The 143,993-nt window shown below is 40.6% G+C and overlaps 2 protein-coding genes and 1 non-coding gene across 3 annotated transcripts; 2 read left to right on the top strand and 1 right to left on the bottom strand.

The window, feature by feature from the left end:
• Positions 1–22,496: 22,496 nt before the first annotated feature.
• Gtf2f2 (general transcription factor IIF subunit 2) lies at positions 22,497–142,540 on the top strand. The gene is made up of 8 exons (XM_021635067.2): positions 22,497–22,752; positions 25,836–25,909; positions 38,291–38,309; positions 39,461–39,605; positions 88,095–88,176; positions 118,560–118,659; positions 130,745–130,888; positions 142,050–142,540. The coding sequence occupies exons 1-8, from the start codon at positions 22,687–22,689 to the stop codon at positions 142,167–142,169; spliced, it is 750 nt and encodes a 249-aa protein (XP_021490742.1). The 5' UTR covers positions 22,497–22,686; the 3' UTR covers positions 142,170–142,540.
• Positions 63,056–63,189, top strand: LOC132656678 (small nucleolar RNA SNORA5). Its single transcript, XR_009594393.1, has one exon. It is a non-coding gene; the product is annotated as a small nucleolar RNA SNORA5 (small nucleolar RNA).
• Kctd4 (potassium channel tetramerization domain containing 4) lies at positions 70,838–74,460 on the bottom strand. The gene has a single exon (XM_021635066.2). The coding sequence runs from the start codon at positions 74,270–74,272 to the stop codon at positions 73,493–73,495; it is 780 nt and encodes a 259-aa protein (XP_021490741.1). The 5' UTR covers positions 74,273–74,460; the 3' UTR covers positions 70,838–73,492.
• Positions 142,541–143,993: the final 1,453 nt, after the last annotated feature.

The following is a 143,993-nucleotide window of genomic DNA, read 5'->3' as shown; positions in this document are numbered from 1 at the left end:
GAGGATTAGGGAGGATGTTGGCCCATACAGCTTGTTAGATGTAGTGATGCATGATTATGAAAGTACCTCTTGTATTCAAAGAGATTGGAACTTTTGCCCAACCTTATAGCCAGGGTTAATAACACCTTGAGGGTCACTTAGGTTGATGTCAGACTGGGTACTGTGCCTGTTTGTCCAATCTGCCTTTACGAGAACAAGATAACAACCAACGATACGCGCCTGGGTTTTCCCATGTAATCGATGTTTATAACCTAAGCTACTGCAGGTTGTGGAGTACCCACCAGAGAAGACCACTCAGACGTGGGTTTAAGCCAATCGAACGTCCTCATTAGCCGACCTCCAACTACACCCGGTGTTCGGGACCCCAGTGTAACTCCAAGCCTTTCTTGGGGTGAGCTTTTAAGCACAAAGACCATATCCTGGGTTAACTTCAGTTAGCAAGAACAGTTAGCCGGAAGAGGAACTACAGAAGGCAAAAAGCAAAGTTAGCACACTTAGAGACTGTCCCAGAACTATGTGTTTTGATGGATTAGGTCATTGTTTTCATTTCGGCAGGTGGTGCTGTCTACGTGCTGAATTTTAGGGCCTGAATGGTACTTCCATCATGGAGTCTGTTGCTCTGAGGCCTGGGGGCCTGTTACAATACACAACAGTATTTTGAAGTCATATACTTTTTTATGCTCCTGAACTATGAGTAAGGCATCTGTGTTTGTATGTTCTGATATCATTTGCTAAAAACAGGAAATAAGACAAAAGCAACCTTGTAATATGAATATTCTCTAGCAGGGAGTGATGGCACACGCCTTTAATCGCAGCACTCAGGAGGCTGATCTCTGAGTAAAAGGCCAGCCTGGTCTACAGAGAGAGTTCCAGGACAGCCAGGGCTACACAGAAAAACCCTGTCTCAAAGATCCATAAATGAAGCCGGGTGTGGTGGCATAGGCCTTTAATCCCAGAACTCAGGGAGGCAGAGGCAGGCGGATCACTGTGAGTTCAAGGCCAGACTGGTCTACAAAATGAGTCCAGGATAGCCAAGGCTACACAGAGAAATCCTGCCTCAAAAAATCAAGAAAAAAAAAACCATAAATAAATAAATAAGAAGAAAAAAAAGGAAGGAATCATCTTTATAAATGTTGGGTGCAACATAGCGATGTCTCTTGATAGTGTTTTATTGCTTTTATCAGTTGGAGTCACTGACTTCATTCCTTGTAAAACTCTATTCCATATTCTTATAAAATATTTCTCATTCCTTCCCTATGTGACGCTTCCATGCTGCTTAATAAGAGGGGGCAAAGCCCTTTGTTAGAGACACAGAGAGTCACAAGACACAGGAGCAGATTCACAGACAGATTTCAAGCAGCCACAGATTTAGGCCATACAACAGACAGGAAGGGACAACAGGAGATGAGGCAGAAGTAGAGAATCCAAATTTGGGGTTACTCTTGGTTTGTGACACCAATGAGAGGTACTTTTTAGTTGACTCTCCTTAACACGGCACAAGGGTGTTAGCGATAACTCTGCTAGAAACGAGGCTGGGTTTCAGTCTGGAATGTTAGGCGGTAGTTTTCCCTGAACAAATAAAAACAAAACAAAGACCCAAACCACACAGCTGGCCTGTGCCAACTCCAGGTCAGAGAATCTGGTCCCCAGATTGCGCCCCTGTGTTCTTTCTTTCTTTGACAAAGCTATGCGGCTAGTCCTGAAAGCAGACCATTTAGATGTCAATATGCCCCCGAGTTACACTCTAAGGCCAGCAGCACTCAAAACAATAAAGAGACCAGTGGAATCTCAAACTGTTGGCTTCCCTAATGAGTTTTCAGGTTTCTCTCTCTGGGAGAGTAACAGGCAAAGCTGCTGTAATTCTTTCCAAGCAATAGGGCACCCGGGACGCAGAGATGCCAATAGTCTCCTTAGCAACCATCCGAAATCGAGTTGCTTTAAGATGAAATCCTGATCTCTATTCATGCAGCAGATCACATGGGGTCAGGTACTGTTTATCTCTCTGGCAGAAACCACCAGACACCGGGATTTTAATTGCATCCTCATGATCTGAAGGGTGGGTGGGGGGTGGGAGAGAAAGAAAGAGAGGGAAGAAAAAAAAAACATAAACAGGAGAAATGAGAGCAATTACTAATGAGCATGAAGGGAACATAAAACATTTAGCTAGCTTCTTTGAAGCCAGTACTTTCATATTGTATGCTTCAGAAATCACACACACACACACACACACACACACACACACACACACTCCCCCTTTAGGGCTGCAGAAGTTGGCTGCTCTTCATTACAATTCGAAACTCACCAACCAAGCTCATTAGGTGAACGTTGGTTTGGTTTGGGAAAACTTTGCTGCCACACAGCCAGTTGACAACCACAGGTTTCATGCCCTCAGCATTGATCTTGAATAGTCTTGACTCAGAAAGGCCGTAATACCGAGCAATCCTGGAAGCAAACTGAAACCAAGGGCTGTAAATCAATGCTCGCCCCTTTTTATTCAAACAGCCTGGCTGGGAGAGCAGGTGGTGCCTGGCCACATAACCAACTGCTGAGTCCTCGACAGATGGGGAGGGGGAAACGTCTACACAATGTTTTCCGACCATTAATTCATTTATTAATTTGACAAATATTTATTGAGATGTTTGTGATTATTTATTCCTGTCGGGCACTCATTAAGGCTTAAAAGCACTGGGGCACGGGGGTATAATTCAATAATAAAATTTCTCTACCAATAAGTAGTTCTGCCTATATTGCTGAATCACATTTATGTGCAGTTATAATATTCGAGAGGTTACTGGCAGAATATCACCCCTTTTCTAACATGCATGGAGAGTAATACTGTTCCCAGTGGTTAATAAAGGAATGATTTTTATAAAAACCAACAAAGTATCTTGTCTTACAAACCAATTTTTTCCTCCAGCCTTTGGAAAGAACTGTTTTGGAAACCTGCCCTCTGAGAGAGGAAACATTTTGACATTTTTAAGTACCAGGTTGGGATGGGGAGATCACTCAGTGGGTGAAAGTGCTTGCTGGGTAAGCGTGAAGACCTGGGTTTGAATCTTCAGCACCTATATAAAAACAGAGCATGTCCATGTGTGCCTGTAACCCCAGCATTAGGCAGGTGGAGACTGCGGAGACCCCACTAGCCAGGCAGCCAGCCTAGGCAAAATGGCGAGCTTCTGGTTCAGTGGGAGGCCCTGCCTAAAGGGAGTAAGGTAGAAAGCAATAGAGGAAGATTCTTGATAAGCTCTGCTGTTGTCTCCACATTCGCATGTACGCACACTGGCCTGCACACCTGCATGCTCGAGGCACACCACACACACATACACACACACACACACACACACACACACACAAACACACACACACTCACTCATTCACTCACTAAATAACGAAAACATTAGCTTTTCCATTACTGCTTGCTAAATGAAGCTCTCAGCAGAGACAGGCATCCAGACATAACTAGCCTCACTGACAACGAATGAGCTCAGTCGTGATGGTAATGAACTGTGCTCTGTCTTCCCTCCTGCTTTAGCCTCCTTCCGGTGTTTTTTTCTCCTTTTCATTTTCTCTCTTCCTGCCCATGGGTCTATTAGCGAAGATTAAAAGGTTCTAGCTCGGTGGCCGGTGGCAAATAGCAGTGAGTTTTGACGTGATCATGCTAACTGGACCTCTGGCGCTTTTCCCAGCGCGTCCCAAGGGTTACTGTCAGAGATAGAACTGGGAAGATACACAGTCGCTGCTTGACAGGCTGTCATCAGAGACCACTGTTTCTAAGACGGCGTGAAATTTCCCAGTGATTCGTGGAGCGGTTTTGAAAGTCAAGGCAGAGTGCCACATAGTCAACAAGGAAGTGGGTGTGCAGCAGGCTGTCAGCCACAGCGGTGTGTGTTTGGGTGTTCGATAAGTGTGGACACTCTTCTACTCCAGTTCTAAGTAAGGAGGCTTCTGATCATGAGATAATGTTTCTCCACCTCTCTCTGGCATCTGTCTTCCTGTGCATGCTTGCACGATACCATACCTGCAATGGCAGGAAAGCGGGGAAACAGCCAGAGGAAAACAGTTCTACCCGTTGAGAAACAAGATTTCAAAAATGCAAAATGTTACGGCGGAAGAGAATTAAAAACCATGGTTTGTTTGCTTCCTTGATCAGTGCAATTGACATGTAATCAAAATTAATCGAGCTCGCTTCCCTGTTAATAGTTGGGAAAAATGAACCCAAAATACGAATGACAAGTTGCAGTTCCACAGTAAACTGAGTGAGTTAGGAAAGAGACAGGGCTCCTCAAGCCTCCATAGGCAGAGGATTCGGCTGGGGATGCTGCTTAGGTGCAGATTCTGATTCATAAGCCAGGCTAGGCTCTAATTCCACATTTCAAGCAAATCCCTGGGGTAAACCTGGTATTCTTAGTCCAAGAACAATGCTTTGATCTGGTTTGGTTTTGACTTCTCTTGCTAGTGTCATACTTTGCTTCCTCTTATCCTGATAAACACCAGGATCAAATGCAGCATGGGGAGGAAAGGGTTTCTTTGGCTTATATGTCCCAACAACAGCCATTGAGAGAAGCCACAACAGGAACTCAAGCAGAAACAGAGGCGGGACCCAAGGAGAACTCTCCTTGCTCCCTGTGACATTTTAAATACAACTCCAGACCACCTGTCTAGGGGGGCACTGCCCACAGTGGGCTGGGTGGTCCCACAGCAACCAAGACAATGGCCACAGATGTGTACAGTGGCCACTCTGATGGAGGCAACCTCTTCCCAGGTATGTCAAGCTGACAACCAAGTTTAGCCATCATGTCCAGTATTTATCCATACAAAAGAATGGGTTTCATTATGACACATACATGCATGCATATAATACTCTGATAATACTCTGATCATATGCACCCTCTTCACCATTCCCCTCTCCTATTGCCCGCTCACTTCAGTTGGTCTTCTTCCCAAATAGTTCTCCTTGTACTTCCTCTTCCTCCTCTGTCTCCTCCTCTTCCTTCTCCTTCTCTTTAAAGATTTTTTTTGGTTGTTTTTGCTGAGACAGGGTTTCTCTGTGTGGCCCTGGCTCTCCTGGAGCTTGCTCTGTGGACCAGTCTGGCCTCAAGCTCAGAGATCTGCCTACCTCTGCCTCCCGAGTGCTGGGATTAAAGATGTTTACCACCACCACAGAGTAATTTGTTTTTAATAGTGTTTGTCTCTCTCTCTTTCTCTGTGTATGTCTCTGTATGTATCTGTGTGTGCATGTGACTATGTGTGTGTGTTTGTGTGTGTGTGTGTCTGTGTGTGGTTATGTGCAATGTGAGTGCAATGCCCACAGCGGCCAGTAGAGGACATCAGATGGTTGTGAGACTCTGAGCAATGGGAGACTGAGATATCAACTAAGGAACATTCATGGACCCAGGCCCCCTGCACATATGTGGCTGATGAGCAGCTTGGTCTTCATATGAGGCACCTGGCAAGTGGAGGTGGGTGAGGGTCTATTTCTAACATGGACACTATTGCCTGCTTTTGGATCACTTCCCTCTAGCAGCACTGCCTTGTCTGGCCTCAGGGGATGAGGATGTGCTCAGTCTTGATGTGACTTGATGTGCTGGGGAGGGTTGATAGGGCGAGAGGAGCTCCCTTTCTCTAGAGGGAAAAGAGAAGGGAAGGGAGAAGAAGGAGGAGAGGAGGGAGGGGGCACCCCTTAGGGATGAAAAGTAAATAAACTGAAATATTTAAAAACCCAATAATATATGTATATAAATATATAATACAAAATAGACAAATATTTAAGTATATATTATTTTAAAAACCCTAAAACTATCAAGTATATCACTCCTAGGTATACACCTGGGAGGATCTAAGTTGGCATATCAGAGGTCCCTGCTCACTGTGTTTATCATCGCACTTTTCACAACGGCCCGTTTCTAACACAGCCTAGGTGTCTGACAATGTGGATAAGGATAGAAGATGTGGCTTACTTAGACAATAAAGTTTTGCTCAGCCATAAAGATGAAAGAAATTATATCTTCTTCAGGAAAATAGATGTAACTTGAGGGGATCAGATAAACAAATATTTTATTCAAATATTTTATGTATTGCCCTCGTGTGGACTCTTGAGTTAAAAAAGAAGAGGGCCGGAGAGGCAGCTAAGTGGCTGAGAGCTTGTACTTGCTCTTGCAGAGAACCCACATTCAGGTCCCAGCACCGTGTAACAAGCTGGGCTTTCTACACACGCCTGCAACTTTAGCACTGAGGCAGCCGGAGACAGGAGTATCACTGGGGATCACTGACTTCTATCTTAGCCGAAAACAAGCAAACGAACAAACAAAAAAACCCAAAAGTTGTGGGTTCAGGGAGAGACCCTGCCATAAAGGAATAAATGGGGTGTGTCAGAGGACCTCCCCAGCCTCCACACGGGCCCGTGCGTCTGTACGAACGTGTGCTCATTGCCACAGGCATACACACAAGTTCCTTCAGATCATCCGTAACTGAATGTTCCTACGGCAGTAGCTATTTTGTTTTATTATAGTAGGGATTATTGCATTACAACGATTACTTTAGGGCTTTATACTAAATGATCTGACTTATTTAGCTACTAAAAGGCTTTGTTAAAAGGAGACTCACTCTGTTATTTATCATTGCATCGCTTTTTTTTCATGCTCAGCCAAACTTTGGCTGGCTCAGGTCCCGCTGGCCAGATATTCCTGGAGTGAGAACATTTATTTTCTTAGATGTAGCTGTTTTGTTTTATAGGGGCCCAGAATGTAAGGCAGGGGAAGAAATCGTGATGTTTTATTTTAACAATAATAAAATAACCATAAAACTTTTCATAATAACAAAATAGTAAAAAAAAAAAAAACTTTTTCATGATTTTTTTTATTGATTCTTTGTGAATTTCACATCATGCACCCTAATCCCACTTATTTCCCACTCCTTCCATATCCATTCTCCACCCATGTAACCCGTCACCTCCTGCCAAAAAAAAAATTGCTGTGGAAGTTTTGGTGTGTCACAGTGTGCAAAAGCAAAGCTTTTGACGAAGCAGCTTCACTTACAAGTGTTCACTGCACATTGGTTTGGCTCAAGGCCTCTGGCTTCAGCTACACCATCAATACCAGATCCTCACCCAGACTCCTCTCAGATATCATGTTGTTCCCTTGTGTCATAGAGATTCTGCAGCTTTGGATCTGCAGGAGCAGCCCCTTCACACTCTCTAGCAGCTCATAGATGGGGTAGATGTTGGGATGGGCCAGCTCAAAACCCAGGACCTGGGCCAGGGTGGTAGGTAAGTTGGTCAGCCCTCCAGTTCTCCCAAGCCTAGGCCACCAGGGCTATCAGTACTGGCAAAAGAAAACTTTAAAAAAGAGACTTTTTTAGTCAGCAGTTGGTAGGCAGAAGCAGGCTGATTTCTGATTTTGAGGCCAGCCTGGTCTATATAGTGTAAGAAGGACTAAGAGCCTGAGGGAGGTGCTGGAGAGGGGGCATTGTGAAATGCTGACTTCCAGGCAGGATGTATGTGGCTGCTGTATTTTGAACTCCAGTAGCTATGACTACCTGCACAAGATCTCTATAAGACTGGGCTTGTCAGAATCCTGCTATAGCTGTGAAAGGGACTCCTGGGGTCCTACCCTTTCCCTTAAGATTTACTTTCAGTTGATGGCTGATGAAAAAGGGAGAGATTTCAGTGGGGTAGCCACTGTTGCCAATGCTTCTGTAAATAACCCTAATGGATCTCACTGGGTTATGCACTCACAAACAGGCATGAAAGTCGAAGGTCGAGTTTGGAAACAGAAAAGGAATCTGCAGGAGTGACAGGAGAACAAGAGAGGTAGAAGGGACCCTTAACTGCAGAGAGGCAGGGGTGAAAATCAGTTCAGATTGACCTCGTCAGCCTGGATCAGACCTGGGGAGTATGCCCCCAGAGGGGATCAGTCTTCTGCATATTTAAAACACGGAACAATTTAGGGAAACATTGCCAGGAAACATCCTTCCCATGCCAGGTTTCCAGGTAACAAGCATCCCAGTTTTCAGCTGCACAGTAAAGCTTAAGGTTTGACTCCTTAGAAACTCATTTACGAGCGCTCACTTGTCATCACAGAGCTCCAGGAGGCAGAGGCGGGAGGATTTCTGTGAATCTGAGTCTAGTGTGGTCTACAAAGCAAGTCTGGAACAGCCAAGGCTACACAGGGAAACTCTGTCTTGTAAAAACCGAACAAATAAAATTAAGGGGGGGGGGAAGCCCTTCTTTACAAAATACATGTGACCATGAGGGTGGGTTCTATAGCTAAAGGCCCAGTATCTATTGTGATCTCTGACAGCTATAAAGTACATGTGACACACGCACACACACACAAAGATGACTTCCATTAACTGGGAGCTAAAAATAATGATATAAGGGAGGAAGAGAGGAAGCATCTAAGATAAACATTCTGGGGAGTTGGGGTGAGGTCGGCCTCCACAAATAGCAAAAATGTCACCAGGTCCTTAACAATATCCACTCCCAGCCTCTTGGATGGAAAACATAATTTCTCCTTTGAGGAGAAGCCCCTGCATGTTTAACGTTCCTGGCTCCCTAGAGCTCTGTGGACCCAAGGACCTTTGTGTCTCCATCAGAGAGAGTGAAGAGAGGTGAATATGATCAAAACGCACAGTGCACATGTGTGAAAATGCCAGCATGGTTCCCCTTATTATATTTAATTGATGTATGCTAATAAAACACCCAGAAATAACATTCCAGCTATTAGGCTGTCCTAGGTACTATAATATTCTGATATGAGAAAAGGTTTCTGATACACTAAGTGAAAATGGCAAATTGGAAAATGGTCTGAATCCAATTTTGAAAAAGAAAGAGAATAAATACATTTATGTGGAAGACAGAAACATGAGAGGCCCAGGGAGATGCAGAGCCACCGTATTCATTGTGTAAACGTACACAAAAGCAAGCAGGATCCATAGAGGGATCCTGGGCTAATAGCTCAAAGTGGAGCCTGTCAGCCACTTGCCGACCGTGGTGTCACACAGCCGCATATATCCTTTTGCACATGCTAAATTTTGTGGCTCTTGCATGGGCATATTCCTGTACCAACGTCAAAATAAATGCGTCCCTATAAGCCTCAACCTGCTGCTTGGATCCTGCCAGTCTGAACCATTCTCTGTAGCCATACATAAATATCAACCAACCAGGAACCCTCATGACTGCATTTCACATTTGTGCACTAGACAGATGGTCGGAACACCCTCTACTACAGCTTTTAAAACCGTGGGCCATGATCCCATATGGGATCACATAACTCAATGTTCAGGTCATAGCAAACTGGCAATAACAAAAAGTTTCTGCTGAGCAGTAGTGGCGCACGCCTTCGATCCCAGCACCCGGGGAGACAGAGGAAGTTGGATCTCTGTAACTTCAAGGCCACCCTGGTCTACAGAGTGAGTTCCAGGACAGCCAAGGCTACACAGAGAAACCCTGTCAGGGATTTAAAAAAAAAAAAATTCTGAACTTGCAACTGACCCCCAAAAATTCAAAAAATCAAACATGTAATGAAGCCAAGGCGTTCTTAGCCATGCTCAGCAGCGTTGTACAGTTCAGCTCCGCTGAGAGCACAACACACTCACGCTGCCACGCACACAGTGTGACAAATGATGCTCAAACACTTTGGCTCCCGTTCAAGACTTTTTCATGTTAAAAATTCCAGCGTCTTTTACAGCTCGTACAAGGTTCTGTTCTTAGAGAAGTATAATGGTTTAATTACAAAAAAAAAAAAAACAAAGTTGGGGGCTGGAGAGATGGCTCAGCGGTAAAGAGCACTGTCTGCTCTTCCCGTGGTCCTGAGTTCAATTCCCAGCAGCCACATGGTGGCTCACAACCATCTATACTGAGATCTGATGCCCTCCTCTGGCCTGCAGATAGAACATTCATACATAAATTAAACAAATAAATGTTTAAAAAAAAAAAAAGCAAAGCCTTAATACTTCCCACCATCACTCCTCCGGATGTAAATATCAAAGCCGTGTTTCTTTGGGTTGCCTTGTGTTAGAATGTCTGGGGAGAAAAGATGCTGTTTGATTTGCTGATGTGAGTTTTATTTTAAAACAGTCATTGAATGAACTTTGTTGTGTGGTTGGGACGAGGTTTCCATAAGCTTTGGAGAAGGCCCTAAACACACGCCTGTCCCTTCACGCTCTGGACTGATGTGAAGCTGTGCTCCCTTGCGCCGATGATTTTAAAGATCAAATATTGATCAACTCCGAAAAAATTTTGAAGATGCTCTACATCTTGCAGTATCAAACATTTTGCCAAGAAGTGATTCTCCTTGTAAAAACAAACATGTTCGTCTCTCTCATTAACGCGCAGATATGCGGATTTCCTTTCCTCTTTGACATGTGGTAAAATCATTTGCATACCAAAGGATTGCTTCAAAATTAATTTCTTTACAGTTTGTTATGACTGAATGTTTGTTCTCTGTACCTGTTTCACATCCCTATGTATCTGGGCTACAAGAATGTTTATTGGGCCTGAAGGTGTCAAAAAAGTTGAAGAGATGGCCCCACAGAGAGAAACACTTGCTGTTCTTCTAGAAGACCTCAGTTTGGTTCCCATGAACCTTGAGTTGTTCGCAATGGCCCGGAACTCCTGCTCCAGAGGATCTGACACCCTCTTTTGCCTTCCACAGGTCCCTGAACATACAAACACACCACACTTAGTAAAAATAAAAACATTAAAATGAAAATGTAAGAGTGAGAATAGGGCGGGAGAGCTCATATTTGTAATTCCTGTACTTGGGGGTGGGATTGGGGTGGGGGGTGCTGAGGTAGAAGGATTGCTGTGAATTCATAGTCAGCCTGGTGTGCGTGGTCAGTTCCAGGCCTGTCTGGGCTACAGAGTAAAAAACCCTGTCTCATGAAACCAAACCAAGTCTCACAGAGCCTTGCTTTATCTGAGCTAGCATTTCTCTTTGCTCCTGCCTCTGGTATGTTTTCATTTAGTTCTGAAGGGTGTGTGTCTGTGTCTCTCTGGCTTCCACACTGTATGTTTTATAGTTGTTTTTAAATAAAGGCTCCCTCTGTCATGAGTCTTTTTCTTTTTTTTCTAGTGAATTTTTGTTGGCAGTTGTTGATTGCTGCTAGTTTTTGCTCTGGGCTGGGGGGGGGGGGGAGGGGTGGATTCCAGGCCTGATGGATAAGATCTTCTAAGGGCTTGACTTGAGGTTCAAGGCGCTACTTCCAAGGTTGCTTACTCACAGAGCTGACTCATGAGAGGTAACAAGTGGGCTCCTTTCCACAGGGCCTTTTCTTTTCTTTCTTTCTCCCCCCTCCCCCTGAGACAAGATTTCTCTGTGTAGGTAGCTCTGGCCATCCTGAGACCTGCTTTGTAGACCATACTGGCCACAAACTCAAAGATCTGCCTGCTTCTGCCTCCCAAGTGCTAGGATTAAAGGCCTGCACCACCACTGCCTGGCTTCCACTGGGTTTCCTAAGGTTTCTTAAACAAGTATATCCCTGTGTGAATGGCAGCAAGATGATTGGCTTCTCCTGGAGTGTGTGTGTTGAGTATAAACAGACATTTCTCCTATGGCTGAAGCTTCTGACAAGGCATACCTCACTGACAGAGTCCTCTAACTCTTTGATTTTCATCCAGTGATGGATGAGTTTCAAATTAGTACTGTTTGTCCTCTTGGAATAAGTCAATCACAGTGACAAACCTTGTAACCTCAGAGCCGATAAACACACTGCTTGAAAAGCAAACAAGCACATAACCTCAACCTCTAAAACTCTAAATCTTGCTATCTGCAATTCATTTACCCTCCAAGAGAAAGCCCACCCTATGGAGACATACTTGTCTTCAGAGCTGGACCCTTCTTCCCACAGGGACAGCCTGCAGGAAATGACCTAAAGAGAATCTGGTAGGAAGCTGCCTTCTTATGACCTACTCCAGGAAGTCACAGGACACGTTTTCACTGCATTCTGTTTGAAGTGAGTCACTAGGCCGGCTTCCCATCCAGGCAGGGGGAACCCGGCTTCCCATTTCGAAGAAAGGGCTTGAGACATAGTTAAGAATTCCTGATAGGCTGCAGATGTAACCCAATTGGCAGAGGATGTACCTGGCACGAGAGAAGCCCCGACTCAGCTCTCCGGCACCACATGAAGCATCATGGAGCATGCCTGTCATTGAAGCACTCTGGAAGTGGAGGCAGGGGAATGAGGAGTTCAAGGTCACCCTTAGCTACATAGTGAGTTGGAGGCCAGTCTCAAGCTACTGCCTCAAATAAATAAATAAATAAATAAATAAATGATTAAATAAACAAAACATCTATGATAATCAATCAAGCTAGCCCAAGCATCAACGGTCATCTAGAAAAATGCTTGGTAATGGGGTGGGGAGGTAGAGAGGGGGAGGGATCTTATTGCACATGTCTTATCATTCTCCCAGCACAAATTCAGTTTGGCAGTCTCCAGTCTTTCTTGCTTGGTGGAATTAAAAGTAACCTCTAGAGAGATTCATCCAATTCAAACAATCCTATAGCAGGCACAGCCTGTTTCACTGTCTACCTCCTTCCCCAAGAGGGTCCTACAAAAATCTGTCTGGATAGAGAAGGGAATTTTAATCTTCATAGTTGTCTGTCTAGCACATGTCATCCTCAGCACTGAAGTCAGGGTCATCAGGCTGCTTTGGAAAATCCTTAGTGATTCACCCTTTATGGTAAAAGGGGGGGGGGTATGTGTTTCGGCTTCTAGGAGATTGTCGGAAGGAGGCTTCAAGTCTGCATTGATAATGAACAAGCTGAACCTAAATATTCACAGCAATTATTTCCTTCAGGACATGTTAAGAGACGAGGGGAAAAAAAAATCGATGGAAAACAAATTTGCATTCGAGTTAAATGTTTAAAATGCTCAATTATCTCTCTTGTAAGACTCACAGTCAATTCTTCCTCTGGGTTTTGAGTGGCTACTGGATTCGTGATTTACAAAGAAGATGCTTGACCCCAGGGAAAGCAATTAGCATCGCTTTCACAGCTCAGCATTGGTTGCTCAAGGTCTGGCAAGACTGGGAAGGATTGTACACGACTCGCTAAAACAAAATCAATTTTCAAATGTGATGTATGTGCGCTCTCTGGACTTAGGAAACGGGCAACTTCTGAGCATCTTGTTAGAGAGGAGGACAGAGGAACAAAAGAATATAAAGTGGTAACTGCGAAGGGCTTTCACTCATGCTGTAGTTGAATCTCGGCCTCCAAACCAGAAAAATAAATTTGCAGTGGGGCAGAAATATTACTGATTTCTGTCTCTTCTTGGAGGTTCTTCCATCCCGATCACTCTGCTCTCCCAAGAGTGATGTGAATGTCATGGTTCCGAGCGACCACAGGGATGTGTCTAAACGCGAAAGAAATTGCAGAACAGACTTTTAACTCAGCCCAGTCAGTTACCATCCCCCACTGGGCGGTCTCAGCCCATGGAATTAAGTATACATTCTGACTGCAAGTACCTGGCACCCGATTGCCTCATTTTAGCAATACTTGGAAGAAAGATGATCCCTCTCCATCCAGAGGCTTGCCAGGCAGAGTGCCACAGAAACCCATTGTCCCTAAGCATGAGAAACATTTGGCAATCAACCAAATGAGCTTTCTGGGGCTTCAACTTCACTGGGTTTTGGAGGCTTTTCCTGCTGGATGGTGAAAGGATGTTGTGGGGAAAAAAATAAAATAAAAAGACTCTGGTCTTGGGATGAAGAGATAAAGTTCTAGGAGTCACAGATTGAGACTGGGCACCCTGTGGTACTCCATAGCACCCAGCATGCTGTATGTGTGTGTGTGTGTGTGCACTCATGTTGGTGTGGGTGGTGTGTGTATGGCATGTGGTGTGCTTTAAAAATGTTTTAGCACATATTAATCACTCATATTAATGGTTTTCATTATGCAATGTTCAAAGGTATTCCAATCATATTTCCCTACCTTAACCCCCTCTCATGTCCCTTCCCACTGATCAAGATGCATTTAAAAATTATTTAAAGATTGTTTATTTTTCATGTGTATAAGTGTTGACATTATATATACATATATACATACACAAATGTACCAAATGTGTGTCTGGTGCTTACAGAGGCCAGAGGCTTAGGATCCTCTAGGGACTAGAATTCCAGGTAGTTGTGAGCTGTTATGTGGGTGCTGGGAACTGAACCTGGGTCCTCTGGAAGAGCAACAAGTGTTTGTGAACACAGGGCTATCTCTCCAGCCCCTCAAGATTGTGTGTGTGTATGTGTGTGTGTATTCATGAGTATACAACTTTCAAATCCAAGTGTCCATTGGCCAACCACTCCTCTTTATGATTAAAAAGCTCTCATTGCCTCTACTCAGGTTCTTATGCTGCATGCCACAAAGATGAGACAGAAGTTTCTCTACAGAAATAATGACAAAATTAGAATACAACAACTTGGCAACTTGTGCTGAGATGCTAGGTCTAGTCACACTCACCAATGGCTTTAGTGTTCATTAGTGGTTACTTTTGTGTTGCTGTGGTGGGAAAACCTGACAGAAAGAGTGTGAGGAAAGCCTTATTTTGGCTCCTCATTTCAGAAGCTTCAGTGCATCACGATAAGGACGAAATGGCAGTCATTGTGAGGGAAGTGGGTGGGGAGGCTCCTCATATCACAGCAAGCTAGGAAGCAGAAAGAGTATTGGAACGGGTGGCCTACTATCACCAGCTAAGCCCCCACATGCTAAAGGGCCACAGCGTCCCAAACAGCATTTAAAACGTGAGTCTGTGGAGGACATTTCTGATTCACTGCCACAAGAATGAAACCCAGAGGTTATGCCCCTTATGCTGGAAGTGCAGAAGATGGGGTGAAGCAAATTTCCCCTCCCAGCCCATCAAAGTCAGAGCGGCATCTGACCATGCATGGAGATTCTAATGATCATTACAGAAAATACAAGAAACAGGATATCACAGAGACACAACAGAAAAATCCGGCATATAGAAAAATACACAAGGTAGGGAAGCCAGACAAGAACAATAGGTGTGAAGGGGGAGTGAGGTAGAGAGGGGAGGGGGAAAAGAGAAGAGGAATGGAGGTGAGGAAGAGGAGAAAGGAAAAGACCCAATGCCTGGAATTTGTTTAGATCACAGTCAAGCAGACTGTAAGAATAATTGTCTTTTGGGATTTGCTGCCCAGTCAGGAAGACTGGAGTTCAGATCCTGGGACGCATAACCTGGCTTATCACACAAACCTGTGGCCTGAGTCCCCAGAGGCAGAAAGAGAAAGGAGGATTGCTGGAGTTTCCTAGCCTCCAGGTCAGCTGAGTAAGAATAAGGTCCAGGTTTAGGAAGAGATGCTGCCTCAAAGAAATAACAGAGTATGACAGAGGACACCTGGTTCCCTCTTCTGGCTTCTGCATGCCCATCGGTGCTCATGTGAGGTGAGCAGGCACAGATACATCAATACACAAATAAGTATATTGATTAAACTATTTAATATTATTTATTTATTTAATATTTAAATTATAACTTTATTAAAAATTAAAAAAAAAAAACTATTTTAAAGCTTTGATCAAGGTGATGAATGATCGTTTTCTCCTTTACCTTTTCCTTCCTGGCTGGAAAATGCAGACACTGTGATCTACCGTGCAGCCGGGACAGCACCTCTGGCTGGAATTTCCGCAGGCCTTTACCAGCCAGTGTGGCAGACTCACATGGCAGCTCAATTGCTTACACCAGTGAGGTGTGAACGTTATGCCCGTAGAGTGACGGCAAGGGCCTCTGCTCGTAAGAAGGGCCAGGCACGGAACTGACGTCACTCACTGATCTCTGTCCAGCACCTTCACCTGGATGTGCTGCTTCCCTGCCCCTGAGGTTTGTGCATTTGGAAGGGATTTGGGTAGGAAGTCTGGGCTTTTAAAAGGGGAAGCCTTAGTTTTCGCTCTTAGGGAGATGTGGATATGATCCCTCATTGATATTCAGCACGCGTGGCTTCCCTGGCTTGGAAAGCTGAACGCCAGCGAGGTTCCATCTGTCTAATATGGTATTTTAGGACTTACTGCTATTTGTAATTTTTATCTGGACACTTTGATCAAGTGTTTCAGTACTGTTCCCTAGCTCTAATTTCATTTTATACAGAAAGTATGATTTAAATGTTTTGATAAATTATATATAGAAATAAATCGTATTTTATTACAGCGATGACAAATTACATTTTCTTGTGCTTTGTTTAACACTGTATTCCCACAGTAATCCCTAACGGGCAATTAAATTGACTTGCTGAGAAGGAAGGCTTCTTTCGGGCCACGGTGGCCATATGTTATACCAGACACAAGGCAGGTACCAGGAGTAATTCAATAGACTCCTGTCATTCATCAGGCAAAAGAGATGCAGACTCCTGCGCGATCTCCCAGAAGGAGCGTGTTTCCATTTGTTCCCCTGTGCTGAGTTATCACTTGGTAGATGGTCCTATTGAGCTACACAGCTAATAATCACAGAAATTTAATCCATTTTAATTGATCTCTGCTTTGTTTTGGACTCATCAATTTCTCTTATTATCCAATATTACTCTTCTTCATCCAAGCTGTTCCCACTTTACTAGTACAGTGGTATCCCTCGGGCTGGTCTGATAGCTGGGTGAGTAAAGGCATTTGTTGCCAATCCTGACCCCAGCTTAGTCCCCAGAATCTACGTGGTGGAAGGACAGAAACTCCCTGCAAGTTATCTTCTGACTTCCACACACATCCCGGGGCACGAGTAACACACATGCACGCTCACTCACCATGAACACATCCACAAAACATAACCCGGAACTAGGTATGGTAGCTCCTTCCTGTAATGCCAGCACTATGGAGGCTGAGGCAGGAAATCTTGAGTTTTGAGGCCAGTTTGGGCAATACAGGAAGAACCTTGTTCAAAAACTAAAACTGAAAAGAAAAAAATAAGTAAATCTCATTATTTTATTGCCAAGCTTCCGGTTTACCTGTTCTTTGAACAAGATCTCCAACGTTTTGCCTGTTTTGGCTTCCCTTCCTTTCCCGCCAGTGGTCATGTCTGCCAGTGACATCTGCTGTGCACCTCAGACACTAACACACAGGAACTCTCCACCCCGAGGTTTGCATGTTATTGCTTTTTCCCAGAACATTCACCATTAAATAAATCACGAAAAACGCAAAGGCAACACATCAGCCCCTAATTATTGTTCTTTATTTTACTATTATCCATGCCCTGGATATCTAAAACATCTATCTGTAAAAATACTATATTGTGTATTCTAAGGTTACACTACAATGTATACACTATATCATGCCCTACACGTCTCTCCCACCCCTGCTTTTAGTGATGTCTTCTGGTATCAAGTATGCTAAAAGTATTACCATCGTGAATATTGGCAAGCGCTATAAGTCAGTTTTTCTGTTTTGAAGGGGATGAGGAAGCTCTATTCACCTTGCCAAAATAAAAAAAAAGCATTAAGTACCAGAACACATATAATAATAATATGCCTATAATAATCAATATATATTAATGCAGTTACCATGTAATTTCCACACCATATTGCTAATTTTTTGTATGTTTTCTCATTTAATCATCCAACCACAATAGCCCCATTTCATAAGCAAGGAATCAGATGCAGAGGCGAATGTGGCAAAGCCATCACTTGTGTGGTGGTTTGAATAAAAATGGCCCCTGTAGACCCACAGGGAGTGGCACTATTAGGACGTGTGGCCTTGTTGGAGGAGGTGTGGCTTTGTTGGAGGAAGTGTGTCACTAGGGGCTAGGCACTGAGGTCTCAGAAGCTCAAGCCAGACCTACTGGCTCACTGTCTTTCCTGCTGCCTGCTGATATAGAACAGCTCCTTCTATATATGGTGCTCCTTCTCCAGCACCATGTCTGCCTGCACGTGCCATGTTTCTCCACCATGACAATAGTGGACTAAACTTCTGAAACTGTGAGCCAACCCCAAATATACGTTTGGGCTTTTGTTGTTGTTGTCTTATAAGAGACGCCATGGTCATGGTGTCTCTTCACAGCAATAGAAACCCTAACTAAGACAACTTGAAAGTGTGCTTGCTCCTAAGCTGATGCTCTACACTCAGCAATCCAGAACTATTGAGAGAGCATGTCCTTTGTCAGTGTGCAGCCATAGAAACTAGGAATGTGGGGCTGGAGAGATGGCTCAGAGGTTAAAGGCACTGCCTGCTTTTCCAGAGGTCCTGAGTTCAATTCCCAGCAATCACATGGTGGCACACAACCATCTATAATAAGGTCTAGTGTCTTCTTCTGGCGTGCAAGTGTATATGCAGATAGAGCATTGTATACATAATAAATAAATAAAATATATATTAAAAAAAAGAAACTAGGAATGTGCCTTCTGGGAGGGTGATCAGTTTGTGGGGGGGTGGGGAAGATGGTGGACTTTGAGTGTGGCTCAGGGGCAGAGCACTGGTATAGTATTTGTAAATCTCTGGGCTTCATATGGAAGAAGGGATGGGGGAAGAGAGAAGCAATGAGGTGGGGTGGGGGAACCACTAGGATTGAACAGAAGACAGGAAACATCCCGAGAAGTTGTTATGTGATATGGAAGCAAAATTATCTATGACTTCACTAATGTTTGAAAAAATAGAATAATTATCATTTGATGTTGTTGTTTTTCCCCTACAGGGTCTTGAATCAGGCTGCCAAGAACTCCCTATGTGGCTGAGGATGGATTTCAATCTCTGATCCTCCCTCCTCCACCTCCCAAACGCTGAGATAATAGGGCTGTGCCACATCCAGTTTATGCAGAGCTGGGGATCAAAACCAAAGCTTTCCGCATGCTGGGTTAGCCTATCACCAGTTGAACTATATCCACACCTTCATAGTCATTTATAGTTTGGTTTTTTTTATTATGAGACACAGTCTTGTTATTTATCCCTGGCTGGCCTGGTACTAGCCATATAGCCCAAGCTGGCCTTGAATTCAAGGAGATTCTCCCACCTCAGCTTCAAGAGTGAAGAGATTACGAAAGTGCACCATGATAGCTAGTTTTTAGTTGTAATTCTCGAATAGTATTTCTACTATTGGCCAATAAATAATAAATCTGCCTATAAAGAATGATTTAGCAGGGCAAGCCTTTAATCCCAGCTTTCAAGAAGTAGAGGCAGGTAGATCTCTTTGAGTTCCAGGTAAGCCTGGCATAGGTAATGAGTTTCAGGCCAGCCAAGATCCTGTCTAAAAAAAGTCTAATTTTTAAAGTACTTTATAGTGAACTTTTTAGAAAGGAAGGGAGGGAGGGAGGGAAACAGAGATGTGAATTTTCCTCAAAGTGATGGTCCCTCTAGCTAGAATGTGCTCGAGCCAGCGAGCATGAACAAAGAACATTTCCTGCCTGGAGAGGCATCAGGACTGTGGGTGAGAGTCAGGGACATAATTTGAGAGTGGGCTCAGACACCTGTTAATGCCATTCTGATTCCTTCAGCTCACTTGTAACATCTTTCTCAGAGGCTTTGCCACATCTGCTGTAATGGCTACCTGACAAAGCCGTGCTGCTCTAAATTTACAGGGCACAGGGGAATTCTAGCTGCATGTCAAACAACGAAGAGGAAAAACCCTGGTAGCTTTCTGTCACGCCCCAGACCTTGCACCCCGCCCCAGCTCTAATGAATTCCCACCATGCAGGATTGGAATAATTAATCTCAGTATTACAAGCTTGCTACACTGTCAGTTTCCAGACTCGTGCCTGGAAATTCTGACCTTGCTCGCCTCAATTGGAGTTTGGCTGTTGTCGTTTTCAGAGAGTTCCTTGGGGAATCCTGCTGTGGTGTGTCCAGGCACTGGGCACTGAGAGATCTCATCTAGAGTGAAGCATTCTTGGCAGTGGCTGGAGTGGCTGGCACTTGCTCCTGCTCCTCTAGAGTGGCTGCACTCTAGAACTGGGAAGCTTATGATTCTCCCTTTTAAGCAGGTAGGATTGCCATCAGGTCTGAACCAGAATCTGAGCCCTATCAATGTCCAACACTCACGCCTCAGTCACCTTAGAAGCTATAAAGCTGCTCTACTACAAAATTGTAAATGTACATATACTATCACGTGTGTGTGTGTGTGTGTGATTTCTTTCTGTAAATTGGTTGTGAGACCCAAAGTATGAACTTTGTAGAAGACAATGTCATGTTGCAATGTCAAACACTAGATATGCTTGAATGGAGTCACAACTTAATCTAAGCACACTTAGAGATCTTGTGAGAACTGCAGCCAGAGTAAGTCGTGGGGCCTTCCCTCCTGTGACTTAAAATTTTTGGTAAGAATCTCACTGGTCTGCTATCCAGGGAAAGAAAGAATTTTAGAGTTACCGTTTTTATCACTGACCTTTGTATTCAAATGTTTTGGGGGTGGGGGTTACAACTGGGACATGGTCTCAGCGCTTAGAAGTTTAGACCTTAATGATTATGGAGTCATATTGAGGAATAAGAGCACCCATTGGAGCAAATCCTGATGAGGATTCAATAGGACAATACCAGAGAGGTGCCCAGCCAAGTGTCTGGCATATAAGAGTGCTAGCATGGTGAAGGTTCTGCCAGCAATAACTGTCACTTTGTGGTCTCCAGGGTAAATCTGTAAGAAAGAGGTACTAAGTAATTTGTTCCATTTTCTGACAATACAATCATTTTCAAGCCTCCATTTTCTTCTTTCAGATAGCCTTTTCCTTAGTCATTTATAATCTCCTAATATAATAAACCACACCCCACACTCCCTCAATGAACTAGAAATTGCTGTTGTCATTAACTTCTGTTCAAACTGATTTTATTAGTCCACAGTCCTAGTGTCTCCCACATTCCTCCAAAAACCAGCATGGTCATGTTTTTTTTTTTTTTTTTTTTTTTCCTGAGTAAAAACTATTCCCTGGTACCAGCTCTGCATTAGTTGCTTCCCCATTGCTGTGGCAAAACACCATGATCATGGAAACTTGGTGAAGAAAGAGGTTATTTGGGGCTTACAGCTCCAGAGGGTTAGATTCCATATTGGTGGCGACAGCAGGTGGCAGGCATGGTGAAAGGAACTGGAAGTTGAGAGCTGAGGGCTCACAACTCAAACTGCAAGCAGGAAGTTGAAAGAGTGCACTAAAAATGGCATGAATCTTTTGAAACCTCGAAGCCTGACCCGAATGACATACCTACTCCAGAAATGCCAAACTTTGTAAGCTTCTCCCAACAGTCATGATCTGGGGATCAAGTATTTAAATGCATGATCTGTGAGGAGACATTTCTTTCAAACCATCATTATCTCACCATGAGCTCTGGACGTTGGATGGAGTCTCATTGGTGTTTGTTCTCCTGGATATGTTCAATGTAAATACCTTATCTTTAAATCCCATTCCTAGGTCATGCCATACCCCTTCGCTTTCTTTCTCTCACAGTCTCCATTTTAATTTTTTCCTTCCACTTGAACCAAGCCTAAAGCAGTTCTCATGCTTTATGCTTGCCCTTTATACACTTTAGCCTTGTTTCCATTCTGTTGCATTCTCTTGTTTCCATTCTGTTGCATTTTCTTTTCAACCTGTGCCCAGCCTTTCCCATCACATTCATTTTGCCAGTGGATCTCAGAGACCTGACAGTTTTCCCAGACCTTACGCTGCACAGATACAGACTTTCTGCAATTTTGCGCATGGCTCTGGTGTGTGTTTCAACAAATTACTTGCCGTTCTTCCAGTACCTTACTGTTTGTTTCTCTTCGGCAAATGTTCATTCAACCAGAGCCTACTGACATCCCACGGTACGGAAAACACTGTGCGAGATGTTGTGCATATAAGATGAGCAAAGCACGACTTTGTATTCACCCATTCTGCTTCAGTAAATCTGGGGCAAAAGCAGTACTTTTGTCTGGGAGGAGTTCAGTAAGTAGTCTAGAAAGCAAAGGTAGCGGTGTAAAGGTGCATCACATGTTAAGTATGTTAAGTATCACACAGTGAGATATGGAGAACTTCCTCTTAGGGGGAGAGGAGGAGGAGGAGGAGGAGGAGGAGGGGGAGGAGAGGGAGGAGGGGGAAGAGGGGGAGGAGGGGGAGGAGGGGGAAAAGGTAGAATATCATTCCAAAGGCAAGCGGGAGAAGAAACTGTTGAAGCAGGGCAGTTAATAACCAGATTTGTTTCTTAGGTGTTGGATCTTACTGACCCAGTTGGACGGCGTTCTGGTTTTGGCTTTTGAAAGAGTGTGTTCTGCTTGAGCAATGTGAAGATCTTGATTTTCAGGCGTCGACAAGGCATGTGTCCAGTATGCTCTCTTCTACCCTAGTGTCCACTTGTGCCAATGACGTTGGGCCAAGAATGTGACTTTTTACCCCTGAGTCTGTCCTTAAACTGCCTCGCCTCTTCAGCTAGGGTTGGGTAAATACACACAGCTTTTTTGTCGGTCTAGACCTTAGTTTTTCCATTTTGGTACGTTTTCTTAAAACGCACTGCTTGGAATTTGGGTCTTCTTTTCAATCTCTGGGACGCCTGCTGCCCGAAGCCACGCCCACCTAAGAAGTTGCCGAAGCAGAAAATTTGTCCCTCCCGGCGCGCCGTTCTGACGTAAGCAGACGCAGGCGCAGTTTCCGACTCGGCGGCGTGTTCTTTCCTCAAGTTCCTGGTCTCTCGGCCGGAGCGCGACGCCGGCTTTCCGCGGTCCCCTTACCCCGGCGGCCGCCTCGGGGACTGTCGCCCTCTGTCTTTCAGCTAGGGGCCAGTGCTTGTGCGCGCACGCCGCCTCACGCGACCAACTCACATGGCGGAGCGCGGGGAACTCGATCTGACCGGCGCCAAACAGAACACGGGAGTGTGGCTGGTCAAGGTGAGACGCGAGCCCCATGGGGCGCTTCCCAAAGTTCTGGGTCCGTCCGCCCCGAGCCACCGCTGTTCTGAGCAGCGGGTCCCTGTTGCGTCCGTTTACAGGTTAGAGAACTCGCGGGGACACAGGACGCGTTTCACCCCGCCTCTCAGTTCCATCCGCACAGCGTGGAGCTCTCCTGACCGCCAAGACCCGGTCTTCTGGGGTGCTGGCCCGACGGTCCCTGAGTGAGCGGTACCTTTTACCCCGGGGCCTGAGAAGTCCTTGCATTCTTTTTGGTGAAGTTGACTGTAGTCAGGAAGCTGTCTAAGTTAGTTGTTGAATAGGTGTTCTGTACTGTTTTCTGGGCCACAGAGTGGAACTGGGCCCCGTGTACTATTTTTGGGGGGTTTGCGGGGAGGACGACAGAATCTCACTCTGTGACCCTGGCTGGCCTGGTATTCGAGAAGTAGAACCCTGCCCCTGTACACGGCTAAAGTGTGTCCTGGGTTGGTAATCCTGATGGAGTTCTCTCGAAAGACTTAGAAGTTTGTGGGTACAAGGAGAAACTGTTGGAGTTAGTGTCTTTTTGTTTTGTTTTGTTTTGTTTTGTTTTGTTTTGTTTTGTTTTTTCGAGACAAGTTTTCTCTGTGTCGCCTTGGTTGTCCTGGATTCACTTTGTAGGCCAGGCCGGCTTCAAACTCGCAGAGATCCTCCTGCCTCTGCCTCCCCAAGTGCAGGGATTAAAGGCTTGCGCCTTGGTTTGGATTTAGTCTTTTTAAAGAGCACGTTTAGGTCTCATGAAACTAAATATTTCATATAGTCATGGCAGTAACTATTTTTCTGGGTTACTTTTTCATATTTGGGCGCTGTTACTCTTCGGGGAATTTCATTTTTAAAAGCCATGTTTAAATGGGGTCATGAAAGTTTCCCAAACTCAAAGGAACTTTTGATTTATGAATGTGTTATCTTTATAATGAATGTCAAAGTCTTAGACGCATGGCTGAGTTCTTATAAAGACAAAGTGTTTCTTTCTGTCCATTTCTCTGAAACAGCTCTCACCATTTGCCAGAATATCAGACTATGTTAAGTTCTTCAAAGCACTTAATAGAGTTTCTTTTCTTTTCCTTTTTTGAGACAGGGTTTCTCTGTGTAGCCCTGGCTGTCCTGGAACTTCTGTAGACCATGCTGGCCTCTGCCTCCCAAGCACTGGGATTAAAGACTATGCACCACAACGCCGGATTTAACACAGTTTTAGTGATTCTTTGTACCTGTGTCCAACGTTGATTGTCATCCCCTCCCCCCATGTCACTTTCTTTGCACTCTGATTAGTGTTTGGTATGTTTTCCAGTATATGATGCATATAAAAAATAATAAAGGCTATGTCAGAGAAACAAATTAAAGTGAGTGGGAGTTAGTCTTGTCAGTTTCATTGGATTAAGAGCCTAAGAGATTAGTGAAGCTTACCTCTGGGTGTGTTGATGCTGCTGTTTCTGGAGACAAGTAGGTTGCAAGGGTTATGATCTAATAGGTTAATTACTCCTTTGGAGGATTTATAATTTGGCGTCTCTGGGAAGTGGTGAAAGGCTGAGTTAGAAGTAGATCCTGTTCATATGTTCATAGGGCTGTGTCTTGTCTTGGCCCCTGTCTGTATCCTCTCTTTATATCTTGGCATCATGGCATGAGTTGAATGCTCTTCCTTGCTTTGCCTACCATGATGGACAGAAACTTGAGATACCCAGTGCAAAATAAATCTTAAATTGTTTCTGTCAGGTATTTGGTCACAGTGGCCAAAGTTTGATTAATACAGATAATATAGCAAAGGGTCATAACAGGAGAAAAGAGACTGTATTCTCTTTCTTTCTTCCTCCTTTCATCTCTCTCTCTCTCCCTCATCTCTTCCTTTCTCCCTCTCTTCCTCTCTGTAGTCCAGGCTGGCCTGGAACTTGCTGTGTAGCCTTAAACTCATGGTGATCCTCCCTCCCTGGTGTGAGCTGTGGAACACTGGTGCTTCTTGTATACCAAATAGATACTACCGTGGTGGTGCACAGCTTTAATCTGGGCATTTGAGAGGCTAGCCTGGTCTACATTGTAAGTTCAGCATACTCAGGGGAATATTGTAAGACCCAGAGGCCAGAAGAGAGTGTTGAGTCACCTGGTACTATAGCTATAGATGGTCATGAGCTGCCATGTGGATGCTGAGAATTGAACCCTGGTCCTGTGAAAGAACAGTCAGTGTTTTTAATGCTGACCCGTCTCTCCAGCCCCTGTCAAACTTTAATGCCAAGTCATTAAAAAATCCATTTTTTTTTCAGATACATTAATCACAATGTCATTTAGCTTCACTGCTGAGATGTATTGTCAGCCCTAGATGCAGTTTTCATATCTGTAGATTAGGGAGATGCATGTGAGTGATAGAGAGGATGAATGGATGATGCTTGTAGAATGTCTGACAAGGTGTCTGACAGAGTTGTCTCTTCACCTTCCTCTTTTCCAGCCTCAGGCGTATTATCTGACACATTTCAATAGTTTAGTAAGTTAATGTGACAAATGTGCACAGAATTGAATAAATTCGGTCTTTTTTACTCCTTTGTTTTTTAACTTTAACTGTAGTCAAGGTTCTCTCCCTCATAATCTTGTTAGAGTCTTTTTTTCCCTATCCAGCCCTGACACGTCTTGCTCATTCATGTTCATGTTATTATTCCAAGATTACTATGAGAAATGATACTGACAGCTGGCAGCCATTACTTACTCCTCCCAACATTATGCTTAGTACTTTATTTATAGTCTCTCCTTTGTTTTTCATAACAGTATAACCTTAAAGGTGTGTGCTGATTTTAGGGTCTAAACTACTTCTTTGAAGAAAATAGGCAAATTACCTATTAGAATTAGTATATTACTCCGTTTTTTTCTTCTTAGAACTTAACCCCCAGTGACTCTGTATCCTGTTTTAGACACAGTGTTTGTATGGTTAAGAGCAAAGTGCCCGGAGGTGGCTTGGTTTTAAACCCTGGCTCTATCTTTTACTAACTGTATGACCTTGGGGAAGGTATAGGATCCCTGGGTACCCATATTCATCATCTGTGAAATGTTTTGCTTTATTTTAGGTTCCTAAATATTTGTCCCAACAATGGGCAAAAGCCCCTGGAAGAGGTGAAGTTGGGAAACTGAGGATTGCCAAGTAAGTTATTCATGTATGAATATAGTACGTATACTATAAAAATTTAAAAGCTATTGTTTTGAAATCATTTATAATGGCTTTTGAATGTGACTGTATTCTTAGAGAATTTGCTTAGAGGGTGAAAGTCTCTGGTCATGTTACCAGGTCGTGGGCTATTTATATATTCTCTGAGGAGATAAGCTTGTGCATGTGTGAGAGATCGTGTGAATATAAACTTACTGGTAGTGAAAGAGCAGCCGATACGGCCCCCATCCCTCCCAAATGTTCATGGTGTGCAGGGTTAGGTATACATAGAAAGTGCTTTGATGGAAGGACTTTGCTCCTGGCTATAGGGCTATGGAAAGAGATGGGGACATCTAGCAATGGCTGTCACAGAGAATCCTCAGAAGTGCAGTTGGTGTCACTTTATGTTCCATTGTTTCTATTTAGTCATATTTGTCACCCCTCTGTTATAAAGGGGATCGAACCCAGGTCCTCTGTGCCAGAAAACATTCTGTCACTGAGCTTTATCCCCAGCCCTTATCCTTTCTCTTTCCTTTTTTTCTTTCTTCCTCTCTTTCCTTTCTTTCTTTTGTCCAGGGTTTTTGTCCTGGAACTTGCCGTATAGATCAGGCTCTCCCTGAACTCAGAGATCCGATTACCTCTGCCTCCTGAGAGCTGGGATTGAAGGCATGCACTACCATGCCTGGTTTCATCCATCCATTTAAAAAAAAAATTATTTTGTACATATGTGTTTTGCCTATATATCTGTACACTATATGCGTGTCTGCTACTTGATGAGACCAGAAGAAGGCATCAGTCCCTTGGAACTGGAGTTATAGAGAGCTGTAAACCACTGTGAGGATGCTGGAAGTTGAACCTACGTCTTCTGTAAGAGCAGCTAGTGCTCTTGACTGTTAAGCTGTCTTTCTAGCCCCTTGTCCATTCACTTTTAAATCTAGCTCTTACTACTTCATTGAAATAGTTCTCATCTGTTACTAATGTCCTTTATCAGTTAGCCTTTGTTTCATAACAAAACTTTAAAATTTTTAGTGGTTTAGAATTTTTAGTGGTTTGTTCACAATTCTGTAGATTTGTTCTGTTTAAGGCTAAGCTGGCAGGCCTTCTGTATCTTTCTGAGTTTAGATCTATTTTTTGTTTGTTTTTCAAGACTATGTAGCCCTGGCTCTCCAGGAACTTGCTCTGCAGACCAAAGGTGGAAATCTTCCTGCCTCTGCCTCCCAAGAGCTAGGATTAAAGCTGTGTACCACCACCAGGCTACATATAATTATTTATTAGGATCAAAGCTTTGTGACAATCCCATCTCTGTGTTAGCATTTCTATTGATTTCATTGTGGAAGTCTAGTGGAAAGGGTATAAGGGCTAGAGGGTATAAGGGTATAAGGGCTAGAGGAACTGGGAGTTTGCTCTGAGGTTGTGTTTCTTAGAAATGTCAGAAGGACTTAATAGGGTTTTTTGTTATTGTTTTGTTTTTGTTTTTATGGAGCCCAAGACTAAGGTGAGAACTGAGACATGTATGCCACTGAAGAAGGCAAGGCAAAGGCTTATATACACTGAACCCCATGTCATGTGGTATGGCTTCATGTGGCCCTGTCTTCTTTTGAATAGTTGTGCGTAGTTGTTGGCTTTGGGATTTGCCTTTAAGCCTTAACTTCCTTGTTTGTGAAGTGTGGATGTTTATATTAATACCTTCCCAACCCATAGGTCAGTGTCATAAGACAGTAGAAGCTTAGGGCTTGTTAAATGGCTTTGTAAATTCAGATGTATCCTTACCATGAACATTACATGCCTGTATACCTGTACAAAGACCATGCCTTTTGGAGGAATGTCAGATCTCTCTTAGCACAATAGACTGAGACTTAACAGGAATAAGGTTCAGGAAAGTCATGCAAGCCCCAAGTATTGCATTGACCACTGAAGTGAGATGTTAAAGTTGGTGTTCAAATAAGCAGTGATGGCTGTGCTTCAGTTCTTCACTGATGTAACCCACCAGTGCTTACTTAGCCAGCCAGGGCTATCTGATTATAGTCAGACGGAATGCCAGTCAGGCCAGGTTAGAAGGGTCTCAGCAAGGCTGATGCTGAGACAAGTTTTTTCCAAGCAATCAGACTTTTTATGCACTTACCAAAACAAAATATAATGGTGGTGCCAGGATACAATGACGGTTGCAAGCTAGATGGGGTAATGTCTAAGTCTAATTGCTCAGCCAAGCTTCTTCTACATTAGCAGTTTGACCCTTTGGGGGTCGAACGAGCCTTTCACAGGGGTCATCTAGGACCACTAGAAAACATTATTACATTACAGTTAATAACAGTAACAAATTTACATTTATGAAGTAGCAATGAAAATAATTTTATGGCCATAAAATGGGGAACTGTATTGAAGGGTCATAGCATTAGGAAGGTGGAGAACCGCCATTTTTTTATGCTTCACTGACTTCTCCGGATTGCAGAGATACACAGGTGGCCTGAAGGCATTGCCTGAATGAGTGCCTCGGTTTCTCAGGGATTGAGAGGCATACAATGCCTCAGGAACCATGGACTGACTCTTCACTTGAAAAACCTATGATGCATCCTTTCAAGGTAGTTAAACCAGGCCAACTCCATGATTCCCTGCACATTGGTAGGAATTTCAAGCTCCCTGTCCCCCTTATTTTAAAGGTTATATATTTGCATCTAGTATTCATAGGGTGACCCTACCTATAGGTTTGCTTGGATCAGTCCCAATTGATAAGTTTCCCTGGGTAGTTATTGAAATGTCAGTTTCATTCGAGTAGCCTAGTTTTGACAATAAGCTGTGGTTACCTAAATTTTGTGTGTACATGTGTGTGTGTCGTGTGTTACCAGGCCATGTTTTATATATAAAATGCTACTGTTGATCCAAAGTCCCCCAGAAGTACTGTGTATATGTGTTTTCTTACATAAGAAATATAGCCCTTTTCATATAAAAAAATCACCTTAATACAAAATAAAAAGTCATCTGTATTTCCCATTCACACTCCTTGGAGGTGGTGACAGTTTGGTGTGAAAGTCTCTAGATTGCATCCTGATTATTTTGGATGTGTAACATATGGATGTGGTTTTTAAGCATCTTTGTTTATTCCACTGAATTCTCAGACTCCTTTAGATTCAGTGTTACTAATTTCAGAACATAGCACAGAACTCTGATTGTGTTCTTGTTGTCATTCATTGGAGGCTTAAGACTTTGTTTTTTTATTACTATTTTCTTTATCTCCTTCCTAGGGAAATATGGCTAGTACCCCTGTTTCTTGGGTCTTTTCAGAAAGAAAATCCTTAGTGTCTATCTACCCAAAATGACACATAGTCTTGCTTTGCAGAAGATCTGCCCTCTTTAATGATAGCCCGCTTATAGTAAAGAGATTGCTGGAGATATTCTTGAAGCAGCTTGCCCTTAGTAGGTCTTCAGCTGTAGTGTCCTGTGTGTCTAGTTCACATTCCTAGTTGGCTGAGTTTTCACTGCTATTGCTGAAGTACTAAGTTTACAGTTGCCTATGTGTATGTGTTGGAGGATATGTGGCATTGAGTTTACAAAACAAAAAAGAATAAATGGTTTAGAAAGACAGTGTGGTACATGAGTTAAGTGTATGGGCTCAGAAGTCAGATTTGAGGTTCAATCCTAACCTTCTCACCAACTAGCTGTGTATTTTGGGATAAGTTGTTTACCCCTGTTTTCTCATCTGTTAAAAGAGAATGTATTAATTCCTCATGTTCATAACACACATCACATACAGACCGGATAGCAGGCACCCTGAGATGCAGGGGGACTTCTCTATACCAGATCTCCCAAGGCCAAGGAAAGTGTGCTGTGCAGGATAGGCCAGAAGCTAGGAGGATCTGCACAGTATGCTGGTTCATCTCTGCATAGACAGGGCTGTGGGCTGGAGAGACAGAGAAACAGAGCGGAAGAGGAGGAAACATGCAGCTGGGGAAGCAGCGCTCCTCAGATTTGGTTCCCATTTAATACTTGAGAGACAGAGAGTCAGCTGAGATTATGCTGAGAGTGACATCTTAATTAGACAGTTGGACATAGGGCCATGTGTGTAAATCAGTTTCTGAGATGCTCTTATCCTCTTATCTGTTCTTGGATTATTTTGTGCTGTTGGGCATCCAACATCTCACACGAGTTTATAGTCTGCTTTTTTAACTCCTTTAATTTTACCATCTTGCCTCAGAGCACTACAGTTTTGTGCTTGTGCTGCATTTTACCTACAGTCTTGAGTATTATACTTACATGTCTTCTTAGATACACTTCATTTCTAGCATTATTTCTGAATAGATTTAACATCCCAGATCATTGGGGCCCATCAATATAAATGAAAGTCTGCAAATAAGAAATTAATGAGATAAAGATCGAATGAATCCCAAACAGATTTACACTACTGACAAGCATTTAAATTGGCACAAACTGTTTGAAAGACAATGTTTATGTGTAGCTATACATAGAGCAACAAATGCAGCACATATGTTACACAGTATTGCTGCTCACAACAAAATGGAGTTGTAAATCACTATTCCCTGGTAGGTACTTTCCAGCTCGGCATTGTTATTAGTTCTTATTGCTGCCATCGCAGACACAGACACACACAGACAGAGGCAGACACTGACTGGCTCAGCTGGGAATTGGGATAATGAAAATGAAAGATGAATAATAAAATATCTTGCCTTGATCCTAGAAGTCTCATCAACTTCTAGGTATTTATCCCATGAACCAAGTTAGTGATACAAAGATCGGTAAGCAAGGATACAGTCTCATTCCTTAGTAGGGATTACTTAAATATACTGGGCACAGTTTTTATTTATTGGAAGGCTTTTATTTTAAAACAGTCTTAAGGCTGGGATGTAGCTCAGTTGGTAGGATGTTTGCCTAGCACGCACCAGTCTCTGGTTCAGTCTCCAGCATTAGATGTGGTGATACATGCCTGTGAGTCTAGCACTCAGGAGAAGGTAGAGGCCAGAAAATCAGAAGTTCATTGTTATTCTCAGCTGTGTAGTAAATTCATGACCCACCTGGGCTATATAAGGCTGTCTCTGTTTTTTTCTAAGCTACAAGGCAGTTAAAAGAATTCTAAAAAGTGTTTTTTCCCTGAACCACTTAAGATAAGCTGCTGAGATATGCTGGGTAACTCTGAACAAATGCTTAATGTTTGTTTCCTACAAAGACATCCTCTTCATAGTCACATAGACCTTTCTCCACCAGCAAGTTAACATCCAGTAGTACTGCCCCATGCATGGGTCATTCTTAGACTTCGTTCAGGTTTTTCAGTCATCTCAGTATTACTTTATAACAAAATGGTTCAGTTTAGAGTCTTAGATTGCATTGTTTGTACTTTTAAATTTTCTTTCATTTAATTTAGAACTGAATTAGGTCTTTCCTGGACCTTTCTAATACATAAATGTCAATATTGTTGATATTTACAAGGCAGTAATTTTACTGAATATGCATGTCTGATGGTTCTTCATGATTAGATTAGAGTCATATATCCTTGGCAAGAGTATAACAAAGTACTGCTGGATATTTTCTGGTATTCTAGAGAGATTTGTATGCTTGTATTTTTGTCCTGTTTTAGGTGGTAGTAACTTGATCACTTGATTATGAGGTATCTTCTAAGTTTCTTCATTCTAAAGTTACCCTTTACTTTTTTTGTAGTTATATATCCTGTGAGGTGGTATTATATAAGTATTCTGTACTTTATCAACATTTTTGCTGATTCACTTATTTTAGTATTTTAACAGATTCTGGTTTGTTCACTGAATCAGTTTGTTCTGTCTTTGATTCTGATGTATGAATGCCTTCTCACCCTGTGTTGGCTTATTTCCTGCACTGGGCTCCATTTGCTACGTTCACAGGGAAATCCTCCTCACTCTGTTAGTTTTCCATTGTATCTCCTCCAGAGAGATGCTTTCTTTAAATGCAAGGAGTCTTTAACAGCATGTTTCAGGGGCCTTCCTACGTAATGTCCTTACTTCTATAGCACACTTTCAGCTAAGCCATTCCTTTATTGATACAGCCTTTCTTTATCCAACTTGGCTTTGACAGCTTGCTGCAGGCTATTCCTTTGCTCATCATCTTTACTTCATTTGTACTATGACTTTACTATCCAGCCTACCTCAGATATCTATCTTGCTTAGTATTACCTAATACAGCAGAAACTCTCCAGTGTAGTTGATGATTTCATAATGATTGGTTGATTTTCTTAACTAGGAAAAGAAGGAAGTTTATTGCTTATCAGTGATAGTAAGAACTTACAGCTTTTTGGTGTCAGATCCAAGAAATACTTAGAAAGTGAAGAACAAAGACCTGAGTTTTTTGTTTGTTTTAAAGCCAGTGGAATGAGTGGAGCTTGAAAAAATACTGTGGGTGTTGAAAAAAGTGGTAAAGGAAGAAGAGGAAATACTAGCATTTTGATAAACTATGAAGGATGGGCCAGGTGTTTACCTCATTGCTTTCTACAGATGTTGCTTATAAAACAGTTATTGTTGTCCATTTGGCCACAGATCATTAGGCAAAAGATATGTGATAGTTTTAATGTGGAACAATGAAGTCTTGTATACTTCATACACTGACACATACCAAGGTAAAGGTATGTGTATCTACCTTTAAGAAAAAGTTACAGATTTTCAAAGATGAGCTTTTGTTTCCTATGAAGTTAACCTGTCAGAGCTCATTAATCTGTCTTCATTCCAGCTAAGTTGCTGCTATAATTATGTAAAAAGGAAATTGCCCTCCCCTCCTGTGTTTCTTAATTGTATCTGGGTGATTTCTCTAGTTATCCAGACTGAAATGTCAGTGTGATCTTTAATTCATCCTTTTTCATTTGCTGCCCACTTCCAGGCATTTCCACTTCTGTCAGTTCTGACGGCTTAACCCTGTGAACTTCGTCCTGCATTTTACCACCACCTGGTTCAACCCTTCATTACTCTTTTTTTTTTTTAAGGACTTTTGTGTTCACCTCCATTCAATCCAGTACACATTATAGGGTAGTTGTCTTAGGGTTTTATTGCTATGAGGAGACACCATGGCCACAGCAATTCTTATAAAGGAGAATACATTCAGTTGAGGCCAGCTTACAGTTCAGAGGTTTAGTCCATTATTGTCATGGTGGGAAGCTTGGCGGCACAGAGGCAGACATGGTGTTTAAGAGGTAGGTGAGAGTTCTGCATCTGGATCAACAGGCAGCAGGAAGAGAGAGTGAGCCACTCGGTGTTGCTTATGCTTCTAAGACTTCAAAGCTCATCCTGTGACACATTTCTTTCAACAAAGCCACACCTTCTCCAACAAGGCCGTACCTCCTAATAATACCACTCCTATGGGCCTATGGGGGCCATTTTTCAAACCACTACATTCCGCTCCCTGGTCTCCATAGGCTTGTAGCCGTATAATAATGGAAAGTGCGTTTAGTCCAACTTCAAAAGTCCCTATAGTCTCAACCCTGTTTAAAAGTCTAAAGACTGAAAAAAATCACAAGTATAATAAAAAAGCAGATCACATACTTCCAACATATAATGGGACAGGATATATATTACCATTCTAAAAGGGAGGAAATAACTCAAAACTCAGCATCTCCATGTCTGATGTCAAAGTGCGCTTCAAATCTCCAACTCCTTCCAGCTTTGTTGACTGTAACACACACTTCTTTCTCTTGCTCTGGTTCCACTCCCTTTCAGTGGTTTTTCTTGGCAGGTATCCTATCACTGGTATCTTCAGTATCTTGGCTTCACAATCTAGGATTCACGTTCACAGCTTCATGCAATGGCCTTTCTAGGCCTCTCTGCAAGGACACCCTGACATATGCCTGGCCTCAGCAACTTTCCTTAGTCACCGAGGAAGATTCCATACATAACTCCTTTCTTCTTTCTTCAAGCTGCTAAGTTCTGCTGCTTGCTGGGGCTGAAACGTGGCCCTCTTGTTTAAATACATTTTCACCAACTTTCTGTTTTCAGTAGTTTCTTCCTTCATTTCTTAGGCGTGGGTGTCCTAAAACTTGCTTTGTAGACCAGGCTGGCCTTGTACTCTAAAATGTGCCTACCTCTGCCTCCCCAGTGCTGGGATTAAAAAGGTATATGCCACCTTTCCTGGTCCTAAGCTTTTCTTTAATTCCTTTTTATAAGTTAGGTGCTAGGTGGATGGTGGTATCCCAACACCTTTAATCCTGGCACTTGGGAAGCAGAGACTGGTGGATCTCTGTGAGGAAAAAAAAACAAAACAACAAAACCAAACCAAACAAGTTAGATTACTGGGGTGGGATTTTGCCCTGAGATCACTACTCCCTTTATTCCATTTAGTATCTCTAATATGTTTATCTCCTTGAACACGAGGCTTAGCTCCTTTCTGCTTCCTGGTGCCCTGATTTCTCAAATTACAGTTTTAAAGCTTTCCTTGCTCAGCTTGCCCCTTTTCATTATAGATCTGCATAAGGATGGCCACTGATAACTACATGACACAGTCCACACTGGGCTGTTTTGAAATTTCCTCCGCAAAGGCAATTAATCCAAAACTCTTTAATTTAGCTTCAGGCAGATTTTTTGGACAAGGGCAGAAAGCAGTCACATTCTTCAATAAAATATCAAGAGCAGAACAAGAACAGTCTCTAAACCACATATCATTCTTCTCCTCTGAAAGCTCTTTAGCCAGGCTCCACAGTTGAAATCATCCTCAGCACCACAATCTTGCGTGCTGCTACTAGTATGGCCATTAAGCTTTAACTGCTTTTCTAATCCAAAGTCCACATTCCTCCAAATAAAAGCATGGTCAGGCCTATCACAGCAATACTCCAATCCCTGGTACCAACTTTTGTCCTAGTTAGAGTTTCCATTGCTGTGAAGAGACAGCATCACCACGGCAACTCTTATAAAGGGAAGCATCTAATTGGAGCATGTTTACAGAATCTTTAGAGTTTTTCATCATGGTTGGGAGCATGGCGGCTGGAGAAGTAGCTGAGAGTTCTGCAGGCTAGAGGCATGTACAGGATCCACAGGCGGCAAGGGGAGAGAGACTGGACTTGGAATGGACTTTTTAAAACCTCAAAGCCTGTCCCCAGTAACACTTCCTCCAACAAGGCCATACTAATCCTTTCAATACTGCCAACTGGCTGTTGACCCAAATATTCAAATCTATGAGCCTATGTGGGCCATTAGCATCCAGTCCACCACAGGTGTGTTCTATTGACTGAGATCTGGGGAAGAATGACTGTGATATGCATAAGAGGCTAGGGGAGTCAGATATGGCCTTGTGGATGGATAGCACAGGTCACCAGGCTGTATTCCATTCCCAACTTTCTGGGTGGAAAACAGGTTAAACCTTTCTTCTCTTGAAGAGAAAACCGTGAGTGTTCAGCACTCCTGGTTTCCCTAGTGCTTTTTTGTGAGCACAAGTACCCTGTGCCCTTTATGCTCTATGTACCTCTGTTGAATTGGTTTGACAAAATATTTGTTTATAATTCTTTTTGTATTTAACTATTTTCATTAGCCTGTGTCTTTAACTTTTACTGAGTTAGTACTTTGATAATTTAATACTTGTATAACATGCATTCCGATTAAAGAACCCACCTCTCTAATCTTCCATCCATATTACTCCTCCCATCTCACATTCATGATCTTGTTTTGCTCTTTGAGAGCTTCTAAGTTTAACCAGGGTCATCTTTGTGACCATGTGTTTGGTACTATCTGCTATAGTCTAGTAGCTCCTCAGTTAAAATACAATTCAAGACTTCCTCTCTCCATCAGTGGCCAGTGTTTAGCAGAGAGGAGAAGGGCTCCATAAACTTCCCTGATCCTTGAATGACTATTGATGAGAGAACAAAGAAGTTTGGGTATTGGTTTAAACTTTTAAAGCACAAGCCTGAACGAAGGCTAGCCAGGTAGAGACATGTCCAGCTACCTGTGGGGAAGAACCAGCCTTACTGCATTCTTCTGCCCTCTAGAGATACAGTTGCTAGGAAACAGGCCCCTCTCCCCTAGGACAGCCAAACAAGGGAAGCCAGACGATTAATGGCTTAGGGGCCTTCTTATAGCCAGTCAGTTCAAAATGCAGCATCCCCTTTTGTGTTTCAACCAGTAGGTGCTTGCCAGGCAGGAATCCCCCTGCTTTCAGCACTCTGGGAGGGCCTGGACTCATCACCCACCTCACCTGAACGTGAGGCTCTTGGCTCTCAACCGCTTCAGCAGTGAGGGTGTGTAAGCCCAAGTTAGCTTGTAATAAAAAGATCCTCGTGTGTTTTGCAATGAGCTAGACTCCTGGTGGTCTTTTGGGGTCTCACAAATCTGGCACAACATTGATAGTCCAAGTCTGGTCACAGACAGTCATAGTTGCTCAGAGGACATGACTGCATTGACGGTGCCATGTTTAGAAAGCAGCATTTCGCAGTCCTCTCTGTTTTCTGGCTCTTATGGTCTGTTATAGTAAATATAAAGAGTGTTGAACTATAAATGTTTATTATTAGCCCTAAGATTATCACAGTGGTATTATCTAACGCACTATCACAAATGATAAGACACAGTCACCTGTTAGATTTTATAATTGCCTTACTTACCTTCAGCCGGGCAGATATTTCACGTATGCTTTCTCAGTAACCTCATCATCCATCTCCCAGCCCCTATCCAATGCCATCCTCCTTAACCATCTTATCTGGACCACCTTCCATCTTAAAAATGCTTGCGTGTTTTCTTCTTTGTTTTTACAAAATAAGGCTAGGTATAACCAGATTTTGAGAGCCATTAATTAGCTTCAGTTATTATTAGTTAGCAGCAGAACAACCCCCAGCACAGTCTTTCTCGCTCCTCTTCCTCTCTGTTCCTGAGGCTTGCAGTGATATAAATGTCCTGTTTCGGGATGAACACTCAGCCGATAACTTTTCTCAGTCCCCTAGAGCAGTCATGGCTTCTTCATTCACCACTATTTACTGCAAAGAGAGGGTTTCCTGATTAAGGCTGGGAGAAGCATTTCTTTTTTTGATATAAATATGAAGGCGGCTGGAAACCATGACATTTTAGCTAAATGACAGTATTAACTGCTCTGCTATGTTTTTGTGTTTCCTTTTAATTCTATGTGTATGATTGTTTTGCCTACATGTTTATTACATGGATAGTTGTGAGCCACTATGTGGTTGCTGTATATAGACCTGGGTCCTCTGCAAGAGCTTCAGGTGCTCTTAATCCCAGAACCATCTCTCCAGCTCCATCAGCCGTGGGTTTCTGTCCAGCTATACTGTGTCAGGTATGAATTCTTTTGTGGAGAGGACTCAAGTCTAATCAAGAAGCAGTTGATACCCTTTGACAGATATGCCATTCTTGCACCATTGGGCACATCTTGCCTGGTGGGTTGATATGGCAGGCTACTTTGGGATGTTTTAGGACAAAGGTGTGTGCTTCTTCTCAGTGCCTAATGGCTTCTACCACTTCTAATGAGGAATCTAATGAAGGCAGGTTGGAAATAAGCTTAGTGTTATGGGGAAATAGCAGTTTCTACCTGGTTTTTGCACCTCACTTCTCTTTAGTCCATTTTTTATATTTTGTGGTGCAAGTCAAGTGTGCTGGTCACCTTTGAACTTCTTTTGTTTTTTATTTTTCTTTTTATTCAAATAGCATATACAGTTCTTCATTGCCTAAAGAATAAAGTCTGTGCTTTGGGCTGTGATATTTAAGGTTTCCTACCTTGAGCTTCCCTCCTCTCTCCCTCTTTTTCTTTCTTTCCCCTTTATTTTTTTGGAGGGGGAGGTCCTAGGATTGAGACCAGTGGTCTCACACTGAGCTCTACTGTAGCCCAACTCTTTCTTGCTTTGCTTCATTCTTACAGTCAGAGCATTCATTTGTGACGATTTTAAAATTTCCTTAGGTAGGAGCTAGAGAGATGACTCAGTTCAGAGCACTTGACCCAAGTTTGGCTCCCAGCACTCATGGTGGTTCATAACTGTCTTTAATTCCATTTCCGAGGGGTTTGACGCCTCTTCTGGCGTCTTTGGGCACTAGGTGTGTATGTAGTGCACATCCCCACGTGCAAGCGAGACTCTCGTCTACGCAAATCTCCAGAAACCAAGGTTTCGTCACGTAAATGAAATGTTTTCAGACAAAGGAAGTAGTAAGATAATACTCCGCCGCTGAAGGCTAACATTTCTAAGAAAGAATAAGAATGATAAGATCATTTAGTTAATATAATTAGGAGAGGTTATAATAGGATTATGATACAAGTTCATAAACTAAGCATGTGGGGCCACTCTAATAGGATTTCAAATAGGAGCAAAAGATAAATATTAGTGGGGATAAGTTTATTGCTTTATGCAACAAGAATGGGCATGTCTTTAGATTTTTACTTATATTTGAAAGTAATATGCAATCTAAGTAATTTTAAATATTTTTTCTCTTTCAGGAATCAAGGGAGGACTGAGGTGAGATTATTTATATGAAAAAATTACTGAGATCATGAGCATGGTGGTGCATTCCTGTAATTCCAGCACTTGGGAGGAAGGGGCGGTGGATCAGGAGCTCAAGAGTATCCTTGGCTCATAGCAAGTTCCAGGCCAGCCTATGCCACCTCAGGTCCTGTTTTATAAGATCAGCGACAGCAACAGTCCACAGAGAGAATATTCAGTCATTCGTAATAGTTTGCATTCTGGAAAACTCCAATTGAAATGGATGTCTGATGGTCTGGAATACATAAAGGTGTAAATGCCACTTTGATTAATTAATGGACTCATCTAAGTTCTGAACATTTTTTTCCTTTGACCTAATTATCCCTCTCAGCACTGTGAAACAATAATAATACTTTTGTAATACTTTAGCATTATTTCTGTGGGACAGAGACATTTGATGTGAAATTTTGAGGATGTTGTATTTTCAACCATTGAGTCTAATTCATACTGGGTATGTGGTACCTTTTGTAATAGTGGTTCTATAGTTAATAATTGATGATCTTCCTGTCTAGTTGGGAAACCAGTGATTTTATAAATATATTTAATATAGCAGTTGTTCTTTAGGGGAAAGATGGCATATGTTACAGATCATTTGGAAAGAATGCTTTTTATTCTATACCATATTATGGAAATTATTCTTCAAAATGTCAGACGTTAAAGAATTTAAATAAGTAGTAACATATGTTTATGTAATAGTTAAGTCTAAAAATGGAGTTTACCCTATGCATAGAGTTTTAAAGCTTTTTAGGGCTAGTTTGCTTCTTACCCCTTTCAAGTTCAGTTGATTTTTCAATATTAAAATACTCATTCTCTGATTGCTGCTTTTCTTCTGTGTGCCAACCACATGCTAGGTATTAGGGATGTCAGTAAAAGGTAACTTTAGTATTCTGGAAAGACTTCTTCAGCCACAGATCAGGGAGATAGATGAGCTTCATTCTTCTGGCATGTGGGGACAAATTTTCTGTGTATGACTGAGAATTAAGGATTTCATGGTGACATTTAAGAAATAAATGTTTATGAGACTCACATCTTTAAAAAGATTTTAAGAATTCATAATCCAAATACCTATATAGATACTTTGAATGTAAATGTCTGTTTTAATAAGCTTTGGTTAATTTGGCCTTTAGGTATCCTTTACTTTGAACGAGGATCTTGCAAACATTCATGATATTGGTGGGAAACCAGCTTCAGTCAGCGCTCCTAGGGAGCATCCATTTGTCTTACAGAGTGTTGGAGGACAGACATTAACAGTGTTTACCGAGAGCGCCTCAGGTAAGGGGAACATAATTATGTACTGCGATTCAAGTATATAGTGTGTAGACTTTCTCAGCCTGCATACCTGTTTGCTTTGTTTAATATCATTACCACCTACTGTTTTGTTTATCTGTGTCATATCATGCAGTTTTTCTGCTATTGTATTTTTCTTGTGATGAAGAATGAAATTTTGACCATTACTTGAGAAGAGTTTAATTCCTGATTGGGTATGAACTTCCAAATGGAAGAACTGCTCTCTAAAAATCTGAGTGTTGCCAAGCTAAGACAGCCTAACTTGCTTTGCTGAATTAATACAGAGCAAATGTAAGTTATGCTTTAAATAGTGCTTATTCAGGATGTAAAGTGAATAAATTAATTAATGGGGAAAATAGTGCTTAGTATTAGGGATGGGTTAGTTTGCATTTCTGTGCCCGTGCTGCGCTTTGTGTTTTGAAAGGCTTTATAGTTTATAAAGATTAACTTTATTAGCATTAGCTTCTAGAATGAAGTATGTTTTTTAAACTGTGTGTGTGAAAGCAATGTGACATTTTAACGGTTCAGTGAGCCAGGAGCAATTGGTTCAGTTTGTGAATTAAATGTGGAGGAAAATTTCTGGCTTGTTCTTGTTAGTTTTTACTTTTACCTTTCACTGAATTTTAGAACATTGCTATTAAAGCATCATCCCCTCCATTCAGTAGAATTAATTTTCTCCTATCTAATTAAAAAAGTTATTGGTTATGTAAAAGAAAAAAAATTAATTTTATTGGATCTTAACCATTTTAAAGCAAGCTATAAGATATTATGTATGCTAAGAATGTTGCTGTGTTAAAAAAAATGTCACATAGCATTTTTGCCATAGCTTAGATTTTAGTAACTGTGTGAACTGACCTATTAGCTTTCCAGTAGCTGCATAAATTGATCTCGTCTTTTTTTTCCCCTTGAGGAAGAATCTAAACAATGATGAGTATAACTTCAGAGACATGAAGCCAGAGCTAAAGGATTGATTTTACCTTTTTTCCTATCCTTTTTTTTTTCATGCTGTATTAATTTGTTGTGTAGTGTTCACTTTTATGTTGGGGTAGGTTCAACCAGTCAGTAGCTTTTTATAGTATGTTACATTGTTAAGGGCACAGTGCTTGTACATACTAGAAGTCTGAAGTCAGCCTTTGGAATGATGGCCTTGAAGACTGTTGAACATGTGAGGCTTCTCTACTTCCATGACTGAGCAAAACAAAGGCAGAGTCTTGGGCAAGGCCCAAACTTGCCTGGCACAGAACACGTCCTGTTTCTATATTTTATAACCATGTGACTAATTGTTCAAATTTTTGCTTTAGCTCTGGTTGTCATTTAGAAAACTAACGTGTTGTTCTAAAAAATTGTTTAGTTTTCATCTTTTAAATTCTTCAGTGCACTCCTTTTGAACATTTCATGTTTCTGGTAACAAGTGCGCTCCCAGTGATGCGGTTTCAAGATTATCTTGGTCCAGGGTATTGTTTTGTCTACCTGTGTATTAATGTAATGTGGTCTTCCTGTTCTTGTACTTTTTTGTTGTTGTTGGGATGAATGAAAATTTGGCCATTCCTGAAAAGAGCTTAATTCCCATTTGGGTGTGAACTCACAGAGTAGAACAGATGGGAGAGCGGTTGGGTTAGACTTTGGACGGCATGTTCCCGCTTTGTAGAACTGAAAGAACCTTCTGTGGAGCAGAAATTTACTTTGTAGATGGGAAGTTTTTGCTGGGTATTTTGTAAGTCCTTGTCCTTTACTTTCTTTGCACCTTATCTCATTTTTTAAGCATTTCCAAATTTATTTTCTAAGGTATGTGCATTCATTTGGCTCAGTGTATGATACAGCACTGCCTTGATTGATCAGTAATTTTGCCAAAGTATAAGTCACTGAGCCATTTTACAGAGGGTAGCTCTGTATCGTATGTTAAAATGTGTTAAATGAGGTAGGCATTAGTTTGATTTCTTTTGCATTTTCCCTCATGCATACAACTGAACCTGCTTCTTTTAAAAAGTTATTGAGAGTGGGGAGGGGAATGGCTCAGGCATGAAAACCTCAGATCCAGCAGATCTTCAGAACCAATCTAGAAGCCAGCTTTGGCTATGAGGCTATATGATTCCACCACTGGAAAGACAGAGATGTGGGGCCTTGAAGCTTGCTGGCAAGCGGTTTAGGTTAGTCTCTGAGCTCCAGGTTTCGTGAGAAACTTGTCTCAAAAACTAAGGTGAATAGGAAGATGTCTTCACACACGTGCGTCTATATACCTGTGCAAGTGCACAGGGACCACATACATGTACACCATATTCGCAAATAGGTGGAAAGGTAATTGAAGCAAATAAACCAAGTTGACCTCTGCTCTTCAAACATACACCTACATGCATGTATGCAAACACATACAGATAACTTTTTAAAGGATTTATTTATTTATTTATTTATTTATTTAATGTATGTGAGTGCATGTACACCTGCTTGCCAGATGAGGGCATCAGATCCCAGTGTAGATGGCTGTGAGCCACCATGTGGTTGCTGGGAATTGAACTCTAGGAGAACAGTGTTCTCAACTGCTGAGCCATCATGTAAGCCTCATGTAAGCTTTTCTAAGAAAATTAAGTGTTGTTTAAGTTTAGTATGTTTAGAGTTTTAGCTTTAATAATCTTTTCCCTTCTATTAATATTATTTTGATGGCTTTTGAGGGATTTTATTTGAGCCATCTTTTAATTTTACAAACATGAAAGTCTGTGGGAGACGGAATTAGAGGGGATTAATAGTGTATTTTATACTGCTTTCCTTAACTAAAACTATCCTCATAGCATTAACATTTTATCAACTAAATCAATTTGTTCCTGATTTAATGTTCAGCCCTTCTTTTGTTGGTTCTTCTTCCACCTCTGCATTTCTGTGTGAGCTTTTAAAAGGTTCATTTCCCAGTTCAGTATTTTGTGGGGATCTCTAGTGTCTTATTTATCTTTGGAACTGCCTCATGTACTTTGCCTTTATAATCCCTCAGTTTGGTGTTCTGTTAAGTATTTTCCCCTAAATTTTAAATATTATATTTTGTGTGTTTATATGCATAGGCCTGCAACAACATGCCTGTACTATAGTGTGTGTGTGTGTGTGTGTGTGTGTGTGTGTGTGTGTGTGTGTATGTGTAGATAAGAAGACTGCTTGTGGGAGTTGGTTCTCTATTTCTACCATGTGAGTCCCAGATTCAAGCTCAGGTTGCCGTGCTTGGGGGAAACACCCTCACCCACTGAGCCGTCTTTTTCCCAAGTTTTCTCTATAACACCAATTCTTCTTTATAACTGCTCACTTTGATCAAAGTCTTCATTTATCTTTTGTACAAATTTTCTCGTGCCAGGTCCTGTGCTAGAACAGGACCAGTTTCCTGTCCACTGAGGTTAGGTAATCTTTGGTAACAATTGCTACAGTGAGTCCTTGAATGTGGCTCCGTACATCGAGAAAGAGTATAGCATGTACTTTGCCTGAAGGTACTGGAAAAGTCTTCAGAAGTGCTGAGATTTGGACTGGACCTTGGAGTACATGAGTAATTACATGAATAGGAGAAAAGGAAACAAAGATAATATATTTTTTTGAATGTTGAGTTATTGCTGACTGTTCTTTTGCTTGTTTACCATTTTGCTCTGCCTAATCTATCCAAAAGAGGGCCCCAGTTAAAGTAAAGCGGAAAAGCTCAGTTGTGGACTTTAGACGTGAGGAAAGTGTGAACTGGTGCAGTGGGGGTAGAAAAGGGGACCATATTTTTGAGATAGCAGAGATGGGTCACCCTGCCAGCCTCTGCTGATGTGAGGGATTTCAGGCTAGGAGGTTGGAGTGGTTTCCAGAGGGTTGGGACAGGAGCATCTGCATGGGCTAAACTGAGTTAGGGAACACTAAAAGTGACGGGCAGGACTGCTTCGATCTGCTTTAATTCTTTTAATCTTGTGGTAGGAGTTCATTGATTCAGCAGGTTGATGTTGCTGCCTACTGTGTGTTTGTCCTCTTTTAGGCTTGGGAAACTTACTGAGCAAAGTCTCAACCTTTTTAGGGCTTGAGGGGAGAAGAGGAGACAGCAGTGAACAGTGATAGTATCTCAGACTACAGGTTGTCTGGGGAAACAGGATGAGGAGTATACACTAGTTGGTAATTGTCAGCTTGACATAAACTAGGGTCACCTGGCAATTTCCTTCATAACTTGACTTCTGTGGGGCATTTTCTTGGTTAATATTTGATGCTTGCGGGCCCAGTCTAGTGGCAGTGCCACCCCTGGGCAAGTGGTCCTTGGTTGCAGACCACCCCTGTATCTTTTGTTGGCTCCGTAAGTCATGTGCTTGATTTTTTTTTTTTTTTTTACTCACATGAGACTCAGAAGAGAGGAAACAGTCACTTTTCCATTCCATGTTCTCTATAAATTCAAACTCTTTGTTCTCTTGGCCACAATAGTTACTAGATTGCTTGTACTCTGGTGTTTAGCCACAATCCCCATCTTGTCATTTCTTGTCATCACACGTGCATGTTTGTGACTATCATTTAACTCACTCAGCCTCTTGGGACTTTGTCACTTTCTACCCTCAGCTGGTCCCAGCTGCTGGAATTGCTTTTCTTTGTAACACCTTTTTGCACAGCAGCTTCTGCTTTTCCTCTTGTTTATCCTTGGTCAGGTTAGTGTGATGGCTTTTGTAGGCATAACCTTTATGGAGCCAGCTTTTATTTTTAACCCTTAATTCATGGCTTGAATGAGACTGTTTCCAAGAGGCCAATATATTTGAATAATTGGTCTCTAGTTGGTGGGACTGTTTAGGAAGGATTAAGGAGGTCTGGCCTTATTGAATGAGGTGTGTCATTTTGCTTTGAAGTTTCAAAAGATTCTCCACATTCCCAGTGTGGTTCTCCACCCCCTACTTGTGGATTTAGATGAAAGCTCCCAGCTCTTCCTGCCTTTATGCCTTTGCTCCACCACCCTCTACTCTAACTCTCTGAAACTGTAAGCCAAGTTAAACACTTTCTTTTATAAGTTGTCTTTGGTCAAAGTGTTTTGTCAAAATAAAACAAAAAAACGAAGTAAGACACCTTATTTAGATTCACTTGACAGTAAGATTTCTGTGACTTATTTTGTCCCTTAGTTAAACTTTTTGGGCTGAGGATAGGTCTTAGGGTTATAGTCAGTGCCTAGTAGAATAGAATTGAGCAGAGTGAATGGGTGAAATCATTGTTACCTGCTAAGAATCATATGCACATAAAGTACTTTTCAGTACTTTAAAAATGAAATAGCTTATTAGTGATTTGCATGGACTGGCTTTCTCTTTTGGAATTAACAGCTTGTTTTAAGATATTTGAGGTTCAGGACTGAATATGAAGTTTCTTGTTCCACACTCTGCTTTTGCTTATTATATTTTTTGGATAGAGGTCTCCTTCCCTTTCTCTTTGATAATCAACTTGGTTCTGCATTATGTGCAGTGAGGCATGGTTAGCTCCTCTACAGATTTTGAAAGACCTATTCCCCAGATATAAAGTAGCAGTCAAGATAATTGGCCCATGCCTTGCATACTCTGAAACATTTACTTTGATACAGTATTACAGCCCAGTATGGTGTGGAATATAGTGTGATTTACAATGTATAAGATTGAAGAAAATATCCAGGGTGAAGATTCTCCTTATGGATGATAAGTTATTAATCTTGTGAAATCTGAGCTGACACTGAGGAGTTTTTAGTCTGCTGCATATGGTTTTGCTCTGCAAGGTAGTGAGCGAAGCTTGAAGTAAGGCTGTGCCTCCATTTTTAAGTTGAAGTTTGGAGAGCGTCAACTTACGGTGAAGGTAACTGCTGCATTTTACCCCATTTGTGGGGAATAGAGTATGTGATACTTGATTTTTGAGAGATTTGAATTTCAGCTTTAAGGATATGCCTGTGAGCCTGTTAGCATTTGAAATACATTCTCACTAGATTGTTTTCCACCAGTTTGAAACATGGCCTCTCTTGTTGACTAAAGTTATCATAGATGTTTGTTACTTAGCCTTGTCCTAAAACATTAGCAGAGGCCAGGTAACTGTCATATTGCTGCACCAGCTTTTTGAATTTTTGACAGATTAAAATCCAGGTGTGGTGGTGCATGTCTGTATTCCCAACAGAGGTAGGAGCATAGGTGAGTTCAAGTTCAAGGCCAGTCTGGTCTTCATAGCCAATTCCAGCAAGGGCTACATAAGAGACCCCCCCCCAAAAAAAACAAACAAACAAAAAACGACAACAACACACCCACAAACCCAAACAAACAAATTTAATGGTCTGTATTTCTCTTGGGATGAATCTTTTACTCCAGACTAGATTCTGGATCAGCGTATGTTCCTAGCCGGAAACTCCAGTTCATGACTTGAACGGTTCTTTGCACTGCCACGTTTCATTAGGTTTATGAGAATGTTTGTGTTCACTGACATGTCGCTGATTTTCTTAGGAAAGAATTTTAGTATTAGAAAGCTGTTGAGCTTAAGGCACCGGACACAGTTTTTCAAATTTAAAACTTGAGAAAAGCTGTGTTTGTTAAGTATGACTGGGTGTTTTCTTTGAAAGGATGAGTGTTTCTATTCATGTTTGAAAAAAAAAAAAATTGTCCAGATACTTGAGTCTGAATAACTAGTTTATCTCCCAGTTGATTTTTTTTCAAATTAGATTTTCACTGAAAAAAAAAAAAAAATAGACTACTTACAGCTTGCTCACCCTGTGCTGTGTGCTAAGCCAGCCACATTACCCAGTAGCAGCAGAAATGCTTTGTATGTGCCTTGGATTTGACTTCATAGAATGTTAAAGAATGTTTACTTGAGGGAGACGTCCTGAAGTGAAAGCAACTTTTACAAAACCAGAAGTAGTAGTGTGAGGTGGAGAAGTGCACAGGAGTGCCGTTTGTCGCCGCTGCCTCCATGTGTGGGGTCACCACCAGTTTTATCTATCCAGCATGGCTTTTGTCCTATCATTGCAAGAATCAGAGTAGCAAAAGGCAGTTACATAATTTAATGAAAGCCGTTTGGGCCTTGTGGATGCCCAGAAGCTCTTCAGGATCCCTTAGGGATTCCCAGTTGTGGAGAATGCTAATTTAGTGCTCTTTAATAAGCAGGCCTTATGTGTTAACATGAATAGGGGTATTGTTCCTTCCAGCACTAGTGCAGTGCATTTGTAGCAATCTTCCAGCAATAACATGTCCAAGTGTGTTGGAGTTGATGATAAGAGAACGGCACATATTTTTATACTGACTTGATCCCTAGTCAGCCAGTTTTCTTTAAGTATTTGTTACATTTTTCCTGACAAATGACTTGCCTTTCCATGTGCCATCAGTTTAATTCTCCCCAAAACACTGTGGGCAAGGACCTCTGAGGGCTGTACCATGCAGGTACATTCTGTTATTAGCCTCTCTTATTTGCTTCTGTTGAAATATCTTTTTAAAACAGTCTGTAATGAAGACTTTCAGCCATGAGAACCTGAGTTCAGATTCCAGTGCGCCTGTTTAAAAAACAAACACAAAAAGTCAGGTGTGGTTTGTCTAATCCCAGCACTGGGGTAGCAGAGCCAGGTGGATGGACCTGAGGCTTGATGGCTAATCAGCTTAGTCACTTAGGTGAGCTTCTGGTTTTGATGAAAGACCGTAACAAAAAAATAAGACGGATTCTTTTATTTAAAAAAAAAAAAAAATGTGCTTTTGAAGTAGCTAACAGAAAAGTCGCTACAGTGTCCTGTGTCCATGCTTGCTTGGAAGCCCTGTAGGCATTCTAGTTTGTCTCTGTTTTCTTTTGTCTTTGCACAGCCCAGGGAGGGACCTGACTAGGGGGGTGAGAGAATGAAGAAAAGACAAATGCAAGGTCACAGGGAAAAGCTGGGGTTGCGTAGTTGGGCTTTCTCACAAAGGAACCCTATCACATAGGGAGCTCATCCTGTTGATTCTATGTAGTGGAATAGAGAGGCAGAGTTATTGCATACAGCTGAATCAAGGAAGCAGGGTTTATGGTGTACAGTTGAATGAGGAGGTAGGTCTAGCTAATCTAGGATCAAGCAGTCCCCATAGAGAAGCAGCCTTCTGGCCATAAGTGTTGGGGGAGAGGGGCTGTAGTGGACATTTTGTGCACAGTATCAGCATCTACACATGGACCAGAGGAAGGCTCCGCCGCCTCTCTGAACCTTTTTCTGGTGAGGGGAGGAGGTTGCCAATTTTCTGTAGATCTAAGGCCATGGTCCTTAACATGGGTATGCCTACACCAACACACACCACTCAGGCCTTCCTCCACTTCATCCCTCCTTCCTGCGTGGCACTTCTCAGTCATCTCCAAGCTCTGTTACCTTAGCAAATGTTCTGGGCTCTCTTGTTCCCAGGTGATTGTAGAGGCTCCCACAGGAGGAAGGAAGTGCTGTTTACTCACGTCTTCATCTGCTGACTCCTTTCCAGTCATGGCAGTCTCAACATTTGTGAGGAGAGCAAAGATGGAGATCATGGTTTAGTGTTGTGTAAAGTTCTGAGATGCCTCCCAGGTTTGTGGTTATCCTCAGCGTCTGCTGTGGATTTACTGCCAACTGCCTGAACTGCCAACTGTCTCCTCTGCAATACAAAGTGTAATGGTAGAAATGTTCCTTTATTCGGTGGTTGGAAAAGAGTAAAAGGAGTGTCTGTGCAGTTCATATTCAAGTATGTGTTCAGAAGAGGAGAGCTGGTTTATGTGGTAGTTTTAAACTGAGGACAGGGTGAGAGGGATTAAAAGAAACTTGAGATAGAAAGTTAAGAAGTAATATTGGGAATGACAGATTCCTTAAAATTTAATCATTTATTCCTGTTTTATTTATTTATTGAAAATAGATTTTTTCATGCGATATATTCTTATGGTTCCCTTCTTTCAGATCCTCCCCACCTCCCTATCCATCCAACTCCATGTCTTCTTTCCCATTCTTTCTTTTTACTGAGACTATGTTTCTCTGTGTAGCCATGGCTGTTGTGGAACTTGCACTGTAGACCAGGCTGGCCTTGAACTCACAAAGATCCACCTGCCTTTGCTTCCTTGGTGCTTAGAGATTAAAGGTGTGGGTCACCACCAGGCTTTTCTCTCACTCTTTAGAAAACAAACAGAAAAAGAAAACAACAAAAAGCACATATGCATGTACATGGAAAACCTGTGAAAAACACAGATGGAAAAGCATAATATATAAGCCAAAGACTGGTAAAGTTTAAAAAAAAAAAAAAAAAAGCCTGACAAAGCATTAAGAGACAAAAATATCTCCAAAATTACCATTGAGTTTGTTTTACGCTGGCCATCCACTGCTAGCATAGGTACACAAAAACCCTTGAGTGTTGTTTGGGTACACAGTAAGACTTCATTGGAGAAAACTAATTTTTCCTTTGTGAGTGATTGTCAGTTGGAGATAACTTCTGGGTTAGAGATGTAGACTTTGTGCTCACCTCCACTCTCAGCACTGTGACTCCATCTCGTTTGGACCTGTGGGTGTTGTCACCGTCTCTGAGAGTTCATCAGTCCTGCTGTATCTGAAAGGCCTTACTTCCTTGGTGTCCTCTGTCCCCACTCAGGTTTCCTGAGTCTTGAGGTATGGGATTTGATGAAGACATCCCTCTTAGGACTGGGTATTCCAGGGTCTCTCACTCTGCATGTTGTCCATTTGTGGATCTCTGTATTTGTTCCCATTTACAGCAGGAGGAAGCATCTCTGATGATGGCTGAGCAAGACACTGATCTGCTTCCCAGGCCAGCTTAGCCAGCACTCAGTTTTTATGATGCATTAGTTTAAACCCTTAGGGGAGTGCAGAGACCAATTTCTAACCTCTTCCAGTTGTCATGCTTTGTAAGTACTACAATTTTGTTTTTAAGACTTTAGAGGATTTTAGGTACACCAATTCCCGTTTTCCTTCTTCCGAGCTCCAGCCCCACACCCATCTCTCCAGAGGGAAGTCTTGCTCTTGACTTGCCGTGTGAGCACAGCTCATGGTACTTCACTACATGTCTTTATAGTTTAAGTGGAGAAAAACAGTACAGTTTTTGGAGCTGAATGAAGCAGTGTCGTCTGTGTTTCTAGCAGTGATGGAAGTTCAGTGCTTAGATAATAAAGTTATTTTAGAAGTATAGTGTGTACATTCACAAGATTAGGGTTGGTTTTTGGTTTTTGGTTTGTTTTCCTGTTTTTTTAGAATAAAAAAAAAATCCTGGGGCTAGAGAGATGGTTCAGAGGTTAAGAGCACTGCCTGTTCTTCCAGAGGCCCTGTGTTCAATTCCCAGCAACCACATGGTGGCTTATAACCATCTAATGAGACCTGGTGCCCTCTTCTGACATGCAGGCACACATGCCGCTGCAGAACACTGTATAAATAAATCTTTTAAAACTAAAAAGCCAACCAACCAACCAAACAAACAAAAAACCCAAAAAACCTACTAATTTTGATAGACATTTGTGATACAAGTTGCACCAGTAAGAAACTTAACAGTCTAGTTTTCCCAGTGAAATTGTGAATACTCCGTAGAATAGGATGGAAGATGCTTGCATTCTGCTGAGCCATGACATGCATGCATTTTTGTAATGTGGTAATGTAGCCTCCTCTTCATCATCTGTGTTGTCATAATCACACTGACAATGTTTTCCTTGTGAATCAGCTAACATTTGGAGTATTGTTCCTCAGGAGGCTCAGTCTATCATTTTTGGCCCATTTTTATTTTCCTAGTTAAATAAAAAGATTAATTTATTTTTATGTGTATGGGTATTTTGCTTTCACATATGTCTTTGCACTGTGTGTGTGGTGCTGGAGGAGGCCAGAAGAGGGCATTGGATCCTTTGGAACTGGAGTTAGCTGGGAATGTAAACCTGGGTCTCCTGGAGAGCAGTCTGTACTCTTAACAATTGATCCATCTCCCCAGCTGCATTTTTTTTCTATTTTTCATCATTGCTGTAAATTTGTTAATGTACTTGAGTGTCCAGTTCTAATACTGATGAATTTCACTTACACTTTCTGAGTTAGTGTTTGCTAACTATGATATCTGTTAAATAAATAACTACATTATGGAGCTCTATTTTCTGTATGTCTTTGATATGATTTTTGTTAAAGTCAAAAAACATTAACACATTTTTACTTTACTGTATGTCATACTTACCTACTTACCTTTAAAAAATTTATTTTTATTATATTATATTATATTACATTACATTACATTACATTACATTACATTACATTACATTATATTATATTATATTATATTATATTATATTATATTATATGTGTGTGTGTATCTGCATGTCAGAATATACACATGAGTGCTGGTGCCCATGAAGGCCAGAGGCATTGGGTTCTCCAGAGCTGTAATTATACGTAGCCATCCAATGGGGGTGCTGGAAACAGAATTTAGGTCCTCTGGAAGAGCAGCAAGTGCTCTTAACTGCTGAGTCATCTCTCCAGCCTCGTATTTACCTGTTCTTGAAATATTTTGATACCTACCTTTGACCAAACCTAGCTATTTCCAGTTTGGTAACACAATTAGGAAAAACTTGGAAAACTTGTCAGACCCAGAGAGATTGACGGGGGATACACAGATACTTGTCTTTTTTCCTTTTGGTTTCTTGTAGCTTCAGTTCATGAAGTTGTTTCCTTGTTTGGACTGCTAGATACCCAAGTTATTAGGGGGAACTTAGCATCTTTACAGTTTAAGTCAATGCAGAAAACTTTTCAGTATGTAAGGGTTTTTGGTTTTTTGTTTTTTTTTTTTTTGAGGTTTTGAAACTAAGTCATTGACAGAACTTAATTTTAAAACATTTAATTGTTCTGTTTTTACAGTTGTCTTTTTAGTTTTTGTGTATATGAGTGTTTTACCTGCATGTATGGTTGTGTACAGTGTGTGTGCAGTGCTGGAGGAGGCCAGAAGTGGGCCTCATATCCCCCGGGACTGGAATTACATGTGTTTGTGGGCTACCATATGGGTGGTGGGGATTAAACTTAGGCCCTCTGGAAAAATAGCCAATGCTGTTAACCACTGAGCTGTCTCTCTAGCCCCAGTTTCTTATCCCTAAGCACAGTCGTGTCTTCATTTTCATTCAAGGAGACCAGGTGTAGTCATTGTTATTCAGGTATAGCACATTCACTGCACCTTCCACCTGGCAGGATTATGTGACTGATTTCCACCCGTAAATTTCTCAGTACACATCTTTGTATGTATTCTTTTTTCAAAAAAATACACACCCACAAAATACTGTGATAGGTACAAAAATAAGCACCTCATAATTTCTTCGTAAGTATAACTAGAGGGAGCCATTAATGCCCAGATTCCACTGGCTTCTTTAATTTTCTCTTCTTAAATACATTTCTTTTTCTGTATTTTGATATAACTCTGTCTGAAGTAAGCATGGGGCATATTGCATACTGGGGCGATACGGTCTGTCAAGTCTTTCTCACTGCTGTGGTGGCATGATCTTTCTGTAGACTGGAGAATTTCTGTGATGAAAATGTATATGAGCAGAAAATTGTTTCTAGGGCAATTCCAAGGCGCTGAGGTCATGTTTGAGACTTTCCTGGTGGAAATGCTGTTCACTGAATATTGGGTTATTTTTAGTTTGTCAGAGCAAAGTTAACAACAGATATGTTTGAAAATGCAAAGTTTCACCAATCCAACATGACCAAAATCTAAGAAGCAGACGACTTTAAAAGTTAACAAGAAAAAGGCAAGCATTCTGTGGGGATTTATGTAATGAGTGGGATTAAAAAATATTATTTAAGCACATAGAGTATGAATGGGGGTTGCTTCAAATGTGTCTCTATTCCAGGAGGGAATTGTTTCTAACTTGTATGCAAACAAGTTGTAAACAATTTACAGTATCAGTTCATTACTTGGAATTTACAGTATGAGCTTATTACTTGGAATATGAAAGATTCTGATCAAAAGAAGATACCAATTCACTAAGTTTAATATAAAAACTTTGTCATTTTATATTCCATTATACGAAATCAGTCAGTAAGCAGTTTAAGATTCTGAAATGAAACCACTGTCTTGAATTTCTTTCCAAGTAGTAGAAGTTTAGTAAGTTGAGAGCTGTGGCCTGGCCAGGGAGAGATGTTGATGGTGAGCCAGTGTCTTCTGAAAGACTGCTGTGTTTGAAGAGAATGGCAGCTGGGGTCCGTTCTGGTTGATGTTTTAAAGGCACTCTGTATGTGTGTCAGTGCTTGGAGTCATTCTTCTAGGCGTCGTCACCGGCTCTTTCAGCAGATACATGCCGGTTTGCTTCCCCAACCCTTCCTTCTGAAGAGCCTTTCTTAAGAATGTTTTAGGGATAAAAGTATGGTTGTCTCTCTTGATAGAGAAGATATCTTCCCCAGCCAGGCTTGTTTATAAATTCCGTATCTTACATATTACTAAAATTTAATGCCTGTGGTGAGGTAATAGAGTTTTTTCCTTTCTGTGTAACTTGTTACATACTATAGTTTGGCTGTTTATTCAGATGAATACCTATATGTTTAGCAGAGGGAAAAATACGATTTAGAGCAGTTTTCATCACTTTTTCTGTGTGTATCTTGGTGAACACTGATGTTTCTTATATGCACAAATGGACAGGCTACTGTGGTTTGGAACTGGTATAAAGGATGTTTGTGCCCACCCATGAATGTGTCTTGGTTCCAATATTTCTGTGTACCTAGGCTAAGTTCTACATTGCGGCATCTCTGTCTCTGCCTGAGAGCCGTTTCTTCTGCTAGCTAGCCTGTTCATGGGAGGGACAGACAGTGCCAGACTAACTCTTAACCCTTTGGACAGCCTGTCAGTCCATCCTGAGATTTAGTGGGAGTTAAATGGTTATTCTATTAACTAGTAGTTGGGTTACTCTGAAGGAGTGTCCTGTGCTGCCTTCTGGAGTTCTGCAGCTGGATTAAGCAATTAAGTAGGTTCAGCTAGCACTGTTTGTTTGTTTGTTTGTTTGTTTTTTAGACTATTCTCTTCATTGACTTCTTTTGGTTCCTCTTCCCTTGTCTTCTCCCAGTGCTTCCTGACAGTCACCTTCCTTTCAGACTGTGTCTCAGTTATCTTCTGGAGGGATCAAGACAAAAGTGACTGTATCTGCACCTCTTTATTCAGAAAAGTGAAATGATGCTTTTAGGGTAACAGTCTTGGAGCATATGTAGATGCATTGGCTGGTTCTCCCTCTCCCCTCTCCCTTCCCTCTCTTCTTCCCCTCTCTTCCCCCTTCTCTTTTGTGTATGTGTGTTTGTGTTGGGGGGGGTGGTCAGAAGATAGCTTTCAAGAGAGTCACATGTGGGTCCTTGGGATGGAGCTTAGGGTCACAGGTAGTGAGTGCCTTCCAGGCTAAGCCATCTCATCTTGATGATTTGTTTGTTTGTAGGTGGTTTGGTTTTTTTGTTGTTGTTGTTTTTGTTTTTTTTTTTTTATTTTTATTTTGTTTTGTTTTCTTAGGTAAGACAGAGCCTCACTATATGCCCGTAATTGGTTTGTTATTTAATATGTAGACCAGGCTGGCCTCAAACCTACAGAGATCTATCTGGCTCTGCTTCCCAAATGCTGGGATAAACGGTGTGTGCCACCATACCCCACTCCTACTTCGATTTTTAATTCGTAGATCCAGACTGATACTCTACAGATATTCAGCAACTTCGACTCCCTTGAAATACATTACATTTTTACATGCTCGAGCATAGCTTTTTCATGGATAAGGTACTGTTTAGAAAGAGTACAATGTTAAAAACACCAAGCTTCATAAGCACTGTTAAGGCAGACCAGAGAGTTATGCTAGCAACATGTATTTTCCTTTTCTTTTTAAATAAATAAGAGATGAGTTAGCTCATTGAGAGACATGGACTGGTAAATTTATCACTTAATTTGGGTCTCCAATTAATTTTTCTTTCTCTAACTTAACAGCTTAAAAAATTTTAATCTGACATGACTTAGAAACAAGTTAAAAGTATTTGTGGAAAGTAAATGTCAGTTGAATCAGTGATGCAGCTAATTTATTTGAATTACTTTTCATGAGTTTTTTATTCTTGAAATGAAATTGTTTCCACCAAAGACATTTTTTTCTAAGCTAATGAGTTGCTTTATACATGGAATATCTGTCCCTGCAACTGCCTTTTTGAGTGGAGTACACTTTAGCAAATTCTGTAACTCTGAAGTTGTTACTTCACAAAGCGGGAGAATATAGAGAATCTACGTAAGGGCCTGGCAGTTGGTATTCCAGAACTCATCCAAGATGACATCAGAGAGACTCATTTTGACAGTTTGGAAGAGGAATAAAAAAGGGGTGGGGACAAAAAGATGTGGGTAGCGCTGAAAACTTAAGTGTTTTGAAGAAACATGGTTTCTGTTTTCCAAGGTATTGAGTGCAGAACATGGGTGGGAAGGGAAGGAGTTGGGTGGGAGCAAAAGAGGGGGAGGAGGAAACACCCAGCAACAAAGCCCAGCAGGGTGATAGTGGATGAGTAAGAGAAGTTTCCTTGAGCATCCGGTATCTCATTTAAGTGCTTCACACTAGCAGGGTGAGAGAGTGTGAAGGCCTTGGAACATGTGTAGGGCTAGAGGTCATACACAGGAGTGAGTCCAGCTGCTCTCCCCTCCTCTGATAAGAAAAATGGTGCTTGAGCCAGGCATGCTGGCACTCAGGAGGTAGAGGCAGGTGGATCTCTGAGTACAAGGCCAGCCTGGTCTACTGCCCAGGACAGCCAGGGCTGTTACACAGAGAAACCCTGTCTCAAAACAAAACAAAACAAAACAAAACAAAACAAAAAAAAAAAGAAAAAGAAAAACGGGAAAAGAAAGAAGGGTGCTCATGAAAAGGCTGAGTTTCCTGTAAATGCATGGAGAGGGTAGAAGATTGGTATTTCTCACAGATTAGGAGGTTGGTGCTGTGGTGCCACCATCTCCCAGTGCTGAGAAGTAAAGATTTGGGGAAAAGAGAGAATAACATTTGGTACTTGATTCCACAGGCACTCGACATGATTTGGGGCTACCACTTTCTTACGAAAGACTAACTCAGTGTTAACTTTTGAAGTTAACTGTCACACAGCTTCAGGTGTCATCCTGAACAGTATAGTTCATCTTGTTGTTCCTTCTGAAGATTGAAGAATGTTTCTGACATTTGTGGGCAAAGTGCAAAAATCAACTATTGTCTTTTCATCTAATGGATAGTCTGTTTTACAGGATTATTTACAGGATTGACTTTTACTCAGGCAGTGCGTAGAACCCCAATTGGGGAAACTCTACAATATTTGTGATTATAAAATTGCTTTAAATACCTTTGTAAAAATGTTTGCATTTATAGTAGTCGTTTACATTTATAACGATCTTCAGTGGAAACAATAACTTTAAATGTTTGTAATTCGGTTTAGGTTCTTACAGTTGTGGTAATTACTAGCCTCCATTGAAAACAATGTTAGTCTTTTAGTTGGTATATTGATATATTGTCTGATTGTGTAATGTTTAGTGTTACTTGTCTATAAGTGACATTTTATAAGTAGTAAGAATCACATTCTATCGGCTTTAAATTGAATTAGATCATATAAGTACTAAAACTTTCATTTTAAAGAACTTTACTTTGTTTCTGTGACTACTGTAGTGCTATGTAAAATGTTTAGCCGGCCAGATCTATTTGAAAATCATTAGCTCTATCATTTTTGTAGAAACATGGGTAACTTTGTAAAACTGGTTTCATAATACTGTTAATGTTTTATAAGCTTGCTACATATGGATGTTTTTCCTTTTACATAGAAAATTTAAATGTAGTACAGAGAACATTTGTAAATTCTCCATATTCAGCCATTATTCAACCTTCGTACACTAACAATAAATATCTAGTCACCAGTGATTGACCTCTTTCATATGTACCTTATCTGGATTATGTGAAAGCAAATTAGGTTCCCTCACTTCATAGTAATTACTTTAGTCTGGGTCCTTGTCCCTCTGGGATTTCTCCTTCCTGAGCCATTCCAGAGAGTATATAAAGAGATAAGTAGCTCTACAGCAAATGCTTCCTGGTTTTGGATTTCTCTGTTTTTTATAGCCCATTCTAATCTATAAGTGGGTTTGACAGTACGTGATAGTTTTTATAAAGAGAAGGTATATTTTCATTAGGTTAATTTTTATATTGTAGTTTTATTGAGCTATAATTCACATTTCACTGTTTATCAGGGAACCGTTAGTTAGTTTTAGTATGTTTACAGTGTGGTACACCTATCACAACATTCATTTTGGACCATTTTCATCTAATTAGCAGTCATCTACAACCTCTGCTGCCTGTTATTATCTGTTCTGGAAGCTTTATATAGATAAAAATCACAAAATATGTAGTAGTCTGTGACTGACATTTGTATTAGGTATTCCTCTGTTGCTATGATAAAATACGACAACCAAAGCAACTTCCGGAGGACTTTTATTTTTGCATACGGTTCCAGAGGGGTCGAGTCCTTCACGAGCTCTCCCACATGGATGCTTCTTGACATAGGATGCACTTTTTTAAAGGAGGCTTTTGGGATTTCTTTTTTATACTTTACAGTCTAGGGAGGATGTATTTTGTGATTAGGTTACTCCTTTAAGCTGCCTAGGATTCATTGATCTGCATGCTTATTGATTGCTGTTTTTCCTCAACTGTAGGACATTTTCAGACATCCCTTTAAGTGTTGTCTCTGCTCTGTCCTTTTCTTCCTCCCTCTGACATCCAGACAGAACAAATGTTCTGAACATATGTTCAACTGTTTCATTATATGTTCTACATCTCTATTCTGATTTCCTTTTTTGCTTTCCTTTCCATTCTATGTACTCCGCAAAATTTATTTTTCCATGATCCAGCTCACAGAATGGTTTGTTTACTTATATCTAGTCAGATATTAAACATAACCAGTGACGTTTAAATCCTATCTACTGTGATTTTTTTTTTAGATGTCCTAGCTAATTGTTGCTGTGTTCCTTATAGCACAGGCATTTCGTAGTCTGTATTGGAGAATTCCCATCAAAGTTCTTTCCTCCAGAGAGGACTTGCCTTGCTTTGTCCAGGCACTTGGGATCCTTAGCAGTTCCTGTCACTATTTTAGCAGTTTGTTGCTGCGTCAGAAAACAGCCCTACATGGAGCTTAAGATGATGATGCAGCGTTCCCATGGATGCGTGGGCATCTGTTACGCTGCTTTTGCACAGCTGATAGCAGTGAGTGGTTCACACATCTGCACTCAACACTGTCTCTGACTCCTCACTTCCTGTCTGGTTCAGTGCTGCAGGGTTCCTTGGCCCTCCCTCATGCGTGCACTGCAGTATTCTCAGCGTGTGGTGTCTAACCCAGCATCTTATCTAGCATCTCAGCTAGGTACAGCTCTTCAGCTGCATGTAGGCGCAGGGACCAGCCCAATTCAAGAAGGAAATAATCCTCTACTCTCCCTCCTTTTTTTCTGTTCTCCTCCTGTTTGTATGTGGCTACAGATTATTTATTGTAATCCCCTCTCATTTTTATTATTCAAAACTCTGGGCAAGTGGCAGCAAGTTATCCTATTGTCTTAGTGCCTGTGAATTTGGGGAGTTGAACACAAAGTACAACACAGTAGTTGTACTTTGAAATGGTAGGAATCTTCCTGGAAAATTGTATCTAAATTCATCATGAGTAAAATGTGTTAAATTTTGATGAGTACAGGTTTGGATACATAAGTGTTTTTATGTTATTGTCAATGTTTTTCTGAAGCTAAAAAAATTTAAGGTAAAAGAGGGAAAAATGCTCTAAGAGAATTCATTGAATTATTTTGTTTAGCAAATAATTATTTTCAAGAAGCCAGGGATCAAACAAGATGATTTTGCAGGGATTAGGAAAATACATAGACTCCATTTGTTTTTTCTTCTTGCTTTACATTTCTTTACGTTTGTTTGTTTGGGGTATGTCCTCAGGGATAGGTTGCAATGTTTGAGTTCTTTCACTATGTGGGTTCCAGGGATCAAACTTGGGTCATCATGCTTGGTGGCAAGTACCTTTACCTGCTGATCCATCTTACCAATTTAACTCTACTTCTTCAGACCAGGCATGTGCAAGCACAGAGGCAAAGAGGATTCTTAACTCTGTGTATGGGGGAGGGGGGGATGATTGTGTGCATATGTGCTAGAGGTATGTAAGTGTGTGGGGTGTGTTTGGGTGTGCGTGTTTATGTGTGTGCATATGGGAGTGGAGCAGCATATGTGTTCATGTAGAGACCAGAGGTCAACACTGGGTATCTTCCTTATATCCCTCCTCCTTAGTTTTTGAACACAAGGCCGCTCAGTGATTCGGGAACTGGCCAGGTACACAGGTATCTCTGCCTTGCCGTCCCTGCTTTACAGATGCATGTTGCTAGGTATGTAAAACATGTGCCCTGGAGGTCTGAACTTGGGTTCTAATGTTTGCTGCACCTACTGAACTGTCTTGCCAGCCTTGGAGGGTGTTAGTATTATTGACCATAATCTCCAGGGACTGCCTACCACTGCTTCCATTTCTTTGATAAGAGCCATAAAATTAAAGCTGGGCAGTCATTCATATTACCATGTAACTTGACATCCAGTCTGGAGCACTTTAGTCTACACCTTAGACCTGTTTCTGCTTTGTGCCCAGTAGTAGATAAATAGTTACACACACACACACACACACACACACACACACACACACACACGCACGCACGCATACACACACGCCTTTTGCCTTGCAAGCAGAATTATAGCTGGTCATAAATGTTTATTTTCCAAGCTATCTGTGCACTCCAAACACTTTGTTGAAGAATTGACTGGCTTACTGAACCGTACTAATCCTTTTTCTTTCCTCAACTTAGGTTTTTATTTTCTTTGATATTAAAATCCAGTTTTTAAAAAGTATATTTTCTTAATTATAAGCTCTGATCTAATTTGGTCTGTATTATTTCGACCATGGAAAATGATTGTTTTTATTTTCTCAAGTTTTGTTTCAGATTGGATCGTGCTGTTAATTATTTCTACAGATTTGTTAATACTTGGCAGCTGTTGTATAAATTGCCTTAATCTGTTGCATTAATTAATTTTTATGTTTGTCTTAGTGCCTTCTTTAGGAGATCATGATTTTTTTTCTAATACAGAGAGAGAATATAAATTAATCAGTGAATGAGTAAATTGCCAGACTCCTTATCCTTGTCACAAGTAGCCATCAAAATGATAGTCACATAGTATGGCATCAGTTCTCTTCACACATCTCCTTCCCTCCTTACTGACTGCCCTAATAAGGGGAGAGTTACTTATTTCAGCTAGTGGCACTTTGGAATTTATTGGCCTGTTCACACTAGCTTTCTTAGTTTCTTTTCCTATTAGTGTGACAAAATACTTTTAACAAGAAATCAAGTTAAAGGAGGAAGGGTTTATTTTATTTAGGTCGTAGTTCAGTATGCATTCTCCATCATGGTGAGGAAGAAAAGGCAGCCAAAGCTTGAAGCAGCTGGTCACATCACACCCACAGTCAGGAGGCAGAGAGGGACAGATGCCTGCTGCTGTTTACCCAGTCCAGCAAGGGGGGCCGCCCACAGAGGGCAGCTCTCCCCACCTCAGTATAGTGAAAATAGTCTCTGTGGGGACAGCCAGAGGCCCACGCTCCAGATGATCCTAGATTCTGTCAGGTTGACCATTAACACTAACCATTAGACAGTAAGTCAGAGAGAGAAAAACATAGTTAAAGACTGGCGAGGCAGAGGCAGGCAAATCTCTGTGTGTTCAAGGCCAGCCTGGTCTACAAAGCAAGTTCAGGACAGCCAAGTCTTCACAGAGAAACCCTGTCTGGGGGGTGGGGGTGGGAGCAGTGCAAAACAAACAACAACAAAAATGCCCTTTGGGGATTTTCTGAATGAATAATAATGCTTTAAATGTGTCTTACTTAAGCACAGCTATTCTTTTTCACAGTGCTCTTAAAAACAATTCAGAGTGGACTACTTTACCTCAACTGGTTATATTGCTGATAAATATTGTTTCAAAAATGGAGTGGGGATGAGAAACTTTTTGTCTTTTTGAGACAGGGTTTCTCTATGTAGCCTTGGCTATCCTGGAATCAATTTGTAGACTAGGCTGGCCTGGAAAAGATTACAGGCGTGTACCACCAGGCCTGGCTGTTTTCTGCTTTTGAAAGGGAGGAAGAGATGTAGGTAGGGAGAATGTGTGTTGTAGTAGAGATGGGGTTTGAAGCTGACTTCATGGCTCTTGATTCAGTGTGATCTGCAATGGCTTCCTCTTTGCTAAGCTTCAGTATCTCCATTTGTAGAATTAGCATTTGCCAAAGTACATGGTGTGAGTTGGTGAAGAGTAGATGTCACTGGCATTTTCTTCTGCTTTAAAAACATTCCTTAGCTTTTTTAGGTGTACAGACTTTAGTATGTTTATTCTATATTATATGTCTAATATCCACTTATGAGTGAGTATATACCTTGTGTGTCTTTTTGCTTCTGGGATACCTCACTCAGGATGATCTTTTCCAGTGCCCATCATTTACCTGCATATTTCATGATTTCCTTGTTTTTTATTGCTGAGTAATATTCCATTGTGTAGATGTACCACAATTTCTGTATCTATTCCTCAGTTGAGAGTCATCTGGGTTGTTTCCAGTTTCTGGCTATTACAAATAAAACTGCTACAAACATGGTTGAGCAAATATCCTTGAGCATCTTTTGGATATATGCCTACTACAATCTCTACACCTAAAGAAACTAATCAAGGAGGACTCTGGCTAAATGCTCAAACCCCGTATAGCAAGGCAAAGAGGATGAATATCAGAAGGAGAAAACAGGAAACAGTACAGTAGCCTGCCACAGAGGGACTCTAAAGGGCTCTACCCTGCAGGGTATCAAAGCAGATGCTGAGACTTATGGGCAGAGTCTTTGGGCAGAGTACAGGAAATTTCATGAAAGAAGTAGGAAATAATAAGACCTGGAGAGGACAGGAGCTCCACAAGGAGATTAACAGAACCAAAAAATCTGAGCACAGGGGTCTTTTCTGAGACTGATCCTCCAACCAAGGACCATTCATGGAGATAAACTGGAACCCCTGCACATATGTTGCCCATGGCAGTTCAGTGTCCAAGTAGGTTCCATAGTAATGGGGAGAGGGACTGTCTCTGACATAAACTGATTGGCCTGCTCTTTGATCACCTCCCCCTGAGGGGGGAGCAATCTTACCAGGCCACAGAGGAAGACAGTGCAGCTACTCCTGATGAGACCTGATAGACTAGGCTCAGAAGGAAAGAGAGGAAGACCTCCCATATCAGTGGACTTGGAGAGGGGCATGTGGAGAAGGGGGAGGGAGAGTAGGATTGTGAGGGGAAGAAGGAGGGTCCCAGGGGGGCATACAAAGTGAATAAAGTGTAATTAATAAAAATTAAAATAAAAAATGGAAAAAAATTCCTTTGCTTTCATCAAGCAGTGGTAGCATTTGCCTTTAATCCCAGCACTCTGAAGGCAGGCGGATCTCTTTAAGTTCAAGGCCAGCATGGTCTACAGACGGAGTTCCAGGACAGCTAGGGCTACACAGAGAAACTCGAAAAACCAAACAAAAACTTATTGTTTTCATACTTATCACCTTATATCCTTATGTTACTCTTTTACATATGCAGTAATAGCCCATGGTGATGTAGGCTAGAATTTTGGACAGGCAAGAAAATGGTTTTAAATAAGTGCCTGTTGTAGATTTCTTAAAAATAGGAGTCTAAAACACAAATTTCTTTAGAATGTACAAAATTAACAACGAAATGTAATAGTGATCTATGTTATTGTAAGGAAAGGTTTTGAGTGTGTTCAGTTGGCACTCACTGTTCTTTATTTCCTATGTGATTTTAGAAGAGACTGATATGAACGAGGCTATTCCTTGAGCCCTTCATTGTTCAGTCTTTATTTTGATTTGGTGATTTAATAAAATCAAGGTGATTAGAAACTAAAGGTACCTGGGTTCAAGGCCATATCCCAGATTTTATTGGTCTTTGTTCATGTCTTCCCATTTTTTAGTTTTCCTTAATTTCAAAATGTTTCTATTGATCTGTATAGGTACTTGTCTTTTGAGCAGCTTTAGAATAAGGCTTTAAAAATAGTAATAGTTTTGTATTTTGTTAGGATTTATTTATTATTTATTTATTGTACGTTGGTGTTTTGCCTGTATGTGTCGCTATGAGAAGGTGTTGGATCCCCTGGAACTGGAGTTACAGTTGTAAGCTGCCATGTGGGTGCTGGCAATTGAACTCTGGACCTCTGGAAGAACAGCCAGTGTTCCTAACCACTGAGCCATCTCTCCAGCCCCTTTCTATTTTATTTTGTAAATAATTGTGTATATTTAGAAGTAACTTGAAAGAAAACCCACTAACCTGGAGATGAGATGAATGAGTAGCTTTAAATGTTCATCATTTAGTATTTGTCCTAAAAATATTCCAGCCATCATTGTTTTAGGCTCCCGTTGTTTCTTGTACTCTCCTCCCCTCCTCCCCGTCGGCATTTTGAAAGACACTCCCTGACTGTGGTCGAGTCAGATTCAGGTTTCTATCCTTTCATGGTGGGAGCTGGCCCAGATGGCTCCTCAACAAGGTCTGTTGCTCATGGGCTCTGCGCCCTGCATTGGGGTCTGTGGGTAAGTGCGGCTGCAGACAAAAGAAGAAAAAGTCTGCCCGAGCCAGCAAACTGGCTTACATGGTAAATGCACCACCTGCCAAACCCGAGGGTCTGAGTTCAGTCCCCAGGACCTGTGATAGGAGGACAGACCTGACCCACACAAATAAAAATAACTAAGGGAAAATGTCATAATAATTTAAAAACTTATGTAGATTTTAGCATTAGTGTCCTTGTACTTTTTATGTACAAATTCTAGATGTCTCTGTTCCCGATGTTTCTGTTGACATGTTATTGGAAGGAAATGCCTAATCGCTTGAATCATTTCCTACAGTTTATTGATTTGGGAGAACTGGAGATAGCCGTGCAGGCTACTAGGAAACAAATGTGTGCCCTGCTGATGTAAGAATTGGCGGCTCCTTCACTGTGGAGGCAGCCCTTACTGTAACTTTCTCCATGCACTCTTACTGTTTCTAGAAATTGACCACCTTTCTTCTGGCTCTCACTAGTTCAATTTTTTATATTCAATTTCTCCTTCCAGTGTTCTTTATTCTTTACTGAATATTGTAAAACAGTATTCAAACTGCTTTGTGGCTTTTTTTTTTTTTTTAAATAATTCTTCATGCTGTCAGGGTGCAGAATTCCCTTCCGCCTCAATAATCTTCCTCTACCACAAAATGGAGGCATTACATGAAATTTACTGTATCTTATCTCAAATCTGTGGCATTATTCTTGTGTTTACTTGAGACAAGTACCTTTCTTCCCCTTGTTTGCTTAAATACTCATGTTCCCTCAAAGAATTTTTAATTGTGTTTTGAAGATCAGTTTTATAGTTATTCCCAGCTGTGGTTGTTTCTTCTTGACTTAATCTGGAGATGATTCTGTTATGAATGGTAAACTTTGCTTGCCTTGCAATGGTTTCTTTCCTGGCTAGAATTTTTTTTTAATTTATTATTTTCAGAGGGTTTTTATTTGTTTTAAGATTTATTTATTTTATGTGTATGAATTTTTTGCCTGCATGTGTGTCTGTGTTTCTTATTCATGCCTGGTGCCCGTATAGGTCAGAAGAGGACATCAGATCCCTTGGAACATTTATAACTCTTGGAACTAGATTATAAATGATTGTGAGCTGCCATTTGGGAATTGAACTCATAACTACTGTAAGAGCAGCAAGTGCTCTTAACCACTTAGGCATCTTTCCAAACCCTTAAGGTAGCTGTGTGTGTGTACATGTGTGTGCCCATGGAGGTCAGAAGAGGGTGTCAAGATTCCCTGGAGCTGGAGTTACAGGTGGTCATAACATGCGTTCTGGAAATTGGACTCTGGTCTATGCAAGAATAGAAAGCACTCTTTACTACTGAACCATCTCTCCAGCCTCCCCACCCCCACACAGTAGACTTCTTATCCCTGCCTATTCTCTTTTGCCTTCTGTAGTTGTGGCCCCAGTAGGAAATAGATTCCTTGCCTTTTTTTTTTTTTTTTCTTGCAGCATGCGTATCAAGGCAAGCTGAATTCATTTCAAACTAAGGCCTGACTTAGTCAAATGAACAGAGGTCCTGACCTTCCTTCAGTATTGTCTTCACGTTTTTGGTACTTGAAGATTGCTTGCCAGCTGTAGGACTGGACAACTTGTCCTCAACTGTGGGTCTGTGTTTCTTCTGTAAAATAAGAGTGTTGAGACTCCCTAGCTACTTGAGATTGGCTGTACTAGCCAGCATCTTAAGGCGTGGGGACATAGATACATTAATCCCCTACTCTGATGGAAGTTCTAAGATGACAAGTCCTGCATGCTGGTTGTGTGGCATTCCGCTAACCCTCTGCTATTGTTAGCTTGTAGCTCATGTTGATGGTTATCTAGCCTGAGTGCTGTAACTAAGAGTCATGTCTACATCTTGTTAGGGAAATAGAGACAAGAAGAAGAAGGCAAAGGACTCAGCCAACCTTTCTGCTCTTTAAAAGAGCATATTACACATTACTATGTTATATGCCATTGGCCACATGAGAATCTGACTACACCTAGGTTTCAATGGATGCATCCCTCCCCCAATCAGTTAGTTTCTAGCAAAGAAAGAGAAGCTTGTTCTGAGAAGTGATGAGCAGTCCCCTCCGTAGGCGATCAGGCAATTGTCATGTTCAGTGCTTTGAAAAAGACGATGCTTACATGGGAAAATGGAGAAGGAAGTCTGCTTATTTGTGCATGGAGATTCTGTGTGTGGGGGGGTATTTTAATTTTTTACATTAGTATCCATATTTTCGGAGGAATATTAAATATTAACACATTTGTCAAGTTTTCTTTTTTTTGGGGGGGGGGGTTGAGACAGGGTTTCTCTGTGTATCCCTGACTGTCCTAGAATGCATTCAGGGTGGCCTTGAACTCTACCTTCTTCTGCTTCACAAATGTTGGGATTAAAGGTCTGAGCCACCCAAGCCCAACATATTTGTCAGTTTTTAAGAGAATAAAAAGTTATGCTATTAAGTGATTATAAACATTTTGTCAAACTTCTTTTAATTTTTAATTTACTTTTTATTAATTACAGTTTAATCACTTTGTATCCCAGCTGTAGCTCCCTCGCCCATCCCACAATCCCACCCTCCCCCCTCTTCTTTCCTATGCCTCTCCCCCAGTCCAGTGTTAGGAGAGGTCCTCCTCCCCTTCCCTCTGACCCTAGTCTATCAGGTCTCGTCAGGACTAACTTCTTTGTTTCCTCTGTGGACTGGTAAAGCTGCTCCCCACTCAGGCGGAGGTGATCAAAGAGCCAGCCCATGAATTCATGTCAGAGACAGTTCCTGTTCCTATTATTGGGGAATCCTCTTAGATACTGAGCTGCCATGGACTACTTCTGTACAGGGATTCTAAGTTATCTCCATGAATGGTCCTTGGTTGGAGTATCAGTCTCAGAAAAGACCCCTGTGTCCAGATTTTTTGGTTCTGTTGTTTTCCTTGTGGAGCTCCCGTTCCCTCAGTGATTATAAACATTTTGTCAAACTTTTAAAGAAAAGTTAGTATTTACTCTACTATCTTGCTTTTATAAAGAGTTATGTCATGTTGCAAAAGGATATATGAAAATTTTAATTCGAGTATAATTCAAGGTTGTATCTCTTTTGAATTAAATTATTTTTATTGTATTTTTAAAATAAGAAACATAAGCATAAATATTACAGTTTTGTCACATTAGTAAGATAAATGTTTTTTTGAAATTGTTTTGTCTGAAAAATTGCTCTTTAGTCCTTATTTATATTTTTCTTTCTTTTTTGCTAAAATAGTAAGTGCTGGCAAAAGTATAATGTAATATGTTACCCGCTTGGCAAAAAAAATGCTTGGCTTGGGGCGGCAGGAGCTTAAAGACAAGGTTAATAAGTGTTTGCTGCTATGCCTCATACTGCACTGTAGCAAGGCGGTGCACTTTTATGCCCCCTCTCTAAGGAATGCATTCCAGCGCCTCCTACCTTTTCTAACTTGTTTTGATGAATTCACATGCTTTTCCCAGAAGAGCGATCTTTTACAATGTAACATACTTGGTGCTTCAGACTCTCATAAAACTTGAAACAACCAGACCTGACCTCTGTGCAGGAGAGCAGGGTGGCGATGGTCCTCTTTGTTGGGAAGTTTCTGAGGGATTTTAGCTCTTTACATTATTGGTACTTCCTACTTGGGTTTTGAAATCCTCAACTCCTTTTCTACTACCTTGAATTTGCCATGATTTAAAAAAACAAGTAAAATAAAGAGGCTGGAGAGGTGATTCAGGAATTAAGAACACTTCCTGCTCTTCCAGAGGATCCAGGTCAAGCAGCTCACAGCTGCCTGTGGCTCCAGTTCAGAGGATTGACATCCTCTTCTGGCCACATACACAAACACACAGACACACATAATCCCAGCGCGCGCACACACACACACACACACACACACACACTTTGACACACATACACATAAAGTAAAAATATAATACAGCTTTTAAAAACAAAGTAAATTAAAAGCAATTGTGCTTGAAGTTTTAAAATGATGTCCTGTAGTTAAAGGGACAGCCTTGGAGAGCTACCAAACAAGTAGTTGGCATTGGTGGTATAGTGACGGGCACACCTTCCTTCCCCAGAGAACCTTAGGAATGGCCTTATTTAATGCATAGATAGCTTTTTGAGTTTGCCAGATGTCTCATTAAGTACATTGTGCCAACACTCTGATCATCTTAGCTTCCAAAATTTTCATTGACACTCAAAGGGAGAAGGAAATACAATTGGGGACCAAAGTGATGTGTTAATGTGTCCTAGTTTTCAAGGCTACTGAATTTTATACTTACCTTGTGGCGTTTCTGGTTGCATTTTAACAGATAGAAATATGTCATGTGTTCCTATGGCTGTAGGAGCGGGGAGTTGTTTGTTTTGTTTGATAAGGTGGCCCTACTAACTTCTGACTGTTTTGAAAACTACTTTATATAACATGTTAGCTGTAATTAATAATGTGCACTTTAAACTGTTTTCATAACAAAAAGATATGTGAGGTAATACAAACATTAGTTCTGTTAGCCATTCCTCACTACTCACATACTTTAAAACATCATGTCATATACCATACACATTTTTGTTTGTTTGTTTGTTTGCTTTGACTTTTATTTATGTGGCTAGTTACTGCTGGGTTTCTTCTGAACTGACTCCAGTTGCCTTCTGCCATGGCTCAAGGAATTAGGCACCATGCTAGTAAGGAATAGGGCTGCTTGGAACAAAGAATGGCAAAAAGAGTTCAGAATAGTGAAAACTTCCTGTAAGTAGTTTCCCATTTGTATCTTTGCTTGAAGTTCACTTTCTATTCCTTATTTGCCCTATGGTTCGCTTGATGAACCTATATTGTGAAATTTTTTAAATTTAATTTTATTTACATAATTATTTATTATAATTTATTCACTTTGTATCCCCGCTGCAGACACCTCCCTCATCTCCTCCCAATCCTACCCTCCCTTTCTCTTCTCTCCCTATGTGCTTTCCCTAGTCTCCTGGTAGGGGAGGTCCTCCTCCCCTTCTATCTGACCCTAGTTTATCAAGGCTGGCTGCCTTGTCTTCCTTTGTGGCCTGGCAAGTCTGTACCTCCATCCCCTTCCTGCAGAAGGAGGTGATCAAAGAGCTGGCCACTGAGTTCATGTCATGTCAGAAGCAGTAAATTTTTCATCAACTAAAAATTACAAGAGCTTGTTTTAAAATACTCACATGTATATGGAAAACTATACAAAAATCAAAGTGGTTGATCAAAATGTAAGATCATAATATCATCAGTCATACTTAATTTTTAAAAACTCGTTAAATGATATACCTATGTAAATATGAAATCATTTAATTATTTGTAAAACTAAATTAAATGAAAGATTCAAACTCAAGAAAGTATTAAGATTAAAATTAGTTATTCAGCGTTTTTTAAGAATTCTAAAAAAAGAGTTAATGAACATCTGTTACAAGGAAGCAAAATCAATGGGGTGTAATTAAGACTAAATCAATAGGCTAGCTCAATTTCACACTTTAATGTGGAAGAATTTGTGCTTAGTGTCCTAGAAGATATTAATCAGAATTACTTGTATAAAGTTGAGCCTAGCCTCAAAACAGAATTTCTAAAAATTAAGTAGATCTTTATAGATCGTTATTAAAATTTGTTTTGAGATGTGACCAGATAAACTGGAGCCTTGCAGCTGGAAAAACCTGTCATGGTATTATAAAGGACTATGGTAGAGTTGCCTGATTCTCTGATATCTAATAGGCTTCCCTTTTGTTTTCATTATTCTTTAATGTCTAATTCAGTATCTCACGTGCATAATGCCTAATTTACACACACACACACACACAGCCATCAGTGCTGAGATCAAACCCAGGAGAGAGGGCCTTGCTTATACTAGGCAAGCCCTCTACCAGAGTCATCCTCATACCAAATGAGCACATTTAATATTGGTAGAGGGGTTTAGTTAAATGTAGATAACTTATAATAGCATGCAAGATAAATACATTTAAGTGACTTGTTTGATAGAAATTCTTTAACCAATTATGTGTTTTGTCAAAAGATGAATGTTGTCAACTCTTCACAAAATAATTCAAGGTAAATTTAGATTTTATCTTAGATGTATCTCTGCCCAGCAAGTGCTTATTTACTGCTTCCCCCTTGTATTTGTTGACAGAGCAAATGAATTTTAATAGTAGCTTAAACAAAATATGACTAAGAAGCCAGCTACGGAAGAAGTCATGTGAGTTCTCTGAGTTACAAGCTGTATTGGATGGTCTTGTTACATCTCTGCTTACGAGCAGTGATCACTGTGACTCAGACGCTAATTTTAAGCTCAGCCAACACCTTTGCATTGTGAGGTATTTACTTGTAACTCATTAATAGGCATAGCTTTTAGATTGCTTTATTGTCAGTTGTTTCCACTGATATTTTTAAATTGCTAATAAGATAATACTACCTTATTTTGTAAATTTTTACATAGGGCTAGAAAGTAAGTCTAAAGAAAATCATGTGTGTGTTTAATAATAAAGTCTATTTTCCCTCTGTTTTTGTCTTTAAATATCTCACTTCATTGCATAAGCAAGCATATGTTTATTTAAAAGTTTGTGCTCCATTTACGTCTAAATCGGAAGCCTCACTTACGACCCTACATTTTACATGGTTAATAGCTGTGACTGGAGAGACCGCCTTGCACTGGTAACACTGTTAATGCTTCTGCTGAAATTCTGAGGTAGTGGCACTTTACATATAACTCCCAGTTTAAGCTTCCCTGTGAGGAGGTTAAAAGATTGAGAGAATTAAGGACTGACTTGCCATGCTCTTAAGCTAGTTTGTGAAGTTAATAGAATCTCATTCCAGAACTCAGGAGAATTTCATTTGAGCATATTTTGCTCATAATGTAGAAAAATATTTTTCATTATATGCAGGCTCTAAAAGACTAACCTTTTCAGCAAACCTGATAGGTAAAAAATTTAGACTCATAAATAGACAAATTTTGGATATTCTTTAGTCTTATGAGATGGATGATTCACCTCATGTTCTTGAAATGACATGACATGACATTAAAAATGTTATTTGCTATTCCAAAATTCAATTTTTCACTTAACATTTTTAGAATACTTGCATTGTGAAAGTGTACTAGTAAGACAGTCTGTATCTGGTACTTTGTATTCACATGGAATTCATATATGTCTGTTTTGTGCCAGGGTGTAGGTTGGGTACAGGGACCTGGGTGACCTAGTTCCCAGGAGCATTCTCTGCTACATCTGAACCACTAAATCCAGGCCATGGACCTTGGCTCTTGGTGGTAATGTGTGAAGTAGGGTGGGGTTCTTAACCCTTCATTCTCTGTCATCTGTAAGAAGGAAAGACTTGCTGTCCATTTGTGTGAGGATTAATTGAGATATGTAGCATGCTGTTTGCATATAGCAAAACACTTCAAGGCGGCCTTGGTCACACACACCTTTAACCTAGCTCTAGGAAGGTCATTAGGAGTTTGAGGCCAGCCTAGGCTACAGGGTAAAGCCCTGCTTCAAAACAAAAACCAGACAACAAGAACTTAATGAATGTTACTTTTTTATTAGTAGTGTCTTAAAAGTAGCAATTAAGACTACACAAGAAACAGAAACACTGGAACAGGCTTATTTGGTATTTTCATTTTTATAGGCTGGTTATAGAGTCATCTGCTTTGTATGATTTGAAGTCTTGTGTTTCATTCATTCTTCATGCTGCACAGACACATTTTACAATACAGCAGAAAGCCATAAGTACATTTTTGTTTTCATATTTTTAAAGTTAGATTCAAGAATCACTGAGTGGGCCAGTTGTAGATACAGGGGAATGTATGCTGAGGTCCTGGAAAGTGTAGTAAATAGCCTTTATCACCTTTCTTTAAAAAGATAAAGAGATGCTGATGAGTTCTTTATAACATTTGCTTATGAGAAAGAAATTATACACTCATTGAAACAAAATTGTTGGGGAAGGTTTGCTCTTGGAAATCGAGGTTTTTAAGATATCGTAAGTGGAAGATCCTTGTAAATGTTTTAAGAAGACTATAAAATTTAAAACTAGATATTTTCTGTATACCCACAGCACAACATTTAGGCACTTAAATCTGTAAATACAGTTCATTTTGATTTTGCAAAGATGCATTTCTAAAGAGGTACAAGGTAACCCCAGTGTAGTCATGTTTTTCTGTAGACTAATTGTTGTAGATTACTATGATGCCTTACAGTTTGAGGACTTAAATTCAGATGTGAATATTCATCTAAAGAGCCACATAAACATGATCCTGATTCCTTTGATGGTTCATAACAGAAGTCATGAAAAGCCTTCCTTGCAGCTCTAAGATTTGTTCGCTTCATGTCCTGTAACTGATTATGTCAGTGTGTCTTTATTGTCTGGAGTGAAATCTTGATAGAGAAAAAAGTTGACTGACATTAAATCACTACCAGTAATCTTCATTACCACATCCAGATGCCAAGGAAAAGTCAGCTTATAAGCTAAGGAGGTCTGTAAACTGTTGAGTAACAGCCACTGGCAAATTGTACGCTTTTTTAGTAGTCCCTTTAAGTCCTGACTAAACTGTTTATATTTGGTTCACTAAGAAAACTTGATACTTTAGGAAAAGCATTTTTTTTCTGATGTAACATCAGAGAAAATTATGTAGTTGACACTGAAAGTTGAAGGACTTTGTACAGTACCTTTTAAAGGCTTTCTTTTAGTCTGTACAAGCAGCCTTAATATTTCCTTAGATCTTGTAAATGAAAGTCAATAGTAGTTACTAATAATAATGAGCATTATTCTAAATTTTATATGTAATCAAAATATTGTAATATATGATTAACTACTTAAACTCAGCTGAGATAATCAACAGTTTTGTTGGTTTTATTATAATTAAGGTTGGATTTTAGTTGTAGTTTTAATGATTGCTTCCCTGACCCCCCCCCCCTTTTTTCCCTTGCTGTGTCTTTTTTGAGAAAGAGCCTCACGGCCCTAGGTGGCCTCAGACTTGTGTTAATCCTCCTGCTTCAGCTGGAGGGGGTTCAACTACTGGTATTCAAGCATGAATTACCACTTCCAGCTTATTTATTTTAAATTTAAGACAATTTGTTCTTAGAAACCATAGGAGTGATTAGGCGCTCTTTGCAGAGTAAGTGGACAAAGTGTGCACTCACATTTAGAGTTTAAGTGGGAGATTAGTCCTTAAACAGTCGTTTATAGAGTAAGGTTTACAGTTTCTGTAAATGTTAGCATGAAATAGAAAAAATCAACACAACTCTGTGACTTTGAGATTTAGCATCGGACCAAGTATTTTTAGTATAACATGGAAATTGAGTAGGTGGTATTGACTTTGTTGGTTTTTAGTATGAATTTTTGAAAGACTTTTTTAGATAATAGATTTTTAATGGAACAGTAGCGCTCTTTTTTAAGAGTATTGATGAATAATGCTCATTTAATATTTTGAAAAATGAGCACATAGAGTGATTGTAAAAATGGGCTCTTCCATTCTAATGCCATGTACCTAGCTGGGACCAAGCTACCCATGCCGTGCAGGAGCACAGTGTGCCGGAAAGTACAGTTGTTCATTTCTGCCCCTTGCAGGACCAGCCAGGTGCTACAGCCCAACAGTTGATTGCATCAATGCAGAATATTGTGCACAATCATCAAGTGGCACTATTTGTGTTTAAAGTGACACATGTAACTTATATTACAGTCATTAATACAAGCAAAGAAGCTAACAGTGCTTTTATTTATTTATTTTATTGTCATCAAGCAGTGTCTTAGGAATTTTCAGCAAAATATCAATTTAGCCATAATTCTTGTATGAAATACAGGAGCTGTAATAAAGCGTTTGATGCCTGCTATTTAAAAAGTCAAATCAGTAGCTCAAATGTGTTTTGCAATCCCGTTTTGATTCACTGTTGCCCCTGCTTTAGGTAGCTCTGTACATTTATTTTGCTCTCCTTGTTTATTTTACCAGTTCGGCTTCTTTGTAGATTTTTGCTCTAAGTAGAAAGGATTTTGAACTGTTTGTTAGCATTTGCTACAGTGAGTGATAGATGCAAGTACCCAAGACATTCTCATTGAAAGACAGCTTAAGCAAAATAATAATAATAATGATTAGCAAAAGCATTGTCTTTATTTACAGTGTAGAAGACCACAGCTTCACTGTAGGTGGAAGTGTGATGGCAGAATACCCCAGAGAAGGACATCTTTAGTGATAGATTTACATACCGTTAGCTCACAGTACTTGATCAGCAGCCGGACTCTGGGATGAGCTAGCTGGGCACGTTGTTTGGGATGCCTTTGATTCTGTGGCTTCTGAAGCTTGCTGGCTGCATGCTTGTTGCCTTTGTTCGTGAGACAGGTAATTACTTGATAAAATGAAGTGCATCGCTGTGAACAATTGACCCTTTGGAACAGTCCAGGCTTGTCAGCAGTCTAAAACCACACTTTAAAGCCATCATTATGGCCTCAAACTTAAGAGTTTCCAAGGTGCAGACAAAGGTGTTGTCTTCCTTTAGGACGAGCCGAGTGCCATTCTCAGACTTGATGAAGTATTTAAATTGAATGATATTTGAAGACACAGAAAACTCCTCTGGAAACCCATCCAGCCTGCTTTTGGACACCAGAACAATGCGAGATTTTATTTTTGATATGAAATCAGGAGCATTACAGAAGATTCTCAGTCCTTGTGAACGATCGTGATTATCTGTTATTTCCAAGAAAGTAGTCTCTCGGGGTGTCAGCTGTTCTTTTTCCCACCTGGATTTCACTTCCTCCGCCAGCCCCTTGAGCTGGAAGAATTCTGCTTCTTGAGCAAGAAGTTGATTTTCTCGAAACCCTTCGGGCAATAGAAGTTCTCCATTCCGTAGGAAGTTTAGGACATGCCTGAAGAGGAGCCCGTCCCTGTCTATAAAGTAATGGCCTTCAGCATCAAATGGACAGAGGATTTTCCCATTTACAATACCTTCAAGGAAAGTGTCTGGGTACTTGGTCAGTGTTTGCTTTTGAGTAATGTATAAATATCCACCAACGTTGAGGGTCATCAGCGTGGATTTGCAGTTCTTGCCTTGCTCAGCATCTTCCAGGCTGTTGTGCCTCCCTTCGTACTCCCTTTCTTTTTCTCTTCTGATTATCTTACGCTCCATTTTCAGGATGCTATTTCAGCTTGTTCTTGGCTTGGAGATTTTTTTTCCTTTTAAAAGGAAACACTACCACACAAGCACGCCTTTATCCCGTCCCAGCCTGGCGATGCAATGAAATGCTGGCAGCACCGCCTGCGCCGGCAGCTGGGTTTTGCAGTAGGTGGCGTGTCAGCTACGCATGCAGGAGCTTTCTGGAGTAAGACGGAAAAGAGAATTTGCATTTAACTGTATCAGGGAAGGGATTTGTTGCAAAAGGATTTCTGTGTCTGTTCTTTGACTTCCTCAGAGTAAATTGACTTTCTTCTACCAGTTAAACTGCCACTCCAGTTTAGTTCCCAGGTAAATGAGAATTTCTGTTCATTTCTAAAGATCTAAGTCATTGCTTAATCAAGCAAAGCTAATTCTGAGTTACCTTTGGAAAGTGTTGCACTGGTATTGTTTAAAAGTAAATCATAATGTGAAACCTAAGGTGAAAAGAAACCAGCATATAGAATTTTCTCCTATAAAAGTCCAGTGTTTGCAGGGAGGTAGACCCAGACAAAAATATTTAGGCTTGCTGTGGCGACATTGCATTTGGAGTTAGTTGAATGTTTTGGATTGGATCTCTGTGCTAAATGAGAAGAAATTTGCATAACTTCTTTTCACAAAAGGTTGTTTATTTACATATTTTTATTTCAAGCTTAAAAGTCATGTAGGCTGACTTTGTAGCATTTATTCACATTTTATTGGTTACGATTTCCTCTGGGAAATTTAAGAGCTTGTTTTACCCTGTTCCAGTGCTGAACAGTCTTGAGTTACTACAGAGAATACTGTAGCCATGTACGTGCACGTTTGTTGGGAAGACAGAAAGATGATTCTAAATGCCTACCCAATAGTAGAGCCATGGGCAAGTTAGGGTTTGTGTGTTGTTTCACAAAGAGTGATAGAATAGTGTGTGGAATGCATCCCTGTTCCTTTGTCCGAAGAATTGCCTAACAAAGCATTTTAGGATTCTGAGCTTACACTTGTAGAATTAGGAGCCCTGTGGTAGAAATGTGGGTGCATTTCCCAGTACAGATCATCAGCAGCCTGTCTGCTAAACAGCCCTGAGGAACTCTGTTGCTCTTAGAGGAAGGCTTTGGCTTTTATGTAAAAGTCACTTGTGTTTGTGTTGCATTGTTATTTTTAAATTATGTGTACCTTGTTAAAAGGTATTAGAGTAAATTGTCCTTTAAAAACACCCAGCTTTTATTTTTCTGTAAATAGGATTAAATTTTCATTAGCTATTTGAAACTATATATTCTTATAGCAGATAATAAATTAACATTTAATACCAAGGTTATCAAAAATAATTGAAATTTGGACTAGAAATGTAAAGCATAAATGTTTTCAAGTAGAATGATGAAATTCAGTTTCTTTGCTCTATCAAAGATGAAGTTGCATTCCAGCAAGCTTTTAGTGTTTTATCTGGGGTTTTGCAACTTGTTTTGGCAAAGCCGTAAACTAATGCATCCCCTCAGCCTTGTAGCATTTAAGGAGCATGTGCTCTTACATTCTGATACACTGTGTGTGTGTGTGTGTGTGTGTTAGAATGAAGTTTGTGTATGGGTGTGGCTTATTTTAAGAACTGAATAGTTGGGTGGAGGGTACCCATTTGGAAATCATGGAGTCTTTGTTACTGCATGTGATTAACATCAGCCTGTAATCCTTTCTTTATAAGCTAACTGGGCACCTGAGTCAGTGCAGTGTGAGCATAGTTTAGGGATAGGTTTTCTGGCATATTCTGCTTCTTTGGCCTGCCTGTAGATGCCTTCATGGGACAGCCTTGATGTGGTTGATGCTAGAAAACAGGTTTCTGTGGAGGTGGGAAGCAGGTAGGAACGCAGGTAAGTCTGCTGTCTTTTACCTGAAGCCCACTTACGGTTTCTGCTGCCAGAATTTCAGCACCACTGGTTAGCAGTCTTGCCTGCTGTGTTGTATTGCTTTGTTTTGCTTGTTTGTGTTTTGACACAGGGTCTCACTTCTTAGCCTGTCCTCAAAGTAGTGATAGTCTCCCTTCTTCAGCCTCTTCAGTGCTGGGATTACAGGGTGAGACACCATACCTAGCTCACAGGCTTGCTGTGATACAGTGTGAGGACTCATCCACCATGTGCCTCTTACCCTGAACACCGCCTCACTCTCCGCTTCTGTAAACCTGTCTGTCATTTGTTTGCCGGCTGTGGCTGCCACTAGTAGTATGACTGGTGCCTTCTCATAGTACCTTCCTAGAAGGAGTGTGAGTCCACAGGACTTCCCTTTTGTGTCTTGTGCCCTCTTGTATCTTAAAAAAAGAAACTGCTATCTGGTAGATGCTACCTTGTCCATGTTACTGCCATTTCAGCCAGATGATTACATTCAGGGAATTACAGGCTTCCTTTGATTATTGCTGCCTGTTGTGATACACTTGCCAGCTTGGTTCATGTGGACTCTTCTGTGTTTATCTGTGATAGATGCTTATTGTAGGTAGTCAGTTAGCTCTAAAACTATAACATAGCACTTGTGTAACAATACCAGATATGTCCCTGTTTGTGTGACTGTTCCTCTGCCTCACTACAGGTATAAAGTGGAATTAGACAATCCAGCAATTCTATCACAAGAGCCTAACCACACACCAGAGATTGGCTCATTGGTGCCTTTGATCATCAGTGTAGAGGATTTTACCTAACTTTATAGGCAGGAAAACAGCATTGTGAAGAGTAGAGGCCCTGCTTTCCTTAAAACCTTAATTTTTTGTAGTACATGCTCTTATCCTCAGCTCTCAGAAATTGAGGCCAGAAGTTCAAGGCCATCCTGGGTTACACAGTAATGTCCTACCTCTAAATAAAAAAAAATTTTTTTAAAGGGGAAAGAAGGAAACATAAACACCGCAAATACAAATCTTACAAAAACAAACAAACAAACAAACAAACAAAAAACCCTTCAGCAACTTTTAGAATTTAAATGAGTCCCTGGTTTGAGCATTTCTTATAGTTAAATAGGCCCAGGCCTATTTGCCGAATCTTCCTGTTATGAGGTAATGCTCATCTACTGTCTGTAGAAGGAAGAATTTATTCTAGGCTAATAATGAAAGGGATTCCCATCTTTTCTACCAACTCTTAATGGGAAGTGATTGATATAGGACATGACTATAATATGTGCACACTCAATTTGTAAGTTGTACCATGAGAGGAAGCTCCCTCCTAATTGACAGATACAAGAAGAGCCTAATGCCTCCATGCTCAGCAGATCCCACTTCTGTGAGGTACAGACAGTTCATTTCAGGAAGTAGAGCGGTCTCAGGAGTGTCCATTAATAGAAAGAGGCCCTGTCTCCACATTCTGCACCCCTGCCACATCTTTTGGTTGTTTTTACATGTTTGCTTATATTCCTTATCCTTTGCAGTGGTGACTTCTGTGACCTTAGAAGAGTAAAAACAACTATAGCTGTCAATTTGTCCTTGATCTTCTCTGTTCCTCCCTGACTGTGACTCCCACTCTCTCTGTTTCCAGTTTATTGATCTGTGCTTTGACTTTACTGAGCTTTCACGAGCTGAGTTTCTTTTTTTGACATGTGGCATGTTTCTCCATAGCCTCCTGTTAAAGCATTGGCTGTGAGAGGCATTCATAGTGCCTATGAATATTTTATGTTAGCCTTTTCATGTATTAAAAAGTAACACACCACTGAACCAAGATTTTTTCCATGTGAGTCTAGTTCTGTATGCATGTCAAAGTTTAGTTGCATTTTGAAATATAAAATCTATTTGCATTGCATGTTTCCTGGGACTGAACACGTACTGACACAAGTACACAAGTACAGTGAGAGCCAGTTGGCCATAGCATCACACAAGCTATGCGGAGGACCAGCACCTTCCTCAAACTCAGTAGACATAATCTCTGGCCAGAAGAGCTTGAGAATGTGTCATTGACACCTCATGAACACTTACTTTACATGGTTTTGCAGTGCTTCTCCACAGAAGCAGAGGGCTTGCGGCTGTGCTGGCAATTTTTTAAGCTTCCTTTTAAGAGTACAGAAAACAGGAGTGTTCTGTCAAAAGAGCAGATAAAAAATGACAGACTAGCTGAGAAGCTCAGGTAAAATTCCATTCCACATTCTTGTTTTTTGCTACAAAGGCAGTCTGGACAACTTTAAATCTTACTTATTCCTCTTCTGTGTATACTTGGTAGATGAATCGGTCAGTAACACTTATAAGTAGGAGTTAAGCTTTAAAATTATTTTTAATGAAGTTTGTTTTGTTCTAATTTGTATTTATTTAAATTTATTTGTTTGGTAATTGATGTTTTGTGGGCATTCAAGCTGTGGCCCACACATCACATACCAAGTTAATAAATAGGACAACTGTGGGAATTGATTGAACCAATCAATTTTTTTTTCCATCTGTGGATCCTGGGAATTGAACTCAGCTCACCATGCTTAGTGGCAAGCTCCTTTACCTGCCTGAACCATCTCCAGCTGTTTGTTTGTTTGTTTAAGTGTGGCCACTTAAACCTTTAATTTTACCCAGATTAGTAAAGCATATCTTGTCAGCCATTGATCGACTCTAGAGTTATAAATATTGTACAAAACTCATTTTTGTGGTTCTGTATGGCAAAGTATAATTTCATTTCTTTGGGAAGTAGATGTTTTAATAACCATGTCTATAATCTCTGAATGAGTGAATGAGGAATGAGTGAATGAATGAATGAATTAATGAATGGTATGATTTTTGAAAATTTTCATAAAGTTTGTGAGTAGTAGATTAAGGATGAAGGAAGTTATACTACCAATTTTTTCACTTTTAACATTTCTAAAATTCTCTTAGACTCATTGGCTTGCCAAAAAATAATGCCAGCATTTTGTTTCCTTAGTGGTACATTACGTAATGATGACTATTGGAATTGATGTCATTTTTAAGCAACTCTGAGACACGCCTTTCATAGCTCAGAAAAATACAGAAGAGAATGCTTGGGGAATGGGAATGAAAGAAAGAGGAAAGCAGGCCGAAAGAAGGAAAGATGACTGCTAAATACTGAATCAGTAAGTGCTGTGGAAGTGCCACCTCCCTTCCACACACTGCAGCTAAAGGAGGCTCTTTGGGAATGAGTCCAGCACGTTTTCAAAGTTCTCCAGAGGGGTGCTGATAGTCTACCATAAGAACTAGCAGTTAAGGAAATTGTGCTCTAAGGAGGGGTCTTGTCTTTGTTTTGCTTTCAGGCAGGAAAGCAAAACATTCTCTATGTGGTCCTAGTTGTCCTCAGAACCAGGCTGGTCTCTAACTCAGGGATTTGCTGGGGTTAAAGACATTTGCCACCATGCCCTGCTAAGGGATCTTAACGTAAAGGAGGTTGGGTTTTGTTACTTGTTTTAGTTTTTGGTTGGTTGGTTCTTTAGGAAAGGAGAGCTCTATTGCCCACAGTTACAGGGTTTCAGTTTGTGGTTGGCTAGCTCTGCTGCTCTGGCCGAAGGTGAGGGGGAGAACATGTGCTGGCGTGGTGCTTACCTCATGTAGCTGAGGCCAGGGCTCTCCAAGGAGCTCTAACCCATGGAGTCGGAAGAATTCTTTTGAGACAGGGTTTCCCTACATAACCTTGGCTGTTCATACCAGGCTGGCCTAGAACTCAAAGATTCTCCTACCTCTGTCTCCCGATTACAGGCATGTGCCACCACTGTCTGGCTGGAAGAATTCTTAATCGTATCTTGAAAATCATGATGAACTCAACTACCGTCGCTAATTGCACATGGTAAAGAGAACAACAGTTATTTGGGGCTAGTGAGATGGCTCAGCAATTTAAGAGCACTGGCTCCTCTGGGAGCCAGACTCAATTCCCAGCACCAACATGATGGGTAATAACTGGCCACTCCAGTCCCAGGGAACCCAGTGCCCTGTCATCTTCAGAGGGGACCGTGTGCATGTGTGTGCATATCTAGATACAGACAAACCACTCATACTTTTACGAATAAATGCAATGTTTAAAAAAGAGAGATAGAACAAGAATTATTAAAGGTGAGAGTAACAGATACAAGTGGTTAACAATGTGTAGGGCTGAATTAATTCCTCTAGTTTCAAATAGCTAAAGCTAAGTAGGGTCCTTTAATCAGGGCCTAATTCAAAGTTTATGAAACTTAATATCTGAAATCCAAGGTGGATTTTGAAGTTTTGCCTTGTGGATTTTGAATTAGGTGTGCTTAAATGAGAAAGCCTACACAAATATTTCAAATCTATGAAAGTCTAAAATTGGAAACCCTTCTGTCCCCAGGTATTTTGAGTTCAGATAGTCAGTCTGTCCTATATTACAATGACTTTCCTGCCCCCTTGTTATTACAGCATAGTATTTCTACATATAAAAAAATATTTATTTTTCTAAGTCTTTGGTTTCTAGATTTTATTTGCTTTATTTTGTATATGTGTGGTTTGTGCACAAGTTATGTGTATTTATATGTAGGGATACATGCATATGAATGAAGAGCAAAGGTTGATGCTGGGTCTTTCTGTCTTTTGCTCTGCTCTATTTACTGAGGTACAAACCTGCACTTACCAAATTTCAGGCAGACTCCTGTGCCCGTCTGACTTGGAGTGTGTGTGTGTGTGTGTGTGTGTGTGTGTGTGTGTGTGTGTGCGTGTGAACGTGTGTACACTCGTTTGTGAATGTGTTTGTGCTCACAGATCACAGATCATATGTGGAGCATAGGGACTGCCTCTGGTGGTCAAGTGTCAGTCCTTGCTTTCTGCATTGTTCTAAACAGTCTCTTTTTGTTGCTCACCACAGTGTACACCAGGGCTAGCTGACCCATGAGCTTCTGGGCATTCTCCTGTTGCTGCTTCCCATGGTTCCTAGGATCATTAGGATAGAGACATGCACTGCCTTATGTAGCTCTGCATGGGCTGTGTAGACTTAAACACAGCTCTTTATGCTTGTGTAGTAAGTGCCTTCCCCACTGAGCCATCTCCCCAGCCTCTATTTCATATTCTTGAAATCAACTTTGGGAGTAAAAATTCTCTCTCTGTAGCATTATGTCCACATCTGTGTTGAAGGGATTTTGTGTTGACTTAATCATTTGTTGTCTGAAGTCTAGTGAGACAATGACTTGTGAATTTAACTTTCTAGAAGAAACTAAAATAATACAAATGTGGTAGTTTTACAACATTGGTTCATTATGTTATCCTTTGGCTGAATAAATAAATCTGTTCAGCATCTATAGGATAATGGACTGTCCAAACTTCTTCACACATTTGATAATCGTCTTTCACACCCTTAAACAACCGTTTTCCTTTCTGCTCCTAGATGCAGCCTATCAGCAACATGTACTCTTAGGCAGGGCCCCAGCCTCTATGTGAATGTCTGCACTCTAACCTCTTTCTCCTCATCCACAAAGAAAAGAAGCAGTAGAAGTTGGCTTCTTCTCTAAATCCTGAGCCTAGTTATCAGCTACACTTTTAAGTTTTTATGTTAAATTGGGAATTTTCAACACATTGATTCTAATGGTATTATAAGAAAACATGTATTATCTCAAATTCCTAACAGTCAGGTAAGATCAAAATAACAACTCAAAAATTATTGATGATTACCTTCCACCTCTTAATAATAGGGGCTACTGAATTCACTTAACTGGTTTATTAAAGTGCCAGGTGGCCCCACCCAGATATACAAAAAAAACAAAACAAAACCTGCTTGGAAAATATATGAAACGAGAAGAAAGGAGATACTGGGAATTTTAAAATCATTTACCTTTTAGATGTACATCATTAGAAGTAATCTCTTCAAAAGTCATAGGTACAGGCGTGATTTATAAGATTCACTTCAAAAGTCTAGAAGATCATGCCAGATCTTATAATACAGATCATGCCTCATCTGTATTGTAGCTGTAGTTGGAAGTGTCCTGAAAGCCATCCACACGCAAATGGATCCTGAGTCGTCTTGTGGAAATGAATACCTAACTTCTGGATGCCTGAGGACTTCCTAACGTTGCTGATGTCATTGCCCACATGCCAGTGCTGACACGCACACTTCCTGATCACTTGCTAGTCTAACATGCTGAAGCTAGAGCTGGCTCTGACTATTTACTTCTCTTCCACTCGTGCTGATTCAACAAAATCAGCATGAGGGGCCTACAAATCTGTTTTCAGGATATGTTTTGTTTATTTGCTCTTTAATTTTCTCTCTGTTCCGATTATACTTTTTTTGATTTTTTTTTAAAGCCTCATTATTCACAGAAGAGTTGAACAAATGTTGAGGCCTAGGGAAGGAAAGATTAAGAACTGACTCAAGGCTCTCAGTAGAATGAGCTTGTGTTATCCTCTTTGCTGATTGCAGGCATGACCCTGTCGTCCTTGGCATTGGTGGTTTGGGTCTCTGAGCTAAAAATCCCAAGAATGTAGGGCCCATCAAAAGCTACTGGCAAGGCTGTTCCAGTTCCCTTATCATCCCTAACCCTGCCTTCTCTAAACCCTTTCCAGTTGTCAGGGTTTCTGGCAAAGCTCTTTTTGATCCCCAGCTGGATGTAATTTCTCTCTGTGTTTAACTCTGTGTGTCAGCTTTGTAGCACTTGTAGTCTTAGTGTAGCCACTGTGCACAATAGAGCCCCATGGTAACATCACAGGCCAGCTGTTCAGTTAACTTAGATGGTAGGCAACCATTTCATTAGCAAGCTTCAGGGCTACTCAGCGAGTCCTGCCTCAAAGAAAAGAAAGGAAAAGAAATGCGATTAATAAGTATTCTTATAGTTTACCTTAGGACTTTAAAACGTTTAGCTTCTTTAGTAATGAAAGATAAAGCTTTGCTTTGATTATAGCATGGATGCTAATTCACCTTCTGCTTTCTCCTTATGGAAATTTAAAGGATCAGTTTTGGTTTCTTCAGCCACAAAGGAAGAACTTAAGTAGTGCAGTAACACTAATCAAATCTTTATAGATGTGTACTTGTCTTCCATCTCCGGGTTCATGACAAATTTGAAAGTATGGTTTAAAAGCATTTACCTTTACAAGTGTTTAACAAAAGACTTTTATAGAAAGAGCCCCAGGTGCTACACCACTTTTGTTAATTTAATAAGGTTATCTGATGGGTAATCAAATTACATAATTACTCAAGCTAGTATCAACAGGTCTGAGCAGAAGTATGTGGGAGTGGGAGTGCTTGAGAGTAACCCACTACCCACCAGTGTGTGGCCAGCTTCGGGCGTCTGTCACGGTATTTAACAGTGGGGAATGAGCACCTATGTTAAGCTGGAAAAGAAGATGTCCAGTTTCTGTTATATTAGGCTTGCTGTGTACCCTTTTCCTCATCCCGCTAGACTTGAATCTGGTCGGGGAGCTGCTTGGGGAGAGTCATGGTAGCTCAGCTCTTTTACCTCACATTCTTCCAAAAAGAAAGTCTTTTTTTTTTTTTTGTTTCTAGTGTTTTACATATCCACACTTAAGTCACATAAGTCACATTGGGGCCTGGCAGGAAAGAGCACCTGCTGATCTTTCAGAGGACCCAAGTTCGTATCCCTGCATTCACTTTGCTCATCTGGAATTCTAGCTCCAGGGGATTAAACTTCCAGGTATACAGGACTGAGGATTGCTCAGTGGTTATGAACTTGGTGTTCTGTCAGGGAACCAGCTTTCTGTTTCTAGTGCCACGTCAGGGGCGTACAACCCACTGTAGCTCCAGAGGACCTGAGGTCTCGGGCCTGTGGGTGCTGTACCATCACATATACAGGCAGAAATAGGAATTGAGTTTGTGTTAAATAAAAGGAAATTATTGAGGATTTCTATATTTCTTTTTCATTTAAAACAAAGCAGTGTTTTAAATCAAGCAGTGATAGCACAGGCCTTTAATCTCAATACTTGGGAGGCAGAAACAGGCAAGTTCTAGTTCAGCCCAGTCTATTTAGCAAGTTCTAGGTCATCCAGGGCTACATAGAGAGACCTTGTCTCAAAAACGAAACAAAAGGCAATGTAAATGTCTTGAATTTGAAATTTTTTTTGTAAATTCACAAATAAAACCAATTTGTTTGGGTTATGTTGCATGTTGTTTTGATATATGTATGTAGCATGGATGACAAAATCATGTTTCATCTATACATTTTGAGAATATATGGTACAGAACAAACATTTGAGAGTGGCTGCACTCAACTCTTCATTACCTGACCACAAAAGGCATGCTTCCTTTATCTCTGCTATTACTGATGTGCATTGCATGGCCTTTTACACAATAGGCACTTGATAAATACATAGTAAGTGTTTAAGAGTAAAAATGATTATTTTTCAAATATTCGCATTCTTTCAAATTGGTCCAAAGACGGTTTTAAGCAAAGATTTCTGTATTGATGTGTAAAATTTGTAATTACCAGCAATTGTATGCAAGAGAGGGCTTTAAGCTAGAACTTTATATTTTATATATTTCCCTTGAATTATAAGCAATCTGTGGAAGAAAAGATGCACGTTCAGTGGGGAAAATGCAAGTACATGTTCCCATGAGGCTTTAAGAAGTATGTGTTAGCTGTAAACAAAAAGCAAGCAAATCATTTTTTTAAATTAACTTATTTTTTTATTAATTATAGTTTATTCACTTTGTATCCTAGCTGTAGCCCCCTCCCTCATCTATTCCCACTCCCACCCTCCTTCCCTCATCTCCTCCCATACCCCTCCCCCAGTCCGCTGATGGGGAGGTCCTCCTCCCCTTCCATCTGACCCTAGTCTAATCAGGTCTCATAAGAACTGGCTGCAGTGTCTTCCTCTGTGGCCTATGGGGAGGTGATTAAAGAGCCAGCCACTGAGTTCTTGTCAGAGACAGTCCCTGTTCCTATTATTAGGGAACCTACTTGGAGACTGAGCTATACCATGGGCTACATCTGTGCAGGGGTTCTAGGTTATCTCCATGAATGATCCTTGGTTACAGTATCAGTCTCAGAAAAGACCCCTGTGTCTAGATTTTTTTGGTTCTTTTGCCCTCCTTGTAGAGCTCCTGTCCCCTCCAGGTCTCTCTCTCTTCCCCTTCTTTCATAAGATTCCCTGCACTCTGCCCAAAGTTTAGCTATGAGTCTCAGTATCTGCTTTGATACACTACTGGGTAGAGTCTTTCAGGGGTCCTCTGTTGATAGGCTCCTGTCCTGTTCCCTCTTTTCTCCCTCTTCCAATGTCCATCCCCTTTGCCTTTCTGAATGAGGATTGAGCAGATGCCCGTCAGTTGAGGAATGGATACAGAAATTGTGGTACATTTACACAATAGAATACTACTCAGCAATTAAAAACAAGGAAATAATGAAATTTTCAGGCAAATGGTGGGAACTAGAGAAGATCATCCCGAGTGAGGTAACCCAGAAACAGAAAGGCACACATGGTATAATATCCACTTATACACACATGGTATAAGTGGATATTAGACATATAATACTGGATAAACATACTAAAATCTGTACTCCTAAAGATGCCAATCAAGAAGGAGGACCCTGGGTAAGATGCTCAATCCTCACTCAGAAAGGCAAATCATGTTTTTAGGGAGGCCATGCCCAAAGTAAGTTGCCCTTTTAAATTTAAGAGAGGAAATAACGGGAAGCAGACTGGGAGCTAAATAACACCAGCCAGTTCTGGGGAGGGGAGGTATTGCTAATAAAAAGACTTTCTTTTCAAATTGAGTAGCATTTGAAAATAGGTTTAGATTTGAAAAGATGATATGATAGACAGAAAAGTGTGGTCTGGAGGAGTGAACAGTACTGTTCTGTGTGAGGAGCCTTGACTGAAGAATAGAAATCAGTGGACAAATTGAAATGAGCATGGGCCTTGAACTTCCTTTGAACCCTCGCAGGTGTCATATGTGGAGAAAATTGACAGCAGAACCCTTTCAGGATAAGTCCAATGGGCATCTTGGGCTTCATATTGGCCCACTAGTTAGGGGAGTAAGGGATATCTAACATGGACTATGTTGCCTGCTTTTTTACCACTTTCCCTTAATGGGACTTTACTACCAGGCCACAGGAGAGGAAGAACACAGTCCTCATGTGAATAGATGAGCTGGGGTGTCTGGGTAGTGGGGGCTTCCCTATTCTGAAGAATAGAGAGGGGATGTGGGAGGGAGGGTGGAACTGGGAGGAGAGGAGCAAAAGACCCATGACCGAAATGTAAATTGAAATAATTAATAAAAATAATTAAGTTCAGGGTATTCCCTTGGAGTAGGTACTGCTAAATAGGTGGGGAGCATTAACAAATGGTATTAAAGATAGCCATTTTAGCATTCAGCATTAGTAAATACTTGGGATTTGTGATTAAATTATTATCGGGGATGCTAGCCCAGACTTTTTTTTTTTAGAAAAGCATCAATTTCCTGTCTAGTGCTGGACTTTTTCTCATATACTTAAGACATGTGATAAGCCAGAATTTCCCAGATTTTGCTTTTATTGTGGGACTGAAGCATGTTCTTGTTCAAGACTTTTGGTTTCTGCAGAGATGAACTGGGATATAAGATTTGTGTTTGCTTTGAGAACATTCAAAGTCACTCATGACAAGAACTTACTTTTAGCTTTAGAGTGTAAAGAGTCGTGGCTTGTATACTATTTCTTTCCTGGGACAGTGTGGTGTGAAGTAGGTGTGGGTCTTGTGCTTTCCAGGTACTTCTTTCCAGGTACCTCTGCTGAAGAGCTTGTGTATTGAGGTACTCTGAGAATTTGTAATTCAGATGGTGTGTTTCATAATCAGTATTTAGGACCACAAGATGTAACTCCTTGACTTTTGAAGACAAAAATCTAGGAAGGTCGCTAGAAGATTTTCTAGTGTAAATTGTGTAGATGTGGTTCCATATTTTATTCGATGTGTCACTGTTCGTATAGCAAATGGGTGGCGGCTTGTCGACAGTGCTGTATCTTAATCACCCTTGATTCTACAGTGCCTCATGGTGCCTTTGCATAGTAGTCATTGACAGTTAGTGGAATGAATGAAGTAGGTCACCCTGAAGAGATGAATCACATGCATTTCTGGTTAGTCAGAGGATTTTCTTAGTCTCTTCTGGGCTCAGGTGAATTCTCATTGAATTGACTGACCAGAAGCTGTTTCTAAGCAGAGTCTTAGATTTTCAGATTGCCGTAAAGCTGCTGTCTCTGAGAGGCATTCATAAGCCTCTCACAGAGTAGGCCATGTCCATCAGCTTCACTCTGCCACAGTGCCTGATGCCAGTGGACTTGCAAGGTCCAGGCTTTTTGCTTTTCCTGGATTTTAAGTCAGGGTCACTATAAGAAAGAAAATTGCATTTCTGTTTTGACAAATACTCATAGTAGGTTCACTGTTTGCTAAAGTCTTGCTATGTAGCCAAGGCTGCCCCAAAATATGTGATCATCCTTATCTTCCTCCTCAGTGCTAGGACTACAAATGTGCCATCCTCAGCTTACACATTCACATTGAAACACTCCGATTCAGCATACTCAGACAACCTAGAAAATTAGTTGCCCAGTTTCACAGTATTTTTCTAGTTGGCTGTTTTCCCACAGGGTGTTGTAGAGCCTCATTTGTATGTGTGTGGACCTTTGATTTAGCACTTTAGATATACTGTATTTTCAGAATACAGATGGAATCCACCACTTTTAAAAATTAGATCGAATGCCCTTTTAGGTCTCTTTAGGCTGAGAGTATAAAAGCTGTTGTTGGCAAGGGGCAGTGTGGCTCAAGGAACAATCCAGAAAGGTTCCAGTTTGCAGCTCACCAAGAATGAGGTTTCTCTGTTCTGATAAGTGATGTTGCTATCAGCTTACTACTTTCCTTTGTTTCCTTGAATTCTATGAATTATGTTTTAGTTACGTGTCAAAATGCCATCTTGAAACAATGAACATTATCTCTGAATACATTTTTCCCTTTCCATTCAAGATAAACTGTCATTGGAAGGAATAGTGGTACAGAGAGCGGAATGCAGACCTGCTGCCAGTGAAAACTACATGAGATTAAAGAGGTTGGTGTATTGTAACTTTAAACTGATACTTGATGTTTTTCATGGGGCGTAGGACACGTGTTAGATTTCGTATTGGCTACATACAAGCCACTGTTGTGTTTAAAATGTTCACTTCCAACAATTTAGGTTCAAAACCAAGTATTCAGCATGATGGCACTCACTTTTAATCCCACCAGTCCTCTGTGAGTGAGGCCAGCCTGGTCTACATAGTGAGTTAGTTGTAGGCCATCCAGGGCTATAGAGTGAGACCTGTCTCAAAACAAAACAGAAGCAAGTAGAGTGTCTCTGTTAGAGAGCCTTCAGAACCAGCTGCTGAGGGCACTTTAACCTGCTGTATTGCATTCTGAAATCAGAGTTGATAGGGTATTTTTTTTCCTAGTTGAACTTAGGTAAGCACACACACATGCCTAAGTGTGTGTGTTTATATGAGTGTGATGTGTAGGTCCGAGGTTATCCTTGAATGGTATTTTCAGGTGCCTTCCACCTGTCATTTTTGTTTGTTTGTTTGTTTGTTTGTTTTGTGGTGGTTTTGGTTTGGCTTTGGAGACCTTGTTTTTTGGGATGGGCTCTCCTTTGCCGTGGAATGTGCTGCTTTAAGTGGGCTGGCCCGGCTAGCAGTTCTGGGATTTGTTTACCTGTGTCCACCTCCCAGCACTGGCATAGTATTGCACCCTTGCTTGGGTTCTGAAGAGCAAACTCAAGTCTTCATACTTGGCAGATGCTTTACCAATGAAGTCGTCTTCTCCACCCATAAATCTTGATTCTCTGATGGCATGTTGCAGAGGTCTTTGTGCTGTTTTCTTTTCAAAGGCTGTAGTTTTCCTACACCGAATATGTATCACACTACTGTATAAAAAAGCAAGTATGATTGCCAAAGTATCATCTTGTTTTTAGTCTATTGAGAATTTGTAAAGTTGTATATTGTTAATGAGATTTTTGCTTCAGCCCCCCCCACTTTTATATGCCATTAACATTTTGTGATTACTGTTTAAAGACAATGGCTTTGAATCAGCATTTCTTTAATCCTGAAAGAAATTTATACCAGCTTCTTGATTTTTATTTGATATATTTCAGCATAATGAGATTAGAATTGTTCATCCCACCATTCTACACATTTATTCATTTGGTACTATCTGTAAGATACATTTTAGGCACTAGAGAAACAGTTGTGCATGGGGCAGACACTGTTGCTAAGCAACTTCCCCTATGGGATGGTTGTAGCCATGCAGTGCTGCTCCCTGAGAAAGTACTGCTCAAGAAGTGGCCTTCTGGCTGTCCAACATCCTACCTGGAACTTTAAGGTCACACTGTATTGTAAATTTCCCCCCTTTTCTTGATAACGTTAGATGCTGTTTCCTGGAAGTGGCACAAAAAGGCTAGAAGTGGTTTTGTTCTTTTGTCTAATCTTTCCCCTAGTTTAAAATACCTCCCTGGGGCAAGTAAAAGAATGACAGTTAATATGAAAATTAGCTTTGTAAAACTGTCAAAAGATATGTCATTCTTTGTTTGCAGCCTGTAAAGTTTATGCTATAATACAAGCCTTTTAGAAAAATGATCTTCAGATAACTGCAAATGTTGAAAAGGTACAAATTTGGGTATTGGGCTACTTGTTGATCTCTTTTTATGGTTTTAATTTTCCTTAAAGGACTTATGTGAGGATGAGAGCAGGCAGGCCACCTGCTGTGTTTGCAGAATGTCTGCCTTCTACCAAAATGAAAATGAAAATTATATGGCTTTAAAAATACGCTATATGGCCAAGTATTCATATTTTAGTCTTAAGTGACTGAAGCAAACAAAGTGATTCAGGAAGTGCTGATCGTGTGTTTCACAGTGTAGATGACATCAGTCTTAAGCAGAGATTATTTTGACTGAGTAGAAAAAGATGAGGGTGGGAAGAACCGTCAGAATAAATGAGCTGTCATAAAGACAGGTGCCACTTCTATCGCGCACTCTACACACATGTACATTATAGATCATGTGCCTGCTTGAATATCCACTACATTTCCAGTATGTCAGAAACAACTCCAGATCTCTCCCTCAGAACCTACTCCCAGCAGTCTCTTCACCCAGGTCATGTCACACCCACCTCCGTGGTCCAAAAACCTTTCGCCCCACAGCCAATGTGTCAGGAAATCTTGCAGATTTTACCTCAAAATCCTTGTTTCTATAGTCCGACCTTGCCTCAAACAAGCCACAGAAGCAGCCATCCGTTTTTTTCTGAGTCATGTTTTCCACTCTTGTCTCCTCAGCACAGTAGCTAGTGCAGTAGCAGGTCCTTTAAACTCTGGTCCTGTCATTCCTTTCCTTCTGGTGTTTCTAGTATTTCCTGACTTGTTTAGAATAAAATTCAAGTCTTTGTAATGGTCCTTGGAGTCCTCCACATCAGCCTATACTCTATGAGTTTCTTTCCGTCCTGTGTCTTCTCCCCCTCCCCATTCATTCTGCACCAAGTACTCAGTCTCACAGCTAGAGTCTGTGAGAACTCTCTAGCCTTGCTCTCATCCTGGGCCCTTTGTGCTGGCTGTGGCTTTCAGCCTGCATTAGACTTTTCTCTTTTCAAATGTCTTCTCAAATACACCTTTTCATTAAGGCCCATCTTGACCACCCTACCTCATTCTCTGCTCTTATTTTCTTCATTGTATGTATCGCCCCTCCTTAACTGGAGCTTTACTGCCAACTTCTCTGTACTGCAGTTGAAGGTCTCACAAGAACATGGATTTTACTGCTTTTGGGGGGCTTTAATTTTGGTGTGTAACTGTTTAGTTCTTTCATGACACACAATAAGCAGCCAGTAAATACTTGGTAAGTGAAAGAATCAGAAAAATAGCCTTGAAAGCTGAGAGTCTCACATGCCATTTAGGAAAGTACTGTTTTTTTTGTTTTTTTTTTTTTTTTTTTTTTTTTTTTTTTTACTGGGTAGAATATGAAGAGATTTGTATCATAACTGGGCTCTTCTGGCCATAGGCTAAAGATTAGAAATAGGGAAGGTAGCGAGAGGCTCAAGAGATAGCACAGACAGAGAATCTGAAAAGCTCAGGAGCTGCTTCAGAAGGAAGGTGAGAACTGTGTATGGAGGATATTCCTAGGAAGAGTCTGGGATTAAGTGGACTCAAACTTGGATAGTTATGAGATGACAGATCTCTCTAGTTGGAGATAGTGCTTGTGGTCTGCGTGTATGTTCCACTGTGACTATATCAGATTAGCTCCATTCTGTCCTGTATGTCACACAGGAAGAGTTATACTGATGAAAGAGGAAGGGCTGGAGGGTTTTTTGTAATTTCATGGCTATCTTAATGGAAATCCTAGTTGACCCTTTACCAGAAAGACTTAAAGCAGAAAGTACTTAGCATTGCAAGGGCAGTACCAGTGAATATTAAGTAGGAAGATGTATCTCTTTACTTTGCTTATAATTACTTAGTGTTGGGTGTATGCTTTGATCTTAAATTAGAGGGTGCTGTTCCTGCTCCAGAGAGTTTACAGTCCTTGAACCCGAAAAGACACACACACACACACACCTACTTCATTAAGAATGTTTATTGACCTTGTGGCAGTGAGAGTTGAAGTGTGCTGGTGCCATTGAATGCAAAGTGGAAAGGCAGATTTCCAGACGTGGGTGGCATTAAAGCAGAGTGTTAGAGAGCTGAATTGGGATGAGGGCTATCAAATACTGAAGTATTACACATATGATCAGATTTCTTCAGACACTCTTAAGAGCGCTGTCTCTTTAGTGACATTGACATGTTTGATAATCTGGCTCTTGTCTCCCTTTCTGGCTTCATTGTTGACTACTCCTTTTTATATAGACATGGTTAGATTGTACCTGAAGGTGATATTTCAGGTATGCCTGGGGCTTTCCCTTCACATGTCTTTGTTACGTACATGCAGCATGCTCCACCTGCAATGTCTTTCTGCACCTTCAGCAAAGTCTCTTGACAGTTCTCATCTCCACCTAACTTAGGATCTGCCATTCTTTTTGATATTGCCACATGCTGATTCTTTGATGGTGTGTGTGTCATACCTTGTTTTCTGTTGTTCTCAGGACAGTTATCTTGCCTAACGTCTGATCATCATGACGGGGGGACAGCATTATCCTTCCTTTTTTTTTTTTCTCCCTATTTTCTTTTCTATTTCTGTGTTCTTGGTTTGTTAAATGATGTATTATGACTAACAAATACCAAAGATCTGTGTAGGAGTAAAGTGGACTACAGTGAAAAAGAATTATCAAAACTACGTACAGAAACATGGAAATCATTGACACCCACCTTCTGTATTTCTTTTAATTAGTTAATTTAAAGACAGGCTTTACAAATAAAGACAGTGTTAGAGTACTTACTTAGCGTGTGAGACCTTGTGTTCAGTTGCAAGCATTATAGTGTGCACACATATAGTAAAAAGTGACTAGTTTTCCATTTGAAGAAACAAACACACACACCACCACCACTCAGATGCTGGTGGAATTTTTTTATTTTTTGAGGCAGGACCTTACCGTGTATCTCAGACCATCTCGGCTCTTCCGCCTCTACCACCAGTGGGATTACAGCATGTGCCACCCCGATGGGTAGCTGACTAGGCCTTTTTCTCAGAAACCTTTCTTTCCTTGATGTAAGTCAGTAATTTTAGATTTAATCAGTGAGTTTTTACTGTATTATATTTTAGTGAATGGCAGTTGAACTACAGGCTCTTAGTAACATAAATGGCAATCTTACAAAGTATAATGTTATAAATAATGTATTTATAAACAATGTTCCTTAAGAATAATCAGTTATATTTTAGCAGAATTTGATTTTAGTAATCAATTCTTATTATAGCTCTCTGTTATTGAATTTTGGATGATAAATTGTTCAGTTATGAAAATTATATTCATTAAATATAAGTTAGTAAGATCCTGTCGTTTATTCAGATAAAGATCGAAGTTGAACATGAATTTAATGTTGAAAGTAAACCTCAGAAGTATTGAAAACTTCTAACAAATGAAATTCAGGCCAAGAGAGAAACAATTCTTCTGTCTTTCTTTCATCTGACTCCACCATATAGTAGACTTGTGCGTGAATTCGATGGCACTAGACAGTATAGAAAATAAACAGCAGCACCTGTTAGTAACTTGGTTGCTGCTTTTAAAACCTTAGACTCAGCTTGTCACATGGCAAGGAAAGGTCACCCAGTGCTTTCAGTGCTTTCTATGTGATGTTACTTTTGGTTGATCTCGGTTTCATTAGGAAGAGACTTATTTTGAGTTGGTAAATATATTTATTTAGCATCAGTATATAATGATGCATTACTTCCTGTTAATTTTGCTTCCTAGAGTATAACTTTTATTTCTACCTGCTGAACTCCTCCGTCATCTGTGTTACAGTTAAGAATATGGTCAGCGTAGTCGTAGTCTGTGTTTCACTTTGGCAGTAGCAGAGGGACACCTGTGCCCTAATGTGTCTTCTTATAGGAAAGTCATTGCAGCTTTGGGCCTTTTACATGCTTATGCCACCAACTCATCTAAAAGTACTTGCCCCAAAAGTTTTTGCTTCAGGAGCTGACCAGATGTCTCAGTGGGTCTTTGCCATAGACCCTGACTTTGGTTCCCAATGACCATATGATCAAAGAAGAGAACAGATTCAGATTTTTTTTTTTTTTCAGTTTTGCTTTGGTTTGGTTTTTAGTTTTTGGTTTTTTAACCTTGGCTGTCCTGGACTCGCTTTGTAGACCAGGTTGGCCTCAAAACTCACAGAGATCCTCCTGCCTCTGCTTTCCTGAGTTCTGGGGCTGTAACCACCATGTGCCACCATCCCAGGCACAAAAGTTTGTTGTTAGTTCTGTGGATGTTTGTAGGTTTTCTTCAGAAAAACTTTAAAAAGCCCTTTCTCTGAAAGAACCTGTGAAGGATGGAGAGGGAAAAAAAAAATCTGAGCCTCTTTTTGTGTTAAGACCCTAAATGGGAAACTAGCTTGCTTTTTACAGTCACTCCTAGGAGAGGCTCTCATGCCGTACCTGCCCACATTCCTGTTACTGCATATGTGGTTAAAGAGATCTTTGACTGTCTTGCTGCAAATAGCTCCAGTTCCAAAGGGTCTCAGGCCCTCTCTTGGACTACATAGGTGCCCACCTGTATAAACTCCCAGGCATACACATAAATAATATACATGTTAACATTTTTATATATTTATGTAATATACTTTTGGATTTTGTTTATTAGAATTTTGCTGTACACACTCAAACAGCACACGTTGGGAGGTCAGAGAACAGTCTGTAGAAGTCAGTTCTCTCCTTACACTGTGGTCTCAGGTTGTCAGGCTTCTTAGTAGGCACTTTACCTACTGAATCATATTCTTGATTCTCAAAGCAAGATATCTTGGCTGTTGAGTTTGTTCAAAGGCTAAGAGAACTTGCTGCCTGCAGAGGACCCAGGTTCAGTTCTAGGCACCCACATCGGGTGGCTGAAAACCGCATGAACTCCAGTTCTAGAGGATGTGATATCCTCTTTGGCCTACATCAGTGCCTACATGTACTACACAGGCATACACAAAAATAAAATAAACCTTAAAATATTCATATACTTTTGATTTGATTGTTCATTTGGATTTCTTGAAGATGGGTTTCATGTAGCCCAGTCTTTCCTTGAACTCTCACCCTCCTGTTTCTGTCTTCTAAATGCTAACAGTATAGGCCTGTACCGCACGTCTAGGTTTATGTGGGCCTGGAGATTGAACCTAGGTCTTTATAATGCTAGACGAGAACTTTACCCACTGAACTACTTCCAGGGTCCCCTTTGTTTTTGAAACAGTCTTGTTCTGCAGCCCAAAATAACCTCAAAAAAGTGCATTGGCTGGTATAACAAACAGCGTTATAGTAGACTTCTGCCTTGCCTCCATGTGGAGGGTCAGCAGATCATCACTTGCCAGCTCCACTTCTAGTCTTATCTGGAAAGTCTTTTTCTCAGATTGAGAGCTTCCTTGCATCTGTCCTCAGGCTATCTTTTCTTCTAGTAGTAAGATTGCTGCCATGGTTCCTGTCTCTATGTTCATATGAGGCACCTGGAGTTGAAATGGCATTTTCATTATATACGTACACACACACAACATATGCGTGTGTGATCTCATGTGTGGCTATTGAGGCCTAAAGTTGGCGTCCGGTGCATCCTGTAATCATTCTTCACTTTATTTATTGAGGTAGAGGGTTTCTCATTGAGTCCACAGCTCACCAGTTCACTTGGCTAGCCAGCCAGCCTACTCTGGGAATTTCCTATCTCTTCCTCCTGAGTGCTGTTGGAATTAAAGCCAGTCACCACACCTTGGCTGGCGTTTACTGGGCTCTAGGGATCCAAACTCTGGTCATCATGTAAGCTCAGTCCTGCTAAACGTGGGTAGCTGCTATTGCTGCTCTAGGAAAAGAATGGAATGGATGCCAAAGAGGTGGTCTGGTCAGAATTACCAAGGTAAACCTGTTCTACCGGAAAGCATGTTAGAGATCGGGAGCACTCACTCCACTGAGATAGTCATACTCTTGAGTACTAAGGAAGGACCATTTTATTCTAAATATGATCAAGACTTCCTTTAGAAAATAACTCCGGTGCTGGAGAAATGATTCAGTGTTAAGAACACTGGCTCCTCTTTCGAAAGTGCCAGGTTTGATTCCCAGCACCCACACGGTGGCTCATAGCCATCTCTAACTCCAGTCCCATGGGATCCAACACCCTCTTCTGGTCTCTGTGGGCACCCGGTATGCACATGAAGCACATACATACATGCAGACAAAGCACCATAAAATAAAAATAAATAGAAAAGAATTCTAGACTTTTTGCTGATAATTTGGGAAAGTAATTAAGAGGTCAAGCTCTGGAGTCAGAAATGCATGCTCAGAGACCAGCTCCCCACCTACTGATCTCGTCAGCACACATGGCCTGTTTCCAGGTTTTTTCACCTATAAAATGGGACAATGGCATTTTTCTACAATTAATTGCAAATGTTCATTGATAATCTTATGTCCTTTAACCGTGCAAGAATGGCTGTCCTGGCTCTGAAAGTATCCCCAATCCTGTCAGTTTGTCTTATGATAGAGGATACAGAGGGATATGTTTTTTAAATACTATCTTTTAAATTTGTTTTATGTGTGGGGGTGTTTCTCAGGCATAATGTCTGTTCACTACATGTGTGCTTGGTTCCCATAGAGACCAGAAGAGGGCATCAGATCCCCTAAAACTGGAGTTGTGAGCCACCATTGTGGCTACTAAGTATCAAACCTTGGTCTTTTGGAAAAGCAGCCAGTGCTCTTAACCGCTGAGCTATCTCTCCAGCCCCAGCTTTCTAAATATTAACTACACCAATGTAATTAAGTTGAAATTAGTACATAAAAAGAATAAGTGCTAAGAGAAGAAATCTGAGGATTCGGGAATGGAGTTCCAGGATCGCAATCCTCTTTCCAAAAGAGAAATTCAAAGGGACAGAACTGTGTGGAGATGAGTCGGGGAGCTGAATTAACTCTCACTATTCTCTTCTCACCCTCCTCTCTCTACTCAGGATCTCCTTGCTGCTGTTACTGCTAGCTGCATATGGGTGGATAGCAGACAACTATGGGTTTTCCTGCAGTTCTGCTGGTTGAGGCTTAGAACCTCTCTGGGAAGTCGAAAGCAGCTTTAAGATTTTCCTGAGTCATGTTTGGAAATGATCTTAGCATTCTCAAAGCAGTGATAAAGTGCCCAAATATGTAAAATTTTTAAATGTGGAGCTGTAAATCTCTATGATTAATTTTTTAAGACTGGGAACTTGTGTTCTTCTAAAGCACCAACGGGAAATAAAAATAGCTAAGTCTTTTCTTACGGAAAGCTGCTTCTCTTCCTGCATGTTTTCTTCCTCAAACTGCTGCTTTTTTGTTGTCTTATTTGCAAGTCAGCTGCTCAGCCTTTTTATTGTAATTTTTTGGGATTATAATATAATTACATCATTTACCTCCCCCCCCCTTAAAACACTAAACAGCCAGGTGTGGTGACACACGTTTAATCCAAGTATGGGTGGCAGAGGCAGGCAGATCTCTGTGTGGTCCAGGACAGCCAGTGCTATGTAGAGATCCTATCTCACCCACTCCACCCCCGAAAAGGGCTAAAACACATCCTCTCAGGGCATGCTATTCAGGGCAAGGAAGACACCTCAGCAGGCCTTGGGGTCGGCGACTGTCTCTTCACACCTCAGAGAGCAGATTATGGCAGTGCCCACCAATACATTGCTGCGCACTACCCTATGAGGTCTGCCTCTGTTGTGAGGTGATGATTTCCAAGTTGAGTGTAGACACCATTGGGGAAGATATTGAAAAATGAAATCACTGACTGAGGTTTTACTTAAGTCATTTTCTCTTTTGGGTCATCCAGTGTCCTTCAGCATATGAGGACTCTTTCACCCTGACCATCTCCGATTTTTCAAACTCCCATGCTCAGCTTGTTCTTCTTGTATGATTTCTCTCTCTGGAACTCAGATGTGTGTGGGATTTGGTTTGGTGTTTTGTTGTTGTTGCTAATGCGAATGTCTCTTTGAAAGAAAAATTGTGTGTGTGTGTGATACTTACATGATCACACACACACAATATTTTTTTATGGCCAGGAAACAGAAAGTACCTCTGTGTTCTGACCCCTCCTGCTACACTGGGTCAAGGCCAGTCACCCTCTGCCCCCAAGTGCATTGTGTGCTTTCCTGACCTGTTCTCCAGAGTCCCATTCCTTCACATGCAGCACAGACTCCAGGAACCTTGACAGCTGCCCCTTGCAGAACAAACACTACCTTACCAGTTCTTGCTGCTTGTCCCCTACGAAGCTGCTAACCAGATTTTGCCTTTCATTTTACTTTGGTTACTATTGTCTCTCTCTTAGATTACGAGCTCCGTCAGTTGAGGAACTGTATCTTATCCGTCCAGTGAATACTAGCAAAGGTTAATATTTGAAAATGAAAGGTCTATAGTTCTACGTTGACTGACAAATACACAAAATGGTATGTTTTTATCTGCCTTTACAGGTGAAAGTGTTAAGTCTTGAGCAGCAGTATTGGCATGTGATGATGATTTCCCAGAGACTCACAGCTTTGCAGAATGAAAATACCGAAGTATTGTTCACTCACAGCTGAAAGTCATCAGGGCTAACCTGAGGCAAAACTGGAGAGAATGATGGTCTTTATTATCTGGCCATCTCCTTTCTTACCTTCCTTCTTAGCAATGTCTATATTTAGACATTGACTTTTTTTGTTTATCTCATTCTGATCTTTTTATTCTATCAATTCTGAATACATCCAGTCAAGCTGAGTACTTGATTTTAAACCTGATACTGAGTATGAAATCCCTGCTTAAGGTATTTGAGTGGGCAGTTTTAATGCAGACAGAAGAGAAGTCACTGGAGTTACGCCATTTATAGATTGGCCTCAGACAAAACCAAATTGCTTTTAGTTTGCTGGAAGATTTGTCACCAGGACAACCATCTCTGCTTCTGGGCCCATGAGCAGTTCTGGCCCTGATGTATTTGTTGGAAATCTGTTTCTGAAAACTTCAATCTGCTGTAGATGGTGGCCCCGTAGGTGCCGCATTCTCTAAGGTGCAACCAAGAACGTTTCTGACTGGTCCATCTGGAGTCATTACAAATCAGAGTAAGGAAGAAGCTGATCTCTTAAATGTTTTTATTTTTATGTTAGAAAATGGTGGTAATTTACAGGTGTAGTTAAAGAAGACCTTACTGCCGCGAGCCAGGAAATGATCACAGTAATTAATGTTGTCTGGGATGTGACTGTGACTTCTGTGCCCTGTCCACTGCAAAATGGGCAAAATTGGGAGGGAGCTGTACTCCCTGTGCTACAGACCTAACTATGTGTCCTGCTTTCTTTATGAATTATACAGTCTAGTGTGCTGCTTCTGGTCCCTGTAGGCACAAGGATTCCTCGAAGCCTTTAAGACTAAAAAGATTTCATATGCTCCTTTGTTGCTGAGTGAGGCTTCTATTCAGTATGTTGAATCAGCTGGCTACTCAGTGCCTGGGCCCACCACATGCTGTCAGTCACATCTTTAACTTACTAATGGATTGGCCTTAATTTATACTTTGAGACGATCAGAACTCAGTCTTTGCACTTTATCCCCACAGTTCAAGCTGTGACTCTTAAACATCATTGTCTGCATCTTACTCTAATGGAGTTGTCATTGTAAAGAAAACTTTAAGGTAACCATTCAGTTGTAAGTAGAGAAAAAGATTGTTTTTTGAAAATGACTGATTAGTGAAACGGCTTCCAGGCAGAAGGTCAGCCTGTATGGCAGATCACTCTTAAATGGCTTTGTGTCACCTGAATTACTTCTTTTCATTTACTCCTCTCTTAGAAAACCTTATTTCCACTTTCAGAAGTGAGAAAATTGAATTGCAAAAAAGTTAAATGGTTTTCTTAGCCTCACAATTTGTAAATGGCAAAACTGGAATTTGAACCAATATCAAATGGAACCTAGGACACTGTTGGCAGGTCACCGCTTTCAGGTGTAGTGGTTTTAAAATATTGTCTAGAATCTTAGGAAAAAAGAGGGAAGCTTGCATACTCTTTCCTCTCTCTTAGCTCTTGTTCTAAAGTCTCCAGAAGTTAAACCAATATTATTAGTACCATGACTCTGTTGAATTACCAGGTAACAAGTAAATATACTAATATAACATACATAATTATTTCCATTTGGAATTTTTACCTAGTTTCTAATGAAGTTTGATATCATAATTGAATTTAGAGCTACATATATTGGTGGAAGAAAAGTAGAACAGCAAATCATTTTATCTATGCAGTTATTCTACTTTTGTAAGTATGTGTAAAATCTAGAATGCTTTAGTAATATTGATGAAATAGTAGTTGTGTCATTCTGAAGATTTCATTGATGCATTTCTAGTAAAGATAGTCATTAGAAATGTGTCTGGCAGCTACTAGAAAGAAAGTATTTGCTGAATAAAAGAAGGAATAAAGGTTTGGGGCTTGGGCTTAGCTCACAGTCCTCCAGTCTTCCCAGGACTTTGGTCACCATGAGTCATTCCTTTTTAAACTATTGCAAGTCTCATTGATGTATATACTTCTATTACTCCCCCATGCTTCGGAGCGCCCAAACATCAGTTATTACTCATTGGTCAACAGGTATTTGCTAAGTATCTAAGCATCCTAAGCTATGAAACATTAAAAAAAAACAAAAACGGAGATACCACTTTTGGAAAATAGATTAAACTGATGGGATGCCCTGTTTTATGCTGTGTAGAGGTTGGCATAGGCAGTAAATGGCAGAGTTCATAAATGCACTGACACAGTAAAGTCAGCGAGGGAGACTAGATATTGAATAGCCGTGGGTGGTAGCCCAGGCAGGGACAGCATAGTGCAGCAGATAAAGCCGTAGGAGCGCTACTTACCAGCCATCCTGAGTCAGCCTGCGAGTAAAGCTGGCTGTAGAGTCTAACAGTGCCGGGCTAAGTGAGGCTACACTCCGCCTAATAGTAGTTGTCCTTCACTGTGGAGGAACCTCCAGGTCTCCTCTAGGGCTTGTCTTTGACTCACTCTCTTCTCTTCATTTGGCTTTTTAGGGTCTCTGCATGTCCCAGCCTGGCCGTAAGCTTGACATCCTCCTGCCTTGGTCATGTCAGTTCTCAGATTATAGATGTGTACCAGTGTACCACCATGTCTAGCTTGGTCTTTGATTTGGTAACCGAGTTAATAGGCTTTCTTCTTTATTAAATCCTAACAGTTTTTGCTTTGGCATCTCTTCACCTCCTCCCAAAAATTAATTTTTCAATCTCAATAAAAAATTATTTTTATAGTAACATTTGGCATAGCATATTATATATACACATGCTATCAGTTTGTAGTTGTGATCTTAAATGTTCTACAAAGGCTCAGATTTTTAAGGTTTTATTTCCCCAGAGTGGTATATTGTGAGGTAGTAGAAACTTAAGAAGTGCAGCCTAGTAAATGGTAGGTCTTTTGCCAAGGAACATGTAGCCTTAAAGGAGATAGTGAGGTGCCAGCTGCTCTTCCTCCCATGAAGTGAGTGTTTCTGCCCTTTACTCACTACTTAGATGATGTATAAGCTGATCTTGACTGAAACCTCTAGAATTATGACTCAGACCTTTTCTCTTTGTAAGTTGAATTTGTCACGTATTTCTTATACTAATGGAAAACTAGCACAGTTTGACAGGAGAGTAAAGATGTCTGTACCTGTTGAAACTAAAGTTAATACTATACAGAGCAGAATTCCCCTTTAGAGTCAATAATATGGAGCGGAATTTCCCTATTAGTATCAGTATTATACACCATAAAACCAGTGGCTTCACAGCCCCGCTTTACAAGTTTATGGAACAACCCCTTAGGTAAACTTGGAGCATCTATGCTGTATAAAGAGTTGGAGATGAAAAGATGAGTAAGGTGCTCATCTCTGAGTTGTTCCCTGTAGATAATTGGTTTTGACATTCAGTGTTCTGTATAAAAAAATGCATCTATATATTCCATCTACTTCATGAACTACAGCTAAACCATTAGCCTTTAAGATTTCAGTTCATAGTACAGGACGGTACAGGTATAAAGAAAACTTAATACACACATGTGCATACACACACCCCCCCACGGGCGGCTAGCATGAGCAAGAAAGACGTTAATTTTCGAGTCTGTTGTTTTCCAGTACTGTCTGCTACACACATCAGTTTTGGAGGAGGTGGTGTGGATGGACAAATGCTATTGTTCACAGAATTTTCAGTTCTTATTATATAATTATGTTGAGTGCCATATGGCGTTTTCCTGTAGCACATTAATTACTTGTGGCTCTTCTGTTTCTGTTATTAGTGCACTTTGGCATAGCTGCTTTTTAAGTATAAAACTTTAGATGTTTGTTTTTTCATAAAATGTTATCCTTTGGGGTGAGATTCATGGACTCCAGCCTGTGTGCACTCTAAATGGTGAATACATGGTACTACAATATACTATTCAGATATACATAAAATCACTGCTGGTAATACGGTTAAAGAAACCATTGACTTTTTATGAATATTTTATTTTGAAAACTTTTTTGTTTTTTCTCTATTACTGTTTTTCCTTTCTGAATTTTATAGGAATAAGTTGTTTATATTAGTTGATTTATGTTTTTTATTTTAACTTTGGAAGATTTGTCCGTTGTTGTGATACACAAGTAAGCTCAAAGAGCTGGCAGGAAAAACACCAATAAGGAAAATTATGATTCTTTTGTGGTTATTTGAAAAAGGCTTTCACATTGTAGACCTAGTTGGTCTGAAACTATATAGCCCATGCTGCCCTCAGATTTATGGCAGTTCTTTAATAGCCGTTAGCTATTGAAGTCTCCCAACAAGGTTACCTATATAATTCTTAAGTTATTTAATGAAAATAACCGTAATGGGTCTTTCTAAACAGTTACATATTACACTGTGCCCGCACCTTGTATTCAGACCTCATTGAGAACCAAGGTTAGTGTACATCTTTCACGTGAGCACCTCTGTTTGAGCTGTGCTCTGGGTGCTTTCAAGTGCTGTCAAGAACAAGATATGGACTTCCCTGAGTGTTGTGGCTTGCAGGTTCTTTTCCTGGTCTCTGCCATTTTGCCACGCTGATGGTGTCTGTCATGGCCCTCTGCTTTTTCTGGTTGACCTTTTTTAATGCCTGTGAGCTAGGAATCTAGTGTATATTAAAGAGGACTGCATAGGCTCTGAGTTGAGTGCTCAGAGCTGTCGTACTTGACATTGTGACATTTGTTTTAGTTGCTGAGATGGTTTCTGAAACTCTTTTTGGTTCTGATGAAGACACATGTCGCTCATAATATCTAATAAGTAACAAATAGAAAGTAGGTTCTCTCGGCTTAAGACCCTCCATTTGGGTAACTTGGTCTTTGTGAGAATGATATACTTGTGTCATCTTTCTGAAACTCGGCTGTGTAATAAAGTTTTGCTAATTAAATTTCCTGACAGCTTTCCAAGTGCTTGGCTGAGAAACTGAACCATGCAAGCGAACGAGCTCTTAATATTAAGCTGCTGATTTCCAAAGTCGATTTCTCTGCTGATCATTAAAATTTCTCTCAAGGCCAAAGTGGGCAGCTTCAAAGTCTGTTTTTGTTTTGTTTTGCCTTGGATGCTGGCTCTCAAACCCTGTGCCGCCTTTATGATCTATACACATGTTCCACGGTTGTGTCACTGCCTTCACCATATCGGGGTATTTTATAGTCAGTCCAGGACACATTTCTTAACCCTCTGCCTGCATTGTGAGCCATCTTCTCTCATGGGATTGTCAGAGATTGTAGCTACAAAGCATAAGAAAGATAAAGTTTCTCTTTTAAAGGCTTGCATAGCCCATGCTTTTTTAAGCTTTTGTGTGAGTATGCAAATCAGCTCAAGTCTTCAGAAAAATGTAGATTCTAGGACCTTGCAGCAGAGGTTTGACTTAAGAGGTCGGAGTTGGAAGCAGACACAGTAGTTCACGGACAACCTGAACAGTTTGATATCGGTGGTCCCCTAGAGTGTAATTTAAGAATTACTGACAGACAATGTCTGTCTAGAGTCAATGTCTAGAGTGTAAAGAACTCTTAATAAGGTCTGCTTTAAGGAATATGCAGACAGGAATAAAACATTATTCTATTATTCTGTGTATCCCAATTCTATTTCATTTGTAAGCTAAACTATAGTCATATGCTAATGGGTTTTTTTTTTTTCTTTTCTTTTCAGCAGGGACCATATCTGCAGTGGTCATCCCTTAAAATTACAATTTCATTAAATTGTTGCACTCTTAGCTGGTGTAGTACACTATGTTCACACAATGATAAAATGTGCTGATAATATATTTCTCCGAAGCATCTGTCCCGTCATTAAAGCATTGCAGGCCATAGCTTAAGGCTCTATGGGATTAAAGTTGATACAGGATCCAGGCTGTCCTTGAACTCATTATCCTCCTGTCCACGCCTCCTAAGTGTTGGCGTGCAGGTGTGCACCATCTTGCCCAGCCCAGAAGTTTTTAATTATCTCACCAACAGTAAATCTTTGCCCTAAGAATGGCATTGAAGCATGCCATTGCCTGTTACATTCTTTCTCCCAAAGACAGCAGTTAGTAGAATGTTAGAACAAACACAGAACATCAGGACTTTCAAAGTGTAGTGTCAGAGTATGTAACTTGAAAGATATGCTGCCAGAATTTATATTAGTAGTTTCTTCCACAGAAAGGGTTCTGAGTAGCTAGCAAAGACTTGGTTGTAATTATGGATCTGTCTGTAACTGTAAGAATTCTGTTCCAAGTGGTTGGGTTACCCGGCCAAAAGGATATGTCGCACAGATGCAGCTGTGATCTCTGCAGCACGCCTCCCTTATACAGCATGCCCCACGGATAGAGCTTTCCCCCCTTACAGATGCTGGGCTCGGCTGGGCTTGAATAATGCTTTACTGCAGAAGTTGAAGCCAGTGTCTTAAGTCTCATTCTTGTACGTAGTAGGTCCTATTTCGTAGCAATCTTTGCTTCTCCATCATTCTAGTCTTCTATCAGAAACATAAGTATTTTTTCTTACAGCTTAATACATGTTAATGTTATCTAGTATGTATTTATGTCTAGGATATTATGGTTCCCATTTTGTTTTCTCCATTTTTAATTACTTATTTGGTCTTCCATGTCTATTTAAAGACAATTTTTACCAAGTTGATAAAACTCCAGTAAAATCCTTCATGTTTTCAAGCCAAAATATTGTTTGAGAGGTATTCACTGTTGACTGTTACATCTTACCGTATAGATACGTAGCTTCCTGATGCAAGCCTTCCTTTGTGTCTTCCTGTAATGTGAATTCCTTTGTAGAAAGTTGGGCGTTTTTACTAAGAAATTGCCTATTGTAAATGCTTTTTTAAAAATAAATATGGCATGGTTGGATTATAGAAAAAGTGCCTTGGTATACTTACATTGTTGGCACTTAATACTTTTTCCAGTTGTTTCTCTCTTAAGGCAGAGCACTGTTACCTACAAATATCTAGTGACCTTTTTTTAAATGTCCCTAACCTGAAACATAGAAGTGCATATAGTCAAGTTTGACATAAAATATGTTTTCAAGATCTAGAACCCTCAGAGCCTCTCCAGCACCACGTCTGCCCACAGTCTGCTGTGCTTCCCACCACAATGATAATGGGCCAAGCCCCTGAACTCCTAAGCCAGCTCCAATCAAATGTTCTTCTTTGTAAGAGTTGTTGTAGTCAATTTCACAGCAGTAGAACAGTGACTCAGGCTTATGCTGAAATAAAAATTTGGCTGGTAAGAAAAAAGCATAAAGACTCATTTAAGAGAAGTTACAGAGAGCATAATAGAATCCATTGTGACTCAAGTACAGTAGAAGGGCAACTCTAGTGATAAGTATGGGGCAACGTGGATGGCTGATGAGAGCCCTGTTCTGGAAAACAAGAGGTGGGAGGTTGAGGAGAGTTTCTCATGGGGGCAGTGTACGCCACTCTGGGATAGGTAGGCATAGCGTTTAGAAGCTCCAGTAAGAGAAATTTAGAAAGATAAATCAAAGAACTAAACAAACAAACTTTTATAAGCTGACATATTTATAAAAGCAGAGACAAAAACAAGAATTACATTGCCTTTTGTTTGTGGTTTCAGAAAGTTTTGTTTATTGCCATTTTTCATAGTCCCAGTGGTTTGGGGAAAATCTGACTAAAGCAAGAACTGGTGGTGTGTCTGTCTGGTGGGAGGTGCTGTAGTTGTTCTTAGGAGTATGTAGGCAAGGCAACATCTGATTTGAGCTAGGACTCTGTGTTTGTAGTGTTATCAAAAGATCAATAATACAACATTGGGTGAAATAGAAGCTTTGTTGCTTATGAGGGCTCTGTGAAGAATGGCAATGTAAAATCACAAGAAAAAGACAAAAAGGCTAGGGTTTTCTTATTTTGTAGCTTTTATTTGTGATGAAGTTTGTTGAACATTAGATGATTAATTTAACTGTTTCAGGTCAAGTCCAAATCTAGCATTTGTCTTTTGAAACTGTTTTTCAAGTGTTTATCTCGTTTTTATTTTCAGTCTTTAGTTTAAAATTTAAAAAAAAAAAAAGTGCAAAAGTCCCCTTTTAGCTTTCTTGATGAAGAGAGAGGCAGAGACCATATGGCAGAAGCTCTAGCCACAGAGCAGGGTCTGTGGGGGGCCCTTTGCCTATTCACAGCCCTGCTTGGCAATCTTGTAGATTTTTTCTATGTAATATCAGTATCAGTGCCTCAGCAGCTGGTCCTAAGTGGAGCTCTCTCCCTTGAAAGCTTGGGTAACTCCTCTGATTTTTTTCTCCCTGACTTGATTAGGCTTTAGTTAGCACAAAAATCTCTTTTAATTTTTTTTTTTAAACAGCATGCTAAAATTGACATTTTCTTTTAAAAAATTCTTTCTGAATCTCGGCCCCCATTAGTGGCCATATACTGCCAGATATTTCCCAGCAATTCCAGCATTTATATTCTCATAGAGTCACTAATGAATTAGCCTCTTGCTATATTTGCTTAGTCACCATAGCAACAGTGTCTTGGTTAGTATACACCTGGGTAGCTTCCTGCAGTTTGACATGATGCACAACCAATAATTCTTATTTCCACTCACAGCCAACTAGAATTTTTTAGATGGTACTTTTTAATTTACTGACGAGAAGTTGTGTGATCCTGCTGCTATATTGTGTTGGTACCTATCACATAGTCACGGGGTTGTAGAAATTTTATTTTAGAAAAATGATTCAGACTTGTGGTTTGTATATATCAAAGTAGCTACCTAAAGAAACAATACTTACCTCACTGTAAACAACTTATTTGACCTCTAGCCTCAATATTTTCAGGAGTCAAAGAAATTAAGGGTTACAATTTTAGACTTTTTAATTAACATAGGTACCTAACCTTTAAAACTAAATAATTCAACCTTTAGTGTCTTTGCTGTTTTTGTTTTGTTTTGTTTTTTTAATTTAATATAATTTTTTTTTTTTTTTACAAAATTTCACTCTGTAGCCCAGACAGTCCTCATACTCACTATGCAATCCAGGCTAGACTAGAACTGTCAGTCCTCTGCCTGCAGTGTATACCACCCACAGAAAGCCTTCAGGTTTTCTGTTATGTGTATGAGTATTTTGTCTGCATGTATATTTGTGTGTCTAGTGCCCATGGAGTTTAGAAGAGGGCATCAGATCCCCTAGACTGGAGTAAATAGATGTTTCTGAGCCACCATGTGGGTGCTCAGAATCAAACCTGGGTCCTCCGCAAGAGCATCGAATGCTTTTAACCACTGAGCTATCTCTTCCGTTCCCCAAGAGTTGAGTTTTTAATATAATAAAGATGAAAATTGAAGGCACAGCTGGCTGGTGGTGGCACATGCCTTAAATCCCAGCACTTGAGAGGCAGATGCAGGCGGATCTTTGTGAGTTCAAGGACAGCCAAGGCTACACAGAGAAACCGTGGCTCGGAAAGAAAGAGAAAATTGAAGACACTTCTCATCACAGGAATTTGTTTGTTCTGTCTTCCTGCTGTCACATTTCTGTTACATCAGCCTCTTTGAATCCTATTTTACCTCCTTTCTTACATACTTCTTATACTATTTTTGGATCTCACTATATAGCCCTAGATGTACCGAAAAAGGTCCAACTGCCTCGGTCTCTCAAGTGCTGGGATTAAAGGCTTTATGTCATCATGCCTATATGCTCACTTTAAGTTCCCTTAGCTATTGCTTAAACTCACACTTTAATGAATCTATTTTCATTTTGTAAATGTGATTTCTTCAGATTGAATGTAGTGTAAATATGTCCTTCAGAAAACACACATTCTCTAATAGACATTTTTTGGGGAAGAAGGTAGTATGTTATTCATGGTGATAACATTTACATTTTCAAGAATCTGGTCTGCTCTTAAATGATAGGAAGATTATCAGCTCACCATCTGCTATAAAATCTCTACAGGCACACTTTAAACCTCCACGCTCCCTTCCTTTATATCTAAATTGCTTTTAAAACATTCTCTATACTTTCAAGCTGCACAGTGCATATGAATTAAATCCATAAATGTCCACATCCCTTTAATATTCTCATTTTGATCCTTACTAATTTTCTTCATGGCTTTAAATAGAAAGAAGAAAAATAGGCACCATTTAGACTGTTCACATGTATCTGTTCATGTACCGTTGTATCTTTTCATTTGTTCCTGCCTAACTTGGTTATTGAATGGATTGTACTACGAGACAGGGGTTGTAGCTGTGGTTGCTACGGGGACATATCCATTTCTATGGACACAGAGTTTACCCTTGCCTTTCGGCAGCATTTAAGCCTTGAGTCAATTGTAGAGGGCTAGGGAAAGTAACTTGGTGTGAAAATACTACAAGTTGACTAACTTGGCAAAAGTTACTGAAACTTTTACCTTCTCCTTTTGAATCAACCACATATTAGTCAAACGCACATCTATCTACCGAAGCAGCGTTTGAGAAGGTCTGCATAAGTAATCAGATCATGATTCATGATGCAATACTCAAAGTTCAATAAAGCCGATCACTTCACAGCTCCAGGTACCCTATATTGTGGTTTTTACCATCTGTATATTGATGCTGAAAAAAAAAAAAAAAAAAAAAAAAACCCTTGCATTTAGGACAGACTGGCTGAACCATGTCAATAGTGTCTTTCTGCTTTTATTAGTTGTACCCACCATGGAGTTTTTAGCTCTCTGAAGAAAGTTATATAACCGTCATGGGTTATATTTCAGTATGGGTAAAATGTTTTAAACTGGTTGTTGGTTACCCTATGTCATCAATATGTTTCAGGATCTTCCACTCAAATATACATGCTTACTCCTGGATGCCATCATGCCCAGCTGGTGCAATTATTTTTAAGTGTATAAGAAATCATGCCTGGCCAGTTGGTGGTGGTGCACACCTTTAATACCAGCACTGTGGGGAGAGAGGCAGGCGGATCTTTGTGAGTTTGAGGCTGGCCTAGTCTTCAGAGTGTGTTCCAAGATAGCCCAACCTACACAGAGAAACCCTGCCTCAAAAAGAGAGAAAGAGGGGAGACGAGATAGAGAAATCATCCCTGACCTGAACTAAGAAAGAAAATGCTGCAATGGATAAGTTGAAAATTACCAAAATTTCTAATTACTTGAAGAGATCTTCAGTCAGTGTGAAGATGAGATACCCATAGCCCCCAGGTTCATGAGGACCATTGTTAAGTAAATCCGATTGTTCCCAAAGCGCGCCACCTTCCTCGTTGAGCCCTCCCTGTTGAGCATCTGTTCGTACTGGTTGCAGCCAGGGTTCTGCCTACCCTGCTTAGGGGGATTCTGTGCACTGACCATACCTTGATGCTAAAGAAGATTAGGTTAAATAAGAAAAGAAAATCATTTAAGATAATAATGTATTGAGACTGTGAGGTAAGATGTTTGTATTTTGGAGTGTTTGGTAGAGATTTCTACTAATAAGTAAGTGGTCTTTTCTTGAATGTTCTCCCTGAAGAAGTAAGAATTAGTTTTGGTAAAAACAGAAGCTAGCCAGCAATTTTTTTTAAAGACACTTAGATGCTTAGTCTTTACTACACTAAATGTCATTTCACCTTCCTTACACAGACTGAATACTTGTGGGTGGCTGTTTCTAACAAAAATCTAGGAGAAAACAAAGTCCACTGTGAATGATTAGGCCCCCCCCTGAACATCTGGCTAGTTGACATAGATTTGAGATATGATATTTTCTGTAAAGGCCGTGTGAACATTTAAAATTATTTAACTAGTGTGTGTTTACCAAACTTGAGAAACCATGTCAATTTCTTTATATTTATGATGAATTATGATTAGGTGACAAGCTCTGCACAAATCTTGGTTGATTGAGTGACTGGCTGGCTGGTGGTTGGTTGGTTGGTTGGTTGGTTGATTTTTGAGGTGGCATCTTAGACCATCTTCAAACCCTTGGACTTAACCCTGCCTTACCTCCATGCCCAGTAGTTAGAAGTGCAATGTATGCCTCTGTGCCCTGCATAGAACTGTGACACTACCACCAACACTCACAGCCTTCAGTCTCTCCCGCTGACAAGTCCTGTGGTCATAGACAGCCCAGGTCACACTGGAATCCAAACACTTGAGTTACTTTATTTTCATATAGAAACACTCACTTCAGTATTGCTTTATGTTAAGAAGGAACTAATGATTGAATAATGTGATGAGTTGCCGGTTTTAGAACCCAAAAATGATCACATTTCTGTGTTCTATAGGGTGAGGTTTGGATTTGGTTGGTTTTGGGTTTTTTTGTTTTGTTTTTTGTTTGTTTGTTAGTTTGTTTGTTTTCCCTAGCCTGACTACAGCTGTAATGTCCTCCTAACAGCAGTCCAGATCAGTTTTTTTTAACCAGTTCCTGGATTCTCCATGGTAGTGGAGTGTGAGAATTGGGTGGAAGGAATTTCTGTTCCTTTGGAGAAGCAAAGTTGGTGATTTCCCACTGGCATTATGACTGCTGTTTTTGTAATGTTTCCTGCTGTTTTGTAAGAAAAGCAAACATCAGAAACACTTCGGGTAAAAAGAAAATAGGTCAGAGGTCTGCCAATTAATAGCTTGGTATAGATAGTCTATGTGGGGCTATTTTTGTTTAGGGTTGTTATCTTGGAGGATTTTTGTTGTTGTTGTTGTTATTGATTTGGGGTAAGATGGGCATGATTTTTTTGTTTTGTTTGTTTCAACTGAACTAGCTGGCAACGTATGGTAAGCGAGCTCTTAAGAGTTTCTTGTACTGTTGGGCATAGCAACATGATGGCTAAACTCCTTAGAGTGATGGTCAGCTGGTGTGGAGGACTAACAGCCCCTAGGATGAAGAAGATTTTCCTAGTTTACCTTTTGCCTCACAGTCTCCTGCATTGTCCATTGTGGTAACCACTAGCCTCATGTTGCTCATAAGCAAGCGTTAAGAAGGAACTAATGGTTGAATCGTGATAAGTTGCTGGTTTTAGAATCCAAAAATGATCACAGTTCTGTGTTCTATAGAGGGAGGTTTGAATTTGATTGGGTTTTTTTATTTTGTTTTTTTGTTTTCCCTAGCCTGACTACCGCTGTAATGTCCTCTCCTAACAACAAAAAACCGGATTATCTTAAGACTTAGATACCTGGGTCAAGAATAGGCATGTGTTATTACTGAGCTAAATAAATTAGTGGGGGTGGGGAAAGAGAAGTTTTAGGCTGTATTTATTTAATCAGGGGCAGGAGTTTGGTAGAGAAATTATAAAGCAGCACAGCAAGAGATTTAACCATTGACACACCACATCCAGTAAGGCCACACCTTCTCACCTTGACCAGACAGTTCAACCAACCAGGAGGGGACCAAATATTTAAATATGAGCCTGTGAGGGCCGTTCCCATTCAGACCATCACAATGCTGTATGCATTTTTAAAACCCAATTAAAATCAATAAAATTCAAAGTTCACAGGACAGTTGTTAAGGTCATTTTATTGTTTGCTCTTTGTGGTACCCCCAATAGTTCTTCTGCCAGATTAGGAAATAGTTCATTTACTCAGATGAAGCCCTAAACTTTCTTCATGGCCCCTCAGCTCTGCACCCTAGTAGATGGACATGTACTTACGCTTGCAAGCCCTGGAAGAAGCTTACCTTGAGCTCTTCCCCAAATACCAAAGTGTCTCAACAGACATCTCAGCCTGGACCAGGTTATTTTATTACCTTTCTCCAGACTTCTGCTCAGTTTTCAAGCTGTGCCTTCAAGAACTTCCTCGTGTGACCTGACCTAGGACTCTGTGCACTCTTGGCCACAAGCAGGTCCAGTGCGCTACTGCTTTCCTGCTTCTCTCTACCATTGTTCTTTCTCACCTTGTGAATGCCAGCCTCCTTTTCCCCCTTTCAAAAATGTCATCTAAGTCTTAAGAAAATCCACAGTTTTTTGTAAAACTTGTCATTTTTTCTTTTTTTTATATTAATTACAGTTTATTTGTTTTGTGTCCCAGCTGTAGTCTCCTCCCTCATTCCCTCCCAACCCTACTCTTTCTCCCTTATCTCCTCCCTGCCACTCTCCAAGTCCACTGATAGAGGAGGTCCTCCTCTCCTTCCATCTGACCCTAGCTTATCGGTTCTCATCAGGACTGGCTCCATTGTCTTCCTCTGTGGCCTGGTAAGGCTGATGCCCCCTTAGGGGGAGGTGATCAAACCTCACCCAGAAAGACAGACGAGATGGATATTGAAAGAAGGAGAAAACAGGAAATAGGACAGGAGCCTAACACAGAGGGACTCTGAAAGGCTCTACCCAGCAGTGTATCAAAGCTTGTCATTTTAAGAATAACATGAATTGCAATCAAATGTAGCTGTAGCACAAAAGACACCTGAGCTCTGCAATGGTATTTACATTATGAATTGAGTCCTACGTTGGCAGTTGTTGCTACAAACACTTACAGCTCAGTGCTGTTTGTAACTGTTCAGGTCTCATTGATAGCCAGACTGAGATGGGAGTATTGCTTAGTAGTTAGCCATGAAGCTTGGCTACAGGTAAATGCTCATGTGCATTTCTGCGGTTTCCTTTGTGACCTAATTGTGACTTTTGTTACGGTATTATTTTCTCATTTGCACAACAAACATTTATTGAGTTGCTGTTATATGAAAAAAAAAAAAAAACACTGTATATTTACCAGTGAGTAATGGGTGGTGGTTATTAGCTAAAATTTGTAGACCACAACAGCTTAAGTCAAGGTTGGCATTTTGAGTAGGTTTTAATATGGTCACCTTTTAAAGATTTGAAGGATATATATTTTATTATCTTTAACATGAACATTACATTTTAAAAGTATATTTAGGGATTTAACCTGGAAATTGAAATTCTACCAAATCACCCTTAGCAAAAGCATAATAATGAGGATTTTAAGTGATTTTGGTAAGAATAACTATGTCATAATTATGACCTAATGACTAGTGATGCTGGCTTAATAGAAATCATTTTATGTTTGAGGGGTTGGGGCTGTTATACAGAGGACTGTACTCTACTCAGTGTTTGCATAGACCTAGATCAGTTATTGGCAGGCTGATGACTATCAAAAAGAAGTTGATGGGCTAGAGATGGCCTTATTTGATCTGCAGAACTGCGAAAACTGATCATAGCAGTGCATGCCTGTGAAAGCAGGAGGAGGAAGGTCATTTTCAGCTCATAACAAGTTCAAGGCCAGTCTAGGCTAAATGAGACCTATGTCATTTGCTTATTTCTCTTTGGCTAAGTTCTGTGGGATTTTAAATAGTCTCTGTTATGTTAACATGGCTTTATGCTGACCATGTAGTGGGGTGGTCCGATTTACAGCTGGAGTTTTACATATGAGAAAAAAGTACAATGGGGTGTGCAGAATGCTCTTAACACAGTTTCTCGCATGGAGGAAGACTCTTTAAATGCCTGCCGTGTTGGTTTCCCTTGTCATTGTATTGGTGCTCTTAGGTTGTATAAACCCTTTAGAGTTTTCTTTATGGCAAGAAACGTAGAAACTTATTAATCTTAGAAAGACTCCTAATTCAACAAGCTGATTGTGATTATTGTCAAGGTGAAATAACTATATGTAGTTGTTAGTTTTTGTCCAGAGAAAGAGCTTGTTCCTGACATTAGTTGTTCGTTTTCTATTTTAAGAATTTACAAGTTTATTTTTTTAATCTTTTATTTCTCATTTTCTGTGCATTGGTGCTTTATGCCTATCTGTCTGTCTGTATGTATGCATCCAAACTCCTGGAACTGGAGCTACAGACAGACCATTTTGAGCTGCCAGGTGGGTGCTCGGAATTGAACCCAGGTCCTCTAGAAGAGCAGCCAGTGCTCTTAATGGCTGGCTAAGCTATCTCTCGAGCCCAAAATCACAAGTTTTAATTTTTCAGTTCTCTGAACTTTCAACTAGAGTGGTTTCTCAAGGTTAGAATTTGGAAGATCACATAGTTTCTAGTAAAATACAGTGACATGGTGTGTCTCTGCTCCTTAGGTTATAGTTACTCAAGCCAGATCTGAGCTCTATTGTCTTACTGCTGTAGTTCTTACTCTTTTGTGCCCCAATTCACTTATGTTCCAGTTTCTGTTAAATATGTCTTCAAAATGATTTTTAAAATTTGACTGTATTCTCTATCCTTCAGATTCACACTAATGCAGCAGTTCTCAACCTGTGGTTCTTAACCCCCAAGCCTGTCAGAAAACAGATATTTACATTATGTTTCATAACGGTAGCAAAATTATAGTTATAAAGTAGCAACAGGAAATTTATGGTTGGGGTCACCACAACATAAGAAACTATATTAAAAGGTCACAGTATTAGGAAGGTAAAGAACCACTATTATAATGCTGACGATATTCTTTCCTCTGCCTTAGTATAGTAGCCTCCTCAGTACCGCCCCTCCCCCCCCATATATATATATATATATATATATATATATATACACACACACTCACCCTTTAGGGAACTAAAGGGATTGAGGATGGGCCATGTACAAGGTCCCCAATTTGGTTCCACATGCCTGCTCCTGACTTCTGCTTCATCTTCTCGATAAATTGGAACAGTACTACAGGCAAAACAGACATGCTGAAAATTTCTCTCTTCTAGCTTTGGCCAAAACTGTAACTAAATTGATTTTTCTATTTCAGCAACACATGTGAGTGAGGTTTTGAACCCAGAGAGCTAGGGCATAATGGCCAAGAGTTGGAGTGATAACACTGTTTTGTGATGTGAATAGCATTCAGAGAAGCAGGGTTTGTTGTTATTTGGGATTTTGTTTTGAATTAGGTTTAAGTATCTGTGTTTAAGTATGTGCACGTTAGTACAGGTGCCAGTAGTGGCCAAAGGGTTTCAGATTTCTTAGAGTTGGTGTTACAGGTGATTATTAGTTGCCATGGATGCTGTAACCAAAGTTGGATTCTCTGCAAGCATGGTATGCACTCTGTATGCTCAGCGTGTGCTAAGCCATCTCTCAAGTCCCTAGAGCACTGTTTTTGGTTTTGGTTTTGTTTTTTATGTACATTAGTGTTTTGTCTGCATGTATAGCTGTGTGAGGGTATTGGGTCCCCTGGAACTGGAGTTACAAACAGTTTTAAGCTGCTATGTGGATGTTGGAAATTGAATCCAGGTCCTCTGGAAGAGCTGTTACTGCTCTTAACTGCTGAGCCATCTTTCCAGCCCCCAGAGCACTGATTTTAAAGCACACATTTGTTTACTGCTTTGCTTTAAATTTCTGATTTTCCGGGCTGGAGAGATGGCTCACTACTTAACAGCACACACTACTCTTCCAAAAGACCAGAGGTCATTTCCAATTTTGGGGCAGTCCAGAATTGCCTATAATATTACACCCTCTTCTGGCCTCCATCAGAAACTGCACTCACATGCACAGATACACACAGATATAAATTTATATAGTTACTTTGACAAATAACTATGGTTTGTGACTACCATAGCGTGTATAAACCTACTTTCAAGTGTGTGTGTGTGTGTGTGTGTGTGTGTGTGTGTGTGTGATTGGAGAAAATATTTTTTAAACCTATGGTTTCTCCTTAACATTCTAAATGTGCAGTTTTTTTTTTCTGAGTTAATTGTCCTATAGTGGTAGTAGAAATTCATGCCAAGTGTCTATTATGCAGTTTGTTAAAACAAAAGTGATCAAAAATACTGTATTTCTTATGCCAAGCATGGTGGTACATACCTTGAATCCCAGCTCTTGGGAGGCAGAATCGGGTAGATCTTGTAAGTTCAAGGCCAGGTAGGTCTACATAACAAGACCTTGCCTCAAGAAACTAACAAGCAAGCAAAAGAATATTGTATTCCTTATGAGAGTTTCTTGGAAATACTGTGTTTTTAATGTTCTGAAAAAGATAAGGCCTAGTCTTAGACATGGTCAGGACACAGGCATTTAGCTTTCTCCTCATTCAGCCTAACAGCTCCTCTGTATGTAGTTGGCTACTCTACTTTATGACCTGAGTATTTTCAAATTCTGTTGTATTGAAAAACCCAGATAATCTTTGTTTTGATGTTGAAAGTTTGTTGAAGCCAGCAGTGTTTAATTTAGAGCATTGTTAATAATAAAATAGAGCTGCAAATTGTTCCAGCACATTATGAGATAATGTTAAATGAATTTAGTGTTAAATTAAAAAGCCTGTTAAACTATTTTAAACTGTTCATGGTTAATGAAAAATATTTTAAGATTAAGTTCTTTTGAAATGTATTGTGTTTTCTGTCCATAGATTAACCTTTTGAATTTTGAGTCATAGGATGTCCTCTTTTAATTAAAACAAAACTCTGGGAATTGACTTTTTTTTTAAAGGTATAATAGAAAGGTTGGATTTTTTTTATGATCTCTTTGTTTAAAAGAAAACAACAGTGTTCCTTTATTTAAAAGATTTGATGCCTAGCGTATAAACGTGGCACAACTCTCTGGTGATGGAATTGGCTTTTCGAATTGAAAGGGCAGCGTGCCTCATGAACGTGAATCAGGGTGAGGGGTTACAGATAAATCCAATGTACAGGTCTGACAAGAGTAAGCTGCCATTTATAGAGAGAGCTTGCCTGCTGAGGACTTCAGAAGTGGAAGGAAGGAGCAGGCGTTGCCTCCTCCATGGTGGCTGTGATGACTCATGGAGGGAGGTGCATGCAGGGAAGGTAATCTGGTAGCGTAGGTATTGCCCTCTGGAAAGGCTAGTTCCCTGGGAGCTGAGTGGCTGAGGGGAGAAGGCTACAGTGAGAACACAACAGTGTGTTCAGAAACAGGCTGCTACTTAATTGTGCCTGTTTGTTTAATTTTACTAAGGAGTCACATGTGCCTAGTTTCTACACTTGATGAACATTTCTCATGTGTCTCTGTCATTTTTTTCTCCTGGGATGTCTTCTTTCCCTTAATCCCTTCAAGACCACTTTGCTTAGAAGAGTGGCTTTATCTCTTTTTGCCTTAGTTATGAGCCTGGGCAGCACTGCACAGCTCACCCTCAAAGCACACCTTGGGGTTGCTTTTTCTTCGTGTCACTGTCAGCTAAGTCCCTGTCCTTGGGACTGCTGTTAACTGGCTACAGCATTGGTTAGTGTCTGGATCAAGCCTTTATCATTATATCCTCAACCCCAAACCAAATGGTGGTATTTTAAGTATAATTTTTCTAATGATTATAAAAGTCTTAGGTATTTATTGTACAAATTTAAAAAAAAAAACTCAACAAAAATCTTAAAATGTGCTAATTCTATTTTTTTTCTGTCTTTCATGTAATTCAATGTTCTAAAAAGCACATAGCTGAAGCTGGAGAAATGTTTCCGCAGTTATGAGCATAAACTGCTCTTCCATAGCACCTGATTCCCAGCTAACAGCCACTTAAAACTCCAGCCCCAAGCTGTCCAGCTCCTTCTTTGGCCTCCTTGGGCACCCACATACATGTGACACACACGCACACACAGCATGCATATATATAAATAAACCTTAAAAAAAACTACCGTTCATAAACTGTTTTCTCCCGTGGCTTTCTGTTTCTTGGCTGTATCCACTACATCCATTAGCTCCTTAGAGTCCTTACTGCGTTACATTCTTGAGTGGATCTCTAAGTGAGATTCGGAAGTGATAAGCCCAGGTATTTTTCCAGAAATACTTTTATTTCATGCTCATTCTTCAGTTATAAGTTAGCCAGATATGGTAGGCAATTTTCTTAAATGTTATATTTTGTATTCTCATACCCTGCTGATGAGAAGTCTAAAGGTACAATGATACCTTTTGTGTCTTTAAAAATAGTCACTTTTGAGAGCTGCACTTGTCCTCTCTTAAAGCAGACTTTTGGATTTACTGTGCTTATAAGTGGGTTAATTTTTAAGGAGCAATTTTAGTATAGAAATTAGGACATAATAAAAATCCTTAAATCGCTGCTTAAAGTTGTAGGCACTCCTGGAGTGGTGTCTTCATGAAATATATGAGATTGTATATTTATGATTTCTTTTTTCTTTTTGGAGACAGTATTTTGTGTTACGTGTAATTCAGACAGAATTCTGCAATGTTGTAGACCAGTGCTGTACAGTAGAGGTTTCTGTGGCGACAGGAATGTTTCGAAGGCTAATGTCTGATCAAGAGCCACTGGTCACTGCACAGTGGATGTTGGTGTGGTCTCCTTATCTTTATTTTTTGTCAAGGTGGAAGCTTTGGATTGATGAATTATAAACAGTAATTATTTAAGACAGTTTGCTTGCAGAGTTTATCTAAACAACACAGTTTCAGAACTATGTTTAGGACTGTAATAACATAACGTGTACTTTTTGCTTATGGGGTTAGTTTTTACATTGTAGTTGGAGATTTGTTTTGTTTTTAGTGTTCTTAAGTGTTTATGGTAAAGCTACTCTGGTATTCTGGTCTTGCTTGCTTGGTTATATGTGAGTAGCTATTGACATACCTATAGGACCCACTCTACTGAGCAGTGTTTTAACACTGCCTTTTGTTTTTCAGATTGCAAATAGAAGAATCTTCCAAACCTGTAAGGCTATCCCAGCAGCTGGACAAAGTTGTAACGACCAATTACAAGCCTGTCGCTAACCATCAGTACAATGTGAGTCTTTTGCGTGCCTTTCATCAGTGTCCTTGTTCCTTTTAGCATCACAGATCCGTAGACTTAGTCCTGCAGCTTGCTATGACCCGTGCTAACCATAGAAAAGTGCTACCAGAGCTGTATGGCAGAAGGGAGCTGTTGCCCTTGATCAGGCTTTACAGAGAGATAATATGATAATAGCACTTCAATTCTCAATGTTTCTAATCACAACGTACTTCATAAATATAAATTTACTAATATTTTGTTTTCTGTATCTATATAGTTTACCGTACCAGTTTTAATATGCCAGCAAATTTTCAAAGATCATACATAAATACGTAGAGCTATGTAGCACTTTTTAAAAAATTATTTGAAAATTTTAAGAACAGTGCACATTGAACAGTGGTAGTTCTCCTCATTAAGATAGCTTTGTTCCATTTCAGATGTCACTGGCATTTTTTGGTCTTTCACTACTATGCAAAATGAAGATCACCTTTCTATTATATGTATTATTGTATGTATTCTATTATATGTATATGTATAGAATAATGTATGATAGGGATGTAAATTGTCTTCTTATGTATGTTAGCCCATCATATGTCAGTTACTTTTGTGAGTTCTTCATAAAAAAATGGCTTGTCATCTTCATTTCTGCCTTTTCTGCCTACACTTCTGAAGTATAACTACTGCTCTTACACACATGAGTAAAACTGACCGGTCCAAATGTTCAGCCCGAGGAGTCTGACGTAGGACATGTGCTGACTAGTTTGTTGTCAGCTTGATACAATCTAGAGTCAGGTGGGAAGCAAGAACTTCATTTGAGAAAATGCCCCCCACTAGGTTGGCCTGCGGGCACGTCTGTGGTGCATTTTCCTGATGGATGATAATGGGGGAAGGCCTAGCTCACTGTGGGCAGTGCTATTCCAAGCTGAAGGTCCTGAGTGCTGAAAGAATTCATGGGGAGCAAGCCAATCAGTACCATTCCTCCATGGCCTCCTAATGAGTTTCTGCCTTGAGACTCTGCCCTGAGTTCCATGGATTATGCACTACACGTTGTAAAATGAAATAAATTCTTTCCTCCCCAAGTTGCTTAGGGTCGTGTTGTGTTATCACAGTAGCAGAAACCCCATCTAAGAAAGGAGTCAAATGCTTAACTACTGTGTATGTTGATACAGAATGCTAACAGTGCCAAAGGAGCCTGGGGAAATGTGAGGAATTGCTAAAGGTAAAAGAAAGTCTGAATAACAGTCAATAGATAGAATCTTGTATTCTGTGCTGTTGGATAATTTCCTTTTGGTCTAAGTTTTGGAAAAAATAAAACCTTTATAAGATGAGCCTTGAGTACTCAGACTTGAGTGCCACAGAATGACATCTGCGTTCCTTGTGCTTATTTTTTTATGAGCTAGCAAGTGCTTCAGAGGTAAACAATCATCTTCAGTGGTCAGAAAATGCAAGTCCATTCATATATCACAGTTCCCCACACTGACTAGATTAAAGGAAGCAGATGACAGTGTGGCTGGTTAGCCCCTAGTTATGCTTTAGGGGGCAAGTAAACCAAAGAAGAGGAGCAGGAAGCTAAGTGGATAGGTAATCTCTTGTCTGTTGTTGATTGAGACAAGTGGATGAAAGGCAGTTTCTTTGTCCTCTTCTCTTCTGTTTGTGTCTATTGTTAGCTCAGAGTACTGTCATGTTTGGTGTTAAAATGAAATTAATTAAAAAATTAAGTCGGTAATTCTGTGTAAAAACCATAGATGTGCTTAAGAGGTATAGCTTAAGAGTCCTTGACAATATGATGTATACTGTTTATACATGCTCAAAACATACTGTACAGGGCTCCACAGCAACTTTCTAGGGCTATGTGAGAAAGGAAAGTAACATGACAGGATTGTGTTGTTTTGCCTCTCTTCTTCAGTGCTATTCTCTTCTGTGGTTCCAAAATCTGCCTTTGTCGTCCTCCTAGGGACCAGGTGTATATGTGCAGTTTCTACTCTGGGATGTTTTTATCACAGTAAAGGCAAGACAGCGTATACTTCCCCTAGATTACAAAGAGATAGATACTTTCTGGGAGAAATTTGGATGTGTGTGTGTGTCACTAGGAAAAAAGTATTTTCCTTATGTCTAAAATGTATAATAGTAAGACAAGATGTATATACAGAAATGGTTCTTTGTTGCTTAAAACAGATAAACATTGAACATGATTTTCAGAATTGAAGATTGGTTGACTATTTTAAGTTATTAATTTTAGATAGTAAGATATAGAATTTACCGTTAGCATTCTATATCAACATACACAGTAGTTAAGCATTTGACTCCTTTCTGCTGCTGTGATAAGACATCATGACCCTAAGCAACTTGGGGAGGAAAGAATTTATTTCATTTTACAACTTGTAGTGCATCATCAATGGATCTAGTGTGAATTCACTTCAAATTTTTCTTCACAAATCCTTTGGGTTGTTGGAATTGTGGCAACTAGGATGAGTTGTCTGAAATGCTGTTGGGCAGTCAAGTTCTCCTTTTGGGATGGGTAGGGGAAGAGAGCTAGGGAACAGTGTCTATATAACTAGCCCATGTCAGAGATGTCTTCTCTGTGTAGCAGGTGTTTGCCTGTGCCTGAGAGAGAGTCCCCTGGTGGCCTGCCTTCCTGAGCTGCCACCCCTTCCTGTTCTCTGCTTGTGCCTTCCTTAGATCCCAGATAGGGGCATGGTGAACATTGCCTTTGAAGTATGGAGTACAGCTTTCTGTAGTATTAACACCATTTTCCCCCTTAATTCCATTGCAAATACCCCCTGTGCTGCCACAGACCATTAGTTCTAAGATGAAAGGCAAATCCCCTCTAGGAAGTTTGAAGCTGGTGCTTTGGTAGTAGGGTAGTTCAGACCTCTGCCTAGGTCATTTTCTTAGTGACATTAACACCCAGGCTTGTCATACACAGCCGTATGCTTAGAATAGTTTCATTTTGTGTTGTTTTTATTACTAAAAATAGTGCATATTCATTGTATTCTTTATAAAGCTGTAAGACACCTGCTTTAACAATCTCTTCATATTGACATTTCAGTTAAAGCCCCATATCTTAGTTAGGATTATGATATAAATGAGTAATGAGTTATCTAGTAATTTTTATTAAGACTTTGTTTATATAGAAACAAAGCATTTGAGTGTTTAGTGGTTGTTTTCTATGTAAATAGATCAGATATTTGTAATATAAAGAGACATTAATTTTTAAGATATTGAGAAATCAAGCATGGTTTAAAATGAACAAGTTAGAGGCCATAATAAAACTTTTAATAAAATTTAAATCATTATTAATATAGAAATACTTTGAAAGATTTTCAGATTTGTATTGTGTGACTTGGTGATTAATTCTAATAGCTGAGGTTTTAAAAAGGAAAGTGTACAATTACACATATACATGCAAAAGTCTATAATTCTTCCCACCCCCGGCAGTGTTAAGAGCATTGCGGTTACAACTGAGAATACTCCAGCTCTGTCACTGCTTTGATCTAGAGTAAACCCCTTTCCTTTCCCACCAGAAAATGTCTACTGTGCACATCAATCCTGTGCCTTCGTGCCATCTTTATGGTGGTCAAGCTTTTTTCTTTTCTTTCTTTTTTCTTTTCTTTTTGTTTTTTTTTTTGTTTGTTTGTTTTGGTTTTGGTTTTGGTTTTGGTTTGGTTTTTAGCAGAAGAGTAGAAATTGTAGCCATGGAGCAGTTCACTAAGGTTTCACATTATTGTACACTAAGGTCTCAATAGTATTATAGTTATAGTTGACTAAGGTCTCACATCAACTAAATTTAGACTTCACTAAATTCACATAGTAAATACATGTGAATAGGATGGTGAAAAAACTGACGCTTTTGCTGCTAACAGTCACTCAAGTAGAAACAATGATAAAGTAATCAGATCTGACAAGAATGTGGCTTCTTTTCAGAATAGAAATTATCAGTATCACTTCAAGTATGGCTTCTCATTCTCCACCTTTATCCATGACTCAGTTGTGTCTTTCTTGAGACTTGAAACAACTCCAGTCCTTAAGCAAAAATGGATCAATAGAGAATTGATTTTCAGGTACTTTATGAACACAAAATGGAAGGCTATGGTCATGAAAGGGAAGGAGGTTAGCTACCAAAGTTCTACTGATAGAAAAGGAAAGGGGAAGAAAAGAAAATCCCCTTTCTTCTCACCATCATTTTTCTATTGGCAGAAGTGTTGACTTGATTTTTTTTTTTAACAAACCTACTTTATTTAGGGTTATTATACATTTCTACCTCCCTTCCAACCCCCCAACACCACTTAGGAGGGAAAGAAGGTTAGTGGAGACAGGGGCAGAGTTCTCTCTACTACTTCCCGCTGGGTAGAGTTGTAGGATTCCTTTGGAAGCAATACCAATATCAGTCGTCCAGAAATCCAGAAGTCCAGGTAGCCAGCAGATCAGCAAGCAGCAAATGCAGCAGCAGGACGAACCAGCAGCAAGCAATCCTCCTCAAAACAGCTGTGCCTTCTTCCTCTGGGGTGTCATGTTTATACCCCTCAAAGTCCTCAGAATTCAACTAATTCCACCTGGCAAAGACCACGCTCTGCATGAGACACTTAACAGGTGTGGACAAACTAAAGTCCCCAACTTGGAATTTTAACAAAAACATATTTATATATCATAAACCAGAACATCCATACTACAGAAGGAAACCACCTAACAATCAAATCTTAGAAATGTAGCTGTGCCACTGCTGCCACCAAGACCTAGAGCTAATGACTTTGATTGAAGTAACTTTTCCTTAACTTTTGTGGGATCTGTACCTTATTATATTAGCTATCCAGTATAACCTTTATGAGTTTGCAATGCTGTTGAAAACTAATAAGCGTCTTGAACATGACAATCGATCACTATTTTTTTCTTTCCAGATTATTGTATTTTAAAAGCAAAGAAGAGGTAGATTTTTGTTCACTTTTTTTTTTTCCTGAGGGAGAGAAATGATGGTTGTGGGTGTTGATATATGTGTATACATGTAAAAACCTTAGTTACTCTTTATCTTACTTTTTGAGGCAAGGTTTTTTTCTCACTCTCTTTCTTTGGTTTTTTGTTACGATTGATTGGTTGGTTGATATAATGTGGAGTGGTGTTTTTTTTTTATATATGTGTGTCTGTGTGATGATATCAGATCCCCTGGAACTGGAGTTAAAGACAGTTGAGCTGCCATGTGGTGCTGGGAATTGAACCCAGGTCCTCTGGAAGAGCAGCCAGTGCTCCTAACCACTGAGCCATTGAAACTGTCTCCAGCCCTTTAGACAGGCTCTCTAGACTGATTCAGCTAGCCTGGCTGGTGAACAAACCCCAGATTTCTGAATTCAGTTCCTCGTTTTCTAGAATAATACATAATTTTATTTCATCTATTTTAATTTTTTAAATTTTGTGGGCAACTTATACTATCCATGTATTAGTATAGGATGATAATTTACAACTTATTAAGGTATACATGTGTGATTTATTCATTAAATGTTTTGCTCGTTAAGATGTTAATCAAAAAAGTGTAATCAAGTCAGGCATGCTGTCATACACTTTTAATCCCAGAACTCACTTTTAAGGCAGATGGATCTCTGTGAGTTCAAGCCCAGCCTGTTCTACATAGTGAGTTCCAGGCCAGCCAGGGCTACTTAGTTAAACGTTGTCTTTAAAAAAAAATACACTTAAATTGGGAGGGAATGAGGCAGCAGGATACAGCTGGGATACAGAGTTAATAAAATGTAACTAATAATAAAAAATAAATAAAGTACCAAAGTAAAAAAAAAATACACTTAAGTAAAATGAGTTAATATGTAAGCTTCCTGCCAACCCTTCATCTCTTCATCAAAGGTGCCACTGTCTGGTGGACTTGTATATTCATCTTCTTGTATGACTTTCCCATGTGCTTTGTGTTCTCATAAAGAACTATTCTCTGCTGAATGGTAGTTCTCAGTGTGACTAGTCTGCTAGAATCACCCAGCAGGATGCTTTCTTAAAGAGAGGGAAATGCCTTCAGAGATTAACTCACTTGATCAAATGTGTATTGTGTTTTAAGCTCCTGGGTTATTCTAGTTTGCAGCCACCAATCCAAAGACAGGAACTTTTTATAGTTGTCTGCCATCTGTTGAGAAGGGAACAGGGTTCTGTAATGGCACCAGGAGATAGAGATAGATACATCTTAAATTTACAAATTTAAGATGTATCTAATTGTCTTTGCTACCAAACCTACCCTCCTGTTCTGAGTTTAACAAAGGACTTTTTATCTAGCTTTTGGTGAAAGAAAAACTAAGACAAGCTAAGTGGGAAACAGTCATTGAAATAATAGGGTTGTTACATAAAACCTTCAGGTGACACCCTCCTCCCAGAAGCTAGGAAGAAATTTCATGTTTATGCGTAGTCCTTTCCCTTCTGGGAGACAGCCAATGCTCGTCTCAAGAACTGAGGTTGTTGAGCTTTGAGTTTTTCAAAGTTAGATGCATACTTTTTTTTTCACTTTGCCCATTAAAATAGATGCCATAGGACTATACCATAAGGGCTTTTCAGCAGTATTTCCCTGCCATAGTTTAATATAAGAGTTCTACATGCTTTGTCCTTTTGAATTTGCACACCAAGGGCTGACCTGCTCTAAAGAATTTCTTTTCTCCCAAGAGATGATGACACACTAATCAGAAATAGAAGCATTGACAGAGGGGAGAGGGAAGTCATCTTTCAAAAGGATTTAAAATACAAAACCATGATAGTCAAGGCTGTCACAGTCACTTCAGAAGTTGGAAGAAAAGCCTCACAAAGACTGCCATGACAAAGCAATCAGAGTATTTCTGCAAACAACAGTCTAGAAATTTACAGACACCTGAATTACAATATTTTAATTGGTAGTGGGTGGCATTTATAATTTAAGTCAGTGATTAAGGTTTCAGTAATAACGATTGAGCCTGTGTATACTACATCCAATAGTGGATTTTCAACATGCAGTTGCATTTAAATCTTGAGTAACTTGTCTTCTTGAGAAAGCAAAATTAATTTCGTCTGATAAATTTAGGGAATATAAACATTTATAACTGGAGACTAAGCTTAAAGTGCTTTCTCAGTTGACATTTATTCCTGCAATGATCTCGTTAGTGGAGACAGGTGAAAGATCACTAAGTAAAATTCACATGATATAACGATTACTTCTGTTCCAGCAACTGCCTTAGTAATTATCATCCTGGCTGCTAACGAGCTGGCTGACCGGCTGCTCAGCTGCTCTGTCTACATAGCATTCCCCTCTAGTTCCCAGGTGCATTGATGAGCAACCCAAAGGAAAAGCAACATTACGTCTCAGAGCAGTCTTCTAGTGGGCACAGCGGTCCATAGTATTAACAGTCTGTTTACATAGCCTTATTTGTAGTGTTAAATTGAGTAAAGTACTAAGGGTACTATTTTATACTCTATAGCTTACAGAAGAAAAGTTACTTCCAGGCCTCAGCTTTGTCCTAAGCGCAGTAGGTGTTAGTGGCGCTGAAGACTCGCTGCTCTTCTAGAGGGCTTGGGCTTGAGTTCCAGCACCCCATGGTGGGCTCACAGTCCTCTGTAACTCCAGTCCCAGAGGATCCATTGCCTTCTCCTGGCCTTCCTGGGCACCAGGCGCACCCAGACATGCATGCATACAGAACAGCTGTACCTATAAAGTAAAAGGAAAACAGAAGTACTAGGTACTAATAATATCTTGATGCATTTAAGTCCCTTTTAATATGGCATGCACACTGGAACTACTTGGCTGATAATACCACAGAAAATTTGGATTATGAACCTTAGCCATTAACAAAGCAGATTTAGCCAACTCATTTTAAAACAGCCTATTTCTGTAAGTTATCCCTGGTATGGGCTCTAAGAATACTAAGTATGAATTCTGTCATCCTTCAAGAACGTAGAGTTAAATTTCTAGTACCTAAAGCTCTCTAATGAGAACTGATAATTTCCATTTTCATCATTGCTGTTTTAGACATGTGGGTTTTCAGATTTGGTTTGGTAATTGGGGGTTTGTTTTGCTTTAAGCATGCAGCCTTGATCCTCTGTAGCTAAGGATGACCTTGATCTCCTGAGGTTGATGGGTGTACCACCCTGCCCTGTATGCTTTTCCCATGTTTTATAGAAGGAAAACACCACTGGCTCACACCTTTAATCTCAGCACTTGGGAGGCAGGGGTTGATGGATCTCTGAGCTCAGGGTAGCCTGGAGACAGTGAGGACTACACAGAGAAACCTTATCTTAAAAAAAAAAAGAAAGAGAAAGAAAGAAAGAAAGAAAGAAAGAAAGAAAGAAAGAAAGAAAGAAAGAAAGAAAGAAAGAAAGAAAGAAGAAGGAGGAGGAGGAGGAAAACACCAGGATCTCTGTAGTCAGCATATTTGGGGTAAGAACATGCTAACCAGGAATTTTTTTTAAATCTAGGTAGTATTTACATTACTAATCAACATTTACTTATATAATTTGATTGACTTTTAATCTTTACTGTTAATTTGAACTTTTGTGATTTATTCTAAAATGCTACCTTTGAGTCACGCCTTACTGGCTGTAGATTTGGGATTGGAAAAAACACAAAGCACATAAATATCTGTGTTACCATTGCCAAGTAGAATGTGTGTCTTCCCTAAGTGAGGCATCTTGCTTTATTAATCACTTTTCTGCTGATACACCGTCACTCCTCTCCTTTCCTGAGCTCAGTTTCTCTTATAATCTTCCAGCATAAATTAGAGCTGGGTGGGAGTATGTTCTAATGCTTGGGTTCATGGGTTCAATCCTGGTTCTTCATGCTTTCTGTCTCCCCAGTGTGATCATTCTTATTCCCATCTTCTGTACCCAGAGAAAGCTTGTATCCTTCTAAATTCTTTGTGCATGCACATGGCTGTTTTTCTTTTATGCTGTTTTCAAGACACCCCTCCTCTATTTTTGTATGCATTTTTTTTTTCTTTTGCTGCTGAGGCAACCTTCTACCACTGATCTCTGTCCCCAGCCTTTTTTTTTTTTTTTAATTTGAGATAGTCTTGCCAAGTTTCCCAGGTTGGCCTTGAATTCACTGTGTAGCCCACACAGCCTTGAACTTTAGGTCTTGTCTCAGCCTCCAAAGTAGATGAGATTCAGGCTTGTAATAACAGGCTGCCTCACTGAGAAATCTTGAGACTTGGCAGAGCTGTCCATCCAAGGCATGCACTTGAGGATTTTTTTCTCCGCAGTGATGCCGTACCACTGCGTAGCATAAGCCTAAGTACCAGGGGTGGAGTTTGCACCAGAGTTCACCTGTTAGCTCTGAAGTGCATGTGCTGGTCCTCACAGCACAATCATCCCAGTGTACGGGGCCTGCTCCCTGCTGGCTTCTTCCAGCCCACCAAGGCTTTAGTTACCCAGGGAACTTTGAGACTGACCTACCTCTGCAAATCACTCTGCCTTTACACACACACACGCTATTTATTTAACCAACTGAAATAAATAACTAGAAGCTTTATCTTTCTCTCTCTCTCTCAAAGTGTGTGTTCACACATGCACCTCCCCAGCACTGGGATTAGAAACATTTACCACTATGCCTAGCTTTTGACCTGGACTCTGGGGCCATTTACTAACTGAACTGTTGTCCCTATTTTCAGTGCAATGATAACTTTATACAAATGGTTAATACCAGGATGGGATTCATAGGAGAGAACTTCTATTAAGTTCTATTAAGTAGAACTTCCATTAAGTTCTATTAAGTAGTTCTATTAAGTAGAACGATTTTTATAGGTGCTCCCATAGTACCAATGGGAGAGAACTACTTTTCAACTTTTATTGAGATTCATTAATTATACGTAATACTGGCTTTATTATAACATTTCATACATGTCTATGATATACTTTAGATCATTTCAAGCCACTTTATCATATCCTACTCACCCTTTATAGTAAGAATTTTTTACTTTTGGCTTCTTTTAAAACACAGATGTTTTTGGTTTAATCCCAAGTGTGGGGATATGGGGCTGCTTCACAGCAGCTGACTATGATTTGCCTTGTGCTCTAGCAGAGGCATGATTTTGCCAGCTGCAGGTATTTTTTGTGATTGATGTTTGGAATTCTGGGGAGTTTTCAAAGGATATATAAATGCTAGGCCCCTGAGAGACAGGTTAGGTTGTTGGTTGGTTGTTAGTTCCTATTGGTCACAGTTAGTTAAGTAATCATGTGCAAAAAAGAAATTAGATATCCTGATGGTGAAGATCAAACTTGTTCCAAGGAACTAATCAGCAGGAAGTAATCTAACAATGACATAGCCCCCTTCCCAACCTTTGACTTTATTCAGGGATCTCTTTCCTTTCCTCTCTATTCTTTTTTCTCTCATATCTAGTGTTAGGGAGTTAAAAGGGTGGAGAATGGTAGAAGAAAGAAGAACCCACAAAATATCAAATGCTAGCTACACCCCTCTCACTGCTCCCTCTCCTCTACCTTCGGGCTCTCATACTTTCATATATTATCTCCAGGCTTATTTTTTCTTTCTTTTTCTTAATTCTTATTACGTGTTGTCTTAGTTGGGGATACTGTTGCTGTGATGAAGCACCATGACTAAAGCAACTTGGGGAGGAAAGGCTTTCTTTGGCTTTTACTTGTGTACGACTGTTCATCATTGAAGGAAGTCAGGACAGAAACTTAAACAAGGCAGGAACCCGGAGATAGGAGATGATGTAGAGGCCATAGAGGGGTGCTGCTTACTGGCTTGCTCAGCTTGCTTCCTTGTAGAACCCAAGACCACTAGGCCAGGGATGGCCCCACCCACAATGAGTTGGGTCCTCACCATCAATCTCTTTTTAAGAAAATGCATTATAGCCAAATCTTATGGAGACATTGTCTCAATTTAAATTTCCTTTTAGATAGCTCTAACTTATGTCAAGTTGACAGAAAATTATTGTGTATGTGCATGCATACACACAACTATACAACCTGCTGGGTTCATTTAGTGTTGCTCACATGTATACATTTTGCTCATGTATACACTTGATATTGGACAACCAATTAGGAGGCAATCCTTGGGGAAGGCTTGATTCTCCTACTCTGAGCAATCATTGCTCGTGGCTCTTCATTTAGGGGTGGAACTTTATGAGAGATTTTCGCCCATTTGATTGAATGTCAACTGGTGTCATTATTTAGGTCTTGTTTAGGTAACCAGAGTGTTGCAACTTCATGGATGGAACTTCTCTGTCACACACAGAAGATACTGTCCCACATCAAATGTCTTAATCCTCTGGGTTTTAATAATTTTTCTGCCCCCTCTTCAGTCGTGTGTCCTGGGTTGTATTGCAAATACCTTTTGGCAGCGGGCACCCCAAGCTTAGTTGTTGTCTGGTTTTTGTAATTGTCTCCATGTGCCTCAGAGAGAAGCTTCTTTGATGAGGAGTGAGGCTGCCTCCACTGCTGGTCTGTGTGAGATATTTAACACTGGGGGATGCCCAAGACAAGGTCCTGGCACCTTGGCTTTATCTGAATAAGAGGTATTTTGCTTTTTATGTTAAAAATTGGAGTATATTATACATGTTAATTTCGAGGACACCTAATGTAAGATGAAGATTCAAAAAAAATAGTTTACTGGTGTCAGCGCTGAGTGTATTTACTTTTCTTGTCAAACCTACTTCATTGTGCAGCAGCAGAAGGTGAGAAGGGGGAGACTGGTGCTCCCATCCTCTTTCTTCACCAGTGTTTCCCAGATTTCTCAATTGCTAGAGAATCTGCCCTGTAACGAGTGTGCCCGAGGACTTGTTACCTGCCAAGTGCAGTGTACTTCATGAAATTGTCTTACTGTGCTTTAATTAATCAAGGACAAAGGAACTGTGTGTTAGCTTCTGGCCAGTCCAGGCTAACCAGGAAGAAAACCTACTTGGGAAATTAATGTGTTACATGAAGCTTCCAGAGAGACTGAAGATGGTTTATAGACCAATGTAAAAATTGTCTGAGAGCCTGAAAGTTCCTGAGAGTCCTGGAACAACCAGAGTTTGCTGTTCTAAGTTCCTGCCAGAGACCTGATACCTTGGAACCTTAAATGTAGTTTTCAGGTGACTAAGACAGAAAAGCCTGTTTCCAAAGGTTGACTTGATACCTTTTTCTTTTTTGCCTATAGATTGAATATGAAAGAAAGAAGAAAGAAGATGGAAAGCGGGCTCGGGCAGACAAACAACACGTCCTGGACATGCTGTTTTCAGCTTTTGAGAAACATCAGTACTATAATCTTAAGGACTTGGTCGATATCACAAAGCAGCCTGTGGTATGTATGCGTTTATACTGACTCTTAAGTAGACCCTACTTCATTAGCATGATATTAGGGAGAAAGAAGCATGATTAAGTTCGAATCCACTCCACTAATGACAGTGTCAACACTCAGGAAACAAGTCTTAATTAATGCAGCTTTGTCTTTCAAACATCCACTTCATTACTTTATATTTAAAATACATTTGAGAGCCATTGAAATGGCTCGCTGCTCTGTAAAGGTACTCATAAATGTCTGATGATTCCCCAGAACCCACTGAGGAAGAAGAGAACCCACTCCTGAAAAGTTGTCTTCTGACTGCTACACACACAGCAAGGCACTTGTGTGTGAAAGCGTGTATGCAAGCACAATCATAAAATCTTAGGGCCTAGAGAGATGGCTCAGTGGTTAAGAGACTGCTCTTCTAAATGACTCAGGTTTGATTCCTTGCACCCACATGGTGGTTGGCAACCATCTGTAACTTTAGATCAAGGAAATCCTACATTGCCTCTGGCCTCTGCAGACACTAGGCATAACATGGGGTGCAGATATACATGCAGACAAAACATCCGTACACATAAAATTAGTAATAGTTATAAAATTAAAGATGCATTTAACAGAAATAATTTTATATGAAGAAAAGCATTCTTAACATTAGTCTGAGACCTGCTAAGCATTTCACATTCTTTTTCATTTCTGATAGTGTTCATGCTGTAGTGTTAGCGACTCAGCTAATGACTTAGTTCCCTTTGGCACCACAGCCTGAGACACAGCATCCCTGCTAGATTAAAATATTTTTAACAGAATAATTTATTATCAGGCTGTGTTTCTTCTGGGTTTAATGAAGTTTATCTTTGTTATTTTTATATGTAAATATGCCTACATGAAAAGGCCATCCCAAACACACACAGCAGATAAGGTATTCCTACAGAATAAAATATACCCTGTTAGACATAGGGAAATAAACCAAGTAGAGGGACAGTCCAGTAATGCTAGGGAAGCAGGTTCTTGCTCTTAACATGGGCTGTTAGGTTTGTTTGTTTTGCATCTAAGGAAAGAGATTATTAACATGTCTGTCTGGGGTAGATGTAGCAACACATCTTTATAATCTTAGTACTCAGAGGCTCCAGTAGGAAGATCCCAAGCTCAAGGCCAGTGTGAACTATATAATGCATATGTACTCTGTCTCCAAAAGCTTCAGTTCAATTTTGGGTTTGTTGTTGTTGTTTTGTCTCTTGTTCTTATTGTTTGTTTTGCATTTCCCTCTTTGTATATGGGTGTTTTACCTGCATGTGGGTCTGTGCCTGGGGAGTATAGAAAAGGGTATTGGATGCTGGAAATTGAACCCAGAGCCTCTGAAAGAGTAGCCAGTGCTTTTAACACTGAGCTAACTCACCAGCCTGGCCAGATAGCTGTATGTTGTGAGACCTAGTGAATCTCTTGCTCTAGATCTTCTTCAGTAGTGACGCAGGGTGGCCCTCAGGAGACCTACTAACTTAGTGAGTGTGTGCGGCCATCATTAGATTTTCCAGAGAACACATGAGTAGCTTTTATCAAGTTCTCCTGGTAGACCGCTGATGCGGAAGAGAAGTCTGATGTATAACAACAGAGTCATTGAGAAGTTGCACCTCCTCAGCTGCCAGATCCTTTTTCAGAGGCACAGTCTTGTCATGTACTACTGAAACGTGTTCCCTAGGCTAGCCTCAAGCTCCTTTCTCTCCCCCATCTACCTCCTAAGGGCAGGTTTGTACCATCTCTTGCACCTTCAAGCAATACCAAGTCTCCAAGCCAGTACCAAAAATAAAAAATAAAAAATCAATACCAGATCTGGCCCACAGCAAATCCTCTGCATTATTGCCAGTACCAATGCTGTCTGCATGCTGACATTTATAATGCCATTGTTTTCACACACACACACACTCACACACCACCTGCCTTTCCTTCTCTCCTTTCCCTCCTCTCTCCATCTCTGACATCCCAGCCTGTGGTGGTTTGAATAAAAATATTCCCCATAGACTCATGTGTGTGAATGCTTGGCCCATAGGGAGTGCGCTAATAGGTGTAGCTTTGAGTAGTAGGTGGGGCCTTGTTGGAGGGAGTGTGAATATTTTCCTTTCTTCTGTTATTTTTTATTCCTGAAAACATTCACTTCTGAAAGCAAGCTTACTCATCACAGTAACTACCCTATTCACTTATGTAGCTTATACAGGCAGCCATAACAGTAGAAGGTTCTCAAAGACAAGCCAGTTTGAAAAAGCTAAGCCTTGGTACCTGACACAAAGCCAGGAATATGATATCCATATTGCAGAATGTTCGTATTTTAGCTTTTTCTACTCTATATAAATATGAAACATTGGAGGCTAGAGAGATGGTTTAGTGGTTAGGGCTCTGGCTGTTCTTCCAGAGGACCAGGATTCGATTCCCAGTATCACATGACAAAGCATAACCATCTGGCATTTACTGCCCTTGTCTGGCTTTCATGGGCACAAGGTATGCATGTAGTGCACAGAAAGCTAGGCAGACAGGCAGGCGCAATATTCATATAAGTGAAATAAAAATAATTTAAATGTAATAATAAAAATAAAATATAAAACATCATAGGAGTCCTCTTATTCCCTTCCCTCCAGCACTTGGTGCTGTTTAACGTTTACTCTGTTTTATCTAGTCTTCCTCCTTGTATAAAATAGAAGCATGCATTACATTTTTTTTCTTTTTAAGGAACTACAAGCTATTGGAAAGTTTAAATACTACCCTTTGAAACATGAAACTGCCAAGGGAACCCTGAGACCTGACACATGCTTCCAGCATCTCCCCTTTCCCAATGTACATTTGTATTAATGCCATAGAAAACTTGCTGTGATTACAGCTGAGACACGTCATTTTCTTGAGCTTTAACGTCTCAAGTGTGTGCATTATTTTGCACATGTGGGTGTACATATAGAAGTCAGAGGAAAGCTTGGGAGAATTAGTTCTGGCCGCCGTGTAGGTTCCATGGATCAAACTCAAGCCATGAGGCTTGGCTACAGTACCTCTACCAGTGAGCCCTCACCAGCCCCTCAGTGCACCTTACCAAGATCTTTTAAGTGACACTGACACCCAGGTTGTTCAAGCCAGGCAGAAATCCCTATTTCTTCTTCATGCTGTGAACTGCAAACCCTGGCCTGTAGGCCTCCCAGTTGGGTTCATAAAAAAGGTAGCATAGAGACAGTTGTTTTCTACCTCACAGGGCCAGGGCTGGGGCTTGGATACAGTTGTCCTGATTTCAGCTGAGGAAAGTCATTATCATGCCCTGATGTTTATTCCATCACATAGATAGATCTATGGACAAGCAAGGAAATTTTCTGACAGTGAAAGACCTTTTTAATGAGGAGAGAGAATGTATTTTTCTCACAATACGATCCCTTTCTGCTTTTTATGTAGTGTCATTGATTGTGGTCAGATGTGCAGAAAAAAGAGCACAAATTTGATGTTTGCTAGTTCAGCTCCTAATTCCAAAGGAAAGTGGGAACTTAAGATATTTGAAGCTTATTCTAAAATGCTGTCTAATAATTGCTGCTGTGTTACAGTGCTGTACTCTGAAGTGTCCCTTTTTTCATCTGATTCCTTTGTAGAGACAAAGTTTTAAGAGTTTTCAGTTCACATTCCCTTCAGTTCTTGAATTAAGTATTAATACTAAATTTTCCGATAGGGTATATTAATTAATGATAGTCCTTTTTTGAGAATAGTTATTTCTGATTCACAAAGAGAAATCTTAATTTTAAAATAAGAAATGTACTAAGATAAATAACTCAATATAAGTAGGTAAAATTTAAATACATTTACAAAACTTTAATGTTTTTATTGTAGAGGTTTTTTTGTTTTTACTTTTGGTAGAAATATAGACAATTTATTAAGGAAGAGAAGCACACTATTAAAAAATGGAAGCAGCTAGAATACCGGGACAGCTCTAAGACCTAAAAAACCAACAATTAAATGGTGTTGTTTTGAGACAGGATGGTCAAGAACTGGCGGAGGCCAGTGCTGACCTGGAACTCCTGACTCTGGAGATTGGACCCCTCAGCTCTGTCTCTCCTGGCCCTGTTTTCACGTTTGCTTTGAGGCTTGCTCACACTTGGCTGCCCAGGCTGTCTTTGACCTGGAGCTGTAACTCTTCCACCCTTGACCTTGATGCCCTTCCTGAGGTCAGGGCTTACAGGCATGTGCTAGCATGCCCAGCTTCTCATCATTTCCGTTTTCAGTGTTGTTGGTGTTTTGTTTTGTTTTCCTCACCTCATTTATAAATGAGGTCATATTTTAAGATAAATTTAGTAACATGCCCAAACATCTCAAGCTTATATAGAAGATGCTACACTGGTGATAGTTTCAGAGACAGATGTTCAGGAAACAAAATTATGTGTTATTTGTGTGCAAAATACAGAAGGACTTTTTCTCCAAGTGGTAACCCAGAAAATTTGTCTTTAATATAAAGAACATTAGTAGGAAGTGTGTGTCCATACCCGCAGAGGAGAGGAGAGGGGATCTGATCCCTTGGGCCTGAAGTTCAGATGGTTGTAAACTTCCTAGTGTAAGCAGGGAACTGAGCTTGGCTGCTCCGGAAGAACAGCCAGGGCTCTGACTGCTGAGCCACCTCTCCAGCCTCTGCACTCAGTTTTGGAGAGAGGTAGAGTAAAACTGTGAGATTATTGACTTCCCACTGCTATTTTTTTAGTTCCTCAACAAGCTGCCGTGTTTTCAGGCTTGCCATCTATATGAGAACAGTTTTCTTCAAGAAAGTATCTTGTTTATATTGGACTCTGTTCAAGAAGCATTAGCCGCAACAAGAAAAAACAGCCAGGACCTCTACATCTGGGGCCTCCCAGGCTTACCTTAGCTGCCTGAGCCAGTCTGTTACAGCATCAGTCAGTCAGCCTTTATTTCCAGAATGGAACCCTCAGTAATCGTTGCTGTGAGTAACATGTAGAGCCACACACTTCCTTTAACTTTACGGCTGGAAAATTATTATTTTTCACTGTGTAGCCCAGGCCAGCCTTGAACTGAATGAGTGGTTTAGGCTGGCCTCATATAAGGCTTCCTCCTGCCCCAGCCTCCTGAGTGCTGGGACTATAGATATTTGCCAGCACAGGCAGTTTCATTTTAAGTCTTTCTTCTTAATTCACAGCCTTTTTTTTTTTTTTTTTTTCAGAATAAACTCTATAATGAACTGTCTGTGTTAATACACTTAAGTTTGTTGAAAATCACAAACTGTCACCACAATCAGCTAATTTAGAACAGTTCCACATATACCCCAAAGAAATCCCCTATCCATTAGCAGTTGCCCAATCCCAAAACCTAGACAACTATAGATCTGCTTTCTGTCTCTAAGTGGTATTTTCTTCTTATTGAGACTTGGATATCTGTTTTCCAGTAGTTAATGATTTGTTGTTTTACTCCCAGTTTTAAACCATTATAAGCCTAGTGTATAGTAGCCAAGGTTCAGTCTGTTCCCTATACAAGTAACTGTTCCAGTATTGAGGCCTATCTTCAACCAAAGTTAAAGGGGCCAGGTGTGGTGGCACTCTTCTAACCACAGCATTATGGAGGCAAGCAGTGAGCTTGAGGCCAGTATGAACCAGCCAGGGTCCGAGACATTGTTTTAAAATTAACAAGAAAGTGAACTTTATTTGAGCCCTTCACACCTATAAGATACTTGCCACTGCCAGGCAGATGAGGCTTTTTCAGCACAAAAATACTAATGCAAGAATTAGCTAGTTTTTCAAGGTTTGAAGAAAATGTAGAGTCAGGCAGGGTTTTGCCCTCTGATCGTGTCATCACCCATCTGTTAGTTGCTTACAGTTTTCAAAGGAAATAGAAGTAGTGGGAACCAAGAGCAGATACCGGGTGGGTGGGGCCGGTAGTGAGGAGAGGAGGAAAACACAGGCCTGTGTTCTGCAGAAGCCCCCCCCCCCCCCCCCCCCCCCGGCACCACCTTCCCTCTCCTGTTCACAGTTTATTCTGTCTGAAGTAGTGGGAGCATCTGGTCCTTTCTTCACTGTTTACTCCTAAAGTGCAGTTGGTATCTTAATGAGCAGTCTTGTGCCTTGCAGTCACTAACAGCCTCATCAGGAAGTCCTTTGTTCTGTTGACATTCCTGAAAGAAGTCACTAACTCAGAAAGTTCTGTTTATGACACCTTCCTCCTGTGGTACCTCATAATAAGACACGCATGCCCCTTGTGCCAGCTGGGGCACACAGATCCGCATATTGGGCACTTGGTCTAAAGTCTGTGACCAGAAGCCAGACAGCGTCTCTGATTAACTCACTGGAAGCACTAGAGGCTGGGAATCTCCGTCCTGTCAGAGGTGTTCTTAATCAAGTGCCCTTGATTTATTATTATGTAAATATTGCTTATCACTGAAATGTCTGATGAAATGAAATGCAGATCAGTTCTCTTAGGTTGGCAGAGCTGGAGAAGAAAACCAGGTGGGGTGGGGTAGTAAGCAGAGAAGGAGCTGAAATCACAGGTTACTTGTACCTTGTGCTAGGGTTGGGGGAGTCAGGAAGTCCACTGGCCGGTTCTGACCTCTTAGTCACCACAGATACTACGCCCAGCCTAATCCCTGGCTGCTGTGGTCAGCTGTGCTTTGCTGCCTCCTTCGCAGGAGCTGTGGCACCTCATCCCCCTTTGCTCAGCCTTCACTTGCCATCGGTCCCCTCCCACACATCCCTTTGATGAAAAAGCGCTGAAGCTGAGCCAGTGTTTGAATGATGTACTGCATCATGGCCCACACTAATGAGAAACATCCTAGTCCCATGTGACACTGAGCTCTACCTGTTTCTGCCATCCTTTCTGAATTACAGGCATGGAGGAAGGGAAAGTAAGGGGGAAAGTCGCTCGGTTTTTAAGTGTGCTTCTCTCTGCATAGAATTGGCCTCAGTTGAAATGGTGCAGTACTTGTCCTCAAGGAACACCTAAACAGGCTTGGGCAGGGCCCTTCCCAGGGCTCCTACCACACACGGAGTATGTGGTTCTCACTGTGCTTGCCTGTGTATATGCATGTCTCTACCTGATCCATTCTGCAAGGAACTTAGACTAAGGCTCTGCCCCACTTGGTGGCACGTAGTCAGTGTTGGGGTAAACACTGGGGTGGATAGCAAAGCGGAACGGGATTTACAATTTTCAGTACTCATAAAGTTGTAATATTTCATCTCTCAATTGTACTTTGTCTCCAGCATAATTCTGTGATTGGGTATACTTTACCGCCTATAACTACAACACAGCTTTCATAATTAATTTCAAATTCAAGTAATGCAGTCCACTCAGTTTTGTTCCTCAAACTAGTCACCACCTATTCCAGAGAGAAAACTCCAAAAGTTCCAGAAGTAAAAAGGAATGGAGTTTGTGGAGCTCATTTCTGCAGACCCTTGTGGCATCTCCCCATCTCTCTGCTGCCTAATCAAAGTTCAGGCACCCCTACTCATTCACGTAGTACACTTGGTGATTACAGGGAGGCCTGGCAGGAGCAGGTGGACTAAGACGAGAGACATGTGAAGAAATAAGGCCCTGAAGTCAGTGTAAGCACAGAAAGAACCAAAGTGGGTTATTACAGAAACTTTGAAGTGTGTGGGGGTCGGGGAGACGCTCATGGAATAATGAGCAATGTGGGATGCAAGTCTATGGATTGAGATGACTGCTGACAAAAATTGTTCTGCAAAAGTGACATTGACCCCTAAACGTAAAGGCTAGAAAGTTCAGAAATGAGGAACGGGATAAGCATTACAGGGAGGAGGCACCTAGCATGAAGAACCCAGAAGCACACAGCTAGAGAATGGCAAGTGGCAGGGAGACAGGCCAGAGTGGGTGCCTCTGAAGGAGTCTGAGGTGAGACTTGCAGGGACCGCGCACTATCGGATGGTATGCTGCCTAGTTTGATGTCAGCTTAACACAAGCTAGAGTTATCTGAAAGGAGAAGACCTCAACTAGAAAGTCTCATAAGATCTGACTGTAGGGCTGAAGGAGAGATAGCTCAGCAGTTAAGAGTACTGGCTGCTCTTCCAGAGGACCCAGGTTTAGCACCCACATGGCAGCTTACAACTGTCTTTAACTTCAGTCCCAAGGGATCTGACACCTTCACACAGAAATACATGCAGGCAAAATACTAATGCATGTTACATAAATATAAATGAAGGAAGGAAGGAAGGAAGGAAGGAAGGAAGGAAGGATCTGGCTGAAGGTCATTTTCTTCATTAGTGATTGATAGGGAAGGGCCCAGCCCATTGTGGGTGGTGCCACTCCTGGGCTGGTGCTCCTGGGTTTTATTTTTTTAAAAAAAGGCTGAGCAAACCATGGAGAGCAAGCCAGTAGCAGCATGGCCTCTGCATCAGGTCCCTGCCCTGTTTGAGTTCCTGTCCTGACTTCCTCCAGTGATAGACTAAGATGTGGAAGTGTGAGCCAAATAAACCCTTTTCTCCCCAGCTTGATTTTGGTCATGGTATTTCATTGTAGCAGTAATAACGCTAACTAGAATCTCTGTCCGCATCTTTCTGAACATGTTTTTCCCTTTTGCTACTACTTCCTTTGTAAACACTGTGCCTACTCCTTGGGAAGTTGAAGCTGTTTCGTTGGTTGGTGTAACTGTTTCTTTGGTTGGGGTTTGAACGTCCTAAAGATGAAGGCAATTTGAAGACGCCACCCTGCACAGTTGTGGCCTGGTTAAGTGTGTGGTTCCGGTTCTGTTTTGTTACTTGACCAGGTCAGTAGCTGTGATTCTCGTTCCCTTCTTACTGTTGTAATAAGTCCATGTGCTGCATTACCAGATGAGGGGGGACTGCATGCGAAACAACCAGTTTGGGGAGTGATGACTTTGTCTCTTTTTTGTGAGCCTAGCCCTCATTGCTAAACCATCTCTCTGTTCCAGTGAAGACTTTTCTTACCGTTTTTTGTTGAACACTTTTCTGGCTTTCCGTTTTCTTGGCCTAAACTATAGATAGGCACACAACTTGAAGTCAGAAGAGCTGCTTTTCTCTAGGCTGCTGAGATGCTCCTGGTGATTGCTGTTTGCATTTGGACCCACTGCAGTGCATCCACAACTGTGTGATTGTTTGTGCAACAGGATGTTAGCTGCCTCACAATAAGCCATTCTTTGGAATTTTACAAAGATGTCATTCTTGGCACCTAAACTGGGAATCATTTGTGCCTAACCCATCATTTTCCATTTATGAATCTAGTTTAATTAGAAAGTAGTTTGTGAACAGTGTCCCATTTTCAAGTGTAATTTGAAAAAGCAGATGGGAGACGTGCATATTACCTGCATGCCCAAGCCTTTATGCTTACTCATTCACACTCATTGCTTTAGCAGAGCCAACTATAGAAGGTGTGGGAGGCAGGCAAGCCGCCTGGGGAACCCAGGCAGCATTTGGTTCATTGCTGCCACCTGCTGGGGCCTGTTCACTGGAAGGCTGTCCAGCAGACAGAGCAGCTAAGCCTTCCAAGGGCCCCACAGAGGCTCTAGGTTTTCCACCCGGGTGGTGGTGGGTCATGCCTTTAATCCCAGCACTCAGGAGGAGAAACAAGCAGATCTGTGTGAGTTCGAGGCCAGCCTAATCTACAGAGCTAGTTCCAGGACAGCCAGGGCTATACAGAGAAACCCTGTCTCAAAAAAAAAATAAAAATAAAATCTGTTATGCAGCCTGTCTGTGGCTGAGTGGATGTGCTGCATTACTCCAGATCAGCATAGGTAGGAATTTGACTGTTTGATAACATACAGTGTCCTACTCTGGTAAGGTTCAGAGAATGAGGCTTTCAAAGATCCTGGAGTGTCAGAGCTTCAACAGCCTCAAAGCAGACATGATGGAACTTGAGAGTAGTTGAAGGAATCAGCTAGGGACTTGGACAGAAGAAGGAAGATCACAGATTTCAGGTCAGGCTGGATGGCTTAATGAGACCATGTCTCAAAAACAAGGCCAACTCTGGGTCTGGTGGCACTCTAGGGGCAGAGGCTGGGAAATCTCTACCAGCTTAGGGCCAACATAGTCTACATAGAGAGTTGCAAGCCAGCCAAGGTTATATAGTCAGACCCTGTTTGTAAAGGGAGGGGCCCATAGTGGATTTCTGAGTTCAAAGCCAGCTGGTCTACATAAGAGAGTTCCTAGCTAGCCAGGGCTGCATAGTAAAACCCTGTCTACACACACACACACACACACACACACACGGTTGCTAAAGATCCACACTCAGTAAGGTTTATGTAGTTTTGCATGTGGTGCAAATGTTATCCTGGCAGTAGATCCTCAACCATTAGTACCTCTCGTTTCATGCAGTGAGAACAGCCATCTTAATAACATTGTGTTCTTTGACACACATGTTCAGAAGTTAGGTTGGTTGGGTTTTCTGTGGCAGGACACATCACTTCTGAATAACTAGCTTTCCTTTCTCTGCTAGGGGCTACTGTTATTTGTGGTCAGTTTATAGTGGGTGCCTTAGTGGGTTCTGGCAAACAAAGGCAGAGTTTTGTAGTACACTTGGCATAGTCATAATTTCTATGACTCCAGTAATCATTTGCTAAGCAGGTTTTCAGGGACGTAAAATAGCATAAGCCAAGCTCAAGAAGCCTGTGCCCTCACAGTCAGCACGTCTCATTATTAGTTCTTAGTCCTCTCCCCGCTTTGGCAGGCTCAGGCAACACAAAGATTGTACCTTTCCCTATTCCACAGGAAAGGAGTATTCTGAAACTCAGATTTGAAGATCTGTCTTAGGTCCTGTCTTTAAAAGAAAACCCATCTTAGAAGTGGGAGTTCTAGATGCTTGTCGTGTGCTTGCTTCTTGACTGTCACTTTCCATGAATGCTCCTGAAACAGCTGGTTGCAGTCTGTGGTCTGGGTCTGTTAAGTCATCAGAGTCAGGAGCAGATTGCTGTCCAAATAATTCAGTAAACATTGACCAACCATTACTAAAAGTGTTTCTCTCTAAACCACTGTTTTTATTCAGGACTTCCAGGCCTTTGATGTGCATAGTTGTGTGTTTAGCAAGGTGTGCGTTGTCGAAAAAAAAAAAAAGAAAAAACGGTTTGTTGAACCTCCTCATAGAAACCCCACTTGACTTTTAAGAGTATGTTTTTGTTACTTCTGAGTATTCAATGTATTTCATTTTAAATGTTATTTCCTGTCTTGAAAATCTCATCTGTGGAGCTGTTTTGTTTTATTTTTAGGGATACCTGAAAGAAATCTTGAAAGAAATCGGCATTCAGAATGTAAAAGGGATTCACAAGAATACATGGGAGCTGAAGCCAGAGTACAGGCATTACCAAGTAGAAGAGAAGAGTGACTGAGAGAAGCCTGTGCCACAACAGTTAGCAGCGGCTCACAGCACACGCTGAGCGCCTGCTGACGGGACAGACACAGCCGACTGCTTCCGCCTTCCTCTCAGTAAACTGTTAAAGCTGGGATTCCATGAAGTTTCTTAAGTGTTTTTTTGAAGAGAAAGATGTTATTTATAGACTAAACTTGTGTTAAACCATAGCGTTCAGCTGGACCTGCTAGCGTATGCGTGTGTCCAGCGCTCGGGAGGCTGAGGCAGGAAGGTGTGAGTGAGTTTGAGGCCAGCCTGCAATACACAGCAAGACCATCCCCGTAAAAGAAAAATAAGTTCATGGTATGGGTAGGATCTGGGAATTAAAACTGCTTTTGTTTCAACTTTCAAGTGTAAATGGGATATTTTCTAAATGAAAATTGTATCTCTGAAGAACTAAGGTAAAATCCAAAGGGAAGGGAGAAAGCTGGGAGGGAGGGTCATCAGCTACAGAAACTATTAAAGGAACACTGGGTTGAAGTTCCATTTTCTGAAACTGAAGAGTGAAGTTATGTTATCCCTTTCTACAGAGATAATGTGTCAGCTCAAACATGCAGTAATAAAGGGGCCCATGTGCTCTGTACTAAATGGCAGCTTTCATCAGTGGCTTATTTTACTCGATACTAGTAACTAGTAAGGGACAGAATTGTGGAGAGTTCGTCTTCATTTTGTTTGCTTTTAAAATAAGAAATTGGGGCTGGAGAGCTGGCTTGGAGGTTATGGCACAAACTGCTCTTGCAGAGGATGACTTTGGTTCCCAGCATCTAAGTCAGTTGGCTCTCAGCTGTCTCTGACTCCAACATGAAGGGATCCATGCTCTTCAGGTCTCCATGGGCTCCTACACATACATGTTTGCACATTCACACAGACACATAAATGAAAATAATTTTAATGGCATACTTAAAATGGGGGGGCATACTTTCTATTATTTATTATTTATATAGCATTCTGTCTGCATGTGTGCCTGCAGGCCAGAAGAGGGTAGCAGATCTCATTATAGGTGGCTGTGAGCCACCATATGGTTGCTGGGAATTGAACTCAGGACGTTTGGAAGAACAGCCAGTTCTCTTAACCTCTGAGCCATCTCTCCAACCCAAAAAATAAAATTAAAAAGAGAATCTCCTATAATAATAATTGAAAATTAAATACCTTTCAGTTTCAGGATATATCTCTCTAACCAGATATAAGGTCCTTGGAGACTGGCTTTGGCCTGAGAATTTTGCTTCCTACCCTTCGGCCAAGGGCTGACCCTTTGCTGTCAGATTCCGTTGCCGGCTAAATCATGGCTGTCAGGGTGGTGCAGCTGAGATAGAAAAGGCTGGCACTGTTTTTTTTTTTAGAGCATGAAAACACCTTTCTCTCATCGTCTTTAGTTGACTGGGTGGAAGTGGTACATGTACACAGGAGTTTCCTCAAGACAAAATGTCATGTATTACAGCAGTCCAGTGTCATGCCTGTAAAGCAAAGGACGCTTCAACAAAGCGAGCACAGTGAAATGTTGCTTAGAGCACATTTCATCCTTTGCCTCTATGCCTGCAGCCGAGCATTTCAAATGCTGAAAATGTTGGACAATTAAAGCAAGGAAATAGTTTTTTATTAAGAGGAAGGATCCTACCATGTTTTTCTCTTTCAGTGGCAAATCCCAAAATTCTGAGGTTGAGTGCCACTGTTCTAAGAATGTTGTCTTTGTCCTCCATGTAAGATACAAGTCTGCCTAGGGAAGGTGGCCTTAGTCCCCACCCACCTCAGCTGTCCTTTCCTGCCTTCTCCTGGTACAGGAGCTGAATGTGGTCCACCCTTGTCT

This window comes from Meriones unguiculatus, chromosome 9 (assembly GCF_030254825.1).
Source record: "Meriones unguiculatus strain TT.TT164.6M chromosome 9, Bangor_MerUng_6.1, whole genome shotgun sequence".
Classification (NCBI taxonomy): domain Eukaryota; kingdom Metazoa; phylum Chordata; class Mammalia; order Rodentia; family Muridae; genus Meriones; species Meriones unguiculatus.
The sequence above is the reverse complement of the archived record's forward strand: the minus strand, read 5'-3'. Positions and strand labels throughout refer to the sequence as shown.

Excerpts from the sequence above, each read along its gene's own strand:
- Gtf2f2 (XM_021635067.2), top strand. The coding sequence starts at position 22,687 with ATGGCGGAGCGCGGGGAACTCGATCTGACCGGCGCCAAACAGAACACG. Across the intron at positions 39,606-88,094 it reads GTTTACCGAGAGCGCCTCAG|ATAAACTGTCATTGGAAGGA; the intron begins GTAAGGGGAACA and ends TTTCCATTCAAG. Across the intron at positions 88,177-118,559 it reads AACTACATGAGATTAAAGAG|ATTGCAAATAGAAGAATCTT; the intron begins GTTGGTGTATTG and ends TTTGTTTTTCAG.
- Kctd4 (XM_021635066.2), bottom strand. The coding sequence starts at position 74,272 with ATGGAGCGTAAGATAATCAGAAGAGAAAAAGAAAGGGAGTACGAAGGG.